We start from the raw sequence: 142,118 nt of genomic DNA on the forward strand, positions 1-142,118 counted from the left end.
TTAGAAGTTCCTGCCAAATACTGTCATCAAGGTTTGGGGGAGGAAGGGAGAGAGGGAAAGAAATGCATGAAGTCTGGAAGAGCAAGAATCCTTCCTGGGAGAGTAAGAGCAGTGCTTTCCCTACAGAACCCTTGCTTCTTCATTTATAACATCTTATCCAGAAAAGAGGGCTGGGAGTTTTTTTCCTTTATTTTTCTTCCCTCTTACGTGGATCTTGGTTCTAACTGTTATTTCTCCAACAGAATTGGAGGGATTATGCAACTTTGCACTTGGTTTTGGACTAGCCAGTGGAACAAAAATAAGCAGAATTCCTTTTCTTAAGTGGGTGCCAGATTCTCAAGTGACACATCATGCCACGTTGTGGTGATGAATGCACGGCTGGCTGCTTGTGCGCCTGGAGCTTAAATTCTCTTTTTTTCCTCAGGAAAAAAGATAAGGTTGTGGCTTCTTTGCTTTCTTTTTGCTTTGCAAAGGAAAGGTTTAGAAAACAATCCATAAAGAATGATTGACTTGTATTTGGGGAAAGAGGAAGATGTGGAGCCATTTCACTTCTTGTTGCAGGTTTAATCCAGGACAAATCTGTAATTACTGACACACACTGGGACCTGATGCTGTCTGGTGCTGGATGGGGAATGCATTGGATATTTTATTCCATTCCTCAGTGCACTGATGACCACTTTATTTGTACTTCTGTATTACTTTGTAATATTTGACTCTTTCTTGTGTTCTTGCTGGCACTATTGCCCAAGACTTGCCTTGCAGTTTGCATAGGCCTCTCTAGCAAGGTGGCTTCAGGTCAGAACTGATTTATGAATGAAAGACTGTAGGTTTAAGCTCATTTTTTGAGGATTTGAGCAAAATCCCTGTAATGCAGAAGGCAAGCGTGGGTACACCAGGACTGAAGAAGTTGCCTATCTAGTGCATATATATGTCCTGACAATTCAGCTGTGGACAAGTACGGAGTAACTTTACCAGAAATGTTCCTCCATGGATCTCTCAGTGTTCATCTTATAACCCAAAGTGAAAGAATTTAATATTCCTTTGACTTTTTGGTGTGTAGTTTAATGGTTTTTAATGCACATTTTACGACTATCTACTCTAGGTTTTGATCTCCAGTCCAGCTCATCTCCCTGAGCATAGTAACATATTGCAGAATTAATTTGCTGTTTATAATGCCCCTGAAAAGAGGCTCTTCCATCCTGTTTATTCCTGTGTTTCCAGCTGATCTCCACAGAACAAAACAGTGGCTTCTGCGCCAACTTTTGTTACAATTTTGCATAACAGTGTTCAACTTTGGCCAGTTTTAAAGGTCTTGGGTTTTGTTGAGGAAGTCTTTCTGTAAAACCTTAGAAATACAAGTATGTCATCCCAGTACAATGGATAGGGTTTGAGTTTGCTAAGTAAGTTGTCAGTAGGCTAGATGCTAGACCTGAATTTTCTCTGAAATTTTCCACTCTGTTAGCACCTATACAAGAGGATTTCCTCTTCACAAGGTTTTGGGTTTTATTTTGCTTTTTGGACTTTGTCTAATTCTTTGGTAAAGATCATCTGGAAGAGAATTGGGGGAACTGTCAAAACACAGGTTGTTTCCTGTCATTGTCTAGAACATTGTGGGCTTCCATCTCCTTCCTGCCTTTTGTTCCTGGGTTGATAATGTTGCCTTTAAATAAGTTCAAACAAAAATAGATGTAATAGAGCTGGAAATAGAAACAAGTATCCTTAAATGAATGTCTTTGCTGCCTGAGCACAATGTGCCAATAATAATAAAGCCAGGTGATCCCAGAAGGGAGTGAAGTGTTTACAGCCTGTGGGTCTAATCCTGTCACCTTTCCCTTGCAAGTGAATCTACTGAAGTCACCAGCAGCACTTCAAGGAAGTGACAGATGGATGACAGCAGCAGCAGCCAAGTAGCAAGAGGGATTTCTTTTTAGCTGGAGGGTGCTGCTCCCAGAAATTCACAGCATTTTTTATAAGTGTTGATCATTTGCTCAAGGTGAGTTGTGCTCTATTACTCTACATCCCAGTGGCACCAGTGGCAGGAGTGTTGGATGTTGGACTTGAGAGATCCATCATAAAATCTGTCCTTGCACTGTAACAGCACCCAAAGGTCATAGGGAGGGTTTGTGCCCTGTCCTGGAACATCTGCAAGTGGGCAGGAGTCTGTCTCAGAGCACAGCATGGAAACCAAAAGGCAGAACAGAGGCAGAACAAACAAGGGGAAGGATGTAGGGCAAAGTGTGAAGGTAAATACCAACAGAAGCAAGTATTTCTAAATCACTAGTGATATGCCTCAAAAAGGGCTGTGCATTTTTTAAACATCTGTTAGTAAAGGAAATATCACTTCTGTCCCACTGTTGCATTTCTGGCATCAGGATAAAGGTGCACCTCAAAGCTGGGTGTATCATTTTGAAGTGGATACCAAGGATATAGTGTTAGGATAGACAATGCCTTTATCCTTGGGGAGCTTCTGGTAGGCATTGATCTGTGAGAAGAAGCACTAGTAGAGATGAAAAGCTTCTAAAATGAAAAAAAGGAGAGTCAAAAAGTGAGATTGAGTTTTGAGGGGTCTTAAAAGTGAGTATAAAATAAGTGAATGAAAAAGGAAGTCTTAATGCTGCATTTTTACTGATCTAATGGGTAGGAATGTGAGCTTTGGAAAGCTCAGAGTCTGCAGTAGGTAGAAGACAAGAGTCACAGCAGCAGAAAGGGAAAAAGTGGGAGTTGACTTATGCTGATAAAGGCATTTTGCCTCCCCAAGCAAAATAGGTCACTTCCAGAAACATGTTTAGCATTTATTTATTAAAGCAGAGTGCCATGGTGTGTGTGGCTGGCACAGCATCTGATGGACATGACTGAGCCTCTTCCTCATCCGTGTTGTGACTTTACTCAGCTGCTGTGTTTCATGAGAGAGAGAACATAACAGAAATTAGAAGTAAATGTGTTGCTGTCTGCAGTTCAAAGCTGCCTTTGTCTGGTTTTCAAACAGTTACAGAATTTCTTCTCCAAGGGTGGAACTTGCTGGAGAGTTTTTAGATGATGAAAGAACAACTCCCCTGAGGAAGATTCATGGAAGCTGAGGAAGGCAAGTCACTGTTGTACAGACTGTTTTATGTGACTGTAGGATATTTTAGCGATGGAGGAGGTAAAACTAATCAAAGAAAAAAGTAACCTGAAACCCCCAAACCCCAGTTTCCCCAAACCTGGATTTATTGCACTGCACTCAAAAGATACAATTTCTGATTTAGAGATTCCAGGGTACAAGGCTGCAGTAGTAAGTAAAGCCCTGCAATTTTAATTGTTTGAGGAGTATGTATGATGAAAAAGCATCATGTGGTTGCAAAGGGACCACTATATCTATTTATAGAGTTATCTGTTACATATTTGTTTACAATCCTCTTGTTTGTGGCTCCTCCCTGCTAAAAAGAAAGCTGTGGAGAAGCTTTCTAATTTAACAGGAGTCTGATTTAGTAGGGCCTCCTGGGCTCTTTAGAAGGACTATAAAATTTTTGTAGGATTAGGTGAAATCAGATAGAATGAATGTAGCATTAAAAAAATCAAGAGACCTATAGATAAGATGAATTGATGCTTCCCTTCAATTATTTCCCTTTTAGCCCAGTGAAGAGGAGAAAACATGACAACTCTGGCTTACTGTTGCTTGAGTGCTGGGAAAAATTTTGAGTCAGTAAAAAGCTTGCAAGACTGTTTTAGATCTGGCTGAGAAAATTGTCCATGGTGTGCAACTATCTCCAGCATCCAGAAGATCTCTCTGACATGACAGGCATTCATCAGGATCCTTAAATTGGGGTCTAGAAACTTCTGAGTATCCTGAAACATGTCCCACAATAAAGGGGAGACATAATTCTTAAATTTAATATGGATCATTTAGACTTAAAAAGCAAATATCATAATGGATTTATGATTAATTTATCCCTTTTATTTTAATCTTAGAGGTCAAGAAAATGCAAGCAGAAGAATTTTTTGTAGGAACAGCATTGAAATTCAAACTCTTCATTTACCCGTTGCGTGCATGAAGGGAGTGAGTCAAACCTAAGACATGCTGCCATCTGATTATAACCCAATGGATGGGAGGGACTAAGTCCTTGGGCTTTGAGCTAGTTAGATATAAATACAGAGCTCACTGGCAAAGGTCTGCTCAGAGGCACAGGGGCCCCAGACAGAAGGGGAAGCACTCCCAGTATCCCAAACAGCAGACACTCCTATATCATTAATGAGCCCAGAGTCTTCTGGGGAGTGCTTGGACTAAAGAATACCAGAGTGATACAAGCTTCTAGGGGAGGAAATATTTCTCTTTTAAGAGGAAAAATGAAAAAGACTCTGTGCCAGAATTAGGAGATGAAGATCCTTATAGCCAACAGAGATTTATCCTGTTTAAACATACTGTAACAGGGCCATAAAAGGCATATGTGCAGTATATCTGTAATCAAAGCAAAATGACACAGGGCAGAAGTGAAGTTTTGAGAATCCATTTAATCAAATAGTTAAATTTACATTTCTGGAAACTGAAGCTTGCTCAAAAAGAAGAGGAACTGTGGCAAGTAATTTGGGAATGAGGGGGAGGACTGAGTACTAACTAGCCAATAATATAAATGATAAATTTATAAATGTAATGAAAGTATGAAGCTTCTTATGTAGAATCAGCCTGTGTAGAGATCAGCCTACGGAGAGTCAGCCTAAGGGAGCAATGAGGGAAAATCAGCATTGTGCTAAATCAACCCAATACATGTTTGTGCAATGGCCAATTTAATTATTAAACCTGACTTAGGTGCAGAAGAAGAGATCTGAAACACAGAGAAGACAAGCTTTCAAGTAACAATGTGAGAGTCATTTGACTTATTTTATATGTGACAAGAAGATTTTGGCTTAGGCATTTTGGTGTGTTCTGTTATGGCACTGTGGTGTTTTTGTACAGATGAAATGATTGCTGGATATATTAGCCTTCTGTTCTCAGTCTTCAATAACTTTTGTTGGAGAAGGCAGGGATAATTTTCTTTAGCTCTGTGTAAGCACTGAGATTGATTCAGGTCCCATGACAATGGAATTGATGTCAGGAGAGTTACCCACAGTCAAATTTGTAGTTAAGCAGTGCCTTTTTATATGATTAAGTATTTATTCTTTGCAGAGAGTTTTAAAATTGTTCAAATAAGGCCCTTGGCCTCTACTCAAAGGTGAACTTTTTGGAAAGTTTGAGTAAAAACATTTCATCCATTTGTCAATATGAGGAGAGTGGAAAACTATTTTTCCTGTCCATAAAGACTTTTTGCTGCCTTCTTTTAAGCAGCCCTGCAGTGTGAGTAGCTGAGGCCTGTGGGCTAAAATCTGGCATTGAAATAGCCATAACTATGAAGTGTCTTAGTTTTGGCTTTGATTTGACTGAGTTGTGAGCCTCAGAAAACAATGTTCTCAGCATGCACTCCAGGGTGTTATTTCTTCTTTCAAAGCTGCTGAAATGTACAGCAGAGAGGATTTACTGTGAGCAACTGAGGAGCTGTGCAGCACAAAATTAGGGAAAGATATTGCTCTGAAGCTGCAGGATCACGTGGGCATGGAACACGAACATGAGACCTCTCCAAGCACTTATGGTTTACAAAAAGTTTCTGAGTGTTTAGTGGTCTGTGAAACTGAAAGTCAGGTTCCAGGACTTGCAGCCTCTGCTCCTGCAGGTCATTTCCAAGGAGCCCCGAGAGTGAGTGGGGACAAGGTGTGGGTGAGTGGGGAGAGAGCTAAACCCAGACTCTGAGGCACACAGGCACTACTTGCACCCCTCTGGAGGCAGAGGCTCAGGGATACAGTACACTGCTGTTCCTTCCCAGCTACACAGCAGGGCTGCACTTGCCCAGCCATGTGCCCCTGGCTTTACACCCAGCATTGCTTTGAAGGCTTTCCCAATGGGAGTGCAGGGACTTGCTGTTCCTGAAGGAGATATGCCCCCCAGATCTGAGATTATGTCTCTTTGGACAGCACAGCCTGTGAAACAGTGCATGCCTATCTAACTGCAATCACATGTGAAATCAGAGGGTCAGGGATGGCTGGATGTGCTTCCTTAACTACATCATTTTTTGACTTAGCATAGTTAATTATGCAGCCTTATGAAACATTAATTTAGTTTTATGTATGGGAGCTCTGATGCATTTCCTCTGGCATGTTACAATGAAGCTGGTTAATATTTGCAATTACTTGAAGGCTTCTGTTTAGCTCTGGTGTCCAGGAAGACAGATTATGATGGACTTGTGTGTCTGGTTCTTTACTGAGCTGCAACTGCATTGTCACATCTTTCAGAGTGGAGGGGGAGCGGTGCTTTCCCTTTTGCACAGGGGTGAGGCTTGCAAAGGTTGCAGACAGTCAAAAAGCAGTCATACAGTGTGTAATGCAGCATTTTGTTCACTTTGATTAGTTAGTAGTTTGTAACTGAAATTCAGTGTTTGATCCTAACAACTTTTCTGACTGACTGATGTGTAGTGAATATGCATCTCAGTCATTTAAAGAATATATATAACCAAGTTTATTAATCCCAGCTGAGGCAGGTGGGAGACCTGGCTCACCTCTGCTCCCTTCTACATCAGCTTGCAGCACATGTAGAGCATGCCTGTGCTGATGGAAAAGTGAGATATGTGCCTGTGAGGTGCTTTGTGCCATAAAGGACCTTCTGGAGATTGCAGTACACTGAATATTAAGCAGCTCTAAGGCAGCCCATGACAAACTGACTGTGTAATGGAGTGGGAAGCTGCAACTTGGGTGTGCACAATGTAAAGGAACACTCCCAGGTAAAGCTCCTGTAGTGTCTATGGTGGAGAGCTCTTTGCTGCCAAGCTACATGTCAGAGCGGGCTGTCAGAGAAACACTATATAAAACTGATTGGTGTTTGGATTTCTACAGTGTCTGCATTATCTAGCTTTTCTGGTTCACCTGCATATAATTTTTTTTAGTTTCAATCTCCAGAACTGTAGGCCACAGCACCTGTTGGTTATCAAATTGAGAGCATTTGCCATAAACAGGAAGCAAGAACCAAGAACTAAATATGGTTTAAAGAAACCAGATGAATAACAATCAATGAGATAGTCTTAATAGAAACAGTATTTACTTTCTTTTGTAGGCACTCACTTCAAAGGCATTATTGCAGGGGTGTCACTTTGGACAGGCTTTATTCTATATGATGGATTCTTGTATCTCCTATGGAATGAACAGAGTGTCCCATGGAATTTACTTCTTCTATTAACAGTTAGGTATACCCTTAAGGTGGCATTGCTTTGGAGAAAAAGGTAATACTACAAAGGTGTTGACTACAAAGACATGGTTACTAGGAAGTGTCTTGCATAACCAACACACAACCAGTTCTGGCTCCTGGCCTACTCAAGCACCAAGGGGTGGAAATGGCTTGGGCTGGTGCTGCCATTGAAAGGACCTTGAAACTGTGGCTTAACTTAAAAAACAGACAGTGGTGTGGTTTTCCCCCAACTCCCAGGGAACATCCTTGCCCAGTGCAAGTGAGCTGCATGCACACCTCAGATACATAGCTTTGTCCTTTTAGGCTGTGTGATTTCTTTCTCTCCTGGAGAAGCTATCAGGGATCATTCTTATATCACCTTGTTGCTTTCTCCTTTTCCTCTGCTCTCCCAAATATTTTCCATATTTGGGTATCTGACTTCTGTTTCCTCCTCTCCTCCTGTCAGGCCCTGAGCAGGGGCAGTCAGAGCTGTTCTTTATTTCCAGCTGCTTTATAGATCTTGTGCTTTGCCTTCCCATGCAGGCGTCTGTGTGCCAGCTGTAGCAACAGCTGAAACCCGGGGAAAATCATCACTCTGCCACTACCTTATTTCTCTGTGCACAGTTGGCCAGTCCTTGTTGGGCTGTAAGTGGTCAATGATCTGCAGTCTGAGAGCTTTCCAGACCTCAAAGTATTTTCTTATATAACATTTCACTGTGAGAAGTGCAAAGTTGCATTCACAAGTGGATTTGTGCTTCTCTCTGGTTGCGAGTGGGAGGGAATGAGTGCTCAGATGTATTAGAGGAACAATTCTGCTTTGGTAAAAAGGGCAGGCACAGGGCTAGATTATGGCAGGAATGTAGTTATTGCATGTGAACACGATTTGGAAAGAACCAAATGTTTAACACGGTGTTGACCGCATGGTTCATTGGTGTAGATCAGTTTTGTGATTAAAGTCTGCTAAAAAAGCAAACCAGCAGTTCTACTAAACTGAGTTGTAGATTCTTCTTCCTCATTTTCAAGCTTCCTTCTGTCCTTGAAATCTTTACAGAACATCTTTTAGATTAATCAGAGCCTGGTTGGTCTTCCTGTGCATATTTTCCTGTGCATTCAGACTCTGTCTCTTGGTCTCAAAAAAGTGGTTGTACACTATATAATGGACTTAAAATGTAATTAAGTGTTACATATGCTTTTTCTCTTTTCCAGTATTAAAGAATCAGTTTTTGCAAATATAAGGCAGATTTTTAGGGGCTTTGAAATATCCTTTTCCCAAGGCAGACAGTTATCAATAGAATATTTGATTACTGCCCCTTCTGTAACCTTTCACTGTGACATGACTGGACTCAGTGATTTTAGAGGTTGTTTCCAATCTAAACAATTCAATGCTTCTAAAGTCTGGGCACTGTATCTCCCTAAAAATAATCTGTGAAGAAAATCTAACTCTCTTCATGACTAAGGGCAAATCCAATGAATAAAAGTGGCAGCTCTCTGCTGCTTGCTAAACTGTATGAGGTCATCTGCTGCTCCTTCCCCATGGAGGTTCTCTCTGTCACTTGTCAGTGGCCCAGAGGATTCAGGAACATCACTTCTGAGAGGGCTTTGCTCTGCCTTGGATGGAAAGTCCTGAGCTTGTCTGTCCATAAGGTATTCTGTAGGGATCCAGTCTGAAACATGTGATTCACGAGAAGCTAAATTGAATCAAATACAGGAGCTCCTTCCCACTGTATTAACTCACTGCCATTTTCTTTTAGTAAAGAAACAGAATGAGTGCCATTGCTCTGTGACTGCCATCCAAAGTGATGGTAGTGCACCAGGACATAATCTCACAAAAAAAGCGCTTTTATTTCAGAGTAATTTTTTGGCTCTGGTGTTGCATATCTTGTGGCTGGATATGCATTTGCATATGCTGGTATGTTGGTCCTGTTCAATGGCAATTTGCTCTGCAGGTACTCACGTGCTGGGCTGGCCACGAGGGGTTCAATGCACTCTGCTTTCTGCACATTAAAATTACGATGTGGAAGAGTGGTTTGCAAAATCTAAAGCATTCAGAATGCTCTTTGCAGTTTTACAGGAGAAGCCACAGGACTCTGGGAAATCTACACTTCAATTATTTGGTGCAGTACACTTGAGTCAGGTTATTGATGTCTGTTTATTGCCCACCACTTCACGATCATACATGTAAACAAAAAGCACAGCCTGGCAAGTGACCAGATCAGGGCACCTGTGACCACACAGCTCAGTCTTGGTTTCGTAGCTTAAAATAATGTTCCCTGCTTCCGTTTGGTTTGTCATGTTAAGAGGTAGAAGTGCTGACAGCCCCCGAGCCTGAGATGCTCCTCAGGTACTAACACTAGTGGAAATAAAACCAGGAACCTGCTGGAGGTTAGCGTGGGGCTTTGGGAGGTCTGAGCTCTGCTTCAATTCTTGGCACTTTCCTTGCCTTGTACGGGAATTTGTGCACTTGAATCATCCTTAAGTCCCAAAAAGCAGGTAATTAAAGACAGCTCAGGAGGCAACGAAGTTAGCGGGGTTTTAGGGTGTCTTGAGATCGTCGTGTCAGCATGCAGCTGCTACAGCTAGAGCATCCACAGAGGAGCTCATGGGGGCTTCTTTGTGAGCGATAGAGAATAAAAGTGAGGACAAAGTCGGCGATTGCCGGGCAGGGCTTACTAAAACCTTTCATTTCCTTACTTCCCAAGTGGCAGAAGTAAGTTTTTACAATTATGAACAGCTTAAAATTCCTTCCTTACGGCAGCCCGGACACCTGACCCGGGATCGCCCCTGCTCCCCTTCGCCCTGCCCGGGCAGCGGCACAGGAGAAAGGGGAGGGAAGGGAAGGAGGGGAAGAGAAGGGAGATGAGGAGGAGGCGCTTCCCCGGGAGCGGGCAGGACGCGGAGCGGGGGCTGCCGGGGCAGCGCAGCCACGGCCGGGCCGAGCCGGGCGCTCCGCCGGGGCCATCAACAGGAAACCCTACGCGGGCCGGGCCGAGGCGGCGCCAGGCGCGGCCGCCTCCCCCTGCCCGTCCGTCCGTCTGTCCGTCCCTCCCCCGGCCCGTCCCTCCCGCGCAGCCCAGGGGCCGCTCGGCTCCGCTCGGCCCGGCCCGCGGCGGGCGAAGCGCGGCGCGTCCGACCCGGCGCCCGGCAAGGCACCGAGGATGAAACTGCTGTGGAGAGCGAAAATGGTAACCGGCCATCCCGTCCCCGGCCATCCCGCCCCCTGCCCTGCCCTGCCGCGGGTCCCGCTGCCCGGCGATGCTCAGTGCCAGCGGTGCCGTGCCCGCTCCCCGCGATGCTGTGCCCGGTGCCGGGGGTGCCGTGTCCGATGCCGGCCGTGCCGTGCCTGGTACTGGGATATGCTGTGCCCCCTCCCCACCCCCCGCTTTCCCCCGGCTCTAAAGCTGCTCGGTTTTTTTTCTTGTTCTTGAATAATAAGGTTTTTGGAAGAGCAAATCACAAGCGCTTCAGATCCCTCTTTCTCAAGAGAGTGAAAATGTCGCTGTGTTTTAAATGCTCTGTAGCTTCAAAGATTCAAGGCTGAGTGCCGAAGTAATTCAGCAGTTTTAAAAGTGCGAATCCTTCCCTCAGTAAAAGGCCAAAGAGATTAATTGCTGTTAAGGGGGAGAGGAAATAGACGGCTGCTAATCAAAACCAAACTCTTTCCTTAGAAGACTTTATGCAACTATTTAAAATATGTGCTAGTCTGGGAAAAACAGTTAAATGGAAAGTCCGGGTACCTCGATACCACAGGAAAGGACAGCTTGCCAAGAATATCTCCAGTGTTCCCTCAACCTAAGGGTATCCTGGATTGCTTTGATTGCCGTGTTTACTTTGTGCTGCCCATCTCCTCTGCTCTGCCTGGAGCAGCACAGCACCTGGGACTGATTTTGGTCAGCAGAAGGGGGGGAACGTTCCTTTTCATCTTATTTTTCTTTCTCCTTTTCCTGGCAGACCACATTTCAGGATGGGGGTGAAGAGGTAGAAGACGGAGCTGTCTACAATGTCACCCTTAAAAAAGTGCAGATTCAGCAGGCTGCCAACAAAGGAGCAAGGTGGCTGGGGGTAAGTGAGGCTAGCACGGAGGCGTTGGGGAGGGCTGCTCATGGACTTCGGAGCCGTCCAGGGAGCTGAATTCCACAGGAATTGTTACAATATTAACTTCTAGCATTGGCTGCTCTCATTATATTAAAAAAAAAACCCAAAAAACAAAAAAACCAACAAACTAAACATTGAACTAGTCTGCCTGGGTCATCTGAAATAACACTCTTCCTTATGTTGACTCTTCCTCTTTTCTTGACCTGTAAAAACAATTTGACCAGCTGTGGCCCTGTGTCAGGTGATTCTTGGTGCAGAAACAAGGATCTCAGTTTATGGCCCTAGAAGCTGAACATTTAACAGTCGTTTCAGACTGGACTATGGCTCGTTTCTGCTGTTAGGAACCTATCTCAGGTCTCCAAACAAGTAGGTATATTATTTTGACTGGTGAAGGTCCCTCAAAGTCAGCAGAACTTCCTCTGAACTTAAGGGAATATTGGTTTGGGTCTTATTTCTGTATTGCTTTCTTGGCCCGATGAGAAATTAATTGCTTTTCTGCAAGAATTACAGCTCTGTACTATTTTTCAAAGCACTAAGGCTTTAATGGTAAGTAAAATGGGCTTAAATGCACACAGTTGATTTGACATACTGCTGAGTGCCTTCACCTTTATCAGGCCAAGTCCCCAGCTGATAAAAAATGTCCTCACTTCATTGGAATCAGTGCAGCTGTGGCAGCTGGGGCCAGGTCTGCAGGAGATGCCTGTAACTTTCATAGCATTTTGTAATGTTTTTTTTTTTTTCCTTTGGGATCAAAGGCAGTAATATAAGAAGCTGGCTGGATGTAGCATCCATGTTGGTATTTTAAAGGCTTTTAAAACTGCCCTGAGATTTATATCCAGTCATTTTCTTGTGAAGCTCCTGTGACATGAAGCAATACAGCAGAGCAGAAACCAGCGTCAGGAGAAATAAGCAAATTCTGTCCTGCATACAGATAGTCTCCCCTGCTTAGAGTCTCCCCTTCCCATGTTTCCAAGAAGTACACAGAGTACTAATCAGAACATATAATTTCGAATCTGCTTCCTCTGAGTGGCAGATTTCCCATTTCTGCCTGCTGTTTTTACCAGAAAAAATACTACTAAGTATATTTGAGCTCCTGCAACTTTCCCAGCTGTTTTTTTGTAAGAGGTGAGGTTCATTTTGAGTGTGTCTGTGTCCCATAAACATAGTTTAGAAAAGTCTGCTTTTTGAATACAAAAAAAAGGCTGAATTTTTTTGCCTGCTTGGACTGTGTTGTTCCTTGTGATAGAAGGAGTTTGCCAGGCCTTGGTCCTGTTCTCAGAGGAAGGGAGCTTGTATGTTCCTGTGGTCATCCCCACAGCTGATGCTGCCCATCCCAATAGGAGGACCAGGGACTGCAGGGTTAGGGCAGTGACTGTCAGGTTCCTGTGTCTGTTGTTGGTTTTTTGAGGTCAGAATGTTTGTGGGGAAGGAGATAATGTGTCAGAAATCCACACCTGTTCCGGGCATAAATCTGTAACTTTGGCTTCCAGTCTAGTCTCTTTCATGAGCAAAACCCCCCAAATCTTGTGTATATTACTTTAAAATATTTTGGAACATATGGGCTGTTTGTTTCCCTTAAGCTTTTCAGAACATAAAGTATTTTAAGCTCTTCTTGTGATCTTGTTTTATTAATGGCTTTTTTTGTGGTCCTGAAATCAATAAATAGCCTCTAACCCAGAGCATTATTTATGAAGAGCCATCCCTGCCCCCAGCAGTTTGGCTTTGAAGAGCCAAATTGTCTCTTTTAGAACTGTCATCAGGTGACTTCGTTGTTTTTTTTTTGTTTGTTTGTTTTTTTTAATCTGGAGTTTATAAGGGCTTATGTTTTTTTTTTTCTATGCTTTGAAACTCATTAGCACTAAATGAACAAGGTGTTGGATTTAGCAATGTTAGTCTTAATTTTTTTCATGGTACTCTAAGTCAGGCTTAGGTTGAAGACTCAAGGTCAACAACCTATTTGTACATCAGCAAGTTTTGAGCCTTCACAGTAACAAACACAGTAACTCACTTACTGATCATATGCATGCCTGGATTTACTTCTTAAAAAAACTTTTTTTCAGTGTCAGTTTGTGTCCTGTAAAAGTCCACTCAGCAGTATGACCCCTTCTGAAGCACTGAGCTTCTTGTGGCAGGTCAAGTCTAATAAACCTTCCTTAAGAGTCTCCATCCTAAGAACCCATCCAGGGTCACTGAATGGTTGGCCCTGTAATGAGAGAATGGATTGTTTAAAGGCCAATCATAAGATTCCAACTACAGCACCATGAACACTTGCCTGCTGAAATACAGAAATGCCTTTCTTGTGTTTCAAACTTCTACAACTAACAAAAGAGAAAGAGAAACAGGCTGCGACTTAAGCAGGCATCAGCCGTTCTGAAACTTTCAGTAGTGTGAAGCTTTTGGATAATCACTGAATTTTTTAGCTTTAAATTTAATATTAGACATCAAAGGATGCCAATAATAGCCACTGCTTTTGTCACCACATACTTAGTCACTAAATATTTAGTGAAGCTTAAGACTTAAAGCACTAGAGTATTAGGGAATATTAAAAGCTCTAATGGGAGCTCAGTATTATGAGAGATGCTGCACAAAAGCACTGTTTTGACTTAAAAGAATGTGCAGACGTGATATTAAAAGAGGATTGTCTGTACATACATCTTAGCTGATGATCGCTATCAAAGCTTCAAAACTCAAGTGTACTTTCTACAAATACTGAGAGAGAATCCCTCCCAAACTCAATGGATTCAACCAGAGCCAGCATGAATGTGGTTTTTTTGAAAACAAAGTGGGTTTGGTGTCTCCAAGATCCTAGAGAGAGAGGAACAAGCTGCAAAAGCCATGGAAGCTGAGGTACATAGCCTGACATCTTTGTGAGAGAAAAGGATGGAGAAGAAGAGATTTTTACATATGGATGGCACACACAGAAGAGGGGAAGAGGAGGATTTGGGGTGGACAATCATCAGTTTGAATGACATGTCAGGTTAGAGAAAAAGGCATATTGGTAACTGGAAGGGAAGGTTTGGGAGCACAGCAAGGAATTTGAATGATGTGGTTAGAAAGAGAATATTGTGTTGTGAAACTTTATTTTCAGAAAGAACCCGAAAAATGGGATTCAGCTTCCCTTTGAGGATGTGAATGCCGCCCACAGGGAGGCTGGACGTCAAAGAGGATGGTGCTATTGTCCGTGAAGAAAAGGCACCAAAGCAAAAGAGACAAATGTTCGGGGGGCCTTTGGTCTTGAACTGACAGCCAGGTACCCGTGCAATGACAGAGACGAGCTGAGTCATACTGTAGACAGAGGTAGGAAAGGACAGCCCAACTCTGGACATAAGAGTAGATCAGCCGCTAAATACCTGAATTTCTGTGGCCAGGAGCAATGTGCTGACAGTGCCAGGGGAGGTGAACTCCAGCCGGTGACCTACGGGAAACAGTGAACAGCTGGAGAGAAGGGAAAGAGCAGCGGCTGGAGAAGTTCGTGGGGAGATGGGGGGAGAGTGGTGGAGGAAGAATAGAGGCATGGGTGTGGTGCGGGCGGGTGGACAAGATGACTGAAACAAAAGCAAACGAGGTTTTGAAATGCTGTGAAGTGGCTGTTGTCGAGCCCCCCGTGAAGCAGCTGGAGTGCTTTATCAGCCCCTTGCAGGAGTTAGGGAGGGATGGGCCACCGCTGTCCCGCCCTGGGAGAGGAGGGGATGGTGAGGAATGAGCCGCTTAGACACGAGGAGCTCCTGATTACCTGCAAATGGCTTTCCTGTCAGAGTCCCTCATCTGGGAAGGAGTGAGGAAGAGACCTACAGTGTGTGAGTATTTAGTGGGGCGGGTCACAGGAAATGCAGCCAGGAACTGAAGTTTCCCGAGCCTCAGTGCTGATTCCCCACACCTGAAATGACTGCACAGAGTCCATCCTCGCCATCAAGTTTCTTGCTTTACTGATGGATGACAAGGACTCCTCTTCCTTTGGATCTTAAATATCCAGATAACAGATAAAGAGTCTGCTCACTTACGGCCGGGCTGCCTGGCTTCATTAGGCATGGATTACACATCTAGAGGAGATTTTAGAAACTTGGTTTTTACTTTTTGCTTTCTCTTTTTGGCTACAGCTGAACTTAGGGCTCTGGAGTTTGTTCAGGCAGAGATGGAGGCAAAACATAGCTTGCCTTAAAGTGTCTTTAATATTGTAATGCTGGGTGTATAGCAGAACATGTTCTTCCAAAATTGTCAATGAAATGCTGTTAGAAGGGTGCTTTTCAGTACCTTAAAATGCTGAAAGAGGAAAAAGCTGAAAAGTAGCAAATCTATCACTTAATATTTATGTGTATTCTTAGCACTAGTATTATTTAATAATTACCTTTACTGGGAATTTTGTGGTGTTTTAGGAAGAAATTTTTAATTTTTAAAAATTTTATTTATTTTTACTTTTTTGTTTAGTGCGAGTGATTGCCTTGCACTGAAAACTGCATGTGACCACAAGTTTGGCTTCTAAACACATCCACAGTCACATATATTGGCAGGAAGTTTGTGCTGGAGAGTTCAGACAGAAAAACATTGCAAAAACTTGTGGCTAACTAATCTGTATCCCAGTTGAGACCTGGGACACAACCATCTCTCTGACTTGCTCAATATGTCAGGAAAGAAGCTTTAGTCTGGATTTCTTTCTTTCCAGCACAGACCTCCTAACTATGGGTTGAGATTTAAGTGGTGCCTGGAATCATCAACATTTAGGAAGAAGTAAAACCTCACATTTTCTCTGAGCCTGCTCCTGCTCTCCCACTTGCCCTTCTGAGCCAGCTCTGTGATTTCTTTTTCATCTTACCCTTAGATCCCAGATGTTCTGGTCGAGTGCAGTTTCCTGTGGAAGCAGCAGGCAAGGGCTTGGCTGATCATTGTCCTTGCTGCAGCTTGCTGTTTTGTCTCTTGATTTAGAGCATGTGTTGGTCACTTTTGGCTAAAGCAGCCTCCCTGTGCTAAATCAGCTTCCCTCAGCCTGTCCTGACTGCCCAGACCAAGGGCAGGGTGTAGTTCTGGCTGTATATTTGGCAGAAGCAGAAAAGCAGCTCCCAAGGAGCTGACAGGCTTCCTATGAAACTGAGCTGTGCTGCCATCCACTCCAGAGTCTCGGAGGAGCTGTCTTGGAGAAGGAAGAAGGCTGGGGTGTGCTCACATTGGGTTTGCTTGGGGGAAGATGACTGTTGGGTGCTGGAGACCCACAAAGTAGTATATTCTGAAGGAACAGAATGATTTTACCTACAGACAGGTACTCAGTTATGCAGAAGAAAGCTTTGGTATCTCACTCAGCTTGTGTTTTGGTTTGGAGTAAGCTCTTTCCTCCTGTCCTTCCTGCAGTTGTGGGCATAATAATACCATGGTACCATTCATATTCCTTATTCATGACTTCTCATGGAATATTTTTCTCCTGGGTTCCTGGTTTAGGTTGCAGGGATGTCCTCAGTAGCAGTCTTGGATACAGTCATCAGCTGGTTAATAGAGGCTGTGTGTGCAACAGACACTCAAAAATGAAAACTGAGCCTATTAAGAGTTCTAAAAAGGAAGCCTGAAAGATTATTCTCCATTACTTTGCCAGTTCCAAATCCAAAATGCATAATTAGAAGGATGACTGGCTTTGTAGCACAGTGTTATGCTATCAGCTGAGTGTAAAACCTCCCACTCCAAGCTGCCAAAGCCTGACAGGGTGGCAGTGCTTTAATCCTGTGGTGCTATGAAAGCTGAGTTAGGGCTGGGATACCCTGGCACAGCCATGAGGAACGAGGGACAGACAGGGCCAGCCTGACTTCCTGGGGCTGTGCAGGGGCACCTCTTGCTAAGGATTCCTATATGAAGTGGAATAAAAAGGGTTAAGGGAGCCTCTTGAGTAAAGCTGCTGGAGACTGTTCTGTTGCTGCACTGGTTGTGTGTATCTGCATTTTGGATATCTCCCAGCCAGCCTGCTCATGGACAAAACTTGCCCTTGGCATTTACCTGTGACATGCAGGATTAGAATGACATCCTGTGCTGTAATTGCTTTCCCCTGGGAATTCCTCTGACAGCCAGGATGACTGTTTTTTTAAACTATGCTACTTGGATGCTGCAGGTTCTCCCTAAATTCCAGTGCCTTAACTGTCTTGCTGCTGACATCACTGAGTGTTATCTTGCTTGCTGTTTTAAGCTGTAGGTGAAAGGAATAAGCCCCAAATTTTGCTTGCTCTGCAAAGGAACTTGCACTTTCTCACTGAATGCTAGATGTAGGTCACTTGTTGGGTTAAGGAAGAGTTGGCGAGGAATGTGGCTATGTGTCATCGGAAAGCCTGTGAGATGCAGCACATGAACTGGACTGAGATGTTGTACAGAGAACAGCCCTGGAGAAACCATTAGTTTCACTGCTGGGGTTTTGATGCCTTCATTTAAGGAACAGGCTGAAACATTTCATGTACGTTAGTCACACTTGGATTTAAATTTAACCTTGGTAAAGCTAATTAAAAATATGTGTGTAAATGCACGCTTTGAACTTGCATCTTTTACTACTGCTGTTTTTAAAATATATAATTTCCTTTAGCCAGCACTGTAAGGAGGTGCACCCGTGTGAAGAAGCCAGCACAAAATGGTCAGATCATGGCTTAGCCCCTTGGAGAAAGCAGGGTTATTTTGTGTAACAGGGTAAATAAATGCTAGGTGTACATCCTGCTCTTCCTTGCCTTTGTGTAGTCACTGTGTAGTGTCCTATAAAGCAGGGGCAAAAGGTGTGTGATGTCTTAGTGTTAATGCCACATTAAGATGGTATCAGAGACTGTGAAAGATGATTCCTAAAGGGAATTGGAACCTCATTCCTGAAGGGTTGAGTAGCTCACTAGCAGTTGTCTCTGGGAAGGTGTCACAGTTTGCTCCTGTAGTCACCTAAAAGGCACTTTGTTCAGTGGCCATACAAGCTCTTCTAAAGTGACTTGTAATTCTTCCTGGGTGGTACACTCGCATGTAGGGCTCAACTATAGTCTATGTTAAGTTTTTACACCTTATGAAATAAGAATTTTATTGATTATGAGGATGTGTGTTTCATTTTAAGTTTTTTCTTTTTTTTTTTTTTTTAATTTAAATAAAGTATTAAAGCCATAGTGAGGAATTCTGTGTTTTGGATATGGAAATCCATTTACTATTTATGGAAATCATTTTACCTCGGACCAAACTGAACTCATGCTAATGTCTGGCTACTGTACTTCAGTTTAGCACCATGCCACCAACAGGTGACAATTTAGGGACTGCAAGGAAAGAAGAAACATATCCAAGTGAAGAGATAATGGTCTTGCATTCTTACAGCACCTTTCACCCAAATAAGTTTCAAAGCATGGCTGAAGATTTTCTCTACACTGACTATATTGGATGTTGTAATGTAACGCAGCACAAAAGTAGGATTGAGTAGGGATTAAAATTCAGCCTCAGTGCTGTGGCCTGGGTTTGGGAGATTCCCCTTTCATTGGGGAGGTGGAAAAGAGATGGGGAAAAAGTGTTTCTGGGACAACGTGACTTGAAAAAGGCTGGGGTTTTGAGGCTGCTGAAGGGTTTCAGCCATTAAAAAAAGTCAGGGGAGATGGATTAGCTGTTAGAGCTGCATGGTAATATTTATTTAGTGGCTTCACACTGTTATCACATGAATATCTTCTTCACATGTGACACATGCAACGATGAGCAGCTGCTTAGCAAGGCACAGCAGCACCTGGAATCAATTTAGGACCAGAAGTGAATTAATTAAAACCACCTGGGGAGAAGACCTGGACTTCTGAGAGTCCAGAGTTCTGTAGAAGCATTTGCCCCCCCCATGCAACAGCAGTTGTGAAAGGAAGCTCAAATATTAAGTTACAGCAGGGAAGGGGGGAGTGAAGTGAAGCTTAGAAAATACTGTTAGGGAAATGACAGTAACTCCTCACTGGTTCCTGGTGCTTGCTCCCTCATCTCAAAGGTAGGAGAACCTAGAAAGGGGATTCACAGGTGGAGAGGGGTTGGAGACACTAAAAAGGTGAGGACTGTTATATTTGTGTCTTGGTGCAACTGGGGTTGATGTGCAAGTTTTACAATAAATCCTCACAGGACTGAGGCTGCATTCTGGGAATGAATAGGAGGATATAGGAAAAGCCTTCAAAACAGTGAGTGGAGAAGGGACATGTTATCTCCAGGGTGGTTTTGAAAGCAAGGGGGGAAAGAAATTAGTGATTTTGCATTACGTGTTATTAACCTGAAGGGACTTGCTGCTGGCAGAGTAACTGAGTCCAGCCAAGTCCAAGAGGATTCAGAAAGGATTGAACCTTTATATAAATAATGAAAACAATGCATGAAATTCAAAACACAAGACATTAATTTTTGTGTTTTAGGGATGAAACAAACATGTCCTGCAGCTGAGAAGAGTCTTTTCCTTTAGACTTGTTATTCAGAATGTTATGTGTGTTATTTCTTCACCTTCCTCTATAACATCTGGTTAGAGGAGGGAAATTTGAAACTCTAGTTTAGTTAAAAATTACAATTATTATGTGTGGCTGTTCATAAAGTTCTGGTTTCAGTTTGTTTGCAGCGAATGTTTAATGAGGGAGAATAAGATTGAACAGAGGTACTTATCAAAAGAGTGATGAGGACTTTAATGCCCGGGAGGTGTCAGGGCCATATTGCCACGTGGTACAAGGCTTTGGTGTGGGCTGGTTTTCCAGCAGCCCTGCTGCTTAAGGAGAACTCTGGGTGCTCAGATCTTGTTCTTTTTTATGTGTGTAAAGCATAAGTTTGCATCTGTGCAGTTTTAGACTCCGCAAAAGTAGGAATTGTGTGGGTTTCCCTTTGCTTTCCCCCATTCAGCTTCAGAATAGCTGCTTTAAAAATGAGGCAGCTTGAGCAAAGCAGGGTGCTCTACATGTGGGCTCCTCAGACATTTTTTTGTTTGCTTCTTGTTGTCACTTCCAAGCATTGTGCTGAAATATGTAATGTTCTACCTACTGCAAACCTTCAGGTCTTTTCTCAGATCTGTTTGCCACTGTGGGACCTCCGAGAGTAGGACTTTCAGCAGACTTTTTTCTGGCCTCTCACATTTATCTCCATTTAGTTGCATAAACCATCTGTTGCACATGAGAATGAAGATTGCCTTCAGCAGCTTTGGCAATCAAAATGAGATTTTGGCAGCTCCGCCTCAGGTGTGAAGCTTTGTGCCACTTTGCATGGTGACATTCACTAACCTTTTTCTCTTCTGGGTTGCAGACTGATGGAGTTCTGACTTTTTCCTGTGCCACCTCCATGGCTGTTCTGCACATGGCTATGACAGCAGCCACCAGTTCTGCCCCTGGGCCACAATGGCACTAAGGAGGTGTAGGCATTTCAAATGCTTTTGTGGAGTAATCCTGTTATTATAGTGTATTTAATCTATTTTTTTTTAATCTTACATTCTTCCCACCTTTTTTGGTTTGAAAGCAGTTTAAAGGATTATTTTCTTTTCCCCTCCCACCCCCTCACCTGCTTTGTACTGCCTTTCTCCCTGCAGAGACTCAACCTTTCTTCCCCTCAGTAGCTGTTTCTTCCTTTCTGGGGAGTGCATGGGCTCTCTGTGCATGTAAAACAGCATGTTTTTATTACTAAGTGGCATTTTCCATTGAAAGATCTCAGAAGGACTGAACAATATGGAATGACTGAATGCTTTGAGATAGCCCTTGGGCTTCAAACTGGAGACATGTGGTAGATCTCATTAGACTGCCAGATCCCAGTGGCTCTCTGTTAGTATCTATAAATCCTAAAGCAGAAATAGACCATCATGTTAGAGCTACCTAGGGTTTTATTCCTTCCTAAATGTAGTTCATGCCCCACACAAGCTTGCGTGTGTTGAGTAAATGTAGTTTTTGTTTTGACTCGAATTGAGCGCAGAACGTCCTTCAGTTGTTTAGAGGATTGCTGTGGATAGAACTTGTCAGATGAGGTTCACAGCATTTCAGAGATGTGTTGGGATGCAAACAAGTCAGTGCACTCATCTGGATTAGCTGTTGTCTTCAGTGCAAAATAAATTAATTAACTAAATGCTCCTGAGGTGCATTTGAAACCTGGCTTTAATATTCCATGCAAATTCAGCAAGAAAATTATTATGAAGATATTCCTCTGCTTTTGTTGCTTGGTTTGTAGTAATCTCTGGCTGTACTTCTGATGCATTTTGTGTTTCTTAGAGTAGAAACCCTTTAGGGCAGGGGTGGTGTCTTTGGTTTGGAGATGGCAGCCCATTGTGCTGCTGTTGGAAATGCCCCATGAGTAACAACAACGTGTTTCACTTGGAAGGCAGATCTTAGGCCTTTGCATTCCTTCCATGGAGTGCTTCGGATTGATTCTGGCTGTGCTCCAGGCTCCTGGCTCTCTGGAGCAGAGAAAATGTGAATGAACTCTTGCACACTTACTTAAAGCATGAGGCTTGCATTCTTCCTGCAAAAACAGGCACTTTGTTCAGGAAAACATCAGGTGGTCAGGGAGAACAGGACAGGGAAGAGCAGAGGTATGCTATTAACTCCTGGTGGGTAGTTAAACAACAACCCCCTCAAAAAAGAAGAAAAATCAAACCAATGTGGACAACTTCTGAATTATCTGGCATTTTTTCTTTCCCCCCCTTACTTGCAAGCTATATTTACTTTGCATTCTGACTCAATACTTCCACATAATTATGTGTTTTGATTTATGTCCATTGCCTAAGGATCTCAGTCCAAGTGCAACACAGCATTCTTAAACCAAAACACAAATATCTGCAGAGGGGTCAGGGCCAGCTCACACTGCTTGTGCTGGGGCAGAAGAGGAGGGTTCCCCATTGGTGCTGCAGTTAGGAGGATGCACTCATTTGTGTAGGTGTGTGGTAGTTCAGTTGTCACAGTCTCTGTTGGTCCTGTGAAATGCAGAATTTCTCATAAAGTACCTGTACAGCTGGGACAAGGATGTAGCCATGGCTTGCAGACACACGTGTGGCCAAACACAGTCATTCCCTGGCTCTGTAGGGGGGTGTGTGTGCAGGAGAGGAACACCAGGAGATACCATGCTTCATCCCTTGTGATACCTAGATAATATAGGAAAAATGCAGTTTGGCTGGACTAATGATTGAGTTAATATTTTTGGACTCTTTCAGCATGTAAATAAATATTCAAGCTGGTAACACTTAATATTAGGAAACATTAGCTTCCTATTACTGCTTTTTCTACTCAGACCCCACCCTGAAGAGGCCTCTTGGTTTCAAAACAAAGGGTAGTAAAAAGCACAGCCATGGAAATGAAGTTTATAACATAGTTTAGGTATGTTTCCATGCTATGGTCAAAACGGTGGTTACTGACTGCTAACCCATTTCTTCTTAAAAGCTTTGAAAAATTTGGCATTAGGGATTGCTCACATTAATAATAATAAGTAGTTATTATGAGACATGTAACAGCATTTCTTGGGTACTTGTTGTTCCACAAAAATACATTGTTCAGTTTATTTAAAAATATGAATCAGTCTTCTGCTAAGTATTTTCTCCTCTGTCAGAAGGCATGTCATCTCCCCTCCTCACCTACATGTTTAATTTCCAGCTTTTCATACTATTAGTAATTTATCACTCTTGCCTTGTTGTTTACACTGGATACAGTGGCAGTTTACACTGATTTCCTGACTCGGTATAAATTTAATTTCTGTGTACTGCTTGAGCAAGCTTTACAGTATGAAAGGAAAGCCAACAATACAATTAGGATGAATAAAAGCATTTTGGGTTATGTAATATGCATTTGTGCTACTATTATGCAACAGAATTATTATTTGTGGCATCCTTAAATCCATTTTGAATTTAGCACTGTTGCCTGCTGCCTCATACAGGGCCTTCTTTGTTTCTACTGACTGAGCAGAAAGTGATGATGAGCTCCACAATTAATTTAAATTACATTTCTGGAAGCAGATAAAAAATAGTGTGACTTGTTACAGGACAAGTATTCTGTTGATAGTCAAAAATCATGATACCATATGAAATCTGTCTGAGTTAGTGGTAATATCAATCATCGCCTCTTTTTGCTACACTTGGTATTTATTAAAAAATGACAGCGTATTTCAGCATTTTTCATGAAAGAAACAAGGCAGAGGGCTTTGCTGACGACTGTTTCACAAACATTTAAATAATAGCTTTTCTCTGGCGTTTCTTAGGGTAGGCATAGAGTTGTCATTTTTAATGTCAAGGCAGCTTAGAAATATTGTATATAAAACTGGAATTTGCTGTGCTGTGAGACTGAACCTGTCAGTATTTGTCAGATGGCAGGTGCACTGTACCTATCCCTGTAATCTGTAATCAGAATCACAAGAAGCTGTTTCAGACTCAAATGAAAAGTTTGATCTGTCTGCCACCTTTTATACTAGTTTTCTTTGCTCAGCACCTCTTCTCCCTTATGGTTCCCAGTAAAGGTTCCTGGGTGCTTTGGCACCTCCAGATTTCCGGGGCAGACTGGAAGCTGTGAGAGTGTGGGGAAAGAGGAAGAGGAGTTAAGATAAAGACTGAGAACAGAAGCAGTAATTACTGTTTCTGGGGCAAAGGGGAGCTGCCCCAGCTGCCTTTACCTCCTTAAGGACCTTCTGTAATCCATACCTGGAAAAGCTGTTAGTACTTTTCACAATTAATCACTGCTTGCTTTACGCAAGTCCCAGGTGACTTTGTAGAGCTCTTCTCTCATGGAGACACTGTGTAACACTTCCTTTGGCTCCAAAAGTCAAAATATTTTAGAAAATGCGCTGATTGTACTGCCAAAATGGACACTAATTTCCTTGCCTTCATCCTGGTGCTCTGTTCACTTAGCTGTTTATTATTTTGAATATTTATTTACTGCTTGGTTTGGAGATTGGACATTTTGGTGTGTCTAGGCTCTGAAGAGAGGAAGATACTGAGTTTTACAAATAATTTTCTAATACAGAAGGGCTTTGGGAAGATACTTAGTGTGGGACACATTTATTTACTGGACTACAAGAGTGTTTGTAGTAAATGTCATTTGATGACAGATATACCTCCAACAATGTAAGATGCACATGACTAAGAGTCTTACCTGACTTACTGGTTTCTTTTCCTTGCTTTTCAGTTTCAAATTAGGAACTTGCTAAGCTTCAGTGTCCAATCAAAACCACCACAAGGAATATTTCATAATACAAGTTATGAAAATAATACATCCCTGGCATGCCTGAGAGGGAGCAGGGTTGTGGTGAACTGCAGATCTGTGAAACATGACAAACAAAAAAGAAACATCAATAATCTGATGATTCAGGTTCAGTTAACTCCATGATGACACCAAGTCAGATGAGAGAAGAGGGTGAGAGGCCTTGTATTGGTTTTGGTAAAAGTCTTTCTAGCAAGAGAGGTGAGAGGCAGGAAGAGAGGGAGCTTTTTGAAAGTAGGAAGTGGTGAGAAGGTAAATGCCTAAATTGTACAAGATAGAGATGGAGATCTGGAGCTGTCCAGGTGATTTTTTCTTTATTTAAAAACCTTGTATGCTGCACACTGAACCTCCTGGACCAGTTGGTTCTTAGTGAGTAATATCTACATTCCTTGCTGCACAGGTGCTTCTGAGTGGGTAAATTCAGAATTTCTATGTTCCCAGGGCTGGATAAGCTCCAACACTTGTGAGACCTGCACAAAGCCATTTTTACCTAGACCTCTTTGAAGATTCAGTTTAGTAATGCACTTGCTAAAACTCCTTTAGATGCATGCAGGGAGAGGTGATTTGCGAATAAGACTTCTTTACTTTTGCTTTGATTCATGTAGAGCTGCTCCCAAAAAATTCACTGATATCCAAATGAGTCAAAATTAGCATCGTTTTAGGTGTGAGAATGCACAGCCCAGCACCATGGAGTTTATTTCTTGTTTCTTATTTTCCCCAGAGAGTCTTAAAGTAACTGCAAGGTGTCCGAGTGAAAGGTTCAAACACAGCAGCATTTGTGTAAGAGGCTTTTTCCCTTTTTCCCCTCTAAATCTGCCCCGCAGCTTTTGTGACTGTTTGCCAGCACTTCAGACAGATAGCAGCCAGGCTGTGAGCTCGGAGGAGAAAACAAGAATGCCTTTTGTGTCATGATCATGGAATTAATTGGTCCTGGAAGCTCTGGGTCGCTGCCAAGAACGGGTATTTATGTGGCAAGAAAGGAAAGGAAAAGGGCGGAGCACTGGGAATCCAGGAATACCCCTCCTTTTTGGAGTTTAGGAAAGAGTTCATAAACTTATTTTGGCTTCTGAGTTTGGTGCAGTCAGTATGCAGAATTCTGGTTTTGCGTGGGTGTTTTGATGTTTCTTTTTTCTTTTGTTTGGTTTGTGTTTGTTTGTTTGGTTTTTGTTTGGTTTGGTTTTGTTGTTGTTTGTTTGTTTTTTATCCAAAACGAGGAAATGAGAGTTATTGAAGTGGAGAGAGTTCTGTGGAGAGTTCTGGCATAATTTTATTTCATTTCATTTCCAAGTGCACTGTAGGATAAAAGCATCTGCCTTTGTCTGCAGGACATCCGCTGCTGGCCACCCAAGCCTTGCACTTCCAGCCATGCTTTCCTAGGCTGGAAATTCTGCTCCAATTTTGCAATTTTTTCCCCCTGCAGACTGTTTTCTGTGCTGGCAGGTGGGCATAGAGGTTTTCTAGGCTGGAAATTCTGCTCCACGTTTGCAGTTTTGCCCCATGTAGTCTCTTCTTCCTGATGGTAGCTGGGCACAGGTTTTCTAGGCTGGAAATTCTGCTCCAAATTTACAATTTTCCCCCTGCACACTGTTTTCTGTGCTGGCAGCTGGGCACAACACTTTACTAGGCTAGAAATTCTGCTCCACATTTGCAATTTTCCCCCTGCAGACTGTTTTCTGTGCTGGCAGCTGGGCGCAGACGTTTTCTAGGCTGGAAATTCTGCTCCAAGTTCACAGTTTTCCCCCTGCAGATGGTTTTCTGTGCTGGCAGGTGGGCACAGAGGTTTTCTAGGCTGGAAATTATGCTCCACATTTGCAATTTTCCCCCTGCAGGCTGTTTTCTGTGCTCGGAGCTGGGCAGCGCTGGGACCCGCGGGGCTCCGGCCGTGCCGGGCCCTCAGCGCTGAGGGCGGGCGGCGGCCGGGATGGGAACGGCCTGGCCCGAACCACTCGCAACACTTGTGACTCTGTTAGATAAGATTAGCCCAGGCGCTGCTGGGTGGCATTGTTTGGGCAAAATCGCCGCTTCTCAGAGGGGTTTTTTGTTCGGCGGTCATGCGATGGTGCTGGGAGTCGGTGCAGATGGATGTCAGCTGCTGTGGGTCGGTCTGTCTGTCCGTCCGTCCGGCAGCCGCGGCGCGATCCCGCTTCCTCCACTCGGTTAAAAACTCCATCGAGGTCTCTGTTGGAAGGAAACGCTTTGTCACCAAAGTTGTTAATGCCTTTGCAGTTGTTCTGTACCAAAATACTTGACTAAGACAGCTAAACGACTTCTGTCCATCTGTCTTGCTGTTTTCTTTAGTGATGTGTGTCTGCACGCTAAATGAAGGATATTTGAGGTTTTTCTTCTCTTGGACTGATGCTTATATTTTTGGAGCTTTTTGAGTACCATAATTCAGCTTTTCAAATTCCATGATTTGATTTTTTTCCCCTTTTTTTTATTTCCCCCAAGGATGAGTGTAGACATTAAAGATGTGTTGGTGAACCTGTGTGTAAGGAAGCAATGTGAAAAAAAAAAGGTTCAAATCACAAAGAGCATCTAATTTCTACTTTGAGGAGGTTAAAACAGACTCATATTTAGACAAAGAGTGGGAATCTTGATTAGAGTGCTTTATTTTGAGTTGATGTACAAGTTACTGCACTTCAGGCACTTTTATTCCAGCTTAGTGTGTCTGTCCAGTAAGTTAATAAAAACAGAGTGGAAAACTCTCCATCTGGAAAGGCTGTAAGTTTCAAGGAAAGTGAAAAGCATTTAAGAATCTGTCAAAATTGGTAAAAATGCATTTCAAGTGCTAGTTAGATGCTTCTGAAAAAAACTGCAGAATTTCTGATAAAACAAATCTGTAGTGGAGTGGTAATGTTTCAGATGGCTGGCCCTGAAGAATATTTGCGACCTCTTTTTCTTATTGTTCATCCCAGTTGTTTTAGTATTTTTTCCAGTCTGCGTAATGAAAAACAATTAGATTGATTCCATTCCATGATTCTCACTTCAGAATCTCAACAGATAATATTTGCATTGGAAAAAACCTGTGCAGAGCAGTGGGGTTTTTTGGGTGAAAGCAATTCTTTCCAGTGATATTTCTAAGACAATGACTGCAGTTCTGTTTGTCTGTTTGGGTAGCAGCCTGGTTCTGTACTAATCAGAGTTTTAACTTTCTTTTTTATCTTAAGTCTCTAATCCCTCTTGCTAGGCTGTAGCATTTGTTTAGGCACTGGTGGTGTTTATAGTTAGTTTATATTCCCACTGGAGCTTAACAGGTAATGTTTGGAGGAAGCTTTTCAGCCTGGATGTGTTTTGGTGTGCACAGAGCTCTCCTGTTTCAGCAAGAGCTGTGTATGTAGGTAATGTTTAGTGCTGTAGAGCTGTAAGATGATCATCTTAAAGACACTGGGCCCCTCTGAAGGTACAGCATTGCCAAGGGTTAGTCAAGCTGTTGGAGTTATACTCCATCAGTACACACACAGCCTCAGAAAAGAAGGATTTGCAAGTATATACCTCCATTCAGTCTTTCTACATTTGCTTTTGAAAGGTGCTGTCTGTCTTGTATGAAGCTAATTGCTCATCACTTACACTTGAAGATTATCAAGGTTACAATCTGTTGCTTGAAAAATCAAGAGGAGATTTTAAAAGACATAAATCAGATTATAAAATGCCATATCTGTTTGTTTTAGAGGACCAAGAAAATGTTACCGGAGCTCTGAAATGTTGAGGTCTGTGTTAACCACTGGACATGGTGCTGAAGGAGACAAAGAGGAGCTGGGGAGCTTTTTTTGTTCTTTGGGTGCACAAAACAGTGCAAAACTGGTGTCATTTGTTGGTACCACTAACTGTGGTCACCATGCACCCCTGTTAGAAATTGCAAAGAGCTTTAGGAGCATTTTTTCATGGCAGTGAGTAGAGGATTGCTCTGAGCAGAGAGCTCTAAAGCAAACATGAAAACTCCTTTGCCTTTGGGTAGCCTGGTTGTGTCAGGGAAGAGATGCCCTCTTGATTAAATCCAGACTGAGCAGTTTCCTGTTAGCATGAAACTCAGCCCACAAGGTCTTGTTCTCAAAGCCTGTTATTGAGCTTGTCTGCCAAGTCCCTTTTCCTTTTAAACTTACAGGCAGAATTACTGAAATAATACAAATACAAGCAATCCCAGAACTCTCACAATGATTTCTAACAGTCTGATGTTTTGCTGACAAAGTTCTAGATTTTTCAGAAGCTGGGTTGGTTTTGTTTAGCTTTGGTGGGATTTTTTTTGGGGTTTTGTTTCTTTTTAGCATTCTCCCAACATGATGTCTTGGGGAAGTTGCAGTGTTGCAATTAATGGAAAATTTTGTGCGTGTATCTGTCTTAGAAGCAGATTCTGCCCTTGTTTTGAGTATACTAACATGGGAAGATGAGAGGGTTTTATGTGCCCTGAGTAAATATGCCTGTAAACCATTACACTGTGAGTGGGACAGCATGCTGGATCAAAAATTAAGAGTTAAATAGAGTGGTGCAGACTTTCTTCCCTGTCTGAAAGTGGTTGTATTGTGTAACTAGTTATTTTCAGAAGTGTATCACAATTGTAAGATGAAGAGTTAGCCAGAAAATTGCAATTTTTTTTATGCAACCAAGTTTTGCTTAAGGAAAATTTGAATGTAAGAGAGTTACATAGTGGTGACAACATATTCTGTTAATAATTTTTCTGTAATGACAGTGTCATACATAATTCCAGATACACTTATAGTTCATTTTTATAATTCACATATTTTCAGGTGCATCTTTATGTCAGACACATTGCAAGTTATACACCTTTTAAAGAGCCATGGAACAAAAGGTAGCAAAATTATTTCACTGTCTAGTCTGTTTTGTTTTTTTTTTTTTGTTGTTTTGGGTTTTTTTTTGTTTTGTTTTGTGTTTTTTTAATACAGGCAGTAGTGTTGTATTTCAATGTTGCAGCAAGGGTTTGTTGGATCTCATGAAGCTGGGAAATGAGATAGCAGAGCTTTGTAAATAATATGAGCGACAGAATTTCAGAATGATGTTAAAGACATCTATATTGTTTAAAACTGAAAAGGATGTCTATTAGAAACAATTCCAAAGCAGTGGAGGGTAGTGATGTAAATAGGAAGTGGGTGGGGTATCTCTTGAAATTATCTTATTAATAGATGATTTTTTTCCTTTGTGTTTTGTCAGTATCCCGAGAGAGGGTTGGTAGTGGCTGTCATTAACATGCTTTCTTTGTGCTCTCACTGTCAAGGTGTTTGAGTAAATATTGGACATTTTTTATTTATAATCCCTTTTTTTATCCCACATACTTTACAAAGTATAGCCACGAAAATACTTTTCTGAACTGCCCTCTAAATAATCATGTAATTTAAGGAAATGCTCTTTCAGACTCCAAGCAGGCTGTAAGAATTTAAAACAAATGCTGTTTAAAAAACAAACCCACACACAATCCCAAACCCTAGATTTATGGACAAATATTGTGCCAAGTGGAATCTCTAAGAGAAAATTGGAATGTTAGGGTGCCTTATTTGCAAGATGAGTTTGACACCCTCCTTGAAAAACTATCTTGAAATGTTTTTCACCAAATGTGTTCTGACATTGGGTCCTGTGTGACACCCCAAAGTTGGTATTTTCAGCAAGGGAATCACAAGTGCCAGTGCTTAAGTTATGGTCAGTTTTCATGTTTATTCAGAAGTTAAATGAAACACTGAATGATCACTTTTATTCCCTTCAGTAATATGACTCTTTGTGGGATAATGGATTGACTTTTAGATAATATATGGTGGAATCATGTAACTTGATAGTGGTCACACTGTAAAATGTATTTTTGAGCATGTCAGAGAAAAGTTTTAAAATAACATTACTTAAAAGCTCCCATTATTTGATACAGCATTTGGTGCTTGGAGAGCACCAAAAATCAGCAAAATCATTTAGTAACTGGTGATGGCCAATTCCTGTGCAAAGATAGGATTTAATCTGTGTCAGGGATCCTGCCTCATTTTTGTGCTTTTTGTTTCCTTTTGTAGGGTGAAGGAGACCAGTTACCCCCAGAGCACACTGTTAGACAGTATGAAACATCCAAGATCAGGGCTATAAAAGCTGGAACTTTGGAGAAACTGGTGGAGAACCTTCTCACAGCTTTTGGAGATGCAGATTTTTCCTACATCAGCATCTTCCTTGCAACATACAGGGCCTTTGCTTCTCCCAGGGCAGTGCTGGAGCTTCTTCTGGACAGGTAAGAGCCACTGCTGTGGAAATTTCCAGTGGAAATGGACCCATCCTTTACAGAACAGGGGAAAGCTGTCAGGAACTTCTTCCCTTGCTTTTTGTGGGCATGGATTTAATGACCTGTTGTCAAGAATACTTCATAGTCCAGAATTTCAGCATAAAGGTCCACCCTATAAATGCATTGCTGCTCACATTCCAACATTCATCAAAGCATAGGTAAGGAAAGTGTGCCATGTCTGGCTGCTAAAGAACCCAGCTGGACTAACACAGCAAAATTAATTCAAGTTTCCTCCAAAAAACCAACAGAATGCATGGACTGCAAAGTCATACCTAGAATAGATTCCAAAATTTTGTTGGATACCAGTATTTTTAGACCTATCTCTCCTTTTTGGGGGCTGCTGATTCGGAGCAGGGATTGTAGAAACACAAGAAAGAATTTGCTCTCCTATTCTATTACATCACAGGAATATGCAGCCATAAATTTCTGCAGACAGCCCAAGAACTTCTAAATGTTGTAAGAATAGCTTTTATGGTCAGACTGTTAAATCATGGCAGCTGTGTCTGCATAAATGCTTGGGACACACAGCATTAGTTTCTCACCCTAAATTCTAACTGAGACATGGCTGGGTCAGGGGTGCTCTTATTTTGGGGGTGTCATATTTGTTGCACTTTCAAAATCTGTGATTCACAGAAATGGTTGCTCTGGCATGAAGTAATTAGAACAGAGAAGGAGCATAAGAACTCCTAGGGTTTAATTTTGTGCTATTTCCCACTAGGTAGATAAGGAACAAGGCATTGATAAATTATGTGTGCTTTTCTTTTCTATCTGGAAATGATAGTCCTGGCTGCTTTGTAGGAAAGCTGTGTGGCTTAGTTAGTAAAGATAATAATAATAACCTGACAATCAGGTAAGCAGTCAGCTGAGAAAAGAGCAGCCATCCTGGATTGCAGACTTGGTTACAGTTAACCAAGTAACTGTTCTGTGCTTTATCTCTCAGTCCATCCCAATTCTGGTTCAGAATGTGAGAAATGATAAAAAAAGACAGTGGATACGTACAAGAATATAAAAACATTGAGGCTCTAAGGAAGCTGGCCCTGACTTCCTGCTCTCACACTGATTTAAAGAGGTGGAAATGTCTGGAGAGGGCAGGAAAGCCCAAGAGAGCTGTCTCCATAGAAGAGAACTCTCTTTTCTGAGCCCGTTTTTGATCTTGCTGGCTTGTGTACCTCTCTGAGCAAGTTACAGTTTCCCCTTCAGAGGAATGGGCTGCCTGGTCTTGTCAGCATCATTCCCAGCCTTTTTTAATACATGAGAGGATCCAGAGGAAATCCTAGGAGGTTACACTTCCTTCCCTTCTCACAAGTCATAGGACCGTAGTGCTTAAGAATGCATGGATGTTTCTCTTGGCTGTTTGTGTATCATGGATAGTCTAGAATTGTATGGCTTGGGAGAAAATACATATTAAATTTAAGCTGTAAAAGTTAGAATGATATACACGTAGCTGAGGAATATGGACTTGTGAAGAAAAGCAGATGTTATAAAGAAAAAAATTGAAAAAAAAGATGGATGGTAATTGATTTTAACCAGCTTGGTTTTCATCTCTAGATTAGCTGAGAATAAGTAGCCCAGAGCCTGCATTTTTGCAACAATGTTTTTCATGATACTTGTTAATAATCAGAGACTAAAGGTGGGTGTCAGTGCATAATTTGTATTTTGTTTTGTGTGCCAGTGAAATAATAATGAAAGAGGCAATCTCTTAAAAAAAAAAATCCAAAGGCAGCACAGTTTTGGCATTTGTTGTCAGTTTTAGTTTCATCTGAAGAGCTTGAGCCCTGTCTCTTATTCCTGGGGATAGAGCAGGGTTGTGGAGTAAGGGAACAATTGGAAGTGCCGAGCTCTTGTTGTTTGGTCCAGGGGAAAACAGTGATGTGACCAGATCAAAAAAGGCCCTTCCAGCTTTTTACAGGTGAACAGCTCCTTGGGAGAGAGGAGGAGGGAACAGCATCCACATCATTTGCAGAATATTTTATTTTGTAGGGACATACTCACTGAAAAACCTCCTCCACAATGTATTTGGATCACCCTCAAGCCCAGTGCATTCAGTTTCTGCTGGATTTGCTGTGGATGCAGAATTGTCTGGTGAATATGTTAGACTTCACAAACCCAGCTTACACAAAAAGTCCTGGGACTCTTGGGAAAACATCCTGGGAAGTGTGCACAGCCTGTACCCTAAGAGTGTGGGGAAACCTGCTTCTCATTTGATGCTGCCTGCAGAGTATCCTGTCGAAGCAGTGCAGTGCTGACTGAATTTGGGGCAGGAAGCATTTATGGTGTCCAAAGGCAGGTGAGCTGCTCTTCTCTGAGTCAGGAAAGCAAGTGAAAAAGCTGATGCTGTTCTTAAGAGAAACTTTAGTTTTAGAAACAGTTTCAGAAATGTGGTTGTTGCATTTTTAAATTTTCTTTCCTCCAGGACTTCACATTACCCTTTTGCTTTTGATTAAATTTGAGACAGAAGCCCTATTAATTTTTTCAGCCAAATTTAGCCTATAAAGGTTTTCTTTTAAGATAGATTAGAAGTCTGTCAAATCAAACTATCAGACAAAATCTTGAGCATAGATTGGTATGTTGAGAAGTGAGTGGGATGACTTGTGTTTCCAAAGCTATTTAGGAGTAATTGAACGTCCACATCCCTTTAGCATTCATGGGAGTTTGGCATCCAAGTGCAGCAGGCAGCTTTGGAAATCTGCCAAGCTTTTAACACTGTACATTCTGATATTTTCTAGTTCTTTGGTACGAGGGGGGCAGGGAGAGTTAAAAAGATCCTGGTAACATTTTGATGTGTAAGACTTCCCTGGAAGTTCCTGGAGGGAAGGAGAGCAGCTCCTCCTGGCCCTGGATGTGGGGATACAGTGTGGTACCTTTGGTATTCCTAGGCAGGTATTCCAAAGTGTGATGGAAGCCGGAGGTGGTTAGCTATCCACATGAGGTTAGAAGGAGGCCAGGTTCCTCTCTTCCATAATGTACTTTGCCCTGATAACTGTGTTCCTCAAAAGTGGAGCTGTGCTTGGCACAGGCACAGAGAGAGTAGCAACTAGTCCCTGTCTGGAGCAGTTTGCAGAGGAGGGATTGAGACTGTTTGGTGGGAGAGCTGGAGCTGGGGAATGACAGTGAAGAACGAGTTAGATTTATGTTTCCCATTCATTCCTTTTGCAGGAGGAGGGTCTGCTGCGGGGTGAATGGAGAGGACAGGAGGCAGAGGGGGGATGTCAAAGGAGTGGGTCCTGCAGTAGCAGAGCCACACATTTTGGGACAGCAGCTTTGTGGTGTTTGACTCACTGCTGCTGCTGCAGCATCTATTATTTAATCTCTTTTTCCTTTATATCAGGTGGCTTGTCTACTCAGCTAGAGAAGTTATTTCAATTTCACTTCCATGACTCCATGTGTGTAGGATTCAAACCACCTTATTTTTCCTGAGGATCTGGCCTTCCAAATTGATTGTTTCGATGCTTACAAGCTTATTTAGAGTTTTGTTTGGGGCTGTTGCAGACTACCTTTCCTCATTATTTCTGAGTTATTCAGAGTATTTTCCTCCCTTTGTCTTAACAGAGATGCAGGGATGCATTTTCCACTCTGTTTTCCAATATTTAAACATTCAGTATTACCCATTACATTCTGGTCTCATTTGCTTAGTCAGTCCCTTTGAGTGCCGTTTGTAACTTCCCAAATGCCAAGCAAGGCTGAAAGGTTCTGTGAGCTACAGGATCCTTTTGTTTCTTGTGTCTCTTTTTGTATGCAAAGCATTCCTACAAGGCTGGGCAGTGAAAGGCTCTTTGTCTGGGAGCTGGTGAGAACAGAGTGCTGGAAGGCTGCAGAAAGGCTGTTCTTCACATCATTTGTGTTGTTAACTCCTCCAAACCCGTATTTAATGACCTGTTGTTCACGGAGAGATGAGAGATAGGCAGAGATTTACATCTGGCAACATGAGGAAGTGTTGTATCCTTCTCCAGTTTTGCGCAGAAAACTGCCTGCTCTTTATTGCCGACTTAAGGATTTCTCCTGTAAAACTCACTCTGTAGTGGGATTTAAACACAGGTGCCTGATGTTCTGCAAAAACATATTTAATATTTCACTCAATAGTAGGACAATGACATTGGGACTCACCTCAATAAGTTTTCCTCAAAAAGTTAACTGCAAGTTTTGAAAACTGAATATAAAAATCTAATTTTTATTTAAAAAAAATATCCCTGGCAGGGGAAAAGTGTCTTTTATCTACTGGCTAAGATGTGTTCTAGGCATTTTATAGAGTAGATGGCAGTGGAGAGTGAAATCCTCTCCCTTTAACAACAGGTCTGTGATTCTTATATAGAAAGTCTTAGACCAATAATTGAGGGGAGCATAAAACTACCACCACTTCCATCCATTGAAATGTTTTTGGATGAGTTTGTGACAGTTCTGACACGAACCTTCAGGATACAGCTCACTGTGTTTTCTCTGTCTGATGTTACCAGGTTGTTGTAGCACAAGTACATAAGGATGCACTTGTTTTAACTCTTCAGTTTAATTGAGATGTGTAAACTTAAATGGATAAAATCAGCTTGTCTTATTCTGGACAGTGAGTAATCGTTCACCTTCATTAAACCTGCCTGTAGGGAGCCATGGGATTCTTCCTGGATGGTTATGGAGCTGTATATCTGAAACAATGGGCACTCCCCCTGAAAATGAAGTGGATGATCCTGCCTGCAAGGCACAGGGCTGTGCCTTGTAGGTAAGAGTTTTCCCTTTGGCACTGTTGGAGTTGTCCCCATGGTTCCCTCTTTGCTAGTGGTGTTTTCACAGCATTGTGGCCTTTTCTTACTGATATCAGGAGTTTGGGCACAAAGGGAGCACTTGCCACCTAGGAAACCTTGAGATAACACTTGGAGCTGTTAGGAATGGCAGGTGCTAGAGACACAGAAGCTGTATTGGAGAAGGTGGTTGTGTCACAGTCTCTTTGCACACTGGAATATTGCCCTGGGAAAGGATGGAGTGAAAACAGGCAGAAGGGTCTTGGAGCTGTGAGCAAAGACACTGTTTTGGTTGATTCCTCCTATGTGCAGGCTGCTTCATATCAATTAACAAATTAGGTTGGAAGATACTGGCTGTTTCTTTAGGATTTTTTCCCTCCTAAATGAGGTAATCTTCAAGGTCCTTAATTCTGCACACCTGTTAAGATTCCTTATAGTTTGAGCTGGAAGCACTTTGTAGTTGTTTATGGTAATTGTATATGAATGATGCAATTTGGGATTTTGCTTTTATTCACTAGAGTTTCTTCTAAACATCCATCTCCTTTTTCAGGTTTGGAAACCTGGAGACCTCAAACCAAGGAGAAGTGGCAAACCTGAATTCCTTGGAATCTGAGATGGTACTCAGGGCGTAAGTATGGATTTGCAGTGTAGAGCAAGGCCCAGAGAGGGTTTGGTCTTAGAGGAGGATGCAAGCAGCAGAGCTGTTGTTTCTGTTGAAAATCCACAGCACTGTTTGCATGCTTAAACAAGCTTGTGGAAAGGCCAAGTGCCAATTGTCTTGTAACATATCCAATAATACAATCCAGGCATCTTTTGGAATTAAACATGAGATGAACACATCTAGGCCAACATTTTGCTGATTAAACAAAAAAGGAGTGTTTGTTTCTCTGCCTTATCTGTGGCAGTAAGTGGTTATTGCTTATGAGTGATTTTTTTGTCATTGCAGCAATGCCTGCAGAGCAAAGCTGAGGGTGACTCAGGCAACGTGTGTGCATGGGTCTTTTCTGTTAGTGCCCTGTGATTTACAGTGCTGCTTTTAGAGTGAAATTTAAATTCTGAGGTCATCCTCATTTGCAAAAGAAATAGCAAAGCTGTTTTGAACTGCAGTTTAAATGAGAAAAAGGTGGTTTGGCTATCCTCCTAGGGTTTTATCTTTAGACATTGGGTGTAAAATGTGCCTTAGGTCATCAGCATTTGTACTTTGACATCTGTGGTTTGCATGCACTGTGGCATGCATGGTTATATTTGATTACAGAATGAAGATGCTTGATTCTTGTCAGCATTACTGGTTTTCTGTTCCTCTTGCCCCGTGGGACTTGACATAGGAGCTCAACCCTCAGTCTCTCTTGATTGGTAAAATGCTTTGCTCCCATTTTGCCATGAGAACTCCTCAAACAACAGCTGGTAGTTAAAACTTGGTTAGAGGCACCAAGGAGGCAGCATTATGTCATGGGTAGAAGCAGTAACAGTCAGCCAGTGGTTCCCACACTTCCATCCAGACTGAGCTCTAGGGTCTCTTCTAACTTTGGGCAAACCATTTGACATTCCCTGATCTCAGTCAGAAAACATGAGCTAAAGCTGTACCCTTCCTGCAGAGTAGCTGAAGGATTTATACTGAGGGTGAGGAATTAATTTCACCAGTATAAACCATGGTGGGATTAATCCCCCAGCTGCCTTTTTGTGGACCCAAAGGACTTTGATGGTGAGATGGAGAGAAAAGGGGTAAAAGTTAATCTTGATATTACCTCTGTCACTTGGGCTTTGGGTAAAATGCATCAGTTTTTAGTTAAACCTGCAGGTGAGTGTGCAAGCAAATAACATTTAGTAGGAGAGTGTTTGTTTTGGTTTGTTTGTTTCTTTGTTTGTTTTTAGTGGAAGTATTTTCCTCCTGGCATACATACAGTTTACCAGCCTTATCAGTTGCTTCCTGCTGCATCTGTGCTTTCTTCCCTCTTGGCACATAACACCTTTGCACAGCCAGGGACAGAAAAATGGATAAAGCCTGTGGTCCTGTTCCTGTGGTAGCTCAACTTCTGATGAATTTCCTGACAGATTTTCATCAATGTAGTTCAGAACAGCTGATTTTGATCCTTTGGCCTTCATAAGATACCTTTTCTGTGTCAATTTGATATCTTTACTCAAATTCATGTCTATAAAAAGTTTGAACAATGAAGTCAGACAGTTATTTGTCAGGTATATGTGCATGTTTAAACTGATCCCATATAAATATGAATTCACTTTCTTGCCTTAAAAATTTCCATTGCTTTCAGTTGCTCTGGCTACTTGTCTCTTAGGAACAATTAGTGGTATCTGGAAGGCATTTGGCTTTGTAGTCCTGTTGTGAAACGTGTACTTCTGGTCGTTCAGGTTTTCTCTTGTCTGGGATAATTCCAATATAATTGCATTTGCCCTCTTTTCTCATAGAACAGAAACATGATATAATTGTGCTCTCGGTTTTATATGACTTGGAGAAATAGGAGGAATCAGCAGTCGAGCCTTGCTATTTCTTGCCATTAACTCTCTATTTCTCAGAGGAAAAATATCTCATGGGGAAGCCTGTGGTCTGTAGCCAGAGACCTTCTGCATTCATCAGACTCCTGTTGTGGCAGCTTGGAGGCTTTAAAAAGCCAGTTGGGCCATTAGAAGTGGGATGCAATTTAAAGCATTTCCACTGGTTTGACACAAAAAAATGCTGCAGAAGTTAAGAACAACAAAGAGGAGAGTTTATGACTCCTTAAGTACCTCATGGAGCCTGAAAGAAGGAGGAACAGCAAAAACTGAGGGTATGTGTGGAAGGAACATTGTTCTCTGTGGTGCACTGCAAGCCCACAGGTTACTGCCTTCTTCTGCATTGAAATTCTCTGTACTTTTTGCACTTGTAGTATAGAGCTGTGGTGTATTTTGAGGGGAATGCCTGATGGATACGATGCATGTTTTTAAAAATTATGTGAATATTCCACACAGTGTTTATGTACCTGCTTCACTGTTCAGAACCTGCAGATCCTAAAGTAGGGCTTGAGCACATTTGTGGCACAGCCTTGTTAGAGGGACTTGTGGAAGCTTTAAGCCTGTCCTTCCATTCCCAGATCCTGCAGTGATGTGTGGTTGTTACTGACCCAAGATGGCTTCAGCTGTGTTCAGAAACATGTCTTCCTAGGACCCCTTCTGCCAAGGGGATTTTCTCCTCTTCACTTGAACATCATTGCTACCATTTCTTGGTCTGCTGGAGTGGTCCAAAAATTGTTTTTTTCAGCAGGGATCTAACCAATATGTGGTTTAAACAAAGGTACCATACTTTTCAAAATGCCTTGGATCTTACAGTTGTGAGTAAACTCATCAAAACCATCAAAAATTTTGTAAGCTTCAAACAACCTGCCTTTTTCATTCCCTATCAGGACCCACCTTAGCTTTTCATGTTCAGTGGCTTGCTTTGCACACTTCTCACTGCTTTCAGTCAGACAGTTCATGATTACAAGTAACAGAAGAATAAAGTCTAGAAAAGGTCATCTATTCCACCTAAACATCTGAATTAGATGGACTTCAGCCTGTGTTTCCAGAAGTGCGATGCTGTGTCTCTAATTGTCTGATAAAAGAGTTGAAAGGAGTAGCTTGTTGGACCTTCTACCTCCTATAAGTAATTTTTTTTTTGTTCTTCATGTTATCATATCAAGAAGATTGCCTTGTTCTGTGTCTCATGCTGCATGTTTTTGTGTCAAGGGGTGACAGACTTTCCTTCTTGTTGTATGTTGTTGTTGTCTTTGGAGTCTTCTGTGTTCTCTGCATCGTTTTTAGCTTAGGACTTCTGTTCACATTCAAAAAAATGTGTAACACACCAAGGTGTGTGAAAATTCAGAATAAAATTATATGTACATTAAACACAAATTATCAGCATGATGAATTGCATTGAGATTTTAAGAGGGATAATTAAAATTTCTGTGATAATTCAGTTGTGTTCTTGCCTCTTAAATGAGGTTGTGTAGTTTACATGTGTTGTTTGGTACATGTCACCCCAGAAAAGCAAATGAAGAAAGAAAGTAAAGCAAAAAGTAGTTCTTTCTCTTACTCATGTCTGATGTGAAGGCTCTTTGCATCTTATCAGGCAGAGTCGTGGAAAAAGTGAGGGGGATAATCACCTCCTCGAGATCTTCAGCACCTTTATGTATTCTGGGAAGGGCTCAGCAAGCCAAGCAACTGATGCAGTGTGTCCCCAAATGGTCAAGGGTGCTGCCCAGGAGATGGAAATAATGCTTTTGGTGATAACCCCATCCCCTGATCTCTCTTTGGAGCAGACCAGTTCCTCAGTTAGCGTTATTAAAAGGTTGGGATTTTTGTGCAGGGTGATCTGTGGAACAGCTTGTGCCATCCTCCTCCTCTAGTGAAATGTTAATTTTGGTTTCTGGGATTTTGGTTTCTGGGCAATTAGCCCACTTTTGGTAGATAGGTGCTCCCAAAGCACAGGTTCCATGAATTTAAAGAGGTGATGTGTTAAAAGAGCAGACACTGCTTTCCCCGAAGGCTGACGCTGAAGACCAGGCTGAGGACTGGAACTGAGAAAAGAATCTAAAGCCTTCCCAATCTAAAATATTGTAGCTGCTTGTACCTGCTGGGATTCAGTGGCTCTGCAGGATCCTGGGATGTCTCTGGGTAGTGTGAGGGACCCAAGCCAGGCCATGGCACTGGAATCCCTTGCTGTGATAAGCCTGTGACACCTGGGGAGCTGAGGCAGTACATCAGGGTGCTGAGCTGGATGACACCAGTTTAAAAGTTTTGTGTCAGTGCAGTTCCCAGAAGGGATTCATTCCTGTCCAGACACACTAAAAGCTATCCAGGCGGGCAGTCCAGGCTTGCCTGTGGTGTTTGCATTTGGGGAAGCCTAGTTTAAGGTCAACTGTATCTAGTTTCTTGGAGACCTTACTCAAAATACAGGAGGACAAACCTGGGAATACCTGCAGGAAAGGTTTTTTGAGAGGCAGACATGCTGCCATGTTGGTCTGTGGACTTGGGCCATGATTATTTGTTTGTTTGCTTTCCAGAGGTCTAACATTAGTACTCCCATGGCTTTTGAATATTTGAGTAACAGCAAAAAGTCCTTTCAAGCCTCCTCTTGAACTACAAGGCTGTGGTTTCTTTCTGTTACTGGCTTTGGTTTGCTGTTATGGAGTCCATTGGTGGTGCTTTTCCTCAGATGGATGACAGGCCACAGAAGTGAATGAAAATACTTGGGGCTTTTTTGCTTGTCTTGAATGTCATGCTTGCATCCACTTTATTATCAAAATGTGGAATTTATTTATTAAAACTTGGAATTTGGCACAATTGAAAACCACAAAGCACCTTGAAGCTAAACTGAAACCTTGTTTCATTCCACAGTATTTGAGGGAAATAGTGCAAATAAAGAAAATTAAGGAATTTTTCAGTGACCACATGGCATGTCTTGCATGTTCACCTCTCCTCTTCTGCATTAAAATAAAAACTACCCAAAGCCTTCAATGTAGTACCACAGCATTTGGAGTTTTTCATAGTGACAAGCAAATATTCTCCCATGGCTTTTTGTGCATTCAGCTCTTCCTGACCAAAACCCTGTGTTTTTTGGTTCCTTCTGAACCAAACAGCCCCACTGGAAATCAGTGTGCACAGTTACAGCACTGCAGAAGTAAAATGTCCTGAAACATTGTACTCCAGCACAACAGAGACCAAAGGAATGTGAGACAAATGGAAGAAAATTGACTGGAAGCTTCTGATGCCTGGGAAGTCCATGGTGGAGAGCAGTTAAGATGCATTTGGGAAAGCAACAATTATTCATTCCAGTAAAGCAAATTAAGCTCAAACAACATCAGAAACCAGTGTGGTTACATGAGAAGCAGAGTCAAACACAGGGCAGTGGGAGAGTTATAAAAACAACCAGAACCAAGCAGAAAAGAATAATTAGAAAGAAAAAGAATGATTGGTATCTCAATTAAAACAAAGAACTGCAAGCAGAGCTCTTCCCTTAGCAGCTTCATGTGTGTCCTAGCAAAAGTCTCCCATATGTTATTGAAAAAGGTTTTTCCAAATCAGACAGAGATAATTTGCTGGAGGTCATCAGGATGGTATTTATAAACAAACTGGGTGTGAGAAGCCACCCTTGGGGCAGCCTTTTCTTGTGGTTTGCTTATATTTTACCCCTGATTTAACAAGCAAAACTGAGAAAATATGGGTGACTTAATTTAGTCTGTGTGAGCAAGCCTGAGAGTTAGTGCCTGGGCAGTGGAGGAAAGGGAATAGCTATCTGTAATGAGTATTTTCTCAATGGGCTTAAGTATGCATTTGGCAAATTATAGCTACTTTTGTGCACATTCTTAGGGGATTTCATAAGAAAATAATAATTTAACTTCTTTTTGTAACTGGGGTTCCCCTTATTCTACTTAAGTGTTAAGATTCCCTTCTCATTCTTTAGAAATAATTGAGGTAGGAAGAAAACACTGCTTTTGCCTTTTTGGTCAGAAATTGAGGTTTAACAAGTCCAAATGCCAGGTCCTGCACTTGGGCCACAAGAAGCCCCTGCAGCACTACAGGCTGGGGACAGAGGGGCTGGACAGTGCCCAGGCAGAAAGGGACCTGGGGGTACAACTGGACATGAGCCAGCAGAGTGCCTTGGTGGCCAAGAAGGCCAATGGACCTGGCCTGGATCAGGAATGGCGTGGCCAGCAGGAGCAGGGACATCATCTTTCCCCTGCACTCAGCACTGGTGAGGTCACACCTGGAGTGCTGTGTCCAGTTCTGGGCCCTCAGGTTGGGAAGGACATTGAGAGGCTCAAACACATCCAGAGGAGGCAACGAGGCTGGTGAGGGGCTGGGGACACAAACCCTGTGAGGAACCCCTGAGGGAGCTGGGGTGTTCAGCCTGGAGAAAAGGAGGCTCAGGGGTGACCTTATCACTCTCTACAACCTCCTGAAAGGTGGCTGGAGCCAGGTGGGGTTACCTTCTCCCAGGTAACCACTGGCAGAACCAGAGAACACAGACTTAAGTTATGCCAAGGGAAGTTCACGTTAGGCATTAGGAAAAAATTCTTTGGGCTCTGGAATTGTCTGCCCAGGGAGGTGGTGGAGTCACTGTCCCTGGTGGTGTTTAAAAAAGACTGGATGTGGCATTCAGTGCCATGGTTTAGTTGATGAGGAGGTGTCATAGGTTGGACTAGATGATTTCAAAGATATTTCCAACCTAGTTAATTCTGTGATTCTGTGAAAAGCTGTCTTTAATTCCTGTCAGGACTGATAGAGTTGTCTTCCTAGTAGAGACAAAGCCCTGGAGAATTCCCACCTCTCCTGTGCCCTGCTGAACTGACAGAGCTGTTGGACCTGGAGCTTCCACAGCCCTGTGACCTTCTGCAGCTCATGAGCAGAGGAGGGTGGGTGAGTTCTTGGTCCCAGTCTGTGAACAACAGGCTCAGATACACTTCTCCACCTACCTGGATAGGTTTTGGAGACTGAAACCTTCAGAGATGGGCTACAATCAAAGCTAGTGTGGAAATTAGAAGACTTTCTGATAGGTGTGAGACTTGAAAGCATTGCTTAGCAGAGCCTGGAGTCTGTGGCCAGCAGCACAGAAGTTAAGCATTGAGGGTTTTTTTTTTTGTATAGGCAGGAAAGGAAGAATTTATAGCTCATAATCAACCCATGAAAAATGTAGTCAGTAGTGTTTCTTTCCTGTCTGAGCTCTTGGAAGGCCCTTGTTCCTATCTGAGTCTGTCAAGTATGGAGAGTTTCTTTGCAAGGACAGCAAATATAAAGCTACTGCAAGATTTGGGCAAGTGTCCAGCCCATTTTTGGAAAGCTGCATTATTCCCTGGCACTCCAGTAGAACAGCTGGGCAGCAGGAGATCACTAGGGCACAGTGTACCTCTTCTCTCTTTCATATTTCTTTCCCCTCTTGACTGAAATGATTTTGCTGGCAAATTCAGTGTCTGTAACAGCTGTGAACTCTTCACCCTTCTCTGGGAGACTGTATCTGTCTTAAACTCTGTTTATTGTTCAGCTTAAGAAAGTGGCCATCAACCAAGCCTCTGGAAACTGAGCTTAGTGTAGGGAGTGTGAACAATATTAGTACAAAAACTTGCCCTGGGGAGAGGTTCCTCCTTCCAAATCATGGCTGAATTGGCCAATGGTTGTAGGAATAGAATACCTAGCCTGGCTTCTGGTTTTGGGACTGGGGCGGGTGATGGTTTGTGATGTGGGTGGGGAAAAGGAGCACGGAGGAGGAAATGCACTATCTGGGCATGGAGTGAGGCACAGTGTTCCCTGCCTGGGGGGAGAATGAGAGGAAGATGCTGTGGGCATAGGACAGTGGTGTTTGTGACTGTTGGTGCTCTGTGGCAGCATTCTGGGTGTGTGTGAGGCTAGTGAGGACAACTGAAATTGGGAGGGTGGTGGCAGAGTCTGGGAGCATCACTGGGAGCATCTACCTGTTGTGGTGTTTCCTGGCCTTGGGCTGTGGAGCTGGTCTGGCACTGCTGGCTGTGCCACAGTTTGCAATGAAACCTGAAATCCAGAACGTGTTTGCATGTTAATTTTAGATTGTAAATACTTTTCATAGCTCTGAAATAGTAATTCCAGCATTTTTCCTGTCAGCAAGCCTAACCAAAGAATGTTACCAACAGATTTTCAAATACTTTAACTGAAAAGTCAAAGTTGCCACATTACCAGAACAAGAAGGGAAAGAAAAACAGACTTAAATTGGATGCAAGTTGTATGAAATCTGTCTGGTATTAAAAGTTAATTGAGTTTTGAGGAAAACCTTCACAATTCAGATGAGACACAGAGAGTAGGAGAAACTCTCTTTACTGTTTCTTAACTATTGGTTTATTTTGGATGCTGCTGAGCAGCTGAGTTAACCAGAGACTGCTATGGTTTCCCAGCTTGCAGCAGGAATGTGTCAGTATTTGTACACAGCTCCAGTGGAGAGTTTCCTGTGCTGGAAGACACTTGAGATATAGAAAAGGTTTGGAGACATGGAAAGTTCAGGGCCTTTTTCTCAGGATGTTTAGGTGTTTATTGTGCCTTTTATTCAGAAATAAGGAGCTTAAAGTTTTAAGAAAAGTGTTGTTGTTTTTTTTTTTAGTAATTTTCTATTTTTGCTACACTGAATTGAAAATTGTCAACAACATTGCAAATTATGTCTGGAAAACCATAGCTTAAATTGTCTTATCATCATCTCAACAGGATTTTGTAAGAAAATAAATCCCTGCGAATGTAGGATCTAAGGGCATTCCCACAAACATATTTTGCAGTATCTAAGTACCAATCTAATAGATGGGTGTGGATGAACACCTACATAAATCAGGAAAAGCAAACAAACACATCACTTCCCCCTGCCTCCCCGCTTCAGGCAGGATGGAAACCACACTGAGTCATCAGCTCTGCTTTCCCCTCATCCCCCTCAGTCTGCAGAGGGATTGTCCATGGGTTGGTGTTCTTTTAGCTGCATGTGCTAACAAAGTCTGGGATACTTCCCTGAGCAAGATCCAGTGGTGCTTCAGCTCCTTAAACATCCTTTCCCTGCTCTGCCAGCATGAGTGGGATGCCCTTTTTGTCTGCTGTAATTTGACAGCTCCTCCTTGGTTTGTGCTGAAGATGAAATCAAGACCCTGCTGATACATTTTCAGTCACTGAGATTAGCAGGACCACTGTGTCTCCTAGGCTCAGCTCTCTGGGCACTCCCAGGCTGCCTCTGGCACGGGCAGGCTTGTGCTGCAGCGAGGGTTTTATCCTCCCAGATGAAGCAATCCCACTGCACTGTGTGTGCCTGTGGGGGTTAGGTTTGGGATTTTCTCCTTTTCCTCCATGAGAGCCACAATTTCATGAGCAGGCAGGCTTTGTACCAAGGCTGTAGATAAGGAGGAACATGGTGTGTAAGGCTATGCAGCTCCAGTATGATCCCCAGACTCTGCAGCTGGTGAAAGGCCCCAGAGGAAGCTTTTGATTTAGCATTTCCACTGGGAAGGAGCCATGAATACCTTGTTTCCTCTCTGCTATTTTCCCACATCCCAGGGAGTGGTTATGGAGCAAGCACTGAGCTTATCCCAGTGGCCCAAGACGGAATGAAGAAATTCTGTTATGCTGTTGATGGTGTGTGTGCTGTCTGGTTGTTGTTAAACATGGCTGTGGTACAGCTCAGCACAGATACTTCAGGTGGGCTGTGAATGTCTCATGTGCTTGTTCTGCTGGGTGCAGGTACACTCAGCTCCATCTGGATGCAAACAGGGTGTTCTCTCTGTTTCCTTGCAGTGAAATAGCATCAGTCTTACGGGCCTGGCTCGATCAGTGCTCGGAGGATTTCAGGGAGCCCCCTGACTACCAGTGTTTGCTGAAGTTGCTGGATTATCTGAAGAACAATATGCCCAATTCTGACATGGAGAGTAGGGTGCAGAACCTCTTGAAGCAGTTTCAGAATCAAGAACTAGAAGCTGTTGGTGAGTTACCATTCCCTTCTCTCTTTCTGTCCTCCCAGACTGTAAGATGCCCCAGGGATTTATGTGCAGTACATTTCACCACCTCTCATGCTTATCAATAATATTGTGAGGCTCACTAATGACCTTTGTCTTGTTTTTTAAAAGGAAACCCAACCTCTGTGTGAGGGATGAAATAGTGTTACAGCGTGAGGTGCCTTTGTTCATCCTGGGGTGGCTTGGGAAATTCAGCACTTCTCAAATATTTAGCCAAAGCTTTGAGATTGCTGCAGCAGCCAACTGGTTAATTGTCAGCACACTTCCCACTTTGTCACTGAGTTAAAACACACAGCTGTTCTCTAGGTGGGCTTCTCACTTAACCTACCCCCCAAAAAAACCCAAACAAACGAAAACAGAGTACAGAGCTGTGACAAAATACAGCTTGAGTCACAAGCTTTGTCCTGCAGCTTTTCTTCCTAGTTACCATCTTGTCTAAGGAAGTGCCTGTGGGTGTTTTTTCCTATTGGAGTGGCTGGCTGCTGGTATCCAAGGACAGAGGAAAATCTTACGTTACTGGGGGTCACAGTCTGCTGGAACAATAGTGAACTGTAGTGACACAAACCTGACACATTCCTGTATCCTGGTCAGAAAACTTCCTGTGCCAGAGCTGGGGAGCGGAGAGAGCTCACATAGGGTGTGAATGAGAACTGGAATCAACTTCCAGCTTTGGTAGAGGGGTGAGAGGGAATAATTCACGCCATAAACGATAAAGGAAATGCCAGAAAAAAAACTCCACTTTCATCCCATAAAAGTCCCGTCTGCCGGATGCTCCAGAAATACCATGTCAATGCATAATACTGTGAAATGCCAAAATAACTCAGTCAGGAACAGGAAAAGGAGGAATGCTGAGAGCCCAGGCCCTTACTGAGCACAGGTGAGGGAGAGGATGGCTCAGATGTTGCTCGTGCTGACGTTTCCTGGGTTGGGTTCCCCCAGCTCAAGCAAAGAAAACTCATGAGAACTCTTTTTGGGTTCATCTCTTCTTCAGAGTCAACAGAAGTACCCAGCAGCCCTGCTTCTGTATTTGTTTCCTCAACTGACAGCTGAAAACATTATTTTTGAGTCATAGGTGGGCCAATAGGAATGATAACATTTTCTAAATTCTGGCAGAATAGAGGCTGCTTACTAGAGTAAAATAAGAGGAGGGCAATGAAATTAAGCTGTGGGATTTGCAAAAGAGTTTCAGGTTTGCCTTACTTTCATCAGAGCTCCATCTTTGTACATTTTCTTTCAAAATTCCTGATACATTTTCTGCAGTCTTTGTTGATAATTACTGTCCCAAAGCATTCCTGCTGGGTTCTGAATTTTGAAATTTGGGCTCTAATCGTACAGCTTGATTTGGGTAATCAAACCTCTGTTCTGTGCTGCCCCCAGCCATGCCAGTAGATTAGATTGCAGTACCAGACAGGAAGATAAAAGCTGCTTCTGGCCTCAATTCTTGCAGGTTGAGCAAGCAAAACAAGGAGAGGCAGAGGTTGCAGGGTCAGGAGGGGCACGTGCTTGCTCTCAGTGCACTCAAGAGGCAGTCACACTTTGAGAGGGCTGAGTGGATCAGAGGGGTCCTAAGATGATGAGATACTTGAATTCAAGGGGATTCCAGCTTGTTGGAGAGCAGGGAAAAGACTGCTTACACGTCTATGAAGAAGAAAAAGAGGGATGAAAAAGGAAAGGAAAATTTACACTGTGCAGCGGGACCCCGTTTTAAGCATGCTGTGAGGTTTTGGGTAGGGCTGCAGCTCAGTGGTGAGGATTTTCAGTTGAATTTCAAGAGCCAAAAGGAAAAGGAGGTTTTACAAAGCCAAAAGGAGTGAGATTCTTGTAGCAGTCCAGTCCATTTAATTATACAAATTGTTACAAAACAGCCATGGAAAAGTAGCCTAGAACAGAGGTCTCCATTTACCCCACTGAGCTCTGCCAATAAATTGTGCAATTCAAATGTACAGATGGAAATCAGCTTGTAGACATAACTTGTTACATCAAAACTGTAGCAATTTACATTGGTGATTGTGTTCTGTTAATTACTGGAGGAAGGAACAATGAAGTATTTTGAAAAACAATGATTCTCTATCACATTATCTGCTGTTGTTGCTTTCATGCTCTGCTTTAACTGGGTATGAAGTCTTGCATAACACTCTTTGTTTTTGTAAATGAAATCTCACCAGTAGTAAACTCAGTACTTTGGTTGTTAGTCTTCAACAAGTCTCTATTTTTTTCTCCCTCCCTATGGAGTTACTGTTGCCTTACAGTAAAAGGAATTAGGATTTATTTTCAGGCACTTTCTGTTTCTTCCCCTCTACCATGGGAAACAAGGGCATATTTCTTGGTGTTTGAATTTTTGGTTCCCAATTCTGGGAGCCAAAAGGTGACAAGGCAGCAGCTGTGGAACCCTTTCCTTTCTGCGCTGGCTCAGGTCCCTCAGTGAGGACAGTTCTGCTCTCTCACCTCCTCTCTGCTGCCCAGTGCAGATTTAGAGGAACCATTCAGCAGAATATTGTAGGTGCTCACTGTATTCCATTTCCTGGGAAAAATTCCCTGAGAGAAAAGGTGAAGGCTGCTGGAATAAAGTCTCTTCAGTACAGCCCATGTAACCACAAAGGGTGCCAGGAAATCTGGTATCTTCTTTTATTTCTGGATTGAAGAGCATTCCTAATGGAGTATTTTGGTGGTATAACTTCAGCCTCATGTCTTTGTAGTTTGATTTTTTTTTTCAGATTATAATTGCTGAAAAATAGATTAACAAAACTATAGAATATCAGTAAGGAATTTTTGTTGGGGTGGTGGTGATGCTTTTTCTTTCAGAAGAATACTTAGCAAATGGGTCAAGCCACTTCTCTGCTAAGATTTGTTCTCTCTGTTTCTTTTTACTCCACCTTTTCTTTGCCAGTTTAATCTTCTGGTCATTTTTCTCACTCCAATGGCACAGTGGGGCCATTACATCAGGCAGGGCCCTTGGGGCATTCTGCTGTAATACAGTAATGTTGCAAAATAAACACCTGCTTTGATTCATTGTTTGCTGTATAAATTCACTGAGTGGTGTTTTCCATCCTGGCCAGATGGGTTTTGTAGCACTTCCTCCAGTGACCTGGTTGATGGGGAGGAACTGGAGATCAGCAATCCAGAAGAATTCTCCTCTTTTCAAGACCACGTTGTGGCAGAACAGTTGACATACATGGATGTGGTATGTAGAGTATTGCATATAATATCACTTCATAAAATAAGACATCTTTTTTTTTTTAAAGTTACATTGCTTTAAGTGTAGGGTTCCAGATCAGGACTGCTGCTGGGACACAGAACATAGCTCTGTGGTTATCCCAGCTGTTTCAGTCATTGAGCTTTTTCCTTCTGTCATTTTGAAGGGTTTTTTGGTTTTGTTTGTTTTTTACATTTTGCAAAAGTTATTGGCACTGAGAAATAGCACATTTTAACTATAACACTACCTGGCTTAAAGATGTCTAGGAACTCTGGACTGTAATGCTCAGATTTTGCTTTGTCTCTATCAGTTCCCTTCTAAATATCATTATATAAAAATTTTTTATCTTGGTTATGCAGCTGATACAAAGGTGTCCCTTATTTTCCCGGTATTGTTTAGCTGGCAGTTCTTTTGGGGCATCAAGCCAAAGGATACTTTAAACTAAGAGAGAACCAATACTTACCTTTAAGTACCATAGTAGATTTAGGTCAAATTTGTCCTCTAAACCTGTATTTCTTCTTGTGAATAAGAGATTTAGGAGAAAGCTGTTGGCTTACCACACCTCTGTTTCACTCTAGATGCTCTTCAGAAGAGTTGTGCCCTACCACTGTTTGGGATCCATCTGGTCTCAAAGGGATAAGAAGGAAAACAAGAACCTGGCTCCAACTGTCAGAGCCACTATCACTCAGTTCAATGCAGTCACCAAATGTGTCATCAGCACTATCCTGGGGACCAGGGAGCTCAAAATCCAGCAGAGGGCCAAGATCATTGAGAAGTGGATTCATATTGCACATGTAAAGCTTTTATTCTGTTGAATGGTTTTTGGGTGGGTGCCTTGGAGTGAAGGAGTTGGGAGTGGAGAAAGGGCTTGTACACATTGGTCCCAGGCCATCTTAGCTCTAATTCTTTCTATTTTTAACTGGTTTCTTTGTGATGCCAAATGAATATTGCCTTTCCTCTCCTCAGTTCTTCCCCACCATGGAAATGGGGTTGATAGTTGGCCATGCCAAAGCTTTAGAGAAGTCCAGATAGCTGCTATCAGTAGCTCTGTCCTTGTCCATTGCTGGAATCACTCCATCATGGGAGGCTGCTCCCCTGGGCAGGCAGGACTTCACCAGCATGTGGAATCACCTCCCTGTCCTCCTTGTGCCTCAGCAGAGCTTCCAAGAGGATATTGTAGCATATTGCATGTTTTTATCCTGTTTTTCCTAATCTGTGCAAGAAGGGTTTTTTTTTTTTTTCCATGCCTGCTTTACATTCCTAGTTTGCTAATTTCCTAGGATTAAATATTTTACTGTAATGCTCCTCATTCCCCTCAGAGCACTGGGCAGCTGGCAATAAACAAAACCTCTCTGGAAGAGAGCACTTCAAGCACTTCCATGTGGATGTGTGTTGACTTCTGAGAATCCCATGGATTCTTCTTGAGCTCTGCAGAACAGTCAGAAAAAGCTGAAGCCAGAGGCTTTCCAACCTTGGCAACTTCTGTGCTTCCAGAGGCAGCATTCCGTCCTGGCACCTGAGTTCTTGCATGGTTCAAGAAGCTGGTATGGGGAAGGTCTTGGACCTCTCCTGTGGCACTTACATCTGCTTGTTTTTATCATAATCTGGTGGATGCTTTATTGCCTGTGTGAAAGGATTAGGAAGTTTGATTTCCAGTTTCTATGTGCAGAGAGTATCTAAGTGGCAGAGGGCACCAGCCATAAGGGCCTCCTTCCTGGGGGAAGCTGGACAGAACTTCATCATCATCCCAAGGCAGAAGGGAGGCCTGGGGAAGTCAGGAAAGGCACTGCCCTCATCCCACTCACTCTGTGGATGGAGAACTTTGTTCTACACCCCTGCTGATTCTGTGCTTCTCCCTTTACTTAATTCATTAAGTGCTCCAGTTGTAGCATGAAACACATGAAAAATGTATGTGCACACTCTGCAGAATAATGGCACATGTACAGCAGCTGGGTGCACATTTACTTAGCTGCCCACTTCTGAAGAAAGCTGCTTGCTTTGTGCATGCAAATGAGTGTTTTGAATAGCTAGGTGCCTGAGTTAGAAAATAATCCACTCATTAAAGTACAGTTATTCACTGATAACTAAACCTAGCAGCACAGAGTTCCACATTTGTTATCTCTTCATGACTTTTGGATCCATTTTCTTGGTTCAGAAGATAAACTGGATACTTTCTCTACTGCCAACGCTCTGCTCCACCTAGATCTAAGGTTCCTGAGCAGGAGCAGCCAATTTCACACAAACAATATTTTCTTTAAAAATAAAAAGAAAAATGAAATAATTAATGTCCTGTTATGCTTAAAATTTTTAAAATCAAAGCTGTTTCTGCACAGGACTCTTTCTGGTTTTCCCTCTGTGAAGGATGCAGCATGAAACAAAGTTATTAAAACCAGTCTTAAAAATTCTTCTTAAATGCAAATGAAAGCTTGCTCAATTTTAGTCTGCAGTTGGTTGAACCACTGAGAACGCTAAATCCAATATTAAATGAAATTCCTACTGTGCTCTAAATTACACCGTGTGCAGTTAACTCAAGATGGTTCCAAATTGGTTCTTCCAGCTCAAACTCCTGTTGTACTGGGGAGAAAGAAGAAAAGCTGGTAATTTGTGCCTCTAAATCCGTGTTCTCCACAACCTAAATTTCAGGTTGAACAAAAAGAAAGGTCTCATTCTTTAACATGTCAGTCTCTGGAGAAGAGCTGTTACGTGGCTTTTTTTTGGCCCCAAGCCATACAAAAATAGCTTTCAGTTCCAGTGAATCCTGCCCCATGATCTTGACTTGGTGTTTATCTGACCCAAGTACCCACCTGCTTCAGGTGCTGTTGGCCCAGGCTCTCTGCTTAAGCCACACTTGGATAAATGTAGTCTCCCAATTAGCACAGTTTTCTCTGGGTCAGTAACTGGGAGAGCTTGTACTCTCCTTAGCTGTTCAGTCACTTCTAATGCAGCTCATGAACAGAGATGCTGACAGATTAAGGTCTGACTTTTGCTTATGCTGAGGTTGCTTTACACTTGTTCAGTCCTACATGATTTATTTCAGTCATGTCTGTTTTCACTGTAAGGATCCTTTACATAATAAGCATTGTTAGGGTAAGAATCAGATTCATAAAAATGTTGATAAGCAGAATTGGAGTTTCAATACATTCTTATCTCCATGCAGCAGTCAAATTGGCAGGTGTTTTGTCTGCTGGATTTGCATGTACGGACACCTGTGCTGAAGTTTGTGGTATCCAAGCTCTTGTTCTTGAGCTACCAGCAGATTTCCAGGAATCACAGACCAGACTTGCCCTCTTGCTTCCCTCCACTTTATGAGGAATCTGGGCTACTTTTTTTGAGTTTTTCATTATCCTTTTCCACCCAAGCTTTTGCCACAGAGTAGCTGCACAAGAAACATCCATGAGCCAGTCTCTCTGTTCAGATTTGATCCCAACTCTGGAAAAGCTGGGAAGATTTTTCTCTTTAACAGTGTGCACATACTTGAATAACAGGTTATTCCTTTGCATGTCTTTATTTTTAATTGACACTGAGGTGATTGAGGGTTTACATTTTAAATACCACATATAAAGAGGCAAAGCCTGGTTTTCTCCCTAAGGGGTAAAAGGGATTGGTAACTATAAAGAGCTTTTTAAGAAGTATAACTTATGTGCCTTTCACCATGGCTTCATGGACTCAGTTCCACTTTTATTTTTACTTGGAGGACTGGAAGCTGTGACACCACAAACACATAAAAGTGAGGAAAACAAGCTCGAAATGCCAAAGCTTGTGAGGTGTTTGGTGGCTGGAGTGGGGAGTGATATTTTTGATGCTCAGTATTTGCACAGCTGCTGCTCAGCAGTGAGAATGTGTAGCAGGCCTGACAGGGCTCAGAGAGAGGAGCACCAAGGTCTGTGCAGTGCTGACATTTGATGCTCCTGTGTTTCCAACTGCTCCTTTCACAGGAATGCAGGATCCTGAAGAACTTCTCCTCCTTGAGGGCCATCATTTCAGCTCTGCAGTCCAACTCCATCTATAGGCTGAAGACCACCTGGATGTGTATTTCCAAGTAAGCCTCTCCCTCAGTTCCCAAGGGCCACAGGGCTCAGTGCTCTTTTTCATCCTCCCCTCACCCTTCCTGTTCTGTTCCTTCACTAATACGGGTCCTGTCAGGAGAACCTCCCATTCCTGGGAGGCTCAGACCCCCTCCTGTGAGCTCCTCTTTTCTACTGAGGGGACAACCTGCCCTTGGGGATACTGGATTCTGTCCTTTGTAGCATATTGGGTCTTTCACAACCTCTCTAGAAAAACTATGGTGCTGGCTTCTCATCCAGTTCATGCTCACCACTCCCAGGTCACCACAATTTCTGCTTGTTGTCTTCTCTCCCATGAAGTTTGAGGGGATCCAGCTTGCTACAAATCCTCCCAACTCTTCTCCTGGTGCTGATATTTGCATAAAATATATTCCCAAATTACAAAATTCAGTACTGAAGATAATATTTCTTCCAGGGAACACTTTATTGTGTAAATATTTACTGCCTGCCCCACAGATGCTAGAAGTTGCTGTCAAAAAAATAGTGTTCTGCTCATTCAGTTTGGGGAAACCAGATTTCTTTCTCTTTGATAAATTAAAATACCACTCTGCTAGGCAGTATCCGGAGAGGTGGGATTTTCCTCCTGCTGCCCTGTGTTTCTGATCAAACTATTGCCTATCTTGTGTTTATAATCTTGGGCAAAAAACTACTCCTACATTTAAATGCTTCCAGCTTTCCAGAATGCATGGAATAGGGCAAAAACCAAGAACTTGGGTTTTTCTGTTCCTCTGTATCCCCTGACCCATTCTCACACTGCACTGACAGTTCAAAGCCCTGCCCAGAGGCTGCTGATGGCGTTTCTTTGCTGTCAGATGAGGCCAGACTTTGCTGGAAGCACCAGAATGTCCCACCAAGGCTCCCAGGAGATGTGCACATCTCACTGGGTGCAGTTTGGTGCTGTTATCTTTTATAAGTGGAACTTTTAATGATTGATGAGAAAGAAACAGAAACTTAATTGGACTTTAGAGTGCTTGCTAATGACATAAATGATATTGTCTTCTCCTGTGCAGGGACATCCTGCTGATGTATGAAGAGCTGTCTGAGATCTTCTCAGACCATGACAATTATCTGACAAGTAGAGAGCTGCTGATGAAGGTGAGAACTGGTGTGAGTTCAAAACTTGTGATCTCAATGAAATCTGAGATCTCTGAACTTGTGATCTCTGAAATCTTTAACCCTTTTTGAAACCAGCTGCTAAAGCTCATCTCTTCCTCAAGGACCTTTTGTGGTGCTTTAGGGAAGAGCAGGCTGTAAAACCTGAAATTCTTGCTGGGCTGAGAGTTGATTTCCTTGTTCCTGGAAGAATCAGTAGCTTTAGCCTGGATAACCACAGCCAGCAGACTTTGGCAGATGATCTGGGTGGACAGCAGGTCTTGCAGCCCCTCAGCCCATGAGGTCACTGGAACAATGCCACACCTTCAGCTGAGGAATCAGTCCAAGATGTTTATCCCATTATCCTGCACCTTTCTTAGAACTAGGAAGCAGGGCTGGGAATTCTGATGGAACAGGCTTTCTACTCTGTGGGTGGCCAGATGGACAACAAAGCAGACTCTGTGTGGAGCAGTTTGACTTATGCACTCTCCTGGGTGAACCCCAGTAACTCAGGAGCCTGGAAGGGCTGAGGAAGAATGGCAGGGAAAGGCTCTTCTGCAAAAACTAAGGAATGTTTGTGGCAGGTTTTTTCCATCTACATAAAAAAGTTCCTCATAAACTCACTAAGCAGTTTATTCTTTGGCAGTTCTGTCCAGCCAGTCTGGCATTTGTCCCTCAGCCCCTTGCCTTGGGATCTGTGTTTTGCTCAGGAATGGTGGGTGAACACATTCACATCTGTCAGTCTGGTTTGTTTATCATCCATTTATCAACATCTGTAGGTAATTTTTAAAGCAGGTGAGACCATAATAAGCATAGAGGGAAAATGTGTGTTCAGAACAGCCTATTTAACTAAATATTAAAAGACAAAACAACTCAAACTGAGCCCAGACCTCTGGCTCCCAGTAAATCACCCTCCAGCTGCCCTAGCAGCTTTGAAATCTGCCCAAGCAGATTTGAAAAACATTTTGAAAGCAGTGAGAGGAGAAAAATCCCTCAGAATAGCTAGAACCTTTCTCCTACTTTTCAACTCGGACCATTTGGAGGATTAATGTCCACTGAATCCTCAAAGGCTTAGTTTTCCTTCACTATAAATAGCTCCTGTAAGGGAAGCCATGTTGGACCTTGCTTGTCCATCCTGCAAATCCAAGTGTGGAGGAAACAAAATGGCATTGGAAACAGATAGGGTGGCATGGAAAGGGAGCAGTGTTCTCTCCTCCTGAACTGACATTGATAATGATTTGTGACACATCTGTGCAACCACTGGAAGAAACACTGGAAGTAACTCCAACATCCCCTGTGTATCCAGGGAAACAAAGGCTTAAAGAACTGTGGTGAAATATCTCATCCATTCATAGGAAAGCTGGAGTTGTGGGGATGAAAACCCATTCCTTTAATTTCCTGCACGGTTTTGGATTAGTCATAAGCCACAGTGGCTGAACCTTGGTGTTGCAGCATAAGAAAAACAACAAAGCATTACATAAGGTGGAGATGTTTACTTGTAGCAGGCCTGAATTAGGGAATTAACCAGAATTCCTCATGTCAGGAGTGCTGGGATAGAGCATCTGGACACCTGAAGTATGTCTGAGCTTCTCTGATTTAAACTCCCAAGACATTTTCAGCAGCACTTGGCTTTGGCCAAAGCCATTCTGCAGAAAAATTCCCTCACAGTCATCTTGGGTGATTTTTGGCCAAAATTCCCAATCAGCATCCGAGTCCCAGGAAATCAACATGTATGTAGACCCACGTTTCTACACAGCAAGTGTTTTTTGCTGGCTTAACTTGTCTGGTTAAATTACTATTTTACATGCATGTAGTTGCCAGTTTACCACTTGGATCCTTCATTAATTGCCTTTAATTCTTTATTACCTCACAGGAAGCAACATCCAAATTTGCAAATCTGGACAGCAGTGAGAAAGAAAATCAGAAAAAGTCACAGAAACGACTGCAACTTCAAAAAAACAAGGTGTGTTTGGGGGTTTTCCTCTCCTTTTTGAACTGGTAACATGATTAACCCTAATTAGTCAGTTCTATAAGAAGCAAAATCTAGAAAGGTCTTCCCCAGAGCGAGTGGGCAGGAGGGGATTGATGGATATAAACATGTGGTCATCACTTCCAGCTCTCTTTTTCGGTCCTACAAGAAAGAGTTCCATTATCTACTCTTGTTACACTTTAGAGAGAAACACAATTTCCATGTAGTAAAATATGTGCTGCTGTAAATAGTGGAGTTCTTGTGATAAAGAGAATTAGCTCTGGCAGAGCAGAAGTCTCATTTACTTTCAAACATGCTGATGAAGCTTCTGACATAGCAGCTTGAAAGTTGCACAGGCTTCTACAGAGTTTGCTTTGTAAAATGTGTCTGGGATCCAGTCTGCTGGTGAAAATAGTTTTTGTCTCAAAGCTGGCAAAGATTTAAAAGGACAGGGGGAGAGAAAGCTGGAATAGGGAGGCAAAAGTGCTGAATATGATTTTTGTCTGTGTAGTTGTTTGACTGGAAAAAATACAGGTACCTCTGGAGAGTAGAAACAAGTGTTCCTTTTTCGAGTGTTGAGCCAGCCTGAACTCTGCAAGTGCTGGCAGTCTGGAAGTTTAAAGTGTGACTAATTAGCATTAAAATGCAGTGGATGGCTGGGGAAGATGGTCACTTCTTGGAGAGGAAAAAGTGGTGGCTTGATTTGGCTTCACTGTCACAAGGTATAATCAAACAGACATCATTAAGTAAAAATCCACAGGGATGAAACAGAAGCTGCTCACACAGGCTGGCCAGGACCGTTCCCCTGCTCCTCCTCTTGCAGCAGATGACAGAGGGACCCTGGCCCTGGTCCTCAGTGCTTCTCCCAAAGGCAGGGTTTCCTGGGGACACATGTTGGGAGTCAATGATGCCAATACTGTAATACAAAACCACTGGGTAATACCTGTGGGAGCATCCTGGTCTCACTGGAATTGGAGTTAAATTCTAGATTATCTAATTAAAATGATGTAATGAAAGAAAACATAATTGTAGGACTGATGTTTGGTTAAGCAGATGACTTTAATTTCATTTTCTTACACAGGAGTGTTCTGGAATTGTAATTACTCTCATTTTTCAGTCAGTTAATCCAGCATTGCTCTGCTCACTTGCAGGGAGTGATGCAAGGCACGGTCCCTTACCTTGGCACCTTCCTGACTGATCTCATCATGCTTGACACAGCCCTTCAGGACTATGTTGAGGTAACTTGGGGCAGTTTTTTGGATCCTTGAATACCCTCCCTGCCTTCCCAACTGAGTTTACATGTTTCTGCGTCCTCTCCTTCTGGTGCTCTTAAAATCTGTTTACAAAAAGAAAAGGGAAGCAATATGCAGTATTATTAACTGGAACTTGTGTGAATTTTTGTGCATTTATCTCAAGGTACAAGTCTGGCTCTTCTCTGATCCCTTCTCTTTCCTTCTGACAGGGTGGCCTGATCAATTTTGAGAAGAGACGAAGGGTAAGTTGAATGTTCTGTGATTTTTGGTTCATTGATATCCTCTGGGCAAGGGCATTTGTCCTTAGCAGCTGAACCAGACCCAGTGGCAGGAGACCTTTGCTTTCCAGAACACACAGTTAGTAAATACCTTCCTTCTCCTGCAGGAAACCCTTTGTAGGTGAAAGTCTGCAGAGAGCAAACCAGGTACAGAGGATGCTGTCAGTCTGTCCTTTTGGCCTGATCCTTGTTGCTCAGAGATGAGTAATGTCCTGTAGGAGTAAAGGTGCTGGGGTTACCTTGGGCTGAGTGAAGTCCAGCCAAATCTCCGTCCTTGGGTTGAAAGCAGACCTGGACTTGGCTGGAGCCATTTCCTCCCCTGAACTGCTCAATAACCTGCCCTAAACAACCCAGAGTTATTCTGTAGGGTGTGCACAAGTGCAGTTACAGAAGAGCAGCACACTCTGGTCACATGCCTTAAGGGCAGCATTTTACATTCCTCTGGAGCAAGTGTGAGTGCACATTATGGATCCTAGGGAAAAAATCCCACCTTTATTGTTAGAAAACTGGTTCTTGAAATAGTTACTCAGCTGAAAAGGAACTTCACATCAAGCTAAGTTTGTCCTGGATCCCTTGTTGTGTGAATGAATATAATCTTGTTTTCTAATTAGACTTTCTATGTGATGATTTCTTTTCTTAGGAATTTGAAGTCATTGCCCAGATCAAGCTCCTGCAATCCTCATGCAACAGCTATTGCCTGTTACCAGACCAAAAATTCATCCAGTGGTTCAGGAGGCAGCGACAGTTAACGGAGGAGGAGAGGTAGGTGCTCAGTGCAGCTGGGAAGCCTCTGTTCTCACCCCCACATACCTGGGCAGGGACATGCAAACACTGCAGAGTTTTAAAACCCATTTTAAGGGGGTGAAATATCCTCTTGGCCCCAGTAAAGTGCAGGCAGAGCAATGTTCCCCTTTGTGGTGCTGCAACCTTCTGTGATGTGAGAATAACTGAAGGACTCTCAGATTTCTTGAAAGTTGCTGCTGTGAGATGTACAACTGAATAACACTGTACAACTAAATGACATTGTACAACTAAATGACATTGTCTGCAAATACTCACCTGCTGGCCTCTGCCCTGCAGTTACAAACTCTCCCGTGAGGCTGAAGCAGCTGCTGATACCAACATCCTGTCTCCAAAATCCCAGAAAAGCATGGTGAAGAGGATCAGCACGTGAGTATGATGGGGCAGAGGGGTTTTGGGGTGGGAATAGGGACCTGGGTAACTCAAACAAGCAGTGCTCATTTAATCAGCTGCAGAATCTGGTTGGGGATCCACAGCCTTGCATTGCTTTAAGGAGAAATGCAGCCTTGTGGCTGAAGCTGTCCCTTTGTGTTGCTAGAAGCAATCATGAGGATTATTAAAGGTAGAAGAGACCTGAATAAAGAATCTTTCCTATGGTGTCAAAAAAGAAACCATTTTAGTGCTGGATTATAATTCAGTACCTGTTGTGTAATAACTTCACTGAGTGCAGCAGGAAAACAGAGTAAATGAGGATAAAGTCTGGTCTTTTATTAGTCTAAACTGCTATAGACATGCAAAAATTCCTTGCAGGATTTTAATATGAAAATTAAGGTTAGCAAAAAGGCATTTGATAGTGGAAACAACCAGCTGGAGAAGGAAGAAAAAAATCATGGGGACATTGTCCAATTTGGTGTAATACCACAAAGATTAAAACAGGACAGGGCCTGCAGCTGGACATGGGAAACAGGAGTCTAGCAGGAATGCAGGGAAAGCTGCATGGAATAAAGTAGAGCTCCAAGACTGAAGTAAAAATATCTGCACTCTGAATGTGTTTTGCAGATGAATACGGTAGAAAAGTAGTCAGTGACACCTCTTTAAGTATTAAATCAATAACTGCATGCTGATGCTCCCTGCTCCTCCTCTTGGTGGGTCAGACCAGCTTGTTGCCTTTGACACTCCTTTCAAGTCACTTGACCTGCATTTAGAAATGAGTCTTGGAGAGGGAGTGCCTTTAATTTACACCTTACGATCTCCAATTGGCAGGGGGGTGAATTTGCCCTTTGAAACCCTTTTTTCTGTTAAATGAACCTGAACATGAGAAGAGATGAAAGGGGAGTGTTCTAGTGGGGCATGAGCTGGTTGCGGCCTTGCAGCTGTGGGCACTCTGGGTCAGGAAGGTGGTGTGTTAGCCTGTAACAAAGCCTCTGGACAAACTGTATAAACACCACAAAGGAAATGACAACAGGCCCTTGCAGAGAGGAAAACACTCCAGAATGTAAGAGTTCTGAACCAAGAGACAGCTTTGCTCAGCCCAGCTCTCACTTACTGGCTTCTGTGCTTTCTTTCTTTCTATACTAGACTTTTTCTGGGCACTGATGTGTTCACCCCACCCAAAGAACAACCCCTGAAGGGCTCTCCTGTAGGAGGGAGCTCCGGGGAAAGCACGGATTCAGCCAGTGTTTCATCGTGTGAGTTCAATCACTCTGAAACTGAGGATGTGTGTGTGACTCCCGTCTCTAGTCCCGAGGACCCTCTGAAAAAGGTACACCTGGGGCCTCTGTATGCTGCAGGCAGGCCCAAGACACTTGCCCAACACTCTTGGTCTTGACTAAAGCATTGGTTTTAGTGAAATGGGGAGAGAAATGTGTAAAAGTGGAAGTAATCCAGTCGGGGCTCTTGCACAATGTTCTGTATTGTCCCTTACAGTGGGTTTGTTCTGTCAGGAAGCTTTTGAGCAAGGCAGAGGGAGAGAAAGGCAAACGCTGAGCAGGGGAAGGAAGGGGGCAGTTTCAAGGAGAATGGCAGAGGGGAGGGGTGTGTGTAGTTCCACTTGTGTAAAGGCTCTCACCTGCAGCAGGAGTGCCTGTGACACCCTCTGCTCCTTCCCAGCCGGTCCCATTTCCAGGCTGGCTGCCCACAGCCTCAGGCTGTTCCTTGGATCTGCTGCCACCTCCTGGGCTGCTCTTACTGTGAGGCCAGAACACACCCAGCAGGACAGAAACTGTCATTAAAATGCTGTTATCAATCAAGTGAAGTTCAGTTCTCAGTTCAGAAGGAATCCCCCTGCAGCAGGCTGGGCAGAGTGTGAGTGACTGAGGTTTTATCTGTGCCTTCTGCTTTCTCCCGTTCCTCTGGCACAATGACACAGCCACGCACACCCAGTGTCCCCTTTGTGACAGCACTTTCCTTTCTGTTGTGCAGATCTCTGGTTACTCCTTATCCTCCTGTTCTCCTGACTCTTCCACGAGCACGCCTTCCTCAGGGGTGTCATCTTTACCCTCATTCCTGCTGGCCTCCAGTGATGACAAGAGCTCCGTGGGCTCTGACAAGGGCTATGACTCTGACAAGGGCTCCATCAGCTCTGACAAGGGCTCAGGCTCCAGCAAGGGCTCCATCTGTGACGCTGGCTCAGGCTTGGAGAGTGGCTCCATCCCCTCCAGGGACTCAGGCTCGGTGCAGAGCAGTGCCCCCAGAGTGCTGCCCGTGTACAACCGGCAGAGCGAGGGCTCCTGCATCATCCGGGTCAGCATGGATGGGCTCCATGCCAGTGTCTACAAGAGCATCCTGGTGAGTGCTAAGTTTAGTATCTGTCAGCACCTGCCCCTTTGTTACTGACCTGTTCTTTCGGTTCTCTGACATCTCTTTCAAGAACAGTCACGTTTTTGCTAACTACTAAATCAGAAGAGTGAATGAGAAGAATCTCTCATTGCACCTTATCTTTGCAGATAACCAACCAAGACAGAATCCCTGATGTCACCCAGCGAGCCTTGCTGAAGCACAACCTTGAGCCTGATGCAGTTGAAGATTACGAGCTTGTGCAGGTCATCTCTGAGGACAAAGGTAGGGAAGCAGAACTCTGCTGCTGCCTGGGAAGTTCTGTTGGATTTCAAAGGGAAGAGTAAAATGGGAAGCATTAGAAATGCTGTTGACAGGTCACAGCTGACAGTGAGAACCCCCTGGCTGCTCAGGGGTAGTTTCTGTCAGCACAGCCCCCTTCTCACAGGCAGAGCCAGCTCTTGGGCTGCCAGGCTCATTTCATGTGTGCCTTGCAGCCATAGAGTGACCACAGAGTGATTTTGGGTGGGGGTGATGTTCTGCCTCCCTGGTACCAGGCCCTTGGATCCCACCCATCAGCAGCCTTCTCTGAGAGTCTGCCAGGGCCTCTGCCAGGCTGAGCGTGGCCTGGGCCTGGCCTCTCCCTCCTGCCCTGCTCCCTTTCCTGCGGGAAGCTGCTCCCGACGCTGCTGTGGCAGAACAGGGAGATGGCCCTGCCCACACTGTCCTGCTCCCTGTCCTGTCTCAGCTTTCCTGCTGCTGTGCCCCCTCCCCACTAACTGCTGTGGCCCTGTTGTGCAGAGCTGGCGTTCCCCCGTGATGCCAACGTGTTCTACGGCATGAACAGCCACGTGAACTTCGACTTCATCCTGAGGAAGAGGGCAGAGCTGCTGGGCTGAGGCTGCACCTGTGCTGCCCTCCCGGGTTACAGGGGATCTGTCAGAATCCCCTGTTGAAAATGTGCAATTGGAGCAATGGGCAGCCCTGGTGCAAAGGCTGCTGCATTTGTCTGGAGGACACCCCATGAGCCATCTCTGTGAGAAAAGGGTCTCCTTCATGCCAGTATTATACAGAAGATCATCTGAACTTATTTTTATAGAACTGAAGCAAGTTCTGAGTATGTCTGCCTGAACCAGCCAAGAATTTTTTGCACTTGTTCTACACCAGAGAATGACCCATTTTGGATCTTATTTCCAAAGAACTTTAAAATGAACGAACTGCACTTGCCTTTGCATGAATGTCATGAATGGGACAAACAGACGCTACTTTGTGTTGGATGGAGGTCTGAATGTCACAACGGGGTGGTTTCCCTTGGTTAAGCCGTGGACCAGAACCTGATGCCTTTTCTGTGCACTCCCATGTGATGGAAGGATGTCCTCCCAATGTGCAATTCCTCTGCTGGAACTGAGATTTGAACCTCTTCAAAAGCCATAAGTAAGACATTGGATTGTATGCAGCCCTGATTCGAGACACATGAAATACACAGAGTATTTCTGGTTCTGCTGGTAGCACTGTGCATCCCTGCACAGATCTAGGAGCTATTATCCAAACAAACAGCTTAGGAGTCTTAAGGATCATTAGTTAAAATCGAGTTTTATCCGTGCCTGGGCCTTTTACCCCCAGTTCTGTGGCACTAATTTGCAACACTGGGCTCAGGTAAGTTTTACACTACATTTGGATTTATCACTTCTGTTTACAGGTAGGTAAAACAGACTGACTGTAGGTCTGCTGTACATCCGAGAGTCCTATGGCAGGTCCCACAAGCCTGGTATAGGTCATAGCCTGAACAATTTATGAATTCCAGTTGTTTGTTTAGAGGGTGAGAGAGGAAGGGGGGGGGTTGTTACTGAGCCTTAACCTTTGCCCAGAGTTAGGGCAAAACTAGAAGTTCAGTTTCCTCTGCTTTTGGTGTCTGTACAGTGCAGTTCCTTGTGTACATAGCATAGCTCCTACTGTATATAGTACTGCTCACTCAGAGGGTGTATGGCAGTGTTAAGCTGAAACATAAATGTTCTGGATTTTAAAATTACACTTTGCAAATGTTTATATATGTTATGTTTTTAACTGCTTACCTGTAATCTTTATATGATAAGTATATAAATTGTTTTTCATTAATATTTGCCTGGAATCAGTCAATTTCCTTTTATTAGTGCATTTCAGATGTGTAAAAAATGCCTCATACCACTTCCCTTGCTGTCACTTTCTTCAGCCTCTCCACTTTTACTGTTTTAACTTCTCAACAGTAAAGCCAAAGCCCTCCCAATGCATCAGCCATGCACACAGCCTCTGAGAGATAGGGATATTGTGTGCAATTTCTTGAGGTTTCAGCTTAAAGATTTCAGTAACTGGCTAATTAAGATTGCATGCCAGTTTTGTGTCTTCTGCATAAAATTATTCTCTTTTGAGCCACCGAATGGCTTCTGAGACCAGATAATACAAAATAAGTTCCTTTGAATGTATCCATTTCTCCCCATTGTCTCAGTCATGGTCTTTTTCCTCCTGCTCTCCCAATCATTACCTTGTTGTGTTTTCCCCTCCCTGCACACAATACCAACATTCAGATAAACAGTTTACACTCTACAGCCCCTTCTGCCATCTCACAAATCACTTCAGCATGAGGGGAGGCTCCTAAAGCTGCCCACCAGTCTCACACTCAGTCCCTGAACTACAGCTGCCCTGGCCACTTAAAGGCCTCTCATGCTACACTAAGGAAGACAAAACAAAGAGTACCTGAATCTGATTTTTAAACTACCTCAGGCCACAAAACCCAACACCAGGACCTCACTACATTTCCTTCAGGATCAATACAATCCATTGGAGAACCTGGAATTTCACATGCCATACTGAGAGCACAACAGCACTTTTCCATCCTTAACCCAAAGTGAAGACCAAGCTGGTGGGTTCCAAGCAGTCCCTACTGCAATTATCATTTTCAGGGCCTGCCACCACAGCCTGCCTTGTGAAGAAGCTGCCAGAAGGCTGGTTTAAAGCTGCTGCTCCTGCTCAGTTTTGAGACCCATTAGCTGAGTAAAAAAAAAAAATACAAAGTTGTGTCAGGGACCCAAGGTCATGCCTAAGGCACTGCCATATTTGGCCTGTGCTTGTACATGTCAACAAGACAATGAAGAACACTTTATTGTTTAATGGAGGGAAGGGAACCTGACCCTTGAAAGAGAACCAATGGATTGGTCCATTGACAGGAAGTTAACCTGTGGAAGAGGAACAATACTCACTGGAGCTGTAGCCAGCATGGAGGGGGTATCATGAACAACTGTGGCCTCATCTCACACTGGCCATGTGTGAGATGAGGCTGTAACTGGAAAAATTCCACTCCAGAGGAGGAGATCCAAGGCCTGGTGCTGGGGTGGAGGGGGTGAAGACTTCCAACGTCCTTCACACAGGCCATGTGGGCTCATAAAGCAAGAGACCTGCAGAGGAAGCAAGAGGGATTGTGAGGAAGGAATGACCCAGGCTGTGTGTGGGCCCACGGGGCAACCTCCGTACTCACCAGGACACACATGGACACCAGCAGGAACTTGGCTTCCAGGTGGGAACTGCAGAATCACAACCAGTGACTCCATAGGAGAGCGACACGGCCAGGAGTCCCTTGAGCTGGACTTCCATTAACCTCAGTTAACATTCAGGGTTAGGCTGGAGGGGGCTTGGAGCAACCTGGTCTAGTGAAAGGTGTCCCTGCCCACGGCAGAGGGTTGGACTGGGTGACCTGTAGAGGTGCCTTCCACAACCCAAACCATTCCAGGACTCTCCCACACAATGAAGAACACACAGAGCTGCTCATCTTGCACCAGGTTCTATGTATTATCAGACCGGCTGACAGGTAATAACATGTCTTCTGCAGCAGAAAGCACAACATTGATCAGTAATTATTCAAAACAAAAATTAAAACCAAAATCCCAGCCACACATACTCCATGCACAAATCTGCCAGCAGGTGAGCCCCCAGATGGCAGTTCCAGGAGGGAATCCTCCTGCTGCCCAGAAGCTCAGGGTCTGTGCCAGTATAGTCTGTGATCACCTGGCCTCTGAGAAAGGTTTTTTTAAAAAAAATAAACACACCATCTCCTGCTGGCATGTGAGCCAACAGCAAAAACATCAGAACTCATCCAAAACACAGAAAAGTTCACTCCTCACATGAAAAAATATCCAGGCAAGTCGCCCTTCCGTCCTGTAACACACAATTCTATTGGGCTGTTGAGAGAGTAACGTTGCTGTAGGTTCTTTTGGTTTTAGAAGGAGAGTTTGCAACCTAACTTCTTACATTTTAAGTTCCCAAAACTCCTACACTTGCTTTTATGGCCTGAATAATCAGGCCTGCCAATAGGTCGTGGGGTTTTGTTTTCCTGAAGGACTAAGTTGAGGCAGGGGTGAAGCAGGATGTGACATGGACCAACTCTGCCTGCATTCCCTTCAGGCAATGCAGAGACAAAGAAATCCAGCTACCTCCACTTGCATGGCTTCCATGACTTCAGACATTCCAAGACATCTGTTCTGGATCCAGAGGCCTGTTTAGATGGGATGCAGCAAGATTAAAAATGAGCTGATGGGAAGCCAGCACTGTTTTTGTACGGGAGTGTGACGGGGAGAAGACATGACAGAGGAGCGCTGCTCTCCTGCATTGAACACTTTGGGGAAACATCTTGATTCTGATAGGGATCCCTTTGGAAAACAAACCCAAATCCCCCAGATGCTCAGCAAACAGGGTGGTAAAAGCCTACAGACCTACAAGGAGTAACAGTGAGGGAGCAGCCCAGGTACAGCCATCCCGAAAGGCACTGACATTTGTACACCTCTATATATTAATCTTTATAAATACAGTGTTCTACACGAGGAACTGTGGAACCACGTCATTCCAGGCTGGTTTCTTCTAACAAAAGCTTGCCAGGGCTTTTGCTTGGATCTGGAACGCTTGTTCTGCTTCCTCCTCGGTGTCCCACCCTGTCCTCGGCGGCCTGGGCAGGTGTCCGGCCCAATCCCGCGCACGGCCCTTGGGAGTGGTGGGAAGGAGACCACATGAAGAGCTGCTCTACAACTTTCAAGGGTGAAAAGCTAAAGTGTGAGGCAGGTTCAGCTGTCAACAGAGTCCCGGGGAGGTGGGCAGTCATAGCTCATCCCTGGCTGACGGCGTGTCCAGGGAGGACTGGGAGGGCAGGGCGTCCTTGTTCTGGGCGTCGCTGTGGATCTTGCCTTGCTGCCGGGACTTCCAGGAGTGGGTTCTGTCCCAGTCCGTTGACACGGTCTCGTTGTCCCAGATGGTGGAGGTCTCTGTGTCGCTGAGGTAGCCCGGCTGCCCCGTGTAGTGCGTGGGGTAAACAAGCAGGGGTTCTGCTGAGAAGGCCTTCAAGTCTCTGGACTCATAGTACTCCATGTACTTTGTGCTACGGAGGAGGGAAATGCTGTCAGCAACAGAGGAACCTTCACTGGTGCCAAGCTTGTCCCTGGGAGACATGGTCAGTCCAGGGAGCAGACTGGTCTGAGAGTGGGGATGGGTGCTGGGGTACAGCCAGAACCGTGTCCTTACAACCACACACACCTGTACAACCAAAGCCTGCTCCCAGAGACAGACAAGTGCCTCAGACAAGCAGCCCACAAGCCCTGCCCCAGGCAACCTCCTGTCACCTCCTTTCACCTGTGCCAGGACAAAATCAACCACCACAAGGAGTCCCCACCAACCAGGCTACCAACAAGACCTGGTTTAAGATCAGTCAGCAAGACCCAGCCCATATTCCCCTGAGCCACAGAGGGACTTACACAGGGTGCTTGTTGTACATGATGGGCAGGAATTCATCCACGGGCAGCATCTTGCTGAAGGGCTCAGCCCCGATGAGCTTCTGAGCCCCATGGAAGGAGATGGCATAGCCCAGGGTCCAGTAGGAGTAATCAGCTTCCACCAGGTTCCGGACATTGGGAACGGCTCTCTCGGGCTCCTGCACCTGCATCCTTTTCCGGCCAATGTAGCTGCAGGGGTCAGAAGATCAAGGAGATGGGGACCAAAGTGAATCCGGAGCAATTAGGACAAGACTCTTTGTGCCAGCCAGGCCAGGGCAAAGGGTCAATCCCAGAAGCAGCCCCTGACCCAGATCACCCCATGATCATGGATCATTTCCATCCTGCACCACTATCCAGGTCTTAACCCAGTGGGTGGGACAGCTGTGAGAGGCTTCCTAAGGGAGCTAAGATGACACAGTCTGAGGCTCAGGACTGAGCTGTGCTGGTTCCTCTGTCAACATCTCCAACACAGCTGAGGTCCAACAACATTGTCCACACATGGGCAGGGATGGTGCCCTGGCAACAGCCGCCCCACAGGGTGGATCTCGTGGTCGGAGGAGCTACCAAGAATACTGTGCCACCATCCCCTGCACTTCAGCATCACCCTGCACCTCTGCCACGCCCCAGCACTGCTGCCAACCTCCCCACGTGCCCAGGACCTCCCAGAGGAGCAGAACTTACATCAGCTCCCAGTCTAACTGGGCTTGCTCGATGTCGTCCATCAGCTTCATGAGCTTCCTCTTGAACTGGTGCTCGAAGCGCACATCATCCTCAATGACCAGTGTCTTCTCCAGGCCCCTGCTCACCACCTGAAACACGAGGGCTCCAGCGTGAACACAGTGGCTCCCATGGGTGCCCTGCTGTCACTGGGGCCACCCTGACCTAGCACTGCCTCCCAGACCACGCAGGCAGGGAGCTGGAGAACCGCTCTGTGACATATACATGATATGCCAAGCCACTGGAACTTGCTCCTGCTCAGATGGAGAATAAGTGGGAAAAGCCAGGAGTGTTTCTTTAACCCCATTTGCTTTTTAAAACGTTCTTGCCTTTCTTCTAAGCAAGCTTGCCCCAAGCAGGATATTGGATGGACTGCAGAAACAGTCATGAAAATGTTCTGATAAAAATCACTTGGAGCTGAGGGCAAATGAATCACAGAATCCCTGAATGGTCTGGGTTGGAAGGGACCTTAAAGCCAATCCAGACCTACCCCTCTTCCATGGGCAGGGACACCTTCCACTAGCCCAGGTTGCTTCAAGCCCCATCCAGCCTGGCCTTGGACACTGCCAGGGACCCAGGGGCAGCCACAGCTTCTCTGGGCACCCTGTGCCAGGGCCTCCCCACCCTCACAGGGAAGAACTTCCCAATATTCCATTTAACCCTGCCCTCTGGCAGTGGGAAGCCATTCTTCCTTGTCCTGTTCCTCCATCCCTTGTCTCAAGTCCCTCTCCAGCTCTCTTAGAGCCCCTTTACGTACTGGGAAAGGAAAGGGGAGGTATGAAAGGTGATTGCATTCAAGAAAACCCCTGCAATCCAAGGAAATAACTCCTATCCTACACTTCCAGAAACCTGGGCTGGATCCAGTGCTCTGCACCAGGACTGGCTGTGCACCAGTTCACAGCACCTTCCTGCAGGACCCTCAAGGCCCCCCAAAACCCTCACCTCCTTCCAGATGTAGTAATGGCTCAGGAAGCAGCCGATCTCTCCTCTGGTCAGGGGCCTGGAGGAGTAGGGGTCCCGGTACCCTGGCAGCATTTCGATGCTGAGAGCTTTCAGCTGACTCGTGTTCAGTGCTCTGGGAAACACAAAGTATTTATCACCATTGCAAAAAAAAAAATAAGTCACTTCAAGCCAGACACAGGCACAGCATGGGGAATGCTGCTGATGTTCAGGGAAAAGCCACACCTTGAAAAATTCCTACACTTGTTTTGCTCAAAAACACAGAGGAAAATTAACTTCTTGATTTACACCTCTAAATCAAACTGATAAATTGTATCCTTAACTCTGCCAAAGACTTCTCATGGGACCATCAATTATCTTTAACTCTGCCAAAAACTTCCTGTGGGATCATCCTCTTGCCAGATGCTTGGCTTTGATTAATTTTCTGAGGCTTTGATAGGATCCCAAGTCTCCGAGACCACTAGATGGTACGTGGGCTCCTGTCTCCTTGAGGCCTTTTTGCAACTCACAGACTCAAAATTTCTGCCTTGGTTACTCATTATTAAAAGGTCTTAACATAGCTTAGAATCATAGAATTATTAATATTGGAAAAGCCCTCTAGTATCCTCAAATCCAAGCATTAACCCAGCAGTTCTCCCAGGGCTGGGGCCTCCAACACTGCCCTGGGCAGCCTGTGCCAGTGCCTGCCCACCCTTGGCATGAAGACATTTTTCTCAGTTGTCCAGCCTGGCACAGCTTCAGGCTTTTTCCTCTTGTTCTCTCCCTTGTTCCCTGACCCCTCCCTGGCTGTCCCCTCCTGTCAAGGAGTTGTGCAGAGCGAGAAGGTCCCCCCTGAGCCTCCTCTTCTCCAGGCTGAGCTCCCCCAGCTGCTCCTCAACAGACTTATGCTCCAGACCTTAGAGTGAGCTTGGAGAGGGCTGCGGCAGGGTTAACACTGCAGCACCACAGCTCTGTAGCACTAGGATGTACAATATTAGCTGTAAGTTGACAAGTAGCACTAGGATGGACAATATTCCCAGGAGTTAACTGCTCCATTCACAGAAACCTGTGATTTTAACCTGATTTGAACCCTAGTCTGAACCCCAGTGCCCTGGTTCTCTCACAGAGATTGACTAATTGCAAAGGAGGAAAGAAACAGAGCAGAATTGCCCCAGACAGATGGTCAGGGAGATCCAAGTGGAGCTCAGCTCCCCCCACAGCCAACACTGCCCTGCTGGAAGTAGGTCAGGGCATCCAAGGAGATGCTGTGAGGCAGTAAAGCACATCCCACTCCGAAAACATCCTCAAGCCCAACCAAAACTCACTTTCCATCCACAGCCTCCACTACCTTCACTGCAATCTCCTGCTCGTAGAGCGTCCGCAGCATCCGATCCCTCCGGTCCTTGCGGCGCTTCAGGTTGATCATGAAAATCTGGGAGGAACAGAAAGACACCAGGACATCAGACTCCCAGCTGGGAGGGAGGGAGAAGGGAAGCCCTGATCCACCCCTCTCTAGCAGCCCCACTGGAAAAGCAGGTCTTGTGAAAATACCACGTGTGTGTTCGCTCCAGGTTGTCTAGAATTTGTCAAAAAGCTGAACTTGGTTTTGAGTTGAAAGTGTAGAGGTTTTTTTTTCTCTAACAACTACTTTTTATGGGTGTTCAGAGAGGAAACTTGCTCTTTCAGGATGAAGAAGATGAGGAGAGACCAGTTAGAGCCAAATCTGTAATTTCCAAAGACACAGAATGTTTAGGTTTGTATCAAACAGAGTAACATGACCATCTGCAGCATCAGTCCTAGAGGAACACTGCCACTGCCTGGATTTAGGATCATCAGCAGGGCCACCATCCAAGTACAAGGCCATGGTAAAAGAAAGGATTTTTGGGATTCCTTCTGGCACTGAACATCCACTGTGATCCCTGCCTGAGCAGAGAGCCAAGGCTGAGAACAGAGATGTCTGGGCAGGGCTCTATCCAAAGCCTTGAGGAGACTGGTGGAGGGCTAAGGACTCAAGCCCTCACTGCAGGTAACCCTCAGAGGCTCAGGGATATTTTTCAGTTCCAGGCAGGCTGGTACAAGCACAGCCTTGTAGCCCATGGAGCAAATCCTCACCCCAGTAAGAAGCAGAAAAAATTTCAGCTCAGTACAAATGAAAGAATAATAAACTGGATAAATACAGCACAGCCACAAAGGACAACATGGAAAAAACCTGGACCAGCTGTGCCTTAAACACAGACACAGCTGGGTCGGGTTCAGCTTCAGGAGTCCCACAGACAGAGCACAGCACACCAAGAAGACAAAGGCTCCCCTGATCCCCACAACTCCCTCGGTCCCAGAGCCACCCTGGCAGCTGCACACACAGGGGCTGCTGGCTCTGGGAATAACAGACACCAGGCAATCAGAGCCTGGCACGTCCCTCTCCAGCCCTCTCCCATGGTTTGCATCCCTGGGGTATCCAAGGTGGGCCAGAACTCAGCTGAGAGCCTGGATCCCCCACCTGCTCTCAGCTCTCCAGTGTCTCTCTCAGGTGAAAGAAATCCTGCCTCTGGAAAGCTGGAGAGCTTTACTAAAGACCCAATTTCTGTCACAGATGGAAGGGAGGCCAAGCTGCTCTGCAGAGTCAGATGTAGAGCAAACAGCACAAGAACAGGGGAGTTAACTTGTTTTACAGCCTCACTTCTGCCTTCTCTTCCAGGCTGGATTAAAACACAGAATCATGGCATGGTTTAAGTTGGAAGGGATGTTAAGGATCAAGTGATGAGTGAGAAGACAAGACAATAAACAGCAGAGCAGGCTCCTTACTTCATCAAAGCCCATCTTGTCAGGGTGCTTCGGAGAGACAGAGATGTACCGAGAGGGCTCCACGGGAGGGCGATCGACTGAAAGAGAGGAGAGACCCCAGAGTCGCCCTCGAGCACTCCCTGCAGTGGACATTACCTGTCTGAAGATGTCTCCCTCCCTCCCGCGATCCCGGAGCCAGGATGAGAAGCCACTGCAGCGTGGGAAGAGCAGGAAGCACTACATGGCAAAGCCAGAGCCAGCAGCCATGTGCCAGACAGACATCAGGAATAAAACATGGACATGCAGCACGCTTTTCCACATGAAAGGTGCATTTGATCTGGGGAAGTTGAGGGATTTTGTGGATGGGGTTGACCTGACTATGAAGCAATTATATCACTAGGTAGAAAATGGTAGAAAATTTTGAAAACTGCATATCAAAACAAGATTAGAGCAGAGAGGCTGGAATGCAGACTTCCAAGAGAATGAGAGCTGGGCTGCTGGCAGGAGGGCTCTGCAGGCATTAACTTGGGGGATCCATCACAGCAAGGGCACAGCAACTCACTCATGGCCTCGATCAGGGTGTGCACAAAATTCTCAGCCTCCTCCTGCAGCGACTGCTGCGGCTTCAGGGGCATGGGAAGGAACCCGTAGTGCTCACGGTTGCAGATGAACATCTGGACTCCTGGGGATCACAGAGAAGCAGAAACTACCATCAGGCCGGCTACCAGGGCATTGCACTGCCACAAACACACTTGTGCCAGGAGCTCAGTCCCAAGAAGTTCTGCTTCATAAGCAAGCAAGTCAGAATCATTCCAGTTCCACTTTCTGTTTTGCCTGGCTGGCAGCAAGTGACCTCTCCCATAAAACCAATCCCCGACTGGCTGCCTAACTAACCCTCCAAGGGCCTGGGCTGACAGGGGGTATGGCTTCCCACTTAAAGAGTGGGCTTAGATTGGAGATTGGGAAGGAATTGCTTCCTGTGAGGGTGCTGAGCCCAGAGAAGCTGTAGCTGCTTCTGAATCCCTGCAAGTGCCCAAGGTCAGGTTTAATGAGGCTTGGAGCAACCTGGGCTAGTGGGAGGTGTCCCTGAAACGAGATGATCTTTAAGGTCCCTTCTAACTCAACCCATTCTATTCTTTATCACTGCTTCCTTTTGCTTTGGCTAGGAAATACAGGTGATACATTTTCACCTGTGCTGGCAAAGGACTTCGAGGAATACATAGGACAACATCCTTTGAAATGCCAAGTCACCACCAAGCACAGTCCTTTCCTCTCCAGAACTAATTTTTACTGTCCCCTGAAGAGGAAAGGAAAATCCCAGAGCGAGACACCAGTGAGGAGAACAGACGTGACAACATTAGCACCCTTCTACTAAAAAGCTTTTGCAACTGCCTGTTGAAGGTGGGAAACAGAGAGAAGGTGCAAAGCCTGTCCTTGGAGTTGATTCATTTGCAGGGCACAGCCTCACCCAGGGGGAACATCCCAGCATCAGCAGAACGCTTTTCCCTCTGGGATGACAAGGATTTGCTCACCACTGGCTGTAACTCTGCCTTTCACATCAGGCAACATGCTCAAAGGCCACATCCAGAAAAGCCAAGGGAAGGATTTCTGTTGTTTTTCATTGAGTTCTGGTAAGGTCCTTTATTAATTAACCCAAATCAAAGCTGCTAGAACCCAAGCAACTGGCCAAAAACTGCTTTTGTCTTTCCCTTTTTAATTTTTTTTTAATGAAACAAGCTTAACCAGCCCCCTCCCTCGAGGAAATAAATGAAAAGCAGACACTACCTGGTGTGCTGATGCTTTCATCTATTAGTGCCCCTAATCCATGGTATTTTTAGCAGAGTGGAACTGCTGGCCCTAATGACTCTGGTTTCTCTCATTTTAAGTTCTACAAGTAAATTGCTGGCTATGCTCCTTGCCAAAACACATGCAGCTGTCAGCTGCAATTTAGGTAAATGGCAGAATAAAAAACTACTACCTGCAGACATGAATGGATTTGGCACTGATCTAATCAACTAATCTTATCTGGCTCAGTGATTTCTGTTCTTATCTTTGCTGCCGTGAACATAATCTGCACAGATTCACACCAGTGCTCCTGCTCTGTCTGGGATAAAATGTACTTGAAAATGGTAAAGCTCCCATAAAGGAGGGAGGGGGACTCATTCTCCAGCTCTGTTTTTATAATAAAGTTAAATGATTGCTACAAGGGATAGAAAAACTACAGGTGTTTGTATTATTATTCTTAAAGGGCTTTAAAGGCAGTGTCCAGGATTTACAGTCACAGCCTAAAACCACAGCTGTAGTTAAGGAACCAAAATTGTCCCCACTCCCCTGTGACCAGACCTTCCTGCTGGCTGCCTCAAGGGCTTCAGAGACCCAGGCTGAAAGGCAGCTCAGGCGATCATGGGATCATGGAATGGCTTGGGTTGGAAGGGACCTTAAAGCCCATCTCCTTCCACCCCTGCCATGGGCAGGGACACCTTCCACTATCCCAGGTTGCTCCAAGCCCTGTCCAACCTGGCCTTGGACACTGCCAGGGATCCCGGGGCAGCCACAGCTTCTCTGGGCACCCTGTGCCAGGGCCTCAGCACCCTCACAGGGAACAATTCCTTCCCACTATCCCATCTGACCCTGCCCTCTGGCATTGGGAAGCCATTCCTTGTGTCCTGTCCATCCCTTGTCTCAAGTCTCTCTCCAGCTCTCCTGGAGGCCCCTTTAGGCACTAGAAGGGTCTCTAAGTTCCCACCTGAGCCTCCTTTTCTCCAGGCTGACCTGGCTGAAAGCTCTCCTGTGAGTGCAAGGGGCTCTGCAGAGTCCAGTGCTGGCAATAACACACCCACTGTGAGTTCTGCTCAGATGCAGCACTCCCACACAGGCCACGTCCTCTCTCAGAGGTGGGATGCTCTTTGGAGCATCACAGAACAGCTGCTTCCAGCAGCAGATTGCCTGTTGGGAATTGATGATTTTTTAAGCACAGCTTTTGGCCTGGACAAAAGCCAGGATCATTTCTGACTTGAGGGAAAGTAAGTGAAATTACTCCAAAAAGAAGTTTCCCTCAAAGTGCACACATTTTTCACATTTCTGAACTTGGATGTCATGCTTTATCCTGGGTGACAAAACTGAGCTCAGGCCACAAGTCAGCAATCTGAGCAGATGAACAGGCCAGACAGCTGGAGCAAAGCCTTTCATGTCATGGGTCAGTCCTGGAAAAAGCTGGTGTTCTAGGACAGAAGGAAAAAATGATGGGTTTGAATCCCTGAAATATTTCTGAAGCAGCTGGAGCTGATGCACTGCAGTTACCACAGGGGTTGGAGGCTGCACTTCTGGGAGAGCTGTCAGAGGGAAGAGGTGGAGGGGTAGATTTTAAGCAACCTGCTTTGCTCTCCAAACTTAAACCTCAACTCTCCTCTGGAGCCAAGAGGTGGAACCTGGGGACATGGTTCAGTGATGGATTTGGCAGTGCTGGGGAAACACTGAACTGGATGGCCTTGGGGGTCTCACTCTGCACTTCTGCACTCATGTCCTGACTGAAAGTCAGGACCCTGAAGCTGCTCTGCAATTCACTTCTCACCTCTGCCTCCCAAAGGTTCCAGTCCCAGCTCTTGCTGCCTCTCCTCCATCATATATCTTATCTGACACTCCTCATCCTCTTGCAGCTGATTCTGAGAACGCCCTGCTCAGTCTTCCAAGACAACAACATCACTTTTGGTGCTGCCAACCAGACCCACCACTAAAAGGGAAGCTACAGGCAGCTGGTGGCTGCTGTGCTGGTCTGGGATCGGTGCAAAGGGAGGCTCAGCCTGCAGAACAACAACAACAATAGCAGTCCTTCTTTCCTTGGCTTTCTCCCTGCCTGCCTGCTTCCAAGAGCAGCCCTTCCTGCTCTCCTTAACTTTACATCTTCTGCAGAGGACAGGGAGCACCAACTGCACATCATTCAGAGGATTCATGAACAATTTTTCCTTGATAATTCACCCCACAACCCACTCACTTCTGAACAGAAGGCACTTATGGATGCTGCTGAGGTTTCACCAATCCCTTTTTTCTTATAATGCCCCAAATTTTTCCCTCTCCACCACAGCAGGCAAAGAACAACACAGATGGCCATTACAGTCCTGGGAGCCCCCTTCAGCTCTGACACTGCTACACACAGGTCTGGCAGCCTGGACTCTGCTGGAGACAGAACATTCCCAAGAGCCACTCTCCAGAAATAAATGGGACTAAAGGTGTCTGTGCCCATGGCAGGGTGTGAAATGAGATGAGCTGTAAGGTCCCTCCTAACCTGAACTGTTCTAGGATCCCATGGAGTCTCTTGTCCTCATCCTTTTCCTCATGGATCTTTTGGAAGTGGTAACTTTAGATACCTCACCCCAGACCACCTTCCACTCTCCCAGCACCCACCTGTGTTCACCTGCTGTGACACCAGCCATGGGTGGAACCCCAGGGTTTGTCTCTGAAATACTGCCCCACCCCAAGAACAGCCCCCACATCCTTTGAAACCAGCAGCAATCCAAAACTGACTTTCCAGTCACTTGCTGCTGGTTATCCCTGACCAGATCCCAGAGAGGAAAGGGAGCAGGGTCTGAACTCCCCATGGAAGCCCACCCAGGACTTTTGGGCTGTGAGGCTGCAGTGGAGGTCTGTGTGTCCCTAGGAGGGAGCCCTCCCCAGCAGAGGCCCTGGACACACCTGCTTGGCGACTGGAGAAAGCAAAGACCATGATATCATCGAAGGTCCAGGTGTAGTCCTGGTGTGGGGGGTAGAATGCCAGCTTGGCAGAGGCCTCCTTCCTCAGGTCAATGAGGAACGTGGAATGGACCATGGGGACAGCAAAGCAGCCCATCCTCTTCCATTCCCGAATCAGGGGGTACTCCAAGGTCCTCTTGTAGTAGCCCTGAAACCACAAAGAGGGGCTGTTGGCACAAGAGCTTCCTGTTTCAAAGCTGTCCTTACCAAGAGCTCACACCCTGAGCTCTCCAGCAGAGGTTCACCAACTCTCAGGGCTCAACTCTCAGCTTTTTCAGTGTCTCCCATTTGGAAACAGCTCAGTCAAGTATTTAGAAACAGTCTTCTTCCCAAAAGTTAAAAACTGACCTTCTCCCTACTTTACAGGAGCTCTTGGAGAGCCCAACCTTTCCACTGCAAAACTCCCCTGCAATGGAGCTTCAAACCTCAAACTATTTTCTCCTGGTTCTTCAAAACCCTTTTGGCACTTAGCCAGATCCTGGAAACTGCTGAGCATCCATGACATCCTCCACATTCAACAGGCACAAAGTCCATTTAGTATCCCAGAGAGTAGGATCTGCAAATTAATTCTAGCCATAAATTCTATCCTATCTATATCTTTAAAAAGAATCATTTGTTGTCACTGCAGTGAAGGCAACATCTCAGTCTCCATCAGCTGTGTAAGAACCCCTGCTTCCTCCATCCTGGGCCAAGCAGGGTTGATACTCACTCCTGACTCTGCCTAAGGAGGCACTTGGGTCAGTCAGCTCCTGGGTAATTCCCTGTACCCAGGAACTCTGCCACAGTTCCAGCACTCTGGGTGCAATACCCACAGTGTGTGGCTCATGTTGTAATAAATACACTGAATTCCTCCAGGAAGAAAACCCTAGAGCATCAAACTGACATCTGGATGGTTGAATCCAGAGCAGATTCTGGGCTTTACAGAAACAATGAGTCACTAAAAGAAGTTAAAGTTCTATTTATGTTCAATTTTCCATGAGCATTCAGGCACTGGCTGAGCAAAAGCCAGCAGAAGTGCTCTGCCCTGGCTGTGTGGGGCCTTGGTGTGGTGCAATGTGCCTGGCTATGGATTTGCCATCTCCCTCTGCCTTTCAGGTGCACTCTGACCATACTGTGAGGATGGGATATCCCAAACATAGCCATCCTGACTGCCACAGGAAGGAGCAGGTGGGAGGAGATGTGACTGGCATTCCCACCAAAGGAAGGGTTAACACACCCACCCTTGAACCTGAGAATGCCCACAAGTGAAGATGCTGGACACTCATCTTTCCTCCTCCAGTGGCTCACCCTGGGTTTTTGGGGCTGTTCCTGCTCATAAACCACATGTAGGCAAGGAGGGCTCCAACCCCCCCCCCCCCGCCACTGCTGCCTCTCCTCAGTTTTGCTCCATGACAGAGAAATGTCAGCCTGTCTGGAGCTGGGCTTGGCTCACTGTGGCCCTGTGCTGGGGGAAGGATGTGTTTCAGGATGTGCTCCAGCTGTGATTCCCTCCCCAAGTCTCCTGGGAGAGCAAAGCTGAGCACATGGAGCCCTGGGACTGCATGCAGAAGCAAGAGAAAAGGAAAAATAAAGGGAGAACTTTCCTGTTCACTCCAGCAGGACTTTTTTTTTTTTTAATCAAATTCTGCAAGATGCCTTTGCTGGTTTTCCCCTCCCCTTTTTTCAGTTAGTGCTGGTAATGGTGGAAACTTCCTGCTGGAGGGGTAGGGCTGGGGCTGGAGCACATGGGCAGAGATCCACTCCAGCCTGGGAAGCAGGGCTGATGTACCCCACTGGAAAACCTTGGCTGACTCTGGACTTAGCCTCAAAAACTTAAAGCACAATCAATACCTTTGCTATGAAGTTTATATCTCCATTTTCAAACAAAACAAACAAACCCAAGTGAAACAAGCAAACACACCTCATCACACTCCCTTTCTTATCTCTCTATTTACTTCCCAAGAATTTGGAAAGTTCAGGACCTTTTCCTGCTATTTTTATCCTATTACTTGGTCTGAACTGTGGAACTCCTTGCCAGAAGATGGAGTGGGTGACAAAAAATAAATTCAGGCAGGGATTTCTATAGAATAAAAAAAAAATATCACTGAGAGCTTTAAAGACAAACATATTCCTCAAAAACCTGAGAGGGGATTGCTAGAGGAAAGAAAGGTATTTTAGGGAAGTAACACTCACTTTTTTTCCCTATCCTTATACTATTCCCTAGACATCTGCAGATGAGCCTGTGCTCTGACCCAGCACAGTTCTTATGGGGATCAGAAGTAACATGAAAAGGTAACATTGAAAATGTAACATGAAACTCCAATTTCTTCCACTTCAAAAACCTTGTTCATAGATAGAGAAAGATAACTTGGACACAATGGAGATCTATGGAAAGAAAAGCAAATTCCTCTTGGATTAGCATCACTTTAGAAAAAAAATGGCCTAAAATTAAGCACCAAGGGTTTTAAGGCCATTACAGAAACATGGAACCACCTTAAAAAAAATTCTGTTTGTCAGAATGGTTTCTGTGGGATCACACCACGAGTTAACACCACCTCAGAGCTACAGCAGCTTCTGTGCAGAGGAAGGCTACAGCAGCAGATGGGGAAGCCCAGAGAACAGGAAGGATGCCTGCTGCTCCAGAGAGAGGGGCAGGAGCCCCTGGAGGACAGCAGTCACACAGCTCCCAGCAGCCTTCTCGAGGTCACCTGCCTGGGGAGTGATGCCACACCAGAAGTTGGAGTAGAGCGAGCGGGACTCGAGCATTGGTGCCACCAGGGTCTTGTTTTCTGCTATCAGCAGGTTCAGGGTCTCTGGGTTGGTCAGTAGATTATCTGCATCAATAAACTAGAGAAGGAAGAGGAAAAAGAACCTGTTAACAGATGAAACAATATGAATCCCTTGATGCTTTCTTGGGAGTGAGGCAGCCAGAGGCACATGAGCAGCCCTGGTGTGGGCACCGGCCCAGGGCAGTGCCTGTCCCCTGTGCTGCCACTGCTAGGGCACCTCTGGCCCCTCACAATGAGAAAAGACCTTGAGGGGCTGGAGCAGGTCCAGGGAAGGGAATGGAGCACCAGGAGTGGCTGAGGGAGCTGGGAAAGGGGCTCAGCCTGCAGAAAAGGAGGCTTAGGGGGACCTTGTGGCTCTGCACAGCTCCTGACAGGAGGGGACAGCTGGGGGGGGGGGTCAGGCTCTGCTCCCAGGGAAGTTTAGACTGGATATTAGGAAAAATTCCTTCTAAAAGAATGGCCAGGCATTGAAATAGGCTGTCCATGGCAGGGGGGGAGTCATCATCCCTGGAAGTGCTTGAAAAATGTGTCCATCTGGCACCTGGGTATGTGGCTTAATGGTGAACATGGCAGGTCAGCAACTGGACTCAGAGATCTCAGGCCTTCTCCAGCCTTAACAATTTTAAGATTCCATGAGGTCAGCAAAAAAACACCCTAAAAGCAGTGAACTGGTGGGTTTGACTCCCTAGGGCACAGGGCTGTCACAGGGAACCTGGGGCCAGCAGCTCCTGGGCACAGCAATGAGATGGGCAGAGAGCTTCCCTGACTCCATACAACCTCATGCCAGCATAGGGACCAGGGAGCTGCCAGGGAAAATAACATCACTGGAAATTCAGGGTGAGTTCTTTCTGTGAAAAGCATCAAGAACAACTCCTCAACTGCCCTCACACCTCAGCCTGCCTTGCCTGGAGGCTTTGGAAACACCCCCCTCACAGTGACCAAAGGCAGCATCTTCCCACAACTGCCCTGCACAACTGATTCCCTTAGATTTCACCAGCTGGGGGTTCAATCTGGGGGGCCCTTGCAGGTACCTCCCACCACCAGGATTGTGTTCAGTCCTGATGCCTGTGGAGAAAGCTCCAAGCTTAGCCAGGACTCACCGCAAAGTCTCTGGCTCACCATACCAAGAAATGACCCACGACATCTCAACTTGTCTTTAGCTGGAGAGAAACCTTTCTGACAGCCCCCAGTACCCAAGTGAGCACCTGGAAAGCTTTAGTGATAGATCAAAGCTTGTGCTCACCAGGATATAGTCTGACCACTTCTCCCGGGCCGTGCGCAGGGCAGCCTGCCGCAGCTTCATCACGTGAGTGAATCGAGAGCTGGGCCAATGCTTCGGCCCCACTTCTTCTGGGTAAGACCTAGAAAAGAAATAAAAACTGGCTGTAATCCATGTCTGGGCTTTATTACACCAAAAAAAAAGGAAAAAAAGGGAAAAAATTAAAGAAGGAGAGAAGGAGGAGGAGAGAGGAGGAGGAGAGAAGGAGGAGGAGAGAAGGAGGAGGAGAGAAGGAGGAGGAGAGAAGGAGGAAAGAAGAGTTCCATTGCTGCCTTCATTATGAAATCAAAACAGCATTAGCATTACCTCAGGCAAACCAGAAGAGGTTTTGAGGGAGAGAAACTCCAAGTTCTGTGCTGGCATGAGCACAGAAGGCACCAGAGAACAAGCAGTGCCAGTTATCTGAAGACACCAGCCAGGGCAGGAGCTGCTGTGGCAGCAGAGGGGGCCCTCCAAACCCACCTGCAGCTCCCTGACCACCCTGACCCGGGGTACAAACTCATTTTCTAGGCTGTAAATCCAGCCCCCCTCAGCTCAGCAGCACCAGCAGGGCTGGGATGTGGAGATGAAGGCAGCCTGGCCTCCCCCAGAGCTCTGGGCATTACTGGGAACTGCTAACACATCCCAGGAGCAGCTCCTACATCTCCCAACACCCAGCCCCACCAGCCCCAGCACGGCAGCAAAGTCACATGCATGGCTCTGCCTTCAGCTCCAAAAGTAATGGCTTTTTAACAAAGATGGAAGGGCAGATCCCAAGGAGGGATAAAAATCCAGGACTTTGAAACAGTGCCAGCGTTAAGTCAGGGAAGGAGCTAAGAATTTCAAAAGCTTTTTTGCAGAACTTAAGCAAAGTTTGGCAGGACGAAGGAAACTCAATTCAAATGAAAGGATTAAAAATATCAATTAAACCAGCACTCCCTGGGGGTTTGTACCACAAGCTCCCCATTACTGCAGTGAGGAACTCAAATATAAAAGCAGGCCTAAAGGAAGAGGAAACTGATGTAATTTTCCTTGATGGAAGAAAGTGAAAAGAGAACAAACCCAGGAACAGCTGATCTTAAAAATAAATAAAAATTAAAGTAATAAAAACCCAACACGTCATATTTCAAAGCAATGGTCTTGCAAATCATGTAAAGGCACAATATGTGGAATTAAATCTAGTTCTCTGGCTCAGCACTTACTGAATATTATTGAGCTTTCATAGATGCTATGAATTGGGCTATAATTTCTCTGCTTCCTTGCAAATAGAGAATGGTAATTTAAATTCCCTGTAGCTCTTGATGTAATTTGTTTACCATGCAAAGAGAGCAGCTACAGATGCTAAATACTGAATGGAAAATAGTTTCTTCCACAAAATTCTGCATGAGGTGCTTCACTGAAGTCAGAGACCTTTCTAGAGACCTTACCTCACCTTTTTCCCTAAGAAAACAATTTTAATGGGACAGACCCCAGAAAGCAAACAATCCACATTTTAACACTTGGACATTTAGTACCAGCTCCTGGTTTGGAAACAGAAAACCTTGGGAATTTGGGCTGTGCAGCCAAGAGCCCTGGCAGGTACTCACGGGGGTTCCTCCATGGGTCTCCACTCCACGTCATGGTACAGGTGCTGCACATTCTTCAGCCACTCCCTGAGGATTGCTGTGGTGTTGTCAATGTTGTGGTCAGTGGCTGCCCTGGCAAAGCAAGAGCAAATGCAGCACGTTAGCACAGGGTTTGTGACTAAACCCTGCTTTACCATGGAGCCCTCTGTCCAGCCCAGCCACCAATAAAGACAAGACATGAAGACATGCAGTCAAGGTTTAACCCCAGCTGGTGACTGAGACCCACCACTGTGGAAAAGGGAAGGGCACAAAGCCTGTGGGCTGACAGAAGAATCATGTAATAACTGAAACAAATGACTAAAATGTGCTCTCAGTGGAGGGGAGGGACACAGTGCTCGCTGAAGAATGGTTTTTTTCCCTCAGGGTTGAGCTGAACAGACTGGAGCAGGAGGCACAGATTCACATCCCTGACAGCAATCCCATGGAAATGCTCCCACACACTGCTCTCTGCCTGGGGTGCTCAAGCCTTCAAGTCACAGGATGAGTGAGCCAAGTCCCATCCCAGCTGCTCCTCCCCAGGACCAGGGTTTGCACACCCAGCATGGGGCTGTGTCAGATGCCACCACAAACTCCTCTCACTGACAGGGCTGCTCGTTTTTCCTAGCTGGAATGGCCAGGAAAGCACAGTCCTGTGGCAGTGCACACCTCAGCAAGCTCCACTGGGAATTTATCATCCCTGCATATTCCTCTGGGAGTATAAACAGTCCCACAAAGTGTGGTGCAGACAGTAAAGCCAGTGTGAAACACATCACTGAGGGAGGGTGCTGGAAGCTCCCCCCAGCTGCTATACATTTCTTGGTTCATCCTCCAGCTCTAGAGACCCTCTAGAAAGGCACTTCCCAGAACATCCTCCACCTTACTTAAAGCCAGAGCTCCCTGTAGCCAGGGGAGAGGACATGCAGACAGGAGCCACATCCCAAACCCTACAGCTACTCCAAAGCTATTTCAGGAAAATACCTCACCTCCAAATCACCACATGACCCTACAGATGAAAACCAGGACATGAACCCTTTTCAATTTGTGCAACAGGAACATACCATTCCCATGGGGCCTAGCCTGCTTTAAAGTAAAAAAGAACCAAGAACTTGGATTTTCAGTTTATTTATAGTCAGAACATCACAATCACTTAAGTCCAGGAGGCTTATTTGTTTAATATTTATTCATGTCTGCTGAAACAATAAATAGTGAAAGTTCAGCAGGTGTTTGAGGCTGGTTCCTGTGTCATGAACTGCTCTCCTGTGACAGAGCAAGGCTGGGCTTAGTCATGGCTCCAGGATTTGCTTTAGTCCAAGACCCTGGCTTGTGCTGCACTGTAGATCTGGTTTGTAATGACGTTCAAACTGGACTAAAAGGTCTCAGTGCTGACTTGGTGTAAGTCCAACTTGCGCCATGGATGAAGCTCATCCCGTGGAGCCCATTTTCACACACCTCCTTGGGCTCCCACAGCCACCAAGTGTTCCACAAGTCTCACTGTGCTTTCCTCCCACATTCCAGCGGCACAGTCAGCAAACAGCTCCAGAATTCCTAAAATACCAGAAGCCTGGGGAAATGGCTTCATGTTCATGGTTGTCACTGGAGCTGCAGTGGCACCAAGAAGGTGGCACTGGGGTCACAATGCAACGGGACATCACACAATGAGGCCAAGAGGAGGGTGGCCACCCTGGGGAATGCTGCAGCTCATCCCACAACATCCTCTTTTCCAGGTCCACACCAGCCTCAAGGACCATGGAGAACCTTTAAAGCACACAGCTCTCCATGGACAGAGTCCATGTGCCTCTTCCCCTCAGCAAGCCTCTTCCCATTCTTTCTAACCTCATCTCAGTCCTAACCTCACACAGTATCAGTGGGGACATGTGAAGGGATTTGCTGCAGTCTGGGCAGGGAAAGGGGAAGCTCCAGCTGCATCCATGTCAAACTAATCTCAGTTTCATGTTGGCTGCTCCCATCTCTGCCAGGAGATCCTTCTCCATTCAACTTTGTGCACACACAAGCCTAAAATGTTTTAGATGTTTGGCAGGGCTGTGCAACAGAAACCCAGAGCTCTCAAATGAAACACAAATTTCCAAGACAACATGAAAATGTAGAGCGATCCAACCTCAGAGGAAAGGGTTACCATGATTACCAGAGTTGCTTCACAAAGCCCAAATCTCGGACTAGCAGAAGAAACCCTGAAGTTGAATGACAGGGACTGGCAGAGTTAGAGGAAGACCTCCCTAAGCACAACAAGGGGGATGAAGGATGTTCTTCCCATCACACCTGGAGTACTCCATCCTGCTCCTGGTAGGGCAGCAGGCCCTTGACAAAGTTCACCCTGGATGACACCGTCAGCCAACATCCTCCAGCCAGAAGTAATATGAGGAAATGGTAGCTGAAGGGATCTCTAGATCCACCCACAAGGAATCTGCTGGAAGAAAATGGCATTTTCTAACCAAACCATTCCATCATTCTATGACTTTAGTGCCCAGGCTGTCATGGTGATACATGGAAGGTAAATCCACATCCCAGTAAACCTCTTGAAGGCAGGGATCAGCCAAGGCTCTGGCACAAAGGAGGGACAGCTCTCTCCAGGACTATCCACCCAGCAGCATTTCCTAGCCCAGAAGTCCTCAAAGGCAATAAAGTCTGTTCCACCCTGGATGAAACACACCCTATGACTAGCAGTTTGGCAAACCTTTGTTCTTCCAGCTTTGAGCTCAAAAAACCCAACAAAAAAGACCCAAGCCAAACTCTCCAAAACCCCAAACAACCCAAGCCATTACAAAAGCAATTATCATTATTAGTTTAGTGGATAAATTAATTTGAGATCAAACAGCATCAGCACTGACTCCTTTTGTAGTATCTGAACCACTAGTATCTTCACCTTTCCCCGCAGAAAAAAAACAGCAGCTCTGGTGTTTGCAATAGCACTGTGTGGAAAAACAGGCACAGACTTTACTTTTCTCTCTTTTTTTTTTTTTTTTTTTTAAATGACAACCCCTGCTCAAGAAAAACAAGCTAATTAAAATGTGAGCAGGACTTCTCACTGGGAGCAAGAGCTCCTCGAGCCCTGAGAGGCACATCAGGACACTCCACGTTATAAACACTTCTTCTGTAGCACTCTGTAGCATCTCAAGAAGCCAAGTACACAGCTAAGACTTCAGTTTAGTGGTGAGAACACGTCACACAAGAGATGCTGCCACCTCTGCCCACTGGCCTGTGCTGGAAAAGTGTTTTTACTCCATCCTCTTATCCTTACTGGTCCATGATCTGCACTTGACAGGAGGAAGAGAGTGGATCACTGTAACCCAGCTCCACTAAGCTCACCAGGAACATGCCTTGTCCACATGGCCCTTAGACTAAGGCATTAGTGCCTGGATTTTTGGGTGTATTTTCTGAAAGCAAGCTGGTGAGCACAGCACCATTATCTGTGTGGGAGTCTATCAGCAATACTGTTGAGCTGACACCAAGTTCAAATCCTGTTTTTTGAGTGGATCAGCAACACCATTTTCAAGAGCTGATTAAAAACATCTAGGATTTAATTAAAGAGAAAAGGTCCCCTACAAGATTTACAACCTGAAGCCTGTGCAACAGGAAAAAACAGAGGAAAAAAATTCTAATTCCTCCCACTCTTTTCAGAAAAGAAAGTTTAATAAATAGACCAGAACATACCTGCAGATGGACACCTCTATTCCAGTAACATGGCAGCTTTTTCCACTCAGATTTAAACCCATTTCCAAAAAACAGAAGTTACATTTTTGAAAAGTTTGAGTGAGAATGTTCATAGAGGGGCTTATGTCGACAGAACTACAACCACTTCAATATTGACTTTGGCTTTAACAGGAGCTGTACCATGGACACAAGCCCTCATTGTTCATGCTCAGCAAAGTACCCCCTCCCAAAAAAACTCATGGATCATGCACAGTGGAAAATCAAAGCACGATGTTAAGCACCTCCTGTTTTAATTCAGTAATGTGAGCAGCAGCACATGCAGAAAAGAGCTCCTTTTACAAACTGCTCATATTTTTAGCTTGATAATGTCTCCTCAAATTATGTTTGCGAGGGGGAGTTAATTTAGGCTTTGACGGTTGTTCTCCTCTTTTCCTCCCCAAAACGGGAATTAAAAATAACACTCCCCCCTTTTCACTTCTTCACACTCTGGCCTGTTCTCCCAAGCTATTTAGTTCATTTACCTCAAGCACTGGGTCAGAGGAGAAAATTTTCACCTTCACCATCTGTATAGGAAAAATACTAGAGGACAAAATGCATCCTGTGTGCTGCTGGCTTGTCAAGAGTATGGGGTTATGCTGAGACACAAGCTGAGGCAAACTCCACAGCCAGGGCCCTGCAGTAGTTTTCCTACTGAATTCAACATTTACCACCTTCTCTCCTCAGCAAACAGGGTGGGAAGGACAGCTTCAAACAGGGGCCAGTGCTTCACTTTCAAGCAGGGCAGAGCTGAGTCAGGACTGGCTGGAGGCAGCCAGCTTTCAAAAACAAAAGCCGTAAGGAGCTTTTGCTCCTTTTTCCTTTCCCTTTCTGTCAGTGTTTTGAAGACTGCTGGGCTTGAGGAGGGTATTGGGTTCACCCTTTATGGCTGTGAGAGCTAAATCTGCAAGCCCAGGTTCCAGTGGGCCCTTCCCATCACTCTGCTGAGAGCACACAAAGGATGACAGTGGTCAGGAGGCTGCTGATGCTGGGGTTGCACTGAAAATGGGCCACAGGAGGAGGATGCACTTGGCTTTCCAGGGCCCCTGCTGCTTGCAGAACTAAGCTGCAAATGCAACCAAATTCCAGGAAGCCCCAGGGATATCCACTTTAACTTGTCTCCCTTGGTTGCTCTCTGCCTGCAGCCAGGGGCTCAATTCACCCACGAGGCTTGCTATGGGACAGGGTCCAATATTGAGTTCCACTGAAGCAAGAGCCATAGGATGACCACGTGCCCTAAACCAACAGGGTCCCCTCCAAAGCAAAGCCCAAAGTCAAAGGAAAGCTTGTCAGTGGATCATTCCTAACACCTGTGACAGCGAAACTGGGGACAAATCACCAGTACCTCCCCTTGGCCCTTTTCCTGAGAGCTGAGCAGCAACAAAACATTCAGAGAGAGGTTACAGCTCACACCAAAGTGATGGAGGAAGCACATTTCTGTGTGCTCTGTTCCACAACTTGTGCTAGCAGAGGTGCTCAAACACTCCAGGACAAAGCTCAGCCCTCAGAGCAGGACTCAGCATTTTTGTGAGTATCACTGAAGGGGTATCAGGGACAAAGGTGATACAGAGACTCCATCATCAGAAGGCATGAAAAACACTATTATTTCTATTATTAGAAATCCACCATTCTTATAGAAACAATGATGGACCTAAGACACGATTGGCCTTTAGGAATCTTCTCTCACCTATTGGTCAAGAAAGGACAACTTCTTCTTGTAAACATCTTTGACAAACAGAGATTGCCTGCCAGGTGCAGAGATTGGGACAATAATTGTTTTAATTCTTTCTCACAGCTTCCCAGGAAAGTCCTGGGAGAGCTTAGTCTCTCTTTGTTCACAGGATATGTGATTACCACACCTGAGCACCTCCTGAGCCCAGCCAGCAGCAACAAGCACTGCATGGGGGGGCTCCCTCAGTGCTCTGGGGAGACTCCAGGGATTTCAGACCCCAGAGCACTGGAAAAATCCACACCACTTTATCCAGCCACTATTAATAATTTACTCCAGCAGCCCCATGTTTTTTACCACAACACTAACGACACACAATAGCAGAGCACAGGATGGGAGTTTTAACCTCTGAATTTAGATCCTGCATAAAAGCCTTTGGCTTTCAGTGCCTTGAGGCTGCCCCAAGAGCTCCTGGTCTGAGTGGAGCTGAGCTCCTGTCACCCAGGCTGCCCTGCTCATGCTGGGTGTGAGATCAGCCTGGCCAAAAATAACTGAAAAAGCAGAGTCCAGCCACAGAGCCCTAATATGAGTCAAACATAAATTTGGATGTAGTTTTCCCAAAACAAGCGGTAAATAAAGTAACAGACGAGTCATTTCTCCCTGCTCTTTTTGTCTGAAAGCTGCCAGGCTTAGAAAACCAAGTCAAAATATAACCCCCCCACTCCAAAGTGGCAGTTTCCACTGGGAGCCAGGGATGAATTACCTTGACCAGGAACAGTGCACCAGAAGAGACTGGAAGAGAAGGGATGGATCCTAAAGAGGAAGGAAAAAAATTCAAAACAAGACAGAAGCAAAACACTTCTGAAGCACAGTAAGAGTGATTTAATTTCAGCTGTAAAAATGTCTGTTTCTACCACAGATCAAGCCCCTGGAAGTATCCAAGGCCAGGCTGGACAGGGAGTGGGGCAGCCTGCTCTAGCAGGTGTCCCTGCCCATGGCAGGGGGTGCCACTGGATGGGCTTTAAGGTCCCTTCCAACCCAAACCATTTGATTAGTCTATTGTATGATTTTAAATGGAGTAACTGTCAACTACTCTGTGCTCTCCTGCCCAGGATCATCTCAAAAAAGCAACAAACCAAACAGGGCTCCCTGTATCCGTCCAAACACTCCCTCACTGACAGGCAGATATGGCTCTTGCTCATTCAGCAGAGACCAGACTCAGGTAATAGATGATTTTCAGGTCTGCCAGCTCTACCTCACATCTGTGAATTTGAAACTCAGATCTCCCAGGTACCCATGGCTACACCAACAACGTAGTCCAGAGACTCTGGACAGATCCAAACCATCTAAATCACTTATTTTAGCACAACTATGCTCACACACTTCATAAACAGAGCCTGAACATTCAGCCCAAGTTCAAAGAACTGCTTAAGCATTTAAATAAAGTGCCAGAATTCTAACGTATGTATAAGACTTTTTGGCTTCGTAGGGACTTGGCATTTGTTCTTGGGTTTCCTTAATTAAGGACAGACTTTTGGAAGTACCTTCTTTTGTTTTTTATTTTAACTTGGTCCCCAGGCCACCTGGGCCCAGATGGGTGGCAGGGAGCTGCGTGGGAGCGTGGAACAAGGAACAGGAGCAGCACTGCTCCCCAGGCTGGGCAGCTGGACAAGAACAGGACCTCAGAGCACAGGAATGCAGCACACAGGGCTCCCCTCTAACTCTTTCCCAGTGCCCTTCAGCAGCTGTGGATAATGGATTTTGTTGGCAGCAGCACTGATTTTAAAACCTTCAGTGGTCTTCTAAGTCCAAGTGAATGACTCACAGATGTATGTGTGTACATACTTCTGTGCACACCAGATCTGTGCTCTTTCCATGCTACCTCAAGAAATCACTCACTTTTTTGTCCTTCACTCCCCACGATAGAATCATGGAATCCCAGAATGATTTGGGTTGGAAGGGACCTTAAAGCCCATCCCATTTCCCCTCCTGCCATGGGCAGGGCCACCTTCCATGATCCCAAGTTGCTCCAAGCCCTGTCCAGCTCCGCCTTGGACACTGCCAAGGATCCAGGGGCAGCCACAGCTTCTCTGGGCAATGTGTGCCAAGGCCTTACCACCCTCATTGTAAAAAACTTCTTCCTCGTATCTAATCTAAATCAACATTTGTGGCTCACTCATGCCAAAAGTCAACAGCTTCCCTGACATCCATGCAATGGGAATTTCTCTTGCAATGCAAAGGAGGTTCTTGCTGCTTCAATCCCAAGTCCTCTCTCTGTCTTTAGCTCTCCCCATGCTCCCCATGCTTTAAAGCTGTTAAGCTTTAAAGGAACAAAAACCCAGCTGCATCTTGTATTTCCAAACAGACTTGGCTTCAAGGGAACAAGTTCCCTAAGGGAAGCCCAGGAAATCTCATACATGCAGGATCAGGGTGGTGACTGGCTTCTGAAATCAATTGTTCAAAGGAGCTATCCTTTCAGAAATTACACAACTGTTAATTGCAACAGTTGTGTAATTTCTGAAAGGATAGCTTAATCCCAGCAACTAACTCAGACACCAGCTGATGCAGCTGTTTGAGATTAATGCAAGTGTGTAAGCCACTGGGAAGGAACGCTGGGATTTAGAAATATTCTTGTCTCTGCTAACAAAAAAAGGGATGGGTTTCATATTTAGGCACTCAGCACCACTGATTTTTCCATGGTTACATTGAATATGGGCCTGTAACACATTGCCATTTCCCCCAAAACAGAAACACCTGAAAAGCTCTGGTCTCTGCACCACGCCTGCAGACAGAGCAGTGCCAAGGTCCCAGAGCCTGCCTCACCCTTGGTGAGAACACTCACACCATGGGCCACCAGACACCCAGCAGGGAGGGAAACACAAACCCAAATCCTTTCCCAATCCTGTCCCACACCACCCAACAAGAGCTTTCACCAGTTCTGCACAGGACCATAGAATTACAGAACCACTTAACTGTTTGGGCTGGAAGGAACTTTGAACTCATCCCATCCCACAGGCAGGGACAACTTCTACTAGTCCAGGTTGCTCCAAGCCCCATCCAGAGACAAACAGGACTGGCTGAACATAACCAAGTGATGTGGGTGAGGCTGTTATGTTCCATTCCTCTCAGCTGTGTAAGGATGTACCCTTCCAGACAAGACATTTTTAAGAACTCTTGACTTAAAATATGAAATATGACTTCATTACAAATAATTTTCATTCTAAACATTCTACAAGACCAAAAGTAATTTCAACACACAGAAAGATACTCTTGCTGGAATACTGTGCAATTAAATTACTACAAACAAGTGATTTTTTTTATCTCTTGTCCAGTGCTGGCTGAAAGAACCAATATAAGAAATTAGGGACAAAATTGGAATATTTTAATTCACATTATTAATTAGGAGTTCAAGCAGCAATAAGAAACACACTAAGCTAATTCTGGAGCAAAGAACAACTTCTTTTACCAACTGAGAATCTGCTCTGTGATCTGGAAACTGGCAGGATGTTTTGTGTGAGCTGGAGAGCTTTACACAGTAACTGACCCTTTCATGTGAAAATTTTGCTGATAGGCAACAATAAAGCAATTCTTCACAAAAGTTGTCAGACAGCTTTTCTTTGAGGCCATCACCAAGCTAAAATAACAGAGTAAGAGAACAGGAAGGAGAGCTCAATGAGTGCCAGCAACAGTGTTCTCTGAGATGAACCCCAAATTCAGCATTTGGAGAAGAGGTCCAAAAGCATTTGGAGAAGAGAAATGGAAGAATAGGCCATAAACTGCTCATCCTACAAACAAAGTGGCAAAGGATGCTCGGCTAGCCAAAGGGATGTTTTTGCCTCTGGAGAGAGAAAAATGGCTATTTTAGATGGGTAGGAGATGCTCAAAGTTAAATAGTTAATGAAGACCAACACCACTCCATATTTTCACATCAGACTCCCCGGAACTTTCAAACTTTATCTTCAACTTGATGCAGATCACTGCACTGAAAGGTCACTGAAACACAGGTTTTTTTTTTTTTTCCCCTGCAGCACTCTTCAGAACACAGCTCACCAGCCTCCAGTTCACCAGCAGGGCTGAGGGAAGCCCTTCACTCAGTAACTTACTATTTTTTTAGAAGCCTTTCAACAACCCCTCTGTGCAGATCCTGCAACAGGACTGCCATCCCAACAGTTCAGAGGTCAGCTCTGAACTCAGGGCTGCTTTCCATCCACACTCTGTGCCTCTCCAGTGGACCAGGAATTCCTCTGCTGTTGCCGCAGGCTGAAAAGGACTGTCAACAGGACAAGAGCAGCAAGCCCTCCAGAGCTGTCTGCAGCAGGCTGCTACCTGCCTGCATACTCAGGTGCACACAGACATCCTGAAGAAACCTCGACAGTAAAGCATTCAGTGTGGGATTCCTGAATCGGCGTGAGGATTCCTGAAAAAATGTGGCACAAGTGCTGGGAGACACCTTCCAGCTCAGCAGGGATGGATGTGTGCACTCACTAAATGACAACTTGAAAAATGCCACCTTTGCAGTCACACTGCAGGACTGCACAGACCTGCAGAGCTGACCTGGCACCTTGTGGCACCTTGTGCTTTTCTGTGCCCAGTTCCCAGAAGGCTCCTTTGATCAACACAGAATATGCTGAGTTTGAAGGGACCCTCAGGATCATCCAGTCCAACCCTGCCCAGACACCCCAACAATCCCCCCCTGTGCATCCCTGAGAGCATTGTCCAAACCCTCCTGGAGCTCTGGCAGCCTTGGGGCTGTGCCCATTCCCTGGGGAGCCTGGGCAGTGCCCAGCACCCTCTGGGGAAGAACCTTTCCCTGATCTGCAGCCTGACCCTGCCCTGGCACAGCTCCAGCCATTTCCTCAACTCCTATGACTGGTCACAGAGAGTGAAGACATCAGTACTTGCTCCTCTCCTGCCCCTTGTGAGCTGTACAGTCAGAGAAAGCTGAGGCCCACATGTGCCCCACCAGTACACATCCATTTCACCAGAATAACAATCTGCCCTTGCCCACAAAGGCCTGGAAAAGGGGAGTTAGAGGCAGGAAGAAACTCTGGACTCAGACAGGGTCCCACGCTCGAGACTGCCCTAGTGCAGCAGCCTCACCCCTGAGTCACCCAGTGCAATACCTGCAATGGATCCCAGCAGCATCCCAGCAACCCCCAGCAGGCTGGGACAGGTCCTGAGCACTCCTGGGGCACACAGGACAATGAGCCCAGTGCCAAGCATTATATTCCTGATGCACCACCCTATGGAAAAGTCTAATTGTGAGAGACAGCAAGTCAAATTTGGCTGAAGAAGTCTTGGCCTGTGTGTAAGCTGTCCCCCAAGAGAACGGGGGTGCCAGCCCTGGGTTTCCCTATCTGCTGGCAGCACACACACGGGGTGTCTGCCCACACCTCCCCTGCTCCAGTGCCAGAGCTGCTCTCAGAAACGAGCCTGGCCAAGCCCACACTGCTAACAATCCCCTGGCTAATTTGCACTCAGAAATATGACTCTGCACTTCTCCATGAAAGGGCTCAGTGTCTGGGCACGGAGATGGCTGCAGCAGGAGCATGTGCCAGATGAACGGATTGTTACAGACACACGGAGAAATCCCAGCGCCGCCATCAACACGCACACAGCTGCTGTCAATCCAACAGCTCCTTCTGCCCTGCTCTCACACAGGGAGCCAAGCCAAGTTTAAAGGTTTGGACCCTGAGAGAGAGCTCCAGACTTGCCTTGCACAGGCAAAAGCATTTACAACAATTTTTTTTTTCACTGCTTTTGAGGGAAACTCTTTCTGCCCCAAGGATCTGCAATGCTCCCACCAGGAATGGATAATACAGAACACAGACCAATCCAAGCCCAGTAAGGGAGGCCTGCCCCTAGAGCTGCTTACCCTCAGGGTGTGTTGTACTAGCTATCTCAGCAACTCCCTGAAAGTATCCAAGGCCAGGCTGGACGGACAGGGCTTGGAGCAACCTGGTCCAGTGGAAGGTGTCCCTGCCCATGGCAGGGGGTGGGACTGGATGGGCTTAAAGGTCAACCCAAACCCTCCTGTGATTCTGTGATTACAGAAGCAGACAAAGTCAGTGAGAATTTTTCCAAAGAATTCAGCCTCAGGGTAGCTTTAGAACAGCAGTTTTCAAACTGTGATCAGCAGATGGCTGCGAACTATTTCTAGTTTGCTTGTGAAAGGTAATAAAAAAATCTATCATACCCAAGTCAAAGTTTGCTATGCTGCACAGGAAAAACATGTTGGGTTTACGCTCAGCTGACGGAATACCATTCCCCTTTCAGTGCTGCTGGAAGGGTCAGAGCCAAAATCCTCCCCAGGACCCAGACCGCCCGCTAAAACCTCACTGTGTGATCCCCAGCACTGTCTCAGCAGGCAGCACAATGAGCTGTCTGTGCACCCAGAAACTCATGGAGCTTAGACACTAAGAATAACTCCAGTTTATTCTTACAGAGCAAGATAACAGGGCCAAGGCTGGCACAGGCACATCATAAACACTCCTGCTCTCCTCAGCCGGCTGTGAATTACTGGCTGCTTGCAGGAAAACTGGGCAACACAAGGATGATAAAATCCCAGGTGTTTATAACATGTAGTACAGACACAGAGGAACAGAAACAGAAGTAAATTTCTTGACTATTTCTTCTACAGCTTCTGTACAAGCAAGTCAGTTACTTTTGGGATGGAAAACTTTAGCACAGAATCTGCTTTCAAAATACAGTCAGGAGGTACAGCAAGAAAAGTCAACCATGGATCTGTAACAAATTCTTCTGGAGGAGAAGAGCTGCCACGTTTTATATCTTGTATCTCCCAAGGGACCCAGGCACTGCCCTAGATCACAGCAAGCCTGCAGGCAGGCTGGCCTTCCTCCTGCTGCTGGAGCACCTCCTCTTCCAAGCCCCAGGGCTGTCCCAAGGGGCAGCCACCCCACTGCTGCACAGGGGCTTTACAACACGACCCCCTGGCCCCCCTGGGTAATTCAGCACCACAAGACAAAAATCACAGAAATAACCTCTGGAGGTCATCGTGCCCCCCTTCCCCTAGCAGGGCCACCAAGAGCAGGCTGCCCAGAATAATGTCTGAATCAGAATCATGTCTGCTTTGGAATGTTTCCAAGGATGGAGACTCCTTTCTCTAGTGACCAGTGATGGACATGGGAAAATAGAGTGAGGCTGCACAAGGGGAAAGTCAGGTTGGACTATTAGAAAAAGTTCACTGAGAGGTGTGTCACTGGAACAGGCTCCCAGGGAAGACATGTCACCAATCCTGTCTGAGTTAAAGGAGGTTCTCAGTGAAGGTCTTTGTCACAGAGTTTAGTTTTAGGTAACACTGTGAGGAGCAAGGAGTGGGACTCCATGACCCTTAAGGGTCTCTACCAACTCAAGGCATTCTGTAATTCCATTCTGTAACTGTGTTTTTGCAGGGATCAGTCAAGTCTGCAGGCAAGGGCAAGGTTATCCTCACTTTTACAGCCAGACCACTGTGACCATTAAGTCTTTTCCAATCTTAAAAATTCTATGATTCAAGGCTTTGCCTGGAGCACAGCATGAGGTGAGGCAAGGAGTGGGATTGATCTGTCCATGGCCAGCCTTCCCCCTCACCACGCAGCCTCTGGGCCAAGAGCACAGAAACAAGAACATGCTGGTAGAAACCAGGAGAAATCCTGGTCCAAGAGCTCCAGGTGAATGCTGGGGAGAGCAGAGCTCCACAGCTCAGACATGGATCCTAACCTCCAACATGGACTCCAGGTGCCATCTCACAGGTTGGCAAGTCACACCACAGCCAGTGAGAGATCTGCATTATTGATCCCACTGAACATTGTCACCTGCTGAGGCTCCTTCTTAAGTCACTCAGGTGTGTGGCTAAGTGCAAAGCCATAGAATTCCTAAATGGCTTGAGTTGGAAGGGGCCTCAAAGCCCATCCAGTGCCACCCCTGCCATGGGCAGGGACACATTCCACTAGGCCAGGATGCTCCAAGCCCTGTCCAACCTGCCCTTTCAAGAAGTTATAAGCAAAGGAGAAGAATTTCTGCTTTAAAAACACTTTTCAATCTGGCCCACAGCATCAAAAACAGGTAAAGAAACTTCAAAACACAGTAGCAAAAGTTAGCCATAGAGCAGATGCCCCTGGAAATAGAGGCATGAACTCCACCCACACTCTTTCCAAGCTCATCCAAAGATATCCAAGGTGCTGCAGCTGGTGGGAGCCCCCTGAAGCAAGCTAATATTGTCCACAAAACACATATCCCAGGATGCTGCTGTCTGCCATATGGTCAGGAAATGAAAGGAGATGATGAGTGCAGGTCAGGACAATCTATCTTTAAGTCAAGGCACATGCACCAGCTTTGCAGTTTGTATTAATATTTAAAAGAACCATACAGAAAAGGCAATGCAAGAAAAGTAAAAATAAATGAATCAAATGCTCAGCATAGTTCCAACTGATTTGTCACTGTCTCTGAATGATAAAATGGCAAATGGCTGCAGAGCTGTTACCTCTACAGCAGGGAAGAGGTGAATTTCCCAATTCACAGGATAACCACAGGAGGAGCCAGGCTGACATTGAAGTGGAGCACACCTACAAAAGAGCCGGAGAATGAACAAGGGCCTGGAGTGACAGCACACAGGGAATGGCTTCCCACTGCCAGAGAGCAGGGTTAGATGGGATACTGGGAGGGAATTGTTCCCTGTGAGGATGGTGAGGCCCTGGCACAGGGTGCCCAGAGAAGCTGTGGCTGCCCCTGGATTCCTGGCAGTGTCCAAGGCCAGGTTGGACAGTTGGAGAAACCTGGGACAGTTGGAGAAACCTGGGACAGTGGAAGGTGTCCCCATCTGTGGCAGGGGGTGGCACTGGATGAGCTTGAAGGTTACTTTCTATGATCTTACATAACATTGCACTCACCAGCCAGGCTTTAGGGATGACTCATGCCCTCTCTGTGGACTTAATTCAGACCCTGTTTCCAAGCACTTCAATGCCTGCAGGAAGCTCAGGCTCTTCACCACATCACATCTTCACTGCACTGTCAAACCGAGTTTGATGTTGGGGGCCTGACCTCCCCTCTGTGACCATCTTCCAAGCAATTTGCAGACCTTCCTCTTCACCACCTGCACAAAGCAGGGTCCCCTCACCACCCAAGCAGGCAGAGGTTGTGTGAGGCACCAGCCAGGGTGATGCCCAGGGTGCAGTTTGTTCCACTTGTCACACTCCACAAAGTTGCACAGCCAGAGGATAAAGCACCCAAGTTAGTCACAGACCCAGGAATATCAGATTTTTGCCTTTTCAAGGATCATCAGAGCTTCAGAGAAGACCCATGAAAAGTAACCGAGACAGAAAACAAAACTCATTTAACCTCCCACATCCTGGGATCAATCAGCAATGAAAAAGCAGAACTGAAGTGCTAACACTGGAGATCTGACCAGCTCTTCCCTCTCAGAATCAGCAGCTTAATAACCCAACCAAAGCACCATCCCTGTGAACCTACAAGACACACCTACAGTAAAAAATATTTACCATCAGACCAGACATTTCCCCTGCTCCACTGCAAATTCACAGCACACAAACACAGCAGGTTTCATTACTCTCTCCCTGGCACAGGCTTCCCTTGGCATAAAGGAATTTAAGCCAAACTTTGCTTTCACCAACACTAAACTAACACTTACAGTCATCAGTGAGTTATTTTAGAGTTAGACTTTGCTGAAGCCAGCATGGAACTTGAGACTTCATAATTCTGGTCTAATTTTCCTGAAGTAGCCAGTTACCCTGGAAAACAGAGGTTCTCTGAATTGCATGGAATGGTACACTGCTTGAAAATAAATGGATTACATCATATTTGCTGGCAAATGGCTGAACATGTTTTATACATAATTAAGAGAATAGAAAAACAACTACTGCAGCCAAGCAGGGAAAAATATATTCAACCTTTACAGATGAAGTAGAGAGTTTTCCTGGATGTAATTTTGCCCATCCTATTTCCGATGAAGAAACAGCTGAAAAGGTGACAACCTCACATGCTGACAGGATTCTGAATAAGGGGAGAGGGAAAACACAACAAACACCACTCTGCTAGGATGAAATAATGAATTCATCAATTAAAATAATCTGAAGTTTTTTCCTGATAGATTTTACTGTGTTCTTGCTTTGAATGGCTAGGTGTGCTTATCTGCAATGTATCCCTGGCAATGAGGTGATGTGAATCACAGAGGTCAGAGGCCAAGCCCAAACCCACAGCAAGGGTCCCAACCTTGCACTGAGGCAGCATTGTAGCTTCACTTTACAGAAAGAGAAACAAAACCAAAAAGATTAATGGATTTTCCCAAGTCACAAAAAAAGGAGTGGGTGTCAGGGCCAGGAATGATAAAATAAGCTAACATTCCTTCCAAAATATACACTGAAATAGACTACAGATATTCAGCTTTTGTAGAGCAGTTTACTTAGTGCATTCACAGAGTACTTGTCAGACTAGTGATAAATTTGTGACCAATATCAAGAACAACTTTTTCTCTGTGTTGCTTTTAAGAAACTCACAAACTCACAGACAAAATCTCTCTTCCCGTCCAAGTATTTCGCCTCCAGCACTGAAAAAAAAAAAAACCACTCTGGGTTTTCTGATATGAGGTCCCTGATTTTGAGGGTTTAGAGTTTTAGAGCAGTGAAATACTAGTACTGGAGAAAAGAAAAAAAAATTAAAAACAAAGTATTTCTACTTTAAATTCCAAACACTTTGGACTAGCTAAAATTTCTGGATCTTAATCTCTTCAATTGGTGATCTCACATTTCACTCAGGGATACAGAAATCCACAGGGCTTCTCCTATGGACACACATGTGCTGCACACATGGCTGCTGTGGGGTCAGCACACAGGACACACTACAGATGCCAGGCTCAGAACACACTGCCTCTTGGAAAAGACTGACTGGACTCACAGTGATGGAAAACTGGTGCTGTGCTGATGGCTGACTTAATGCTAAAGAGAAGACAAAGAAAAACAGTGAGGTCTTTAATCTTGTAAGCTAAAGGCTCTGCAGCCCTCTGTAAGTAATGCTGTGCATTTCCCATCCCCAGCTAAGGAAACTGGATCATGGAATCAGAGGGACACTTGGTGGATGGGATTGCTTCTTCTGCACGACACAGCATCACAACTCTCCCATCTGCTGGTCTGTTCTCTTTATGGATTTCAGGGAGCAGTCACTGGAGAGGGACAAATTCCAGGGAGCACCCACTGAAGCCAGGCAAATCTCTGGGAGAGCCAAGCACTGAAGGCTGCATCAGCAAGTGAGGTGTGGAAAAGAATGCAAATGCACAATTTATCTCTTAAAGGTTTAATCCTGACCACAAATGCACAGTTTGAGGATAGGTAGTTTTTTCCCCCATCACTGTCTGGATGTAAATAAAGAGAGGAAATGGGCACTTAGGTCTTTCAGTAGCCAATTCCTAGGAAATTGGGTAACTGGAAGCCCTGAAAAATGCACATGCGCCTTTATTCTGCAGAGCATGGCTCCTAACCATGCTGTTTTCCAATGGGAAAGATTCCCATCTTAGCTATCTCCATTCCAGGGGATGAAATGCATGAGATAAAGATCATTCCAGCCCCAGCACACCTGCAGGTGTTGGACTTGACTGTTCCCTGAGGGGACAAGGACATGTCAGGGACATGCTCTGGCCCAGGAGCCCTGGCATGCATCGCAGCACTTGTCCAGCAGCATTCCCAGGCCTGGACATCTCAGCTCCCTGGAGCTCTGAGGCAATTGCAAAGGCTGGAAAACTGAATTTTTGGAATACCTCAGCAAACAAGGCATTGCTGTGGGAGGAACGAAAGAGCGGAGAATGTCCAGCTTCAAGGAACCCACAGTCCCTCTGCTGAGCATGCAGGAATCCAGTCCCAGGCTCTCCCTTTGCCAGGGGTAAACACCATCCTAACCCCAATCCCAGCACTGCACAGGGAAGAGCAGATAACATGCCACTTCTTCGATACTACAAAATATGCACCCACAGACAAAATAACATGACTGTCTTTGAAGACTTTGGGGCTTACACAGAGATGTGATGTATCAGCAGATAAACTGAAACCTAATGGCTTGCTTTACTTGCTGAAGCTATTAAGTTTCTTGGGAATTACGTTCAATAGATCATTTAGTATGATCTACTGCACAGTGCAGGCTAATGGCCCCATATGGAATTCAAAGATTTATTATCACCTGCTTGACTCAAAAAAACCCCAACAAAACAAAAAACTCACAAAAACCTCCCAAAAAACAACTCAAACAAAAAACTCACTGAAAAAAATCCCACCAAACCCCAACCCAAACAAACAAACAAACAAAACCCCAAAACCCCAGCACTTAAAAAAAAATATTTTCATCTGAAACTATCTCAGATCCTTCTTCTAAAGCCTTTCAAATAATCCCTCAATAGCTCCATCTCAAATCCATACAATAGCAGCAACTGATGTGCAACATCAGCTTGCAAGGGAGCAGCTGATATATCCTAGAAGTACCAGGCCACTAGAGGGATTCCTTAAATACACAAAATAAAGATAGTTCATGGAAAAGCAGAGGATGGTTCTGTCTCCTTTGAGAAATCATTCTGCTCTTAAACTTCTGCCAGCTTACCAGTGGCTGCAGTTGGGTAGAACTCTGGTTTTAAAGAGTTTCATTAACCACTTCAGATCATGTAACTCAATACAAGATCTAATTAGCTGCAGTCTAGGGGTTTGGGCCCTTTATTTTGGTTTCTTCCAAGTATATTCTTAATTTCTATGCCAGCATAGAACTGGAAGAAATATACCTCTGTTGGGTCAGCAGACCTGGAATAAATATATTTACCTGAGGAAAGGCTGGAGGTTTGGTCCAGCTGTGTGTCCAAACTATTGGAACCAGATGTTTTCCTTAACCTCTGGGTTATCCCAAAGGTGTCCTTGTAGCACCCAACAAGCCACACATCTGCAGGAGCTACAGGAGCCTGGTCAGCTTTGCCAGGTGGGCAATTCCTGCTGGGAGATGTAACACACCATCACTTCTCCTTGGAGACCTCACTCTATTGGAGAGGTAAAAGACCTGAAGCACATTTCTGTGGGACACTGACTTTATTCTGGCTGTCACCTGTCATTCTGATCCCCACACTCCATGAGCAACAAGTTCTGCACCTTGCAAAAGTGCAACAGAGCAAACCTGGAGGTGACTGAAGCACTCCACAGGTAGCTGGAGTCAACCAACATCACTGCACAATGAATTGGTGAGTGCAGAAAAGAAACTCCTGCTTAGGCCCAGCCTAGCCCTGAACATATATTCCTCCCCCCTTAAATCTGCACCACATATACAAAGACTGGCTCATCCAAAAATCCAGATGGGAAGTTTGTAGGCAAGACTGCTGGAAGCACCACTGACAGCAGCTCAATTCTTGCTCTGTGAAACAGAGCTTCCTTCAAGGTTCAGGTATTAGCCAAAAAATCCTGGCAGCAGCCTTCGTTTGTATTAAGTCAGAGCAGAGTTCTGCCAGCAGACAGCCATGAGCTCACTAGTCTGAAAAAACATCTCATTGACAAGAGCTTTTGTGGAAGCAATAACTTGTTTGTGTGAGAAATAAAGGGAGAAGGGGGAGTATGTTAGGAGTGATAAAACAGGTACAACAAACACACTCAGTAACTTAATGTCCATTTAAAATTATATATGATAATTTCCATTTAAATCCTGCTTCAAGCAAAAAAAAAAAACCTGAATTTAAAAGAAATCATAAATTAAGAGACAGTATTTAGCACCAGTGACATTTTCATATTCCAGTCACACACACTGAACTTATTTCAGACTGGTGTTTTGAAAAATGAGTGCAACCATAGTCTCTGACAGCCAGAGCCGGAGGAAGAAAATATTTGAGGAGGAAAAAGACCCAAAAGCAATTATTATTCTTTACCAACCAATTTAGAAGAGGCTGGGTAGGCTCCTCCAAAACCATGGCGCCCATCTCAGAGACAAATAAATGGAAACTCCATCCAGAGCTTTGTACTGAAGGAGCACATATCATCTGGAGCAAACACCAGCAGCATCCAGAGACTGATTCATGGGAGTAGTCAAGTAATGCTAAGGGAGTCAGACTGGGAAAAATGAGCACAGTACTGGGCTACTGCTCTGTTGTTGCAAGAACTGGTTGTGCTAAACCAGATACAAATGGCACAGTGCACATGCAGTGCCTGGTCCCTACCAGCAGCTGGCTTTTCTAAACCTCCTGGGCTTGAATAACCTGCTCATATCTCAGTCTACAGCAGCTTGGAACTCCCAGCCCCAACTATCAACTAAGTTGTCCTGTGTAGCAAAATGGACAGAAAGGATTCATCTCTACCAACATCCCCCTCCCATCTGAAAGGGGTGAAGGAGCTGGAGCCAAGCCAAACTAGAGAGGCTATGGAGTTCCAGGCACTGAAAGTGCAGTACACTCTAGGTAAAGGACTTCCAGAAACCCTCTGCACATGCTGAGCGAGAAAAATGCCATCCCAGCCAAGTCAACACCAATTTGCTTCCCAACTCTACCAGCACACAGAATCCACCAGAAACTTAACATCTCCAAATCTTACTCCTTACCACAACCCTCCAAGGAACCCCAGTTCAATCCAGGGGCATCACAAGGTCATGTCAGACACTCCACCACCATCAGCCCTTTTCTCCATCTGTAGGATCTGCAGAAGTGACTGGAGCTCTCAAAGTCTTCCCACTCCCAAGACCTAACTTCACTGTAATCCCTCAGGCAGCAAGGGATCCTGTCCATAGCACAGGAGATTATCCCACCTTGCTCCCTACTGACACCACTCCTCCTCCTGACTTTTCAAGCCTGTACAACCCACCAGTAAAACAGATCCTTGAATACTTAAGATTTCCAAACCTGAAAGCTATTCCAGCTATTTCTCCCACTGGTAATTCTAACCAACTGTAGCCAAGAATTAAGGAGAAATAAAATGCAGGCCAGCAGTTCCTGAAGACACTAGAACTCCTTTTAATCCTTCAGTTTACAGAAAAGAAAAAGAGCTTGCCTTTTACTGTTTTTCCAAAATGAAAACACAAATCTTTACCCTAATCATGCAGTTCTTATGCTGACATATATTTCAACATCTTTTTTTTTAATTAGGATTTTTGCCAGCCTAGTGTAGTGACTTTTGCCTGTAACTGCTGTGCTTTTCACTGAACTGTAAATATTTTTGCCATTGTCTTTATGAGTTATGGTGTTAATTGCAAGTTCTGGTTAGACTAAAGGAATGTACTTATTGTCTTTTTAAAAGAAGAATTTGCAAGGGTAAAAACACAGCCTCAATGAACTACAAGGGGGGCTCCCAGCATTAAGGACACACTCCTGGACACCCCAAGGAAAAGGCAAAACAGCTCCCTGGAGCAGTGCAGCCAAGCACAGAGCTCAGCACCTGCTCTGAAAACATGTTTCCATCTCACTCACACAGTTTGTTTTTCTGCCTCTCTTTTTGATGCAAAGAGGATGTAACATTCCTGCTTCCTCACATGAACTGGGGATAATTGATGGACAGAGAAGAGTCTTGCTGCAAAGCTCCACGGGTCATGTTCCTCTTTGCCTCCTAGACAGAAACTGTGGGGACAGAGCTGGCAGCTTCTGGCAGCTTCTTCTGTCCAAAATCACATGTCCAAGCTAACATCTTTTTATGACTTGCCTGAAGCAGGCTTTTGGTTAACCAATGATACAGCAGTCCAACTACAGGACTTAAGTTCATTTGGCTGAAGTCTAGTCTGGTAGGGAATAATTCATATGTTTGAGCTAAAAACCAGAGGAAAAAAAAAAAATCAACCAACTAACCAACCAAAAAAAACCACAACAAAGGGTTTGCATTTGTCAGAGTTTTAACATTTACCTTCCTTGTCACAATTAGCAGTTCAAAGTAGGAATGCTGGAAAACAGCCTTCTCCTCCAATCCTGAAATGGTTTGGGTGAGAAGGATCCTTTAAATGCCACCCAGTCCAACCTCTCTGCAATGAAGAGAGACATCTTCAACCAGACCAGGTTGCTCAGAGCTCCATCCAACCTGACCTTGAATTTTCCCAAGTACTTTACAAAAATGACTGAAAGTACTGAGGAAAACTCAAAGGGAGAATTTAACCTTAAATTCTCATTCTAGCCCCACAGGTACAATGCAGCACCCATTTTAAGAGCAGATGCTGAGCTGCTAACTGAAGGTTCTGGCCTGCTAACTGAAGAGATAAGCACCTGCAACCAGCTTCAGGATATAAAATAACCCTTCACAGGTAATACAACCTCACTGTTGCCACTGGGCAAAATTCAAACCAGGCTGCAGCCACACATAACCTTCCCTCTGCAGAGAGATCAAAGTGCAAAACTAAGCAAGCAATCCTTTTAGAATCAAGGGAAGCCTGTACTCTGTGTGAGGAAAGGAGAGAAAAAGCATAATTATAAATAATGTTTTTCTTCCTTACAGGAAAAAATCTTTTTAAAACAAAACAAAACAAAAAATCCAACAAACAATTCTCTTTTGGAGCTGAAGCCTTACAAAACTAATGTGAAAAAGCTTAAATGAGCCCTACCATGGCATTGTAGTGCCACACGGACTCCCACTGTCTTCTGCTTCAGCATCAATTTAGATCCTCATGAGCTCCAGGGGGACAGCATCAAAATCCTGCTCCAGATCAAGATCTGCTTATAACAGGTGTGCCATTCCTATCAGTCCATCCAGACAGAAAGAAATAGCTGGAAAATCTGTTTATTCCATGTATTACAACCACTCAGGCACTACAGATGATACAAAGATATCATCAACATCTATGTTTTAATAAATGCCTGGAAAAAGAGCAAGGACAGAGTTTGGTGAAGGCATATTCCCAAAACAACACTATCAGCTTTCATGCTCAGTTTTTCCTGATTCTACAGTTAGTAACACATTAGAAAGGGGAAAAAACACACTGACTACTTAAACAGTTGGTCATAATGAAAGCAGCCTTCACTTCTGAGTAAGGTTTCACTTCCCAAAATGTCTAACAGCTACCTCAAATAAGCAACCACTTCTCCCAAAGAAATACAAGAAATTCTGCTTTATAGGCCATTAGCATAATTTCAGTCCTCTGCAGTGAATTCAGTCTCTAGTACAAAATTTAGCTGTTTTTTAGCAGTGCCACATCGTGTCAAGAGGAGGAACAATGTGTTCTGTTGCAGAACTTTATCACAAGCTAAGTGGTTCACATAAAACTTTAATGACTGAACTTCATTTGAAAGTATATACCAGATCCATAATCACATGGATAAAGTTTAAAGTCAACATGTTGTTATTACTCTCCTGTCAACTTTTCCAGAAAGAATACTGGCATCATTTTACAGTAACAAAAGTGCTCTGGCCCAAGGACACCAGATATAGATATATAGACAAATGCATGTCCCTTCACATGCAACCAAAACTAATCATTTCATGCTTAAAATCTGGATTCAGACACTGTATGAGGCAAATTGTACCGCCCAAAAAAAAAAAAAAAAAAGGGAAAAAAGAATATGTTTTTCTTAATTGATGAATTTATTAGCAGTGCCACATGCCTGTATGAAGGAGCTGAGCATTCTACAGAAGAGGGCAAAAAATCCACTTCATCAGAGAACACCAAAAGTTTTTTGATTCCTGTCTTTCTTTACCCTGAAATTTTGGTGCATGTGGGTCCCATTTAGCTGTAATCCACCCTTGGCCATAAGCACCATCAACATGCACAATGGTTGACCAGAATAAAGGAAATGAGATGCACAGAAATAGACTGCAATAATACCAAGTCTGAGACATCATGCCACAGGAAGGAAATTCCAGGTTCTGACAGACAGCACCCCACATCACCTCGGTCCTCCCTCCTCCCTGTAGCCCAGATGAGCCTCCTGGGATGAGAGATGGCAGCAGTGCTGGGCCATGTTCTGCACGCCATCTGCATCACAGATCTGGTTTTAGAGAATCTTGACCCAATGCAGGAAGACTTTTAGTCCCAGGGGACTCAGATAAATAATTGCAGGTATGTGATAATTTACGTAAGAGATCAAAAAAGCCCTTCCATCTCTGGCTCAGCACAAATCCCTGCTTTGGTCTCCTCAGGAAGGGCCCTGCCAAACCTCCCAGGGACTGACCCCTCTCCAGCTGCACTCAGACACCTGGGGTCCCTTCCTCAGCAATCTGATGGGCAGTGATCAGGCAGCTTTCTGAAAAGATTATGAGTTCCATTTAACAGAAAATTGGAAAGAAAAAGGAGAAAAAGTGGGTGGAACAACAGCCTTTATCCCAAAGGTCTGCTACCCTCAGCCTACATGAATTTCCAGGACAGTCCTTGACAGTGACAGGCTGCCCAGGAATTGCAGAGTCCCCATCCCTAGGGACATTAAAACCTGAACTGAAACAGTGCTCTGCCTTCACCAGAGCTGGCTTTGGGAGCAGCCAACCTTTGGAGGTGCATTCCAGCACTAACCATCCCAGGAGATCCATGCATTAGCTCAGCTGGAGAAGCACTGGGGAGGGGGAGAGGGCTCTGTCCCTGTAACATGAGGATAACAGCAGGAATTGGACAGGTTACCCCTGGATCAGACCTAACTCATCCCTACTCCCAAATTCACCAGAAATGAGGAGCTGAAATACCTGAAATACCTGGTGTGCCAAGTACAAGTGAAATTGACTTTTTTTTTTTTTTTTTTTTTTTTTTTTTTTTTTTTTTTTTTTTTTGAAAAGGGGCAAATTAATAGGAGCACTCAACAGTCAATATTGGTTGCAGCTGGTCCTTGGACCCACAGCTGCCTCCCACCTGCCCCACAGCTAAAGGTGGTTCAAAAGGCAGGTCAGTGCACAAACCTGGGCAGCCTGGACTGGATGAGGAATCCCAACCCTGTAGGAAAGACAAGGAAGGGATGGAGTAGGACCCTGCCCTGGGCAGGAATGAACTAGATGACTCCTTGAGGTCTTTTCATCTGTACTTTGTACAGATGAAAAGAGACAAAAAAAGCTTGAAAACTACATCTTCCTGACCTTTGAAAATAATCAAATGCTTATCATAAACAACAGCCTCTGCTACTGAACTCTGCCTGCTGTTTCTTTTGGGCAACAGATTATTTTATTGGATTCCAGTCTCTAAACCCACAGCCTGCACTACAAGGCACCAGGCAGCCTATGACACAAGGGACAGACACACAGACAACAGGGTAGAACCCTGTCTCAAAAGGTGGGTGCCAAAAGACAGCAGCCAAAATAAATGGCTGCATTTTCAGAGATACAGACCATGCAGAATTCAGGTATAAAAAATGATTAAACAAACACACACTATGTACTATGCTCACTACTGTCACAGAACTCCTACACATTTTAAGATATCAATTTTATGGTATTATCCCAGTACCTCTGGAGGGCTATTTATTCATTTTATGGTGATAACAAATTATTTTTGCCTTTTTTCTGTAATCCCAATATTCACACTGCTGTCTACTAGACCCCAACATAAAGTGTGGGACAAGATGGTCTTTAGTATCATCATATCATCAAAAAAGCATCAGAATCTGGCAATTTGTGACCACAGCAGGGAAAAATAAAGAAACTCCTGCTACCCTCACATTGCCATCACACAGCTCACGCCTCTTTTACGGCTTCTCTGCAGAACTGCACAGTTTTTAGCTGAAGAGTGGTTTGTGTCTTGCTATGCAGACCTCAGCAAGACACAGCAGCAATTTCTGACTTCCCTTCAAATGTTTCTACTGAGTAATTTCATGATGCCATTTGCTTCAGTTTGCCAAGACTGAGATGAGGGAGAGAAAACCAAAGGACAAAAAAAAAAGTGATTATGGATATTGGGATGGGAACAGTTCTTTATCCTTCCCTGGTTTTCCATTTTTATATAATTTTTCTGCATCTTGGTGTAAAAATGACCTTGGTAAGGGAAGTATTTATAACTGACAATTCTTGATTCTTCTATATCCAGTCTTGATAAATTCAACAATCTCATGTAGGTTACTTTACCCTTCTACCCCTATTTCCCCAGCTGGAAATTGGAAGTATTTACTCCTATTCTTTCTTCTGATGCAGTCATCTAAATACAAGTTCTCTGGCAGAAAGGCTCTCTGCAACATCTTGCACAACAGGAAGGTTACCTTAATTGCAATTCCAAAGCTGTGCAAATCCCATCTCACTCTTGCCCCCTCTTAGTCTATGACTGTTATTAAAGCTACATCATAAATAAATGTAAAGTATCTACAAATACAAATGGGAAACTAAATCCCACTAAAGTTTAAATGACAAGGCAAGTACAAGTGAAATTGACTTTTTCAAGTGAGAAGTCAGTTAATTTGTAAAACCTATGTTTTAATATTGCCACATGGAAGTCACAGCACAGGTGAGCATATCTGAACTGGATGCAAAACACCAGTGGACAGAAGCAGGAGAGGCAGAGCCAGCAGACTGGAATGTCAGCATTCCTAAGTGACTAATAATGACCATGAAGATTAAAGTGACCTTGTTGCTGAAATGGAGACAAGGACAGAAAACACAGGGTGTTTGAAAGCCAACATTTCCCTGAGAGTAATCACAGCCATTAAAGTTTTAAATGATCCCTGCATCTCATTGGAGTTTGCCCTCTTTGTGGATTTTTTCCACAATTGAAAAGTTAACCACAAAAGAATAAGAAAATGCTCAGATATCATCAGCTAGTTCCAGTCTAATAATACATAATTATGAAATACAATTATTACACTGATCTCATCAGCTTCTATTTTTAGCTTCAACCAGTTCTTTTAAGTTGAAACTCTTTCCTCACTGGAGCTGTGTTACAGTACATCCATTCATCTCTCAGCTGGGATTTATCCCATCTTTCCACCTGGCTCACTATTGTTCACATTATCATTTCTGAAATATAAGCATACTCTGATCACCAAAGCAGATTTTCAAGCACAAAAGGACCTAATTACTGCCCCAAAGCACCAACTCATTTATGCAGGCATTCCATCCCCAGGTTACTAAGAGAGGAGAGAGCAGATGACCCACTAGGAATGAAGCAGAAGGTGAAATTACAGGGAACTTTCCTTGCTATACCATCACTTAATCTGAGACTAAGGAAAGTGTAAGGCAATGTGATAAACTGCTGAATACACACACTTTTGAAAGGCTGTCTATTGCAGCCAAGAGGAACCTTCCTGACAAGCAAACACTCTGTACTGTAACTGACCAATCTCAGATAAACACTCAGCATTGATAAAGCTCAAAACAAAACCCACAACCTCGACCACTAAAAAAAAAGAGGGTTGGGGCACACTGACTGTGTAACTTGTGGGTCATTTTTGTCCAAGATAAAGATCTCTTTCCCTCCCTTTGTGGTTCTCCAAGCCCAGCATGAACAATGCTGAACGCTTTCCCTGCAAGTTTCCCAGCTGGGCTGGGAGCACAGGGAGCTCTGGGAGAAGCTCAGCCACACGAGCAGCACATCAGAGGAACCTTTGTGGCTATAAAAATGCTGCACTTGGGTCCCACAGCCAGCTTTTCTCCCTAGGCTCTCTCGTTCTGTGACACTTGGGTCCCACAGCCAGGTTTTCTCCCTAGGCTCTCTCCTGCTGTGACACTTGGGTCCCACAGCCAGGTTTTCCCTCTAGGCTCTCTCCTGCTGTGGCACTTGGGTCCCACAGCCAGGTTTTCCCTCTAGGCTCTCTCATTCTGTGACACTTGGGTCCCACAGCCAGGTTTTCTCTCTAGGCTCTCTCCTGCTGTGACACTTGGGTCCCACAGCCAGGTTTTCTCTTTAGGCTCTCTCCTGCTGTGACACTTGGGTCCCACAGCCAGGTTTTCTCTTTAGGCTCTCTCCTGCTGTGACACTTGGGTCCCACAGCCAGGTTTTCTCTTTAGGCTCTCTCCTGCTGTGGCACTTGGGTCCCACAGCCAGGTTTTCTCTCTAGGCTCTCTCCTGCTGTGGGCCCCAGCCCATTCCCCACAGTGCTGGGTATCTGGGCACTCGGAGGGGACAGCTGTGACCCTTCCTCCCCCACAAGAAGGGACAGCTGCTCCCTTCAGCGCTGCACCTCCGTGGTGACATGGGACCAGATCGGGTTCTGTGGCCAAAGCAGGAGACTGCCATTCCCGCTGGGCTGGCCGGCTCCAAAGGCTCCCAGGCCACCGATGGCCAAGTTCTGTGCAGGGCCAGCACAGAAACCCGAGCTGTCCCACAGAAATTCTCAGCTGAAGTCACAGCACAATCCCGGGATGACCCGGTCTGCTGTCCCCGGCAAGGACAGCCGGGGTTAACGCAGGCCAGGGAGCGGCCCAGGAGCAGCTCGGATGCATTTCCTGATTCCCGGGAGGGAATCGAGGAGGGAAGGAAGGGTTTAAGTGCACGGCCATGGCTCGCCGTGCCAGCTGGCCCCAGACCAAATGGCCTGCTCGGCTCATTAGGAGCCGGCAAGTCCTCCCGAGGCTGCTCACAATCACTTTCAGAACTAAGTCATAATTAAGACCAAAGGTAAGAAGGGAACACGAGGCTGCCCAGCGCACATCTTTTGCTCGGTATCAGGGTAACAGAGCTTGGGATTAATTGATACAGACTACACAAAGGAAATTCAGTGCCTGCTTCAAATTCATTATCTCTTAACCCATCTTTACTGTCACTCATAAAGCTTCCCCCCTAGAAATCCATCAGAGGAATCCACTGTTCAATTTCAGCCCTCCAGAGAGCATATGGGAGCTTGAGAGATGATTTATGGTTTTAGTTTTCATTCTCAAGATCTATGTTGGGGCATTTTAAAATGCTGACTTAGTCAAGAAAATGCTGAAGGAGGATGTAAGTGGCAATGGAAGAATGCAAGTCCATGACAAACACCACGCCCCTGCCCTCCTCCCCAAGCTATCCCAGTAACACAGGGACACAGGTAAATCTTGGCATTCATCTGTTGAAAGGACTCTGAAACACAAGATGCTTCCAGAAATGGACTGAATGGTTTCGCTTGTTCTCAAGAGACTTTATAGATATCATATGTGAGCTTGCTCTGAGTAGGTACTTTGTGTCCTGAACATTCCCAGCTCTGGAAAAGCTCAAGTCTTATTGAGGAGCAGAACTCAACCCCTCCAAGGAACCACTGCCACCCCACAGGTACATCTCACTCTCTGTGGCAACTCAGAGCATTCTCAGAACTTCTCTTCCAGTGGCTGTGACAATTTTAGTCACTCTCATTTTATCAATCTTGACATTTTCATCAGCAGATTTTCCAGCTTAGCCATGCCTTGTGTCTGTGTGCAATCCTCTTAAAAAGGGAGTGATTTCTTATAAGTACCTTAGAGTATTTTAAGCTAGGTTAAAGTAAGTCCCCACAATACTTTGACACAATATTGCAGAGACCTTAAGTCTAGTGAGGATAATACAAGTAATGTACTGAAAAAATTGTAGAGCCAACCAATGATCTGCAGGACTTAACCGCCCCACACACATAAAACTTACTTTGCACTTGTACAGCAAAAGGCATTTCGAGATGTGCTCTGCTTTGGTGATCAGGACAGCACTTGCAACTCCCACAAGTTTTTATAAACACCAAGCTCAGCTGAATCACAGGCCATGTGGGGTCTGATAATATCTGTTTTTATACACATCTGCTATGAGGAAATCTCAACTGGCAAAATTCCTACTGTTACAAATGAATGAGGAGTCACAGATCTACACAGAGAGGAATGTGAATTTACCCACTGCCACACATCGGCTTGTGAATCCACACCTCACTTGTGTGGCACCCCGAATTTGGCCTGATAGCACAACTTGCTTTGTACACCTGCAACATGAAAAGAGGGGGGGAAACAAACAAACAAACAAAACCCCAAAAAAATGAACAAACAAAAAAACCCATAAGATCCATGCACTGACGTACTGCAGAGCCCCGTACTTGGAGACAAATTACAACCATGTTACTGAAGCACACACAGAAACATCTGTTTAATGTGACTTCAGTGATGTGACTAGAGGGCAGGTCCTCCCCACGCCCCTTCAAAGTAAAATGAAACTTTGTTGACTTTTTAAGTTAACAGGAATCCCACCACGGACTTCAGCGAACTTTGGATCAGGCTCTACAGAGAAAAAAGAAACTGGTGTTCTTCCAAGCGATCCTGTTCTTCCCAATATTTATGTCAGGTTAATACATTATTTTTTTTCTTTGTCTCCTTGCAAAGGCAGATTGACCAGTTCCTAAACTGTTCTAATTCCTCCATCCCGACCCCTGTTTGACCGCCGCAGCTGCCCCCATGCTGCGATTTCTGAATACATCTTTTAATCCATCTTCCAGCCTCCAGCCTGGCAACAATGCTCCTTTCAATGCCCACCAGCACCTACCCAGTCCGCCGCTCTCCAGCCCTGGAACATCCCGAGCGGCTTCCACAAAGCCCGGGATTTACCAGCCAGGAGGCGGCCCCACGCTCCCCGCCGGAGCTCTCCGTGCCTGCGGATTTGGACACATGCTCCGGCGCTGAATGTTCCCAGGCTCCAGGCCAGCTTTGCTGGGATAACTCATCTCCCTGCGGCTCCCGGCAGAGACACCGCGCTGCCGACACGCGGGGGAACCGCGGAACGGGGGCCGAGCTCTCCCCGGCCGCCACAGCACAGCCCTGGCTCCTGGGCTGGGCGCAGCCGCCGCCCCTCCGCGCTGCCCGGGCGGCGCGCCCCGGTCCCGCCGCCCGCAGAGCCGGCAGAGCCCGCAGAGCCGCCTCTCCTCTCCCCGCGCCGCCCCGGCCCTTACCAGAGCGCGATGCGGCTCTTGGGGTAGCTGAGCCTCTCGATGCATCCCAGGACGTGCGGCAGCGTGTGCGCGGCGTTGCGGGCGAGGATGGCGAGCAGCACGGTGGGCTGCAGCAGCGCCGACTCGGGCAGCGCGGGCTGCTCGGGCCCCGGCGGCTCGGGCGGCTCGGGCGGCTCGGGGGCGGCCCCGCAGCCGCGCAGCAGCGGCGGCAGCAGCAGCAGCAGCAGCGGCGCGCTCGCAGCCATGATGGGCGAGGGGCAGCCGCGGAGCCGCCGGCAGGCAGAGCGAGCTCCAGCGCAGGGAACGCGGGAGGAGGGGCACGGAGAGGACGGATAGGGGGAAGGAGGAGCCGAGCAGCGCGACCGCCCGCCCCGCCAGCCTCGCTTACCGCCCCCCGGCACTGGCCGGACCCCGCGCTGCCGCAGCGACCCCAGGTGCGACCCGGTGCCAACCCCTGAGCCCCGGGAGGCTGCGGTCAGCGCAGCACCCCCGGTAAAAGCTGCAAACCCCGCTTTTCTCCACCCGAGTTTTGGGATTTAAAGAGGCTTTCGGAGTGTTGCTGCTAACGCTGAGATGTCTCTTTGTTCGAGGCTTACGTGAAGATCTCGCCCTCATCCTTCCCATACAGGGAATTAAAGTAACTTTGAGCTTTCATATCAGGAAGTTTTTGGCAAACATCCTCGGGATGTCCGTACGGAGCAGCCGCGCACCCCACACCCATCCCACGCTGCAGGAGGGATGCGCTGCTCCAGCTCGAACGCAGCTGGAAGATTATTAGGGTAGAATCATAGAAAGGCTTGGGTTGGAAGGGACCTTTGGGACAATCTTGTTGCAAGCCCCTGCCATGGTAGGGACACCTTCCACTGCCTCAGGTTGCTCCAAGACCCATCCCATCTGGCCTTGGACACTTCAGGGATGGGGCAGCCACAGCTGCTCTGGGCACCCTGTGCCACGGCCTCCCCACCTTCTCAGGGAAGAAATTCTTCCTAATATCCAATCTAAATGTACTCTCTGTCCGTTTAAGGATGTCCCCCCTACGTCCTAACACTATGTGCCCATTTAAAAAGTCACTCCCCCTCTTTTTATAAGTGCCCCTCACATACTGGAAGGGGCTCAAAGGTCTGCCTGGAGCCTTCTCCTCTCCTGGCTGAACAACCCCAGCTTTCTCAGCACCTCTTCTCTGAAGACAGGAAATACAGGGAAGATTTTCCCTCTACTTCATTGACTTACCCACCATGGAAATGTTCCCGTGAATAGACTGATGGCAATTTAGCATAAAAATACATAAAACATATTCCAACAATTAAAATTATTGGGTCATGATCTTAAAAGGGGCATAGTAATCATAGCTCTATTAGGAGTTAATAGGATTTGGGCATGCTAGACCCTTTTCAAGATGAAATTTCTAATTAATTCTAAGGGTATATTTGCATATAATACTCTAAGGGTATGTTTGCAATAAGCATATTTGGGGTTTTGCTGTGGAAGTTTCTCCAAGGTGGACAGACCCACTTTGTGCAGGTGCTACTGTTGGCTGTGTGCTTGCAACACTTAAAAAGGAGGAAACCTTTAGCAAGCAAACAATTGTTTCATTATCCATAATCTCACTGTGAATTGCTTGCATCCAGGTAGTAAATAAATAAATATACACACACACACAAAATATGTAATGTTTGCTCCTCTTTGCTTATAGAACCTAATTTATCATGCACACCACATTATATTGTCTCAGTTTCCTGATCAGATGACTTTCCAAAAAGGATCATTCTAGGAAACTTCAATAAAGAAATCTCCAGGGGTCATAAAATCATCTGCACTAAAATTTGAGAAACTCTCTCGGTTTGTATCCATCTTCCTGAACAATTAGTGCAAATGTGTTGCTCCTGTTTGCCCTTCACGATGCCTTTATAATTGTCCTTCTAGAATGATACATTAATGAGGCCTTTCTGTGATGGTTAGTTTACCACATGTTGCTTTCATGCTTGGATTCATTAACCAAATAGAAGGAGCAGCCTTGCAGCGGGCATGGGGTGATTAGAGTTCCATAGGAGCCAGCCCAATCCACACACATGGAATTCCCCTGCTGCCCCCGGGAGCATTTGGAGGGTGGGGACTAACCCTGCCAAACTGTACTTGATGTGGAGGGCTGGAGGCTGGCATTTTCCATCCACTGGACACTCAAGCTGGGTCACAGTCCTGATTTTAGGATGTTTCAGCAGAAATAAGCCCCTCCTCTGCCTGCCTTTGCCGGAGCTCTGAGTGTGCCTTTACCCTGTGCAGCTCTTGATGTCCTCAGTGAAATCTAAACTATCTTCAGCTCTTTTCAGACTCCTCTCTTCTTTTTATTTTGGGAGCAGCATCAGAGCCATAATGATTTGCTAGGGGCAAATGAACAGACTCCACCAGCATCCCAAAGCCAGTGATTTGCTCTCCAAAGTGATGTTCCCTCACTCACACAACTCCCTGTGCTGGCTGGCTGCTATGGAGGACAAAAGAGTGAGAGCAGTAGAAGCCTGAAACATGAGATGTTCTTCCATGCAGAAGAGAAAGGAGTCAGCTCAGCTTCATCTCTCACTCCCAGTCACACACAGCTGGGGCAAAGTTTGGAGAGCTCAGGTAAACAGTTACCTGACAATTCATGTCATTCCAACACCTGTAAATGTGTATGACTTCATGTCCATGTACAAAGAAATCTGTGCTCATTCTGACTTCTTTATTGGTGGCCATAATTGTATCCTGTGGGGTTTTTTTAAGCCCAAGACTCCATCCTGCTGTGACAAGACAATGAGCCACTCTGTGGTGGAATATTTTAGCTTTGAGGAAGGAACGGCTTTTTGCAGATGTAAGTCCCACAGAAATCAATTTAAGCCTTTTGTTTCAGCCTTCTCTAAGTATCTACACCAAACAAGGAGATTCCAGCTATGACAGCTGTCTCTGGCAGAGGCATAATCCCTCGGTTTGGCAGGTGACAAATTCTCTCTGAGGCAGATTTCTTCTAAATTGTTTCCCTCATTGTGGAAAACAGAGGTTCCATCCTTCTGATGTAAATTGACTCATCTAGAGATTGATGTGAATCCATCTCCTTTCACTTGCTTCTTTGCTTCTAAGAACTCAAATCCATCCAATTATTTTCCCAGCAGCTGAGTGAACCACTGTTGTCAAGTCTTCCATGAAAGTCTTGGAGACTGGATTTTTTTTATCCTATCTAGCTATCTGTTCTGTGCCCAGGGAACTGAAGTGCTGGCTAACGCAATACTTTTTAAGCAGCCAAAACAGCTGCTCATTTTACCACAAAATTCCTTGAATTAGATTGGCCCAAATATTACTTCCTGTGCCTACAAAGCACATACAATTTATGTGTTACATACATAGATACCAATTTTATTATAGAATAGCCACTGTTTGAAATTCATCAGAAGAGTCACCGAGGCAGATGGAGCCGATAAGCCAGACCTGAGGTGCTTGGCATTAAGCCAAGTCAGAGCTATTTCTGGTAAAGCAGCCCAAGGTGCTTTTAATGGCAGTACCTTGAAGGCACGTCCCTTATGCAGTCCAGCAAAGCTCTGGACACTGCAGATTGATAACGCTTTAGAGCCTTTAGGAGAAGGGACCGTGAAAGGAGTACATGTTTATATATTTATGTACATATAGAGAGGTAGGAACGGAGCGGCGGCGGAACGGTCGTGGCGGTGCAGCAGTTTCCGGGGAGCGCTGGGCTGCGCTGCGCCGCCCGGAGTGAAGCCGCGTTGCACACAGGCGGGGAGCATGGAGCCGGCGGCTGGGCCGGGCTGGAGGGGCGATTGCCCGGCTCCGGGGGGCACCGATCCGGGCCAGGGCTCCTCCGCGGCCGGGAGGGCCCCGGGGGCACAGGGCAGCTGGTCGGGGGCGGCTGGCGGCAACTGGATCACGGCTCATCCCACGGTAGGCCGGGGCGGGGGTCGCGCGGTCTCTCGGGGGTCCCGCTCTCCCGGCTGGACCCTGCAGGATTCTCCCCTCGCGGCTCTCGAGGTGCAGGTCGGGTCCCCCCAGGAGGGTTCTGCGGGGAGATGCCCATCTAATCGATGATATTGGGTTTATCGAGGGGGGCTCCGGCCCGTGGGGTAGTTGGGGAATGCCACTGCCAGCAGGGGCGAAGGTTTATAAATCATGGGATCCCAGCTGGGAAACGTAAATGCCTTAAACTTCGACTCCATCTTAATTTTTACCACACCGAAAACATGGAGGTGTTTAATTTGGCCATCGTCTTACGTTGATGTGTTGCAGCAAAAATAGGTATAATTTTTTACCCCGACATAGGTAAAATTCCACAAAGGTAGAGCTGTTCCAGAAATAGTTGAGACTCTTCTTGTGTTTGTTTATTTTGCTTGCTTTTTTTAAGTGCTAAAATATGGGGAATGCGGAAAAAGGAGGCTTTGAGATACTGTCAGGAAACAAGTCCTGCTTTCTGATTGCCTTCAAACTGGTTTGAAGCTCCAGTGGTTCTGCTGGCTGTAGAGATGGTCTGTGCATTCTTAGTATAACCTGTACTTTCCTTCATTAACGTTCCTCTCTGGGTCTCAGTTCACAGAAATGATGTCACTTGATGTATCTGACAGCACTCAAGTCTACGCTGCCTTTTTGGTGTACCTGGACCTCTTGGAAGGTAAATGGGGGAAGTGGCTGGATCCCAATCAATGCCTTTGCCCTTAGGAGCTGTTAAGTTCATTGTTTGCACTGGGACAGGACCTTTCCTTCCAAAGGCCTTGGTGCCCATTTTGAGAGTTTTTGTGCTGGAAGTTTCTATCCTCTGCCTCCCTGGAGCCTGTGCAGAGATGAGGGCCTGTTTCACCCAGCACTTCCAGGTGGAGGTGGTCAGGGAAAAGGCAGTCAGCATGGGAATAAAAGCAGAAGAGGAGTAGGGGGAGGAAAAGAAATGTAAGAAGGTGAAGTGACAAGTTTAGTGGTTGAGCTTGTAATAGTCCTCACCTGCAGGTTAATGTGAAATTACTCAATCATAGTGTTTCACAAAAGTCATCATTCAGCACATGGCTGAGTGTTGTGTGCTGGCCTGTTTTGTGCTGGAATGTTTTCTAGAAAGGGCAGTGGTTCCTCTAGCAAAGAAGATCATTTGCAAGTGTGGTAGCAGTAATTTATAACCATTGTAGTAATATTATGAAACAATATAGTAATTTATACAATAAATTGTAGGTGTTGTGCCTAGGGCCATGGCTTGGTGGAGGACCTGGCAGTGTCAGGTCACTGGTGGAACTCCATCATCTTGGAGGGCTTTTCTGGCCAAAATGGTCCTGTGAAATCCAGTGTAGTCTGCTGGTGCCTGCTCAGAGTGGAGCAGAGTTATGTGATATATAAACTTCTGCCTGGCTTCTTCCAAGTTGGCTTTATTGAAAAGGGACTGTGAGTAGGCAGCCAGCCAGCCTAAGAAAAATATTTCAGTTTTGCTTGGAGCCTGCTGCTTCTCAAGGTCAGGGAAGGGTGGATTTTACAGTCCAGGAATTGCTGCATCTGTTGCTGTTACACCTCTGAAGAAAATGCCTTAATAGTCTTCAAAAGAAGATTTCTGTAGTTCTGCAGCAAAAACTTCATCCTTATCCCTTCAAGCAGGAGGTTAGAACTGTGTATGATCATTAACCATGCTTCTAGCACCTGCTGCTTCACAGATCAGGGTGCTGAGTCAGATGACTAAAGCTGTGTGGTTTCATCTTCTTTGTGCCTTTTGTAGAGCAGCTTTGTCAGACAGATCACTTCACCACCCCTCAGTGCAGCTCTGGAGCCAGCAGGCTGCTCCTGCTCCTTGGATTTCTTTAGCAGGATTGCTTCTTAGGAGGGGAATTTGGCAGATGAATGGAATTTTCCTGTGAAGAAAAGGGGGGGGGGAAAGAAAACCTCAGATGTTAACTTAGATCCTGCATTTGTTATTTGACTGATTAAAACTTGTGTTTTGTGTTCTGCCCCTCTCATCCCCCACAAACCTTTCCAGGGAGGAGCTGGCACGAGGTGCAGCCGGTGGGCGTGGCAGAGCTGCAGCTGGTGTGTTTGCATGCCCGAGCCAGGGAGCAGGAGGGGCTCCAGGTGATGGTGCCAGTGCCTGCACACATCCTGATCAGCCACGAGAGGTGAGGGTGTGCTCACTGCTTGGCTTGGGTTACCGCTGACAGAAATGGGGCACAGGTACATTTTACAGGCTGGGGTTGGCTTGGTCAAGAGGGCAAGGAGGAGGAAATGGAGGAATATCAAAGGAAAGCAGCCTGTCAGCCTGTAAGCAGAGTTATTTTGGGTTCTGCAGACACACAGGCAGCTTGGAACATCAAGGAAACCTCAGCTTTGCATCAGTCTCTGCCTCTCCCTGTCTGGAAGTGCTTCTTGGAGGTCAAGCAGAAACTGATGCCCACTGATAAACACTTCCTGTTGTCTGGAGTTACATATGTGCTAGGAGATAACAGTAGACACCAAAGTATGTGTTTGAGAGACAAGATTAGAACATGAGGCCTTCACAGCTTATGTTCTGAACATTCCTGTGCTGATTTTGTTCTCTTGGAAATGTACGATGCTTTCTGAGTTGCTGGACTTCAAAGGACCTAAGAGGAAAGAAATCCCCTTGGAGCTGCCTAAGAATCAGTTTTTTTATTGTCAGACTTGTGGATAAGCCTTGTATGGTTTGCTTTGCTTTTGTTTTCAAACTATAATTTGACTACTTTGAACAGGAAACTCCTCTCACTTTACACCAGAGTCTCACGCGCCTGTGATTTTTGACTTGATTTCCTCACACATGCAAAAGCAATTCTTCAAGCAGAAGACAGCACAGCCATGAATTTGTTACATTACAGATATTTACAGCCTAGAACACTTCCACTTCAGTAGTTTTACAGTCTCTTAACTGGCCCCCAGAGCAGCCTCAGCCACAGGGTATGATTCACTCTCTGATAAAGGCTGCCTTCTCTGACTGGTATCTGCCATGATGACTCTGAAGACCTGAACTATTTCACAGGCATCACAAGGTTGTACATTTTTCAATTTCTTCTGTTCCCACTCCTGCTGGGAGCTGGCTCAGGGCTGGCTCTAAAAATCCTAGTGTTTTTTACTGCTTCCTCTTGCTCTGTGGGCAGCAGCCTGACACAGTGGTAGGTAGTTAATTAATTGCACTTATTAGATGTGTGTGTGTGCACTCTAGGAGTGATGGTTTTGCTTTTTATTTTGGAATTTAGAAGTGACAGATCAATGTCTTGCTAACAGACTTTTCTCATCATTTTGCTGTTTGTTGGGTGAGGGGAAGAAGATTATTTACTAGGTATTGGTGGGGTTTAGTACTGGTTTTGTGCTGAAAAAAATATTGTATTTGCAAGTATTGGTCAATTACTCCTGAGGGCTTGGAGATGTGATCTGCACAGGAGAGGAAAGCTGCTGAGAGACCTTGCAGGGTGAAATGCTGGGTATCATTCAGCCTGTCTACAAGCAGGAGATGTCTGTGTGTAAATGAAAGGTACGTGCTGCACCTCTCAGCTCAAAGGTTTTAGGGGAAATAGAAGGCATCAGTGGGGTCTTTGAGGAATTCTACCTACATGCTGAGCTGTTGTGCTTGGTTAGTATAGTGTGTTTGCACCTGGGCTGAAAACTTGGATTCCTGGCATTGGGTAGAGGCTAGGAGTATGTTCTGGTTGATTTTTAATGACAGACATTCCACCGCATGCATGTCCTATCTTATTCTGTGTCATTGGAGCCTTTCACGGGGAGCCTCTGCACTTGTTTGTTCTGTGGTGATGCTGTTTGCTCTGCCTCTGGCACCGGAGTGTCTGGAATCCAGTACTGGAAGGATGTGTGCTGCAGAGGCAAAGAGTGAATGCATCACATTGATTAAAAGTACAGTTTGTAACCAGGCTTTACTGCAGAGCAGTGCCACAGGGTGTGTTGTCACTAAAATGAGCTGAATCCCAGGCTGCAGTGCCAGGTGTGTCCATAAAGACCTGTATGTGTTCAATAGCCATGGATGTTGTCAGGCTGGGAGGTTGTATTTGTGTACAACACTTGTGTTTGGTGTTGAATGTGCATCTGCATTTTGTTCAAAGCAGCACTTTGTGGTTTTGTTTACCTGCTAAAAGCAGGGGAGGAGGTATGAGTACAAGTGAGTGCAGCTTGCTTAGTGTTGAAAATAAGCCCTTGGAGGGATTTGGGAAGGTGAAAATGTTCTGTCTCTATTCTGGGCCTGGAATTGTGCTAACTGCAAAAGAAGCCAGTGACAGCAGCATTTATGGGCAGCACTTCCTTGTTTAACCAGTAGGTTTTGGAAGTGACACCTTGAAATCAGACTTCCATCTTCATTCTGCTCTGTGTTTTTCTTATTGGTAGGAGAAAGGAAGTGATTCACTGGAAAAAAATTAATATTAGTACTACGTATGTGCTAAAAAAGATCTCACATATTGCCAGTATTAGTCAGTCACTCTTGTGGGCTTGGTCTTCCAGAAAAATATAGTGGTGGTTCTCTGCTTGAAATCCATGTCAGTCAAGCTCTGCCTTCCCAGGTGTTTTATAAAGTTCCCAACTTGGCTGCCCCTGAGAAGTGTGTCCTTAAAAGGCCACAGGAAAGTTGCTGTGGAAATTACCAGCAGGACACCTAGGCAAATGACAAATATGAGTGCCCTGCAAAAATTAAAACCCATTCAATGTTTTTTAGCCTATTACAGAATTTCATCATGTCCAGTTGGAGCATGACAGATAAGTGCTGAAGGCAAAAGCTGTTCTGCTTCCTAAGCTCACTGTCCACTTCTGCAGAGCTGGGTGGAAGCTGCTCATCCAGCTGTGGCTACACAGGAACCCACTAAATTACAGAACTATGGGCTGTGGAGCAGAGTCTTGAGAAGTGGCTTTGTGCTCTGTGTGTTCTTCAGATGAAGATTGCTGAATCTTCTGTGAGCAAAGCCCTGGGGAATATGATGCAATTTCTGTCTGTCTTGGCCTGCTGTGACCCACACACTGCCGGGGGCTGTCTTTTTCTAGCAGGTCAGAGTGACCCCGACTAAAGTTCGAAAGTTTCTTTTCCCAGCCCGGTACTTGAAGAAGAAGTCAGGGCTCTTCATTTTTTCGGTCTCAAGATTGTTTATTGCATCTTATCTATAAAGTTCTTTCTCCCTGTCCAGCCGAGATCCGCCCGGCAGGACAGCCAGAGGCACTCCCCCCTCCTCCAGGGCAGTGTTATCTTTATATACTACAAACTACGTGTACAATATTTACAGTTATTTTCCAATACCTATCATCTATATTAGACAGTGAGTTTCTACTTTAGACCAATCTAAAAGTGCCAACATCACCAGACAAGATGGAGGTAGAGAAGAAGAAGAAGAAAGGCTAGACACGCCCAAATCCCTCCATCTTGTCACCAGAAACCCCTATACCAAAAAATCCTAAAACTTACATTTAGACTCTGTAATTATTTTATTCTTACACTATTTACACTATTGTGGCTTTTATCTCTTTCTATAAAGGTGACAAGTTATTCCGTGGTTCATAATCGAACCCGCTGGTGTTCTGGGCTGTGTGCCAGGGTCTCCGAGCCCCCTGGCAAGGGTCCCAGGAAACTCCGGACTCCCAGAGGGATGTCCTGAGTTCCGACATCTCCCCCTTCTGTTTGCACCAAGAAGACCTCTTTGGCAGCTTGGTTGACAACCCGCCATATACACAAAAGAATGCATGGCGCAATGAACAAGAGAACTAAAAACCCTACTAAAATATAACAAGCAATCATCTAACAACAGTTCTACAACACCACTGATTCCCACACCCATGAAGAGACCCAAAGTCCACAGTCTTCTGTGGGCAAAACACAAGGGTTGGAGTCTCTGTGCAGTCCACATCTCTACATCTTCTTTTCTGCTTATGGAATGGTCAGCGTTTTCTTGCCCACGCTTCTTGTCAGCATTGTCTTGCACTGGATGGAGTTTCACATTCTTCACTGAGATTCACCTGGACTTTTGTACCTGCTAAAACACAAACAAATCCACGCCCCCGAAGAGACTGGAGGATTTTCTCAAAATCTCGGAGGTGAAGAATGGATCCTGATATGAAAATAAAACATTGATCAACTCTGTTTCAGTCTCTATGCAATTGCATAGGGAAATGTAAAATGACAGCAATTAGAAATCAATTAGATAATACACATAACCAATAACACATCTGAAATCATACAATTGTCAAACACTACAACACTGAACTGTCATCCCAGAGTCTGCGACAGCTGATGAACCTTACAACAACAGAGAACTGGAGAATCCATGTCCGGATTCATGTTTCTCCAAACTCCTTCTGAAAACAGGCTCAGCTATCATAGACGGTCAAATTGCCAAGCCAAAAGGACTTGAATACTTTTTGATGCAGAAAACATCTGGGCTGATTGTCAATCACTCCATTCAAGCAGAGCTAGGACTTGGCCAGAGCCCGAACTCTAATTGATGGATATCACTTAGCACATTCTTAAAATGAGACTCTTAAAAACAACAATTATGAATAGGAAACCTTAGGATTAAAGATCTATCAAACCATTAAATAATTGGATCCTTCTGAAACTTCTGTTGGGATAGAAATTCTTCAAACACAGTAGACTTCTTGAATTCTTGGCTGAAGTACCTCTGTAATAACTGAAGAAACAATAAATGAAGAAAAACCACAAAAGCGACAATTTGGATTTAAAAGAAATCCAAAAACATATGAGTAGTTAGGAAATAAAGACAAGATTCTGAAGAGACGTGGCTTCTCACAAAAGAGATAGTGGAACACTGGCTGGCTATAAACACTACAATACCCTGATAATAATTCTTATCACAAATTCTGAGAATTCTCATTATATAATCAACTTATCAACAGGAAGTATTTGAAGGAGTTAAGACAACCTTTTTAAAGTATTCATATAACATTAACAGCAATCCTTATTTATCAGTATTACCTATAAAATCTAAAAATAACAAAGGTTACAAACTCACTGACAACAATCCCTAAAACTCTGAACCATTGGAGAATCAGCTGATGACCCCACAGATAGGATCTGATTGATGTTTCTCAAATGCTCTGTCTTCAGAGACACTTTGAGTAATTGAATCCTTACTAATACTTCTATCTTTATATGGTGCCGTCTCTCTCCCTGAGAGGCATTTTTCAAAATAGATTTCCATCTACATCATATTTGGAATAATATTGATTTGCATTGATTTTCCCTTCTTTTTTCTGTATCTTGGGCAAAAGCCTGGTGCTTTCTCACTTTTCTCTGATTTTTGGACAACTTTTTTTTTTTTTTTTTCTTTCCACGCCCATCTTTTGCATCTGAGACTTGATCATCTGATAAATGCTGTTTCTATCACTTCTGTGGGACTAGCCTGTTGAAGAGCTCGGTGTGCCTCACTCAACATGTGCTGCACCCGCGAAAAATCTCCAACTTGAGATTTTGATGGAGGCTGAAACTGTGTGCTGGCTGCTGCGGTTGGCTGGGTGCCCGTTGCCCTGGGATCGGAGAGGGGTGGTACCTGGGGCAGCCTCTGTACCCTGATCACGCCCCGTCTCTGCCTGTGCCGTCACGGGAGTGTGGACAACCCCGCCCCGACCGCGCCTCCCCTGCGCTCGTCTCGGCGCAGGCGCGGTCTCGGAAATGTCCTTCTCTGATCGACACCAGTACAGCTCAGATCCCATTCTGGCCCCGTGCCAACACCCGCAGCCGGCGCGCGGTCCCTGCTCGGCCGGTGCCCGTCCCGCGTCCGCGAACTGGGGAAAAAACCGTTCGCGGCCCGACTTCCGGGTCCTGCATCATCACCACGCGTCTCCTGCGTCTGCCTACGGGCACCGCCTGGAGCCCTGCAGCTGCTCCAAGCCCACCGCCCGCGTCTGACGTGGACGCTATGATTTGAGAGCCCTTCCCGGACGTCCCGCGGGTCTCGCCCTGCGCGCGCGTCCCTGGCACCGCGCCAGCTGAGGCCGCCGCTGTCGGTGTCATGCTCACAGCCCCCGCGCCGAAACTCGCGTCCCCCACTGCCTCCGCGCTCCCCCCGCCGCTCGCCGCCGCCGCCGCGCAGCCACGCTCGCCGCGAGCTGGGCTTTCGGGGTAGAGGAATTGGAGGCGGTAAAGCTGCTTCCCACTCCCTCTCATCGGGAGCTATTTCCCGCTCCCTCTCATCGGGAGCTATTTCCCGCTCCCTCTCATCGGGAGCTATTTCCCGCTCCCTCTCATCGGGAGCTACTTCCCCGCTCCCTCTCATCGGGAGCTACTTCCCCGCTCCCTCTCATCGGGAGCTACTTCCCCAGGGCTGGTTGGGACCAGAGACAATCTCTGCTTTGAGCTTTGCTCTCCTCCCCCCGCCCCTGTGGGATTCACAATTAATGACCTTTTAGCTCTACTCCAGGATCTTGCCGTAATTGCCTCTAACATGATCCTTGCTGGGGATAAAAGCTTCAAGGCCGTTTTACCTTTTTTCAGAGATTTTCACAAGTTGTGTGGCTGCCAGACCTTGTAAGGCTGACAAAATCCTTAACTGTTCCTGAGAGCATGTCCCCTCCATGTTCTCAAATCTCAACCTTCTTACCAAAAGCTGAATCATTTGCAAGGTCCGTCCGGAGGTCGCCCTGGTCACTGGCCCCCCCGCCAGATCTGGATGCGAGTCTGTTTAGCAGAAGTTGAATCTTGGGTCTTCAGTGTGGTTTTTTTTTTTTTTTTTTTCTTTTTCCCTTTTTTTTTCTTTTTTTTTTCTTTTTGGGAGTGCCTGCTTCTTTTCCTTGTCCTTTTTTGTTCTCTTCACGGGCTGTGTTTCAGCGGCTGATGTCTGGTGGCGTGGCTGCCTGCCAACTGCCCACCTGGGTGCTTTCTTGCTGCCCAACGTGTCGTGGTCTCTCTTTTGCAACCCATCTCTTGCAGCCGTCTCTCTTTCCGCCCATCCGGGTTGTTCTCTTGCCGCCCAGCTCTTGCAGCCCACCTGGGAATGCCAAATGCTGGGTCTTTCTTGCAGCCAAGCCAGGGAACGCCAGTTGCCGCATCTTCCTTCGAGCCCACCCAGGGACGCCAGTTGCCGGGGGCTGTCTTTTTCTAGCAGGTCAGAGTGACCCCGACTAAAGTTCGAAAGTTTCTTTTCCCAGCCCGGTACTTGAAGAAGAAGTCAGGGCTCTTCATTTTTTCGGTCTCAAGATTGTTTATTGCATCTTATCTATAAAGTTCTTTCTCCCTGTCCAGCCGAGATCCGCCCGGCAGGACAGCCAGAGGCACTCCCCCCTCCTCCAGGGCAGTGTTATCTTTATATACTACAAACTACGTGTACAATATTTACAGTTATTTTCCAATACCTATCATCTATATTAGACAGTGAGTTTCTACTTTAGACCAATCTAAAAGTGCCAACATCACCAGACAAGATGGAGGTAGAGAAGAAGAAGAAGAAAGGCTAGACACGCCCAAATCCCTCCATCTTGTCACCAGAAACCCCTATACCAAAAAATCCTAAAACTTACATTTAGACTCTGTAATTATTTTATTCTTACACTATTTACACTATTGTGGCTTTTATCTCTTTCTATAAAGGTGACAAGTTATTCCGTGGTTCATAATCGAACCCGCTGGTGTTCTGGGCTGTGTGCCAGGGTCTCCGAGCCCCCTGGCAAGGGTCCCAGGAAACTCCGGACTCCCAGAGGGATGTCCTGAGTTCCGACAACACACAGCTGGCTGAGGCTTGGAGAGCCTCTGAATTCAGCAGGGACTCCTGCTTGTGGGAGGAGTTTGCAGGTGCATAGGCTGGGCTGTGTTTGCTGCTCACTACAACACCTCAGAGCATGCCAAGTACCTCGTTGTCCATTCCAGAACTGTGGGTCCCCACTGTGGAGGAAGCAGTGAATCCTGGGAGTGCTGCTTCAGAGCTGGCAGAAATAACTTGCATAAACCCAGCTCAGCAAGTTAGGAGAGCTCACAGTGTTGGCAGCTGGATTTTCAGATAGCCTGGAAAGCCTTGAGCCTTCAGGGACCAGGGAGTTAGGTCCCAGATCTAATAGAATTGGGCACTGTCTGTCCTAGACAAATAACTCTGTCTAAGCAGAATGTTGCAGATAAACTGTCAGATTAAAGGACACATCACTGCTCTGTTTGTATTTTGTGTACAAGTGCTGTAAATGAAGGATGAAGTTGCCTGAGGTCATGGAGACCTGTGAAGTTTGGGAAAGGCTTATTCTGTTAAAATGCTAACTTACTTTAGAAGAAAGAAATACATAAATCTTTTGTTTTAAAGCTGATAAGCATACTGAGAAGGAAATCTGAGGACTGGAGTTTACTGTCTTCAAAGTCTGTAGACTGTGAAATAAATCTTGCTATAAACTGAAAAATCCTGTTATTTTAAAGCACTGGAAGTGTGACGTGCATCTTGCATCCTCTTCACAGTTTTGTCAGTAACTCCCTTGCTAAAAGCCTAATTTACTCATGCAGTAAATCACACATTGAAAATATAATTAGTGGGTCCTAAGTGTAAGCTCTTTATTAGTATTTTAATTTAATTTTTAAATTTAATATTTTAAATAAGATTGCAGCTCCTGCAGCAGAGTGGATTATGCAGTACTGTGGTTGAGCATCCAGTAGTAAGTGTGTCCTGTAGAACTTTGCTGAAGTTTGATACCTCCCTTTGTGTGGTTTCTCTTGTTTTCTTCTTGGACTTCCATGAAAAAAGATCTTTAATATTCCTCAGGGCTTCAATTCCTTCTCCTGACCAATGTGGCATATAGTGTTTTATTTGCATGTATTTTTTATTTCCATTACAAAAACTGAGTTTCTTCTAGCATTCCCTGTTGGTGTGTTTTGGGAACAAGTCCCCAGGAATAGTAGTGTGCATTTACACCTCCTTACAGCCCCATGTGCTCCTTCCCACATATTTCAAGGCACTGGGCTCCTGCTGCCTGCCCTGCAGCAGGGTCTGGAGCAGCATTCCTGGTGGTGAGCTGTGCTAAAGTTTGCAGTGCTGGCTAAATCCAAGGAACTGTGCTCTCTGGGAGGTTCCTGTGCCATGGTGCTGGCCCAGGCTGGGACAATGGCATGCTCCAGTGCCTGGGGTAATGATCTCTGCAGTGGCACAGAGACCAACTTGTGTGCAGTCTGCATCCCTGCCTGGCCAGCAGGGGAGGGAGCTGATCAGGCTGGCCAAGCCTGCATGGAATTATTCATCCAAGTATAAAGGGCAGATTGAAGCCTTTGGCTTTTATGGGATGGAAGGCAGTAGTTCCATTTCAGCTCAATGGAGCTCTATGCAACCTCCATAAAACTGCTCTGAGCTTGCAGAGGGATGCTGCTTCTCAGAGGCATTGCCTGGGATGTGTCTCTGAAATGCTTTGTTCATCACAGAACTTGCTACTTGAATTCTTTATGATTCTGCCCTTGGTTGATTTTTGCAGTCAGTTGAAAGCTCAGGGTCACCAGCTGTACACCTGGTTCTTTGTCCCAGAGAAAAGGGCAGTGTTTGTTTGTTAGGAGCAGGTATTGGGAATCACAGCACAGATTTCTGATGGGTGTTGAGGGCCTACATAATGCAAAATTAAGGTAGGGGAGGGATGCAACATTCCCCTCTGCTCTCTGGATAGATTTGTATTGATTTTCTTGTTTTGTTTTGGAATTTGTTTTATTTTAAAGCTATTAATTGCCACAGTAATAGAAGACTGGGTCAGTTCACTGCCATCATTAAGTTTGAATGCAGCAGTAATGACAGATGCAGGATGACATTGCTAGTGCTGTTCCCTTAGCTGCAGTGCTCCTTGCACAATGTTAAGTAAGTTAAGCTTGCTCCTATGACTAATTCCTTGGTAGAAAAAAGCAGTCCCTACTGACTCTAGTCTGTATCTAGGAAGCCTATTCTGAGCCCTTTTTCTAATGCAAAGTGTTTTAGAAATGCCAGCTCTTTGGATAACAGAATGTTTGAGGTGAAGTCCTTTACACCTCCTGGAGCATGAGGTGAATGTGAGTTTGCTCCCTGGATGGGAAGTTAGGGCTTTGTCCTGCTTGATTTGGCCTGCTGGGAGCAGATCTGGATTTGAGTGAACAGGCAGCTGAGCTTTCACTGAGACCCTGCAGAAGAGCAGGAACTGTTTCTCAGCTGCACCTTTTCTCATGTCAAGTCTCTCCATTCTGCTGAAAACTGGCTGTGCAGACAGTGGAGTGGGCATGCTGGAACTCCTGTGGAAAAAGAGGACCCAGAGAGAGCCAGGCTGTGCCAAAGGCTTGACCCCACAGCATCTGTGGGGCTCACACTGTTGGAGCACAGCTGGGGAACCAAGCCCGGAATGGTCATGGGCCCCTTGGTGTCAGTGTTCTGTCAGTGATCACTAATTCCAGAGTGTGTCCTGGCACAGCTGTGACTCGGGGAAAGGCTGCTCAGGGTGCTGGGCAATGTAGGTGGTTGAGGCTGTTGGCATCTGCCAGGCTGCTGGATGCACTGAATTCCTCTGTTCACTGATGCTTGACGCTTTCAGAAATGTTAAACCCATTTTTATTTAAGCAAATTCATCTTTTATGGTTGTCATCACCTGTATGGTGTAGCAGATTGTACTGGTCACTAAGGGGCTTTTTGGTAGCCATTAACTGGGTAATTTAAATCAGCTGACTCTGTTGGGGATGTTACCATGTGGGCTTCTTGCCTAGGACTTTATTTCCATCATTGACTGCAGCTGTCTGGGAGATGGCAGCCTTGAAATAAAGGGTTCTTGCCTCATTTAGGATGTCCAACGTGCATTCTTGAATTTCAGAAGACCAACAAGGCTTCATGCTTTCTTTATTTTTCCATAGACAGTATTTGATGCATTAAAAGGATTACAAAAGCTATACCTTTCCTGCAATATTTCATCTTCCTGCTCATGGCAGGCAGCAAGCACAGTAAAATCAGAGGTCCCATGGCTCCTTTGCAGTGTCTGCTGGTGCAGAGGAACGTTGCAGGCTGGACACAGAGGCTGCTGGGGATGCCTTCAGGGGAGGAGGGCAAGGGATGATGTCTGACACAGACTTCCTGAATTCCAAAACTTATCCCTCTAAAAGATAGCCTCTCACCACTTTGCAGATGTGCTGCAGTGCACTGTGGCTACTGTGGTATGCATGAGTGAGAGCCCTTGTCTTGGGGCTGCCTGTGTGGGGGGAGGGGAAGAGGATGCATTTGCAGTTGTCATTCCTCATCTATGGACAGCAGAGTTAGCAGATCATCCTGATGTAATGGTGTGTCTTTGTGCTCCTTACATAAATCCTGGAACTTGTGTCTCCTGAAAAGGAAGAAGAAATGTTATTAATCTGTTGTCCGGACCTGGCTGCTTTTGGGATCATGGGGCATCTTTGAAGTCCTAGCTGCTAAATAGGGGGAAATAAAGTCTCAGGTATTTGTGCTTGGCAGTATAAGAAGAAATCATGAGTATCAGAAATGTAGATCTATGGCTCACTCTTCCATTCCTCCTCCTAATAGGCTATCAGGAAAACCAGTGACAGGTGTTAAAGAAAATAGGAAGGAGCTTCTGCCCTGGCTGACAGGTGAATCCATGCCTCTGCCTGTGTCTGCTCTCAGATACAGCATTGTCCACACTCAACACAAGTTGTTTTCTTTGGCTCCCAAAATATCTCTTCTGGGTAGCTGTGCCCTTTAATTTGTCATTTTATCATTACTTCTATATTGCATTCACAGGAGAAAGAGAGATCAATGTCCACTGCTTTGTGGATAGTTCTTTCCTCACGGGGTCTCTGCCAGCAGTCTGCCAGCTTAGAGCTTTCTCCAGACACTTGGCTGCTGAGGGTGGGGAGGCCCTGGCACAGCTGCCCAGAGAAGCTGTGGCTGCCCCATCCCTGGAAGTGTCCAAGGCCAGGTTGGACAGGGCTTGGTGCAAACTGGGATAATGGAAATGTCCCTGCCTGTGGATGGAACTGGATGAGCTTTAAGGTCCCCTCCAACCCAAATAATTTCATGATTCTGCATGTGACTATTAGATCCTTGCTCTCTGCATGTGTCAGGAAGGAGATCTGTAATTTTTCCTGGGCTGTTGTCCCCTGCCAGGGTTTTGGCAGGACATTGTGGTGCTGGGGGTACCTCTGCACAGGGGCTGGAAATGACAGGAGTCAGAGGTTCCAGGTAAGTTACCTGCAGACAGAGCCTGCTGAGGTGGCGGTGACCACAGGAGTAGATGTCCCATTACCTGAAGGAGTCTCTTGCAGTGTCTCTCCTCTGCTAGTGGCCAGCACAGTCTCTCTCACTTTGTTGTGTTGTTAGGAAATGTGCTGATGTGGGAGGGCTTGGATAGTGCTTTTCCCAGCCGTGGTATCTTTGTGGCATGAAGTAAATGTGTTGTGTTGCCTTGCTGTGTGTCTGGGCCAGTGGTGCATTCAGGAGGAGAGGCCCTCCTGAATTTACCAGGCTAGATTATGCACAGCTCAGAACACAGATGGGTCCTTAAGAAGGTCATGGGCTTAACAGCGAGGCTTTCCAGGCTGCTGCTCATTCTCTGCCACGTTCCATTTGGCTTTTATTAGAGGATCAAAGGGGTTCTGAGGGAAGATGGTGATTGAAGTCTGAAAGCTGCTGCCTTTAGACAGAGCCCTGTTTTCAGCTGCAGTGCCCCAGAGCTGCCTGTGCTCTGCTGGGTGAGCTCTCCAGGGTGCATGAAGCCAGGACTGGTTTATCCTGGTGCACAGCTAAACTCCCCCTGGAATGTAACCTGTCCCAGCAGTGTCAGAGGAGCCCTCTTGCACCTGATGTGTGGGGGCAGGGTCTGTCTCTGGTCACCACACTCCTTCAGAACTTGCTCCCCAGTCGGAGGAGGAATGCAGGGACTCCAGGGATCAGTGTTGTCCTGAGCTCTGAACCGTAAAGTAACTGGCATGCTACTCTTAGAATAAGCTAAACAGGAAAAATTGCATAACTTTGTCTTTAGCTTTTAAGGAAGACATTATTTGGGCTGACTCTTCTGAAGAAGAGCATTAGTCTTGTGGCTTCTAGTCTAGACAGGGAGGTAGAGAAACCTGGCTTGGGCTCCTGGGCCTTCCACAGTCTGGCAGAGACCTATGGCGCAGGGACTGGAAGACTTACCTCTGCAAATGGAACACATCTTAATTATTCAGTTCTCCAACTGAACACCAGGTGTTACTCAAATTTCTTATATAAGTCTGCTGAAAACAGGGCCACTAGAGATTGCTATGCTGGGATTGTGGTGGATGAGGGATGGCTGAGGGACATGCATGTGAGTATACCTAAACAAAGCTTAGAAACATGTGTTGAGCCATTTCCAGCAGAGATGTGTGTAACTGACTCTGTTATTTTCTTTTGTTGCTTGATTATACAACTTTGGATTTTTATTAGAAGAGGTATTTGCTCACTTTAGTGAAGACGAGTTTGCAGAGTGAAAACAGGCTGGATAAAAATGATGCTATTCTACCTTTGTGCCATCGTAGGTGGTTGTGGATTCCTCTCTAAGTGTTTTTTTTCCTCTCCTAGGTTAAGGGAAATACTGAAGAAAGCCTCTCTGCCTCCAGAGGATCCTGACACCCTGCTGTCAGTTACTTTGGCCATAGTTGAGACAGACTCCACAATAGTCTACTATAAAATGACTGATGGCTTTGTAATGCCAGATCCTCCTGGTGGTACTGAAGATGTGGATAATAAACAGTGGAGGAAGAAAAGAACGAAACTTTTCAAATGATTGGGCAGAGAAAACAGAACGTTTCTTGAACTCCTGTGCTCAAACCCAAACAAATTCAGGAACTGTTGTATGTGAATAAATGGTGAACTAAAGTCTGCCTTGGCATATCAAGGATGTGTTCAGGGAGAACAAAGGCTCGTGCAGCTGCACTGTGATGAAATGCCATTTGAGGTATGAAGTAAGTCATGCTTTGACACAGATCAGTCCTGACTAATAAATACTCTTGAGAAGTGTTTGTAAAGCCTGTGCTGCTTCTTTATCTGGTCAAGCACACAACAGAATAAACACATCCTTACCCATACTGTAAATATTGGTTACAGGTAGGTCTGAAGGGCTTGTGGCAGGACTGAAGGGTTTGGTAGTTGACAGAGTCTTAGCCCTGTCATGCTGCCCCCCAGGTCACATTTCTGAGCTTTGCTTTCTTTCCTCTGCTTTTGGAGAAAAGGCTCTTCCACAGAAATACCTTATTTTAATTTTTTCCCTGCAGGTGAAAACTGATTATAGCAGCACCAGACACAACTAAAACACCAAAGTATGTCACCATCTATGCTGTAAGAGCACACCAGTTGCCTGCTTCAGGCACCAACTAGGTTTCTAAAGCCATTGGTATTCCTAGGATTTATTTTATTTTGTCTTTGGACACAGCTCCTGCATATTGAAAGTCATTGCCCAGGAGGTGCTTCAGCTTGGAGTTAAGAGGAAAATAACTGACTTTTAGTTACTTCTGCAGGAATTGTCCGCATCTTTTGCATGAAGATCTCCAGGTTAAACTTAAAGAGTTCCCTGGCAATCAGATAACATCTCAGAGCAGCTTCTTGAGCACAGGATTTTCTATGTGACAGCTGTGTGGCCAAGGATCACACTTTCAGAAAGTGAAGCACAAGAGGTTATCTTCTTGCATGAGTAGAAGAGTGGGAGAGAATTAAAAAAACCAAGCTGGAAATGAAAGATCATTTAAGCTTTGCTATCCCTGGGTTTCAGTCATGGAGAAAAAGAATTTTTCTTTGCTTTTCTCAGCATTGCTCCCTTCGTGGAGGAAACCATCATTTTACTTTGGTCTGATGCTGTCCTACCTCAAAGGGCTCCCTGTGTGCTGAGTCCTGCCATGCTGCATGTGACCCTGACATTGATATTTCCTGGGATCCATGGCTTACTCCATAAAGCAAGTGTTACACCTGGCTAGGCTACCTGCCACCAGGTAAATTGTCCTTGTTACAAGCTGGGAAGTACTTCAGCCCTGCAGGAAAAGAGCTGGTTTGCGTGAAGGAGGCTGTAACAGATGTGGCAGATTTGCTATTTAAGTGACCCATGCTTAACCCTAAAAGCAAATTCCTTTGCATTTGCTTCAGTTTCTGAGAAACACTGCCAGTTTGCAGTTTGCTGCATGACTGATGCTTGTCTTTACCCTTCATTTTATTATTTCTCTGCACAAAAAGTGAAGCATTGTAACCTGAGCCTCCTTTTCTATATGCTGAAAACTGCTGACCCGGGCTTCACAGGTCAAATTGGAGAAACTATGTCTGAAGGCTTTGATTTCTGTTTCTTCTTGTGTCCCACTGAGAAATGGTTATATAGGCCTTTTTCCAGCCTCTTTAGATTGTGGTGATTCTTTATTTCTGAGGGAAAAAAAAACAGAGAAGAACTAATAATATCACAGCACTGTTTGTCCCATAGGTATTACAGTGTAAACACAGGGATGTTAAATAAGCTTGGAGCCAGCTGTGCTGCTCCTTTACATTCCACTGAAGTATTTCTCTCTGTCAAGTCAACAACACACAGACTGAAGCCTCTGGTCTTCCAGGTGCTGAAAAAAGATGGGAAGAGACTTCCCATAGAAGTCTATCACTTCAGAGCAGTAGCTCATTAACATTCCTGAATCCATAGCATCCTGGTCCTGTGCCCAAAGTGTTCAAGCATAACTCTGCTTTATGTGTTTGTGATACATCCATGGAAGTGTGAGCCATGGCACTGCTGCCAATCCAGCACTTATTTCAGCCCAGAAGATTTTGCAGGCTCCATACTGCTATCTTTTAGAGTTTTTTGAGGTTTTATTTGCCAAGAGCAGCTTGATACGTTTCACTGAATGCCCCTGACCAACAGCAGGTGTTTTAAAATCTGGAGAGTATCATTTTGCAGTAGATTATTGTTGCAAGCCTTTCCTCTCTGCAGAGGTGTGTTTGCATTGACGCTTCCCCACCGAGTCAAGGATGACAGAAAAGCAAAGGGCTGTTTTGGCCTGGCTTTGGCAGCAGACTCTTACGTAAGGGAGCCCTTGCTTATGCAGACTGTGTCTCCTTGAGGCACTGCTGGCACCATCTCCCACCTCTCCCAGTGCAGCCTCAGTGTTTGCAGCACACACAGAACATTTTATGCAAAGAAATGCTGGTGGAGAGGGAGGAGAGCTTTGTCAGGTCCATGAGGAGGAGCTGAGCTTGCCAGCAGTGCCCAGGAGAGCTCCCACAGCCCTTTGTGAGCCCACTCTGAGCACGGGGGGCTGTTTGGGCAGCAGCTGCTCCCCTGGGAGTCTCCCAGGGCTCTGTGGCTGTGTGTGCTCTGGAGCACTGCAGGAGTCTGGGTCAGCATTGTCTCTGCTTCCTGGGCATGCTGGCATGGCAGCGAGGAGAGGCCAGGTAAAGGGGTGTTGCTTCCACATCTTAAGCACAATCCCACTCCCTATAAAAGTGGCCCTCAGCATCTCTACAAAACACTTGAGTTTCTCAGAAATCACTAGAAGGAAAATGTGGGCTCTTGTAACCCATCCTTGATCTTGGCCCAGTTTTTCTACAGGATGTCCTGCTGGGACCCAGCCCCAGCAGTTAGATAGTAACACTGCTACTGCTAAAGCTAAGCCATCTTAATCTTCCTCTTTTCTGTCAGCAAAAGCTTTTGTTTAAAATTTTTTTTTTCCCTAATAAAAAATCCATATGAATTTATTAGTTGACCTACTAGTGTTGCAGAGCTATAGGAATTAGATGTTTAAAAGCTTGGCCCAAGTAGTTTTCAGCAGATTTCAGTTGAATCTAAATGCTGTCAACTAGCCTGCAAGCCATGTCCTGTGTAAATGGATTACTTGTTAACCTCCTCTAGTCCTCCAGGGCCAGGACCCAAGGGAAGGCTGGAGATCAGGAAAGGTTCTTCCCAGAGGGTGCTGGGCACTGCCCAGGCTCCCCAGGGAATGGGCACAGCCCCAAGGCTGTCAGAGCTCCAGGAGGGTTTGGGCAACACTCTCAGGGATGCACAGGCTGGGATTGTTGGGGTGTCCTGAGCCAGGAGTTAGACTGCATGACTGATCCTTGTGACTCCCTTCCCACTCAGGATATTTCATGCTTCTAAAAATAGCTGCAGCTGCAGCTCATATTTCAGAGTATCCAGGGAGCTGATGGCTTTTCTGTTTCATTCCCTCATTTCCCAGATGCTCCCACTGAGACCCCGGATCCCTGCCTGCAGCAGACCTCACTGAATTAATGATGCTCTGACTCCTGCTCAGCTCCATGCTGGGTGTTGTGTTTGCAGCACCTGACAGACAGAATTCATTGCCTGATGCCTCATTAGTCATTCTTTGCACCCCCACCTAGCTGCATGTTTCTCCTCATGTATCTTGCCTGGCCATCAAGTTCTCAGTGTCCAACTAGAATGGCTCTGCTGATTTTTTAAATTGCTTTTTTATTTCCCCTCTTTCTCACTGATCTAGTTATCTCAGCAAATTTCTTACTATTGTTCACTGCCCTCTTGACCCACGTTTCATACCCTTGGTTACCCTCAAATTTATCTTTCTGTGCTATCTGGAAATGCCTCTTTCTTTCCAAGCTTCCTGCCTTCTGCTGGGTCTATGAAGAGCCATCTATGCCTTTCTCTGCTCCAATCCAGGCACCAGCTGCTCCTCTCAATTCCACCAGACCAATCCCATTTGCCACTAAAAATCTGGGTAAATTCTGAAGCAAAGTCTTGTGAGCCCTGTGCCAATGTCCAGCCAACACAGAGTCACACAATATCCTGAGCTGGAAGGGCCCCACAGGGATCATTCAGTCCAGCCCTTGTCTCTGCCCAGACACCACAACCATCCCACCGTGTGCATCCTTGGGAACATTTTCCAAACCCTCCTGGAGCTCTGGCAGCCTTGGGGCTGTGCCCATTCCCTGGGGAGCCTGGGCAGTGCCCAGCACCCTCTGGGGAAGAACCTTTCCCTGACAGCCATCCCAGTCCCCCTTACAGAGCCATCCCCTGGGCTCTGTTCCTGGGCACAGGGAGCAGAGATCAAAAGGCTCTCTCTCCTGGAGAGCGCTGCCTTCACAGGGCAGGGTGCCTGTCACCTCCCTTTCCATAACCCCAAACAGCCCCATTAACATCTGGCATGGATGATCTGGATAAATCCCCCGGCAGAGCTGGCTGGAGCTGCTGGTTGTGTCTGCACCAGAGGGCGCTTGGAGACTGCCAAGCCGGAGTCTTCCTCCCCTGGAAATGCTGGAGCTTTGCAGAGCTTCCCCCTTACACACGTCTCCTGCTTCTCCTAAACAAAAGGAGAGGGGAAAACCCTGTCAGCAGAAACCCTGCCATGGCAATTCTTCCTGCCTGAAGGAAATGGTATTACTTAAACCTTCCCGGAGAGGGACTTTGGGCAAGGGAATGTCATGACAGGACAAGGGGAGTGGCTTTAAGCTGACAGAGGGCAGGGTTAGATGGGATATTGGGAAGGAATTGTTCCCTGGGGGGGAGGAGACCCTGGCACAGGGTGCCCAGAGAAGCTGTGGCTGCCCCTGGATCCCTGGAAGTGCCCAAGGCCAGGCCGGATGGGGCTTGGAGCAACCTGGGCTAGGGGAAGGTGTCCCTGCCCATGGAAGGGGTGGGAATGAGAAAAGCTTTAAGGTCCCTTCCAACCCAAACCATTCTGGGATGCTGTGATTCTAGGAAAAAATCTGAGAAGACCTGAAATGGAACAAACTCAGCAGAAAAGCAGAGTGGAGCAGTGGGTGGAGTCCTCTGCTGCTGCTCCTTTCCACCTGCAGCACCCAGGAAGGGTTTGGTATGGCCTGAGCAGCCAAGTAGCTTTGAAGTGCTGGTTTTCATCCTTGGACTCCTGCCAGAAACAGACTTCCCACAACAGACCCATGGAAGCATTTACCTTGGAAAATCCCTCTAAGATCACTGAAATCAAACATCCCCCAGCACTGGCAGGGCCACCACCAAACACATCCCCAAGTGCCACATAGAGAGGGCTTTTAGATCTCTCCAGGGATGGGGACTCCACCCCTGCCCTGGGCAGCTGTGCCAGGGTGGACAGCCATTTGGATGAAGGAATTTTTCCTAATATCCAGTCTAAACCTGCCCTGATACAACTGTGGTAGCTGTAAAGAGCAGGGATGTCTCCTCAAGCAAGGTCCTCCTTGGGTTTGGTACCACAGAACAAGAGGGAATTTGGGTCTGTTATGGAAAGTTTCAGGGCAGCAAAGCCTGGCACTAGGAGATCCCAGAATTCAGGCTGCTTGTGCGTCCTGAACCTGGACTTGATCTTCTTGTGGATAAGTGTTGAAAAGTCCTTTGTTATAGGTTTCAATACTTATTTTTCCATTTGGTAAATGTGGAGTCACTCAGAAGTCTTTCTTCTCCTTCTCATTAGCATGTTACTTTATAAGTTATTAATCAAAGGGTGTCTGGACGTGACACTGAACACAAAAGTCCTGCCTTTGGGGTGTTTCACTGGAATCTCAAACAAAGCATAAATATTAGTGAGCTGCCAGCTCTGTAATCCTGTGTAATTAGATGAGGAAATTAGGCAGGGGTTATGCTGCTTCCTTTTGCAGACAGAGATCTGAGGAACAGAGATTAAGACTGTGTCTACTAATTTCTAGTGTTCAGGTTCAGATAAGGAGAGCTTAATTTTTTTAATTTGATTTAATTTAATTACTCATGCCCAGTAATTCTACTGCCCTTCACTAGTTCAACCTGCTGTGGAAGCAATAGGTAAACCATAAAGTCTTCACACCTTGAAGAAAACTTTGCTTTTGGGGGCTAAACTGGCATCTAAGGAGGAGAAGGGACCTCGTCAGGGATGCAGCGTGGTCCTGGGGGACCTCAAGCCCACCTGGAAATAAACTCATCCCAGCAATAAAGCCCTGCACTGTAGGTGCACAGTTTGTGGTGCTTGGGAGAGGGGCTGCAGAGCCTCATCCTTAATGAGCTACAGCTGTGCAGGACAGGTGAATGATATGGAAGGCAAGGAGCCATGGAGTGCCCAGGGGCACTGAGCAACCACCAAAGGAAACAGAGGGCACACAGGTGCACTGCATCAACAGGAGGGGATAAAAGGCTGGGCTGAAGAACAAGTGGGGTAGATGCTTACAGCCTTCTGAAGTGATGGGGTGTTATTCTGTGTGAGCAGATGCTTGAAGCCTTCTGAAGAGGTATGGTGTTGCTCTTTATGGGTTGAAGCTTTCTGAAATTGTGTGATGAAATTCTGTGTGTTGTGGCTGTCTCAGCTGTGGCATGTGCTGCACACTGCACCTCCTTATTTGTTTTAATTTCATGTAAGAGACAAACCCTCTGCATAAACCACTATTAAGACACCTTCAAGTCCCAGTCTCCTGGCCAGGGCTCAGCACAGCTCCTGACACTTGGTGTTCTTGGATGGAGAGCTGGGCTCTGGCTGAATGTTGCCTCTCTCAGCACTTGGCCCCTCAGCCCAGCAAACTGTCAAAAACACTTTTTTTTTTTTTTTTTGTTTTTTTTTTTCCTCCCAATATATTCAAATCTTACTGGGTTCCTGTTGGGTTTACTGTGCCCTTCCCAGAAGAGTGGCTGCTCTGGGGTTGGTGTGCAGTTCTAGGATCACAGAATAATGTTTTGGGTGGGAAGGGACCTTTAAAGGTCACCCAGCCCAACCCCTGCCATGAGCAGAGACTCCTTCCACTGTAACTTCATACATGACAGATTGGATTTGTGTTCTGAGCCCTGGGCTCCCCCCAGTTACTGATGTGCACTGCTGTGATACACATCTAGACACATAGACCATGCTCTTCAACATGTCCCACAGTAGCAAGCTGCTCCTCTTTGTCCAGAGTCTCCAGATGGTGCTGAAATGCTCAGAGCTTTGGGGCTTTGTGTATTTTTAGATAACTTCCCACACTTAGGCCCTCATCAGGCTGCCTCAGCCTTTCCATTCACCAAACAATGTCACCTTTAGTTCATTTTGTCCTTACTGCTGGCCCCCTTCTCAAGCAGGTCTGTGATTAATTGTTGTGGTTTATTATCAGTGTTGGTGCTGAAGTTCAGTTTCTGAGTCTCTTGTTGTTTTTCCCCTTTCCAAAGTAAATTTGCAATTTTCCTTGTGTTGTGATGTCAGTGATTTGCTTACCTCCATGCTGGATCTGGACCAACTTTTCCAAGTTGGTTATTGGCTGTTAAGAAGCAAAACAGAGACCAACTGTGATCTCATGTGCTGAGCCCCAGCCCCACTGCTGGCATCTCTGTGGTGGGAACCCTATGTCCACCTTCCACTGCTTCTTTGCCTTTGGGGAATCAGCCCCCAAAATCAGCATTTGGCAAACATACAACTGCAACCATGGCATTTTTCATGGGGGGGAACAGGTTGAACACCTCCAAGGATGGCAAAATTAGGAGCCCTATGGAAGAGCAGCTCAATTGTGTGTTCTGCAGCTCCTCCTGAGGGGCAGCTCTGGTCTCTGCTCCCTGTGACCAGGGACAGGACCCAGGGAAGGACTGGAGGTGTGCCAGGGGGGAGTCAACCTGGCTATCAGGAAAAGGTTCTTCCCCAGAGGGTGGTGGGGCACTGACCAGGCTCCCCAGGGAGCCTCTACCATGGCCAGCAGCTCCCTCCATCCCACCTCATCCTGGCAGGGAATGAGGAGTTCTCTTTCCCTAGCTTTGGTTTTGGAGTGAGGGCTGCAGCTTCTCAGTTGGTCAGGCTATATTTAGCTGCTGTGTAGTAGCATTTCCAGCTTCCTATTTTTGTAAATCCTCACTTCCCAGGAAAGAGGCTGAGCCCCAGGGGGCAGGAGATGTGTTTCTTCTGTGTGACTGCACCTGTGCCAGTGCTGGAGCTGGTCCAGGCAGTGCCTACAGCTCTGCCAGTGGGATCTGATGCACAGCCCACTCCCCTTCCCTAGAGCACATCCACAGCCATTCCTCCTTCCCTTACAGTGCCTGCAAAGGTTTTCCCCCTCTGTGCCTGCACCTCCCCATTGCAATCACTCGTGGAACAATTCTCTTTCTCCTTGGCATCCTCCCTGCTGCCATCCCTGCTCCAGCCAGGGCACTTTAGGGCTTGAGCTTGGGTGACACTGCATTGCTTTCCACCCATGTGGGGTTGCACAGAGGTAGATGCATAAACATAGTATATAAATGGCATGATAGGTGGTATATAAGAAGCACAGCAGGGTGGCAGGAAAATAACAGCAAATAAATTCAGTGTGGGAGCATCAGTACAAAAAGCTCTTTGAGTTCTCTTCTTGGTGGACGAAGAGTTTTAGGCTCTACAGGATTATTCCTTAGACACCTTAAAAGCCATGTGGTGGCAGCAGTGTCCCCTAGAAATACCATGACTGTTTATGGTGGTCCTGGACCATGGGTATGAGATCCAGAGAGACTGGGATCATTTCCCCAGTGAAGCACTGTGTACCATCCCAGCTCTCTGTCCTGGTAGTTTTTCAACTTCCTCCCCAGGAAGTGACTCCAACAGCAGACATTTACTGGGTTTTCTTTAGTGTGAAGAGCCCTTTCATGTCTAGGTGATGTGCCAGCCCAATACATCCCTGAAATGCATCACCACACACTTGGCTGGTCCTTCAGGCTGGGAAAGGAACATAATTCTCTCATTTCTTTCCATGTCTTTCATGCAAAGCTTTTCAAAGGCTTTGCTGTGAGAAGTATCAGGACGGACCCAGACCCTGTGAGGCTCCTGCAAAGCCGTGAGAGGAAAGGGAGAAAACTGATGTGCAAAACACAAATACTCTTTCTGGGGTCCGGTGGGGTTTCTCAAGTGCAGCATTTCCTTGGCCTGAGAATAATCTCATATGTCTTTGAACTTGTGGTCAATAGGCTCTGGCCAGATTTACAGAGTACCCAGGAGAGCCTCTCATTAGTGCTGAAGGTAAACTTGGGTTTCTCTTTCTCAGTGCTCAACAGGCAGCAGCTTCCTGAAAGAGCACCTCAGGCTAAAGCTGTTCTTCTAGGCTGGCACAGCTTTCCCCTGCAGTCAGAGGTATTTCTAAATATTCCTAAATATTAGATATACCAGTGTAAGCCATGGAATTGAAGAAAGAGAGGGAGACTTTGGGTTGCTGACTGGGGTTTGCCAGTGCGGGGTCTCAGCAAGGTAGGATAATTCAGCCCTGCAATGTGTAACTCACCCGAAGCCTGGATTGCAGAGGGGCTGTTTGGCTTGGGCTTGAGAACTGGAGGAACCTAACACTGAAAATACAGCTCAGTGACTACTCCAAGCCTCTTGGGCTGATGGGGACAGCACACAATGACAAGCCACCCACCACCTGATGGGCATTATCACCCAGACAAACCAGAGGGCAGAACCCACCCAGCTGCATCAGAGCACACGGGTCTGCTTTCAACAGTTTGTTTATTTTTTGTGCCTGGTAGTGTCAGTTCATCCACACAGACAGCACACTGAAGATGAGCCACTTAACCCAGCTCTTTCCTGAAGCTGTTTAGTTTTTATGCTGTTTTCACATGGAGAGATGCTCAAGAGGCCCAGCAGTTTACCAGTTGAGTTTCCAGTCATTTCAGAAGCTGCATGGTCTTGTAATCTGATTTACCTGCAGTGAAAAATGGATGTGGGGAGGAGTGAGCAAGTTCTGCCCTGGATTTTTCTTTCTTCTTTGCAATAAAGTGTACACTCTGCTTCCAGACTGATGTGTTATGATATCCTTTTCAACTGCTCTCTGAGGTCAGTGCTCCATGGTGTGCACAGACCTGAAGTATTCCTGAAGTCCATCTCTCATTTGCTTTAATTCTTTTTTCCTTCCTAAATTATACTCTGGTTTTATGATACAACATGGTGCTGAACAGTTCCAATATGGGGATGGAGCAGATACAAGTGTACTTACTTTATTCTGTGCTTAAAATAGAAAACTGAGCCCATAAATGATAATATTTATTATATAAACTTGCCCAATAAGTTATTGTTGTTTCCTGGACGCACCACAAACTTGTCCACCTCTCCAGTACTCACAAGCCTCTGAGCTAGGAGAGGTTGTTCTTTCTCAGCCTCAGTGAGCAATACATGGAAAAGGCAGAAACCACCTCAGTATCTAAAACTGGAGTCCATTGTACCTTCCTCTGCCCAGATAAATTTCTTTTAGCCCTTCTGCTTCTCCTCAGACAACATTTCTTCTGATGTTATTCCAGGGCTGATACCAGCCTCCTTTGATGTGCTGAAATTCTCCAAAGAACAATACCCAACACTTATCTGCATGTATGTATTCCTTTCCTCTGCCTCCAAGGAATACTTTCCTATGATCTTCCAGTGTTTATTTAGGTCATT

The 142,118-nt window shown here is 45.5% G+C and overlaps 3 protein-coding genes and 1 long non-coding RNA gene across 5 annotated transcripts; 2 read left to right on the forward strand and 2 right to left on the reverse strand.

Annotated features, from left to right (window-relative positions):
• Positions 1-10,247: 10,247 nt before the first annotated feature.
• Positions 10,248-63,400, forward strand: RGL1 (ral guanine nucleotide dissociation stimulator like 1). Its single transcript, XM_059854532.1, has 18 exons — positions 10,248-10,404; positions 11,171-11,281; positions 30,456-30,664; positions 35,993-36,070; positions 45,703-45,887; positions 48,977-49,101; positions 49,692-49,907; positions 53,049-53,152; positions 54,188-54,272; positions 56,143-56,232; positions 57,390-57,476; positions 57,701-57,733; positions 58,410-58,531; positions 58,850-58,939; positions 60,089-60,272; positions 60,932-61,297; positions 61,456-61,570; positions 62,087-63,400. Exons 1-18 carry the CDS (start codon positions 10,378-10,380, stop codon positions 62,182-62,184), a joined length of 2,325 nt encoding a protein of 774 aa, XP_059710515.1. The 5' UTR covers positions 10,248-10,377; the 3' UTR covers positions 62,185-63,400.
• LOC132331268 (uncharacterized) lies at positions 57,279-58,895 on the reverse strand. The gene is made up of 2 exons (XR_009487533.1): positions 58,829-58,895; positions 57,279-57,981 (listed from the first exon to the last, which is right to left on the reverse strand). It is a non-coding gene; the product is annotated as an uncharacterized LOC132331268 (long non-coding RNA).
• Positions 63,401-65,080: 1,680 nt separating the features above from the next.
• On the reverse strand, positions 65,081-112,145 carry COLGALT2 (collagen beta(1-O)galactosyltransferase 2). 2 transcript variants are annotated; one of them, XM_059854533.1, is made up of 12 exons: positions 111,959-112,145; positions 81,867-81,977; positions 80,266-80,383; positions 78,946-79,080; positions 76,198-76,402; positions 72,071-72,190; positions 71,530-71,606; positions 70,053-70,159; positions 68,731-68,863; positions 67,753-67,880; positions 67,054-67,260; positions 65,081-66,680 (listed from the first exon to the last, which is right to left on the reverse strand). In XM_059854533.1, the coding sequence occupies exons 2-12, from the start codon at positions 81,878-81,880 to the stop codon at positions 66,404-66,406; spliced, it is 1,521 nt and encodes a 506-aa protein (XP_059710516.1). In that variant the 5' UTR covers positions 81,881-81,977; positions 111,959-112,145; the 3' UTR covers positions 65,081-66,403. The 2 variants fall into 2 exon arrangements, with proteins under 2 accessions (XP_059710516.1, XP_059710517.1); XM_059854534.1 differs by lacking the exon at positions 111,959-112,145 and adding an exon at positions 111,556-111,683.
• Positions 112,146-115,685: 3,540 nt separating this feature from the next.
• On the forward strand, positions 115,686-131,849 carry TSEN15 (tRNA splicing endonuclease subunit 15). The gene is made up of 4 exons (XM_059854539.1): positions 115,686-115,879; positions 116,519-116,600; positions 117,936-118,071; positions 131,404-131,849. Exons 1-4 carry the CDS (start codon positions 115,724-115,726, stop codon positions 131,606-131,608), a joined length of 579 nt encoding a protein of 192 aa, XP_059710522.1. The 5' UTR covers positions 115,686-115,723; the 3' UTR covers positions 131,609-131,849.
• Positions 131,850-142,118: the final 10,269 nt, after the last annotated feature.

This window comes from Haemorhous mexicanus, chromosome 9 (assembly GCF_027477595.1).
Source record: "Haemorhous mexicanus isolate bHaeMex1 chromosome 9, bHaeMex1.pri, whole genome shotgun sequence".
Classification (NCBI taxonomy): Eukaryota; Metazoa; Chordata; class Aves; order Passeriformes; family Fringillidae; genus Haemorhous; species Haemorhous mexicanus.

Bases quoted from the DNA above. Each gene is read 5' to 3' on its own strand.
- RGL1 (XM_059854532.1), top strand. From the start codon at position 10,378: ATGAAACTGCTGTGGAGAGCGAAAATG. The intron at 36,071-45,702 runs GTAAGTATGGAT...GTTTCCTTGCAG, and splicing joins TCTGAGATGGTACTCAGGGC to TGAAATAGCATCAGTCTTAC. The intron at 56,233-57,389 runs GTGTGTTTGGGG...GCTCACTTGCAG, and splicing joins TGCAACTTCAAAAAAACAAG to GGAGTGATGCAAGGCACGGT.
- COLGALT2 (XM_059854533.1), bottom strand. The intron at 79,081-80,265 runs GTGAGCACAAGC...TTCCTTCTCTAG, and splicing joins AGTGGTCAGACTATATCCTG to TTTATTGATGCAGATAATCT. The intron at 76,403-78,945 runs GCAGGTGACCTC...TTGTGGTTTCAG, and splicing joins GGTGTGGCATCACTCCCCAG to GGCTACTACAAGAGGACCTT.
- TSEN15 (XM_059854539.1), top strand. From the start codon at position 115,724: ATGGAGCCGGCGGCTGGGCCGGGCTGGAGGGGCGATTGCCCGGCTCCG. The intron at 115,880-116,518 runs GTAGGCCGGGGC...TCTGGGTCTCAG, and splicing joins GGATCACGGCTCATCCCACG to TTCACAGAAATGATGTCACT. The intron at 116,601-117,935 runs GTAAATGGGGGA...AAACCTTTCCAG, and splicing joins GTACCTGGACCTCTTGGAAG to GGAGGAGCTGGCACGAGGTG.